The sequence below is a fragment of the Ixodes scapularis genome, unplaced genomic scaffold (genome assembly GCF_016920785.2).
Source record: "Ixodes scapularis isolate PalLabHiFi unplaced genomic scaffold, ASM1692078v2 PGA_scaffold11__112_contigs__length_91849675, whole genome shotgun sequence".
NCBI classification, from domain to species: Eukaryota; Metazoa; Arthropoda; class Arachnida; order Ixodida; family Ixodidae; genus Ixodes; species Ixodes scapularis.
Genome location: NW_024609837.1, coordinates 59,552,571 through 59,674,466, shown reverse-complemented (window position 1 = coordinate 59,674,466; position 121,896 = coordinate 59,552,571). Strand labels below are relative to the sequence as shown.

The 121,896-nt window shown below is 46.2% G+C and overlaps 1 protein-coding gene and 2 pseudogenes across 1 annotated transcript; 2 read left to right on the top strand and 1 right to left on the bottom strand.

Moving 5' to 3' along the window:
- Positions 1-9,346: 9,346 nt before the first annotated feature.
- Positions 9,347-49,914, top strand: LOC121835079 (annotated as a pseudogene).
- On the top strand, positions 49,882-79,825 carry LOC8036140 (peptidylglycine alpha-hydroxylating monooxygenase). The gene is made up of 11 exons (XM_029983139.4): positions 49,882-50,083; positions 53,502-53,559; positions 57,527-57,748; positions 63,997-64,080; positions 65,410-65,470; positions 69,177-69,241; positions 69,337-69,417; positions 69,569-69,645; positions 72,426-72,476; positions 72,749-72,798; positions 77,606-79,825. The coding sequence occupies exons 1-11, from the start codon at positions 49,973-49,975 to the stop codon at positions 77,784-77,786; spliced, it is 1,041 nt and encodes a 346-aa protein (XP_029838999.2). The 5' UTR covers positions 49,882-49,972; the 3' UTR covers positions 77,787-79,825.
- An 18,314-nt stretch (positions 79,826-98,139) lies between these two features.
- LOC8037318 lies at positions 98,140-115,327 on the bottom strand (annotated as a pseudogene).
- Between the last annotated feature and the right edge of the window lie 6,569 nt (positions 115,328-121,896).

Below are 121,896 nucleotides of genomic sequence, written 5' to 3'. Positions count from 1 at the left end.
ACTTTGAGGGGAAGCAGATGGACCACTGGTCGTATTCATTCGAAAGGGGACTCAAATGCGTATTTTGTCGGTCTTGCGATGACAAAACCAGTGAGACGTTATAACCTGTCACTGCCAGGGATGTGCAAAATACTGCCGCGAAGTTATGGTGGCGTGCGTTCCCTGTCGATGCTGGTCGTCTCTGTACTGCACGGCTCATGGTTTCTACCGGAGCTGTGTTTCTAACGGGAAGGGTGCAATCGTACACTTGTCTACAGAGCTCTGTGTCGGTGGTGTTTTGTCTTGAACATCTTCTGCTTGTCTTGAGATCTCTACTTCGGAGGTAGTCTTGTCTTGTGCACAACTGCACTTGGGATCCTGTCTTCGAATCTGTGTTGCATTTTTTATAGCATGCTCTTGTGAGCTTCTTTCGAAAAAAAAAAATGTTTTGTCTCGTGTGTGCAGTTGTCCTTGTGATGCTCATGTTTGCTTTGGACATCCCAGCCCTTTCGTCGGTGCTCAGAAAACCCTCTGGGATTGACGTCACGGGTCATTCCGGAATGACCATCTCGGTCGTGAAGGCGAAGCCGCTCCACCTCTCCTACACGCTCCCGAAATGCCGAGAGAGAGAACAAGTGGAAACGAGGTGACTGCATGCCAACTAAATCGCGTCTCGCCCCGTCAATATTGCTCTAATTATTTTTGTTTTGCATAAAATAAATTTTTTTTGACACGCGTGTCCCAACCGAACTCTAAGAAAAAAGAGAGAGAGAAAAATGTAGAGGTTTTTTTAAGGCTGTGGCGTCTACCGCACGCTGACTCACAAGCTTTGGGACTCCTTGGACGTGGAGGAGTTTGTGACTCGCTCGCCTTTTTGTGGACAATTTTCTGTCCAGTTTGGCTGTGGTCGGGTCGCCCACTGGAGGTTTGGTTGGGGAGGAAGGCAGCAAAACGCGCCAGAGGTAGGAGACCATTTCTCCCAATGCTTAATTATCGCCGGGTTGTCAGTAAAAGACCTTTGTTGACGTTTCTTTCGAATAAACAGTTATACCCGGATCAAAGTATTTAACGAAAAAGGAGAACGCATTTTCTTCGTCACAATACTTACAAAAATGTATCTAAATACAAATAAAAAATACTTTCACAAAGATGATTTCATTACATATTAATTATAATGGTGTGTGTAGGTTCATACAGCCGGAAGTTGGTCAGCCCCACCGGTGGGCGCCGAGTGTTCCAGCTGTAGATGACAAATTTAACCAGTGCAGTACAACCGCTATAGCCTAGGGCCCTTAACGTGCACCACGCACTAGTGATACACGACAGCATGCACGCCGGCACGATGCTCATCCAGATCTCATCATGTTTTCAGTTACGCTTTTTATAAAAAAGTACCTAAATACAAGATACAAATACAACGAAGATATTTAATAGTCTCCAAATACTTTTACATATAGATTTATTTCCCATAGCCAGCAGCTTTTTAATTATGAATTTTAAGCTCAAATAAAGAAAAAAGAAAGACCTTTAATTACCCATTAATGAGCAGTCTATACAGTCATCTCTCGTTAATATGAACCCCGTTAATATGAATACCCCGCTATATGGATATCATTTTCGGGGGCAAACTGGGAAAATACCCGCATTTCTGCTTCATCATTATGGACGACTCACATTATGGACGATTTCTTTGCGGGAATGGAGGGAGACATCAATGTGTATACCACGAATAAGGCACACAAAGAGAAAGTCGCGGCTCTAATAATAAACTTTGTTTTGTTATAAGATAGGCGTGTGCAACGTGAGGAAACGTAGTGTACCCACTGTGAGTTTAATCCCAAAGGATCAGTTGAAGCAATAAGGCCTTTCCAATTAAACAACATGTCGTTAATCCGTCGTCTAAAGAATATTTGCATCAGTGAACCAAAAGTCAATAATTGTCCCGTTCATTCCCTTTTTTTCAGCCTTCTTTTCTTTATTCGGCGCTCATTATGAGCAAAGCGCAGCAAGTTTCATGCGATATTCGAAATACTCAATTTTGAGTATTTAATTACAATTGAGAAATACACTCTCAAATATGTCATTCAATACGATATAGAGAATACTCAAAGTATAATAAATACGTATTTCAAACACTTGCATTTGAAATACTGCCCATTACGGAGAAAATGGACTGCTTGTTTTTCGACTCGGTTCATTATTTATTATTTTTTTTTTTTTGTGTAAGTCGCCGCAATGTAGTTACAGGCTACTGTGTGAATTTGATTTAAAAATCGGAGCCTAAAAATAAAAGTTGGTTGGCCAATTATTATCATTATTATTTTTATACAGATGGTGCAAGTGCTGACACAAGAGCCGTTGCGAAATAGTGACAATGCAGCCCCAAACTGACTTAATCTAGTTTGTAGAAATGGCATGCTACCTCATCCCCGTCTCTGAGGCAATGACTTGTGCTACAAGGAGCTTGACGCATGAGTTTCATCCAAGGAACGTTTCTTTAATATCTCTTTAGAACTCTTGAAACAAAAAACAAATTCTTTTTAACACAGAATATGTTTTATTGGCCGATTTCCATAGAGTTCTGTAAAGCTTAGCTGTAAAAACCGGCGGTAGTGACCCTTTTCATTGGCCGGTTGTAACGAAAAACCGACACCGAAAAGCGTTACACCCAAGGCAACCAAATAAATAGACTTCAGTCCCACAACAATATTTTGAAGTCACCACCTGGAGATTGTGAGCCAAGCGCTTTGCCGACCGAGCTACCTAAGGGTTTTTTTTTTTTTTTTTTATTTCTTTATTGCTGAGTTACCTAAGGGGTCGGTGGTACCGCGGAAGACGGACCACGCAAGAGCGTGCTTCGAGGCCTTTCCAGTCACGTAGCGCCACCTCACGGCGCGTGTCGGAAACGGGAGCGAATCTTCGGTAGGCGGTATCCTTCAGACACCCTTCTCTTCTCCCCTGGAAGGCCCATCGCACTGTCTGTGCTTACCAGTCTTTGTCAGCATAATCGAGCTTGTATAACTTTCTTCTAGTATATCATTCCAGCTTGGGCCAGTTATGGCTCGCAGTATGTAGAAATATTAATAGTATTAATTAAGGAGACTAGGAGAGACAGAGGATCTCCTAGTGGTGTTTGTGTATGTGTGTGCGTGCGTGCGTATGTGCGTGTGTGCGTGCGTGTGTGTGTGTGTCTAGTTCGGGGGAGGGGGCGCATTTTCCTAGCGATAGTAATGTGCATGGTACTGTCAGTCTGGGATGGCATTCGTCAAATTCTGATCGCAACCGCAGGTGAATCGAAGGTTAGAGAGCTTTGCGCGACACGCAAGAAAACGAAGATGAAGAACGTCATCTTCCGAAACATGGACTCATGAGTAAGGAACTCTGAATGATGTCATCTTTTTATGAGGAAAATGTAAGGGGCTTCAATTACGTTTTTTCCAAAAATAACAGAGTAGCGTTACACAGGACAGATCCCAGCCAGTGCTCTTCGGTAGAAGGAACAAACATATAGCACAATAATTAACAAATCCCGTTACTTTGACGGTGATCTTGTAAGTCAACTTCTTCCTGTGCGAGAGAAAGTATCTGAACTTAGAGAAAGTCCGTAACAAGTGAATATGTGTATATATAAATTAGTGTGATTTCATGTCGAATGTTTCGTGGTTCCGTTTAATTAAAGTGGTATCATTGCTTTGATGGTAGAAAACTGCACTTTAGAGACATACGTGAGCTCATCATAGCATAAAGTAGGTGTTACAAAGTTTTCGTCAAATTAAACGAAATCTAAAGACGCAAAAAAAGTCGGCATTTCTTCGTAAATGCGCATTTTTTACCAAACTTCGGGAATCGGGGGAAAAAAAAGAAGACAGCACGTCACGTCGAAGTTTGACCATTGAATTTGCGTTTCTAGACATTCGGATTCGAGAACTGTACACACTGCATCTGAAGTGCCTCACTAAGTCCCGCTTTCGTATTTTCAAATGAAGAAGCTTAATCTGGAATAAATTGTGAATAGAAATTAAACTTGTCGCAATCATTCTGTTCTTGGCAACTTGGAAACGATCATCTACCGGATTCAACCGTGAAGCGTCCGCCACGCCGACTCCAATGTTCTGCGAAAAATTCGTCCCTGTAAAGACCTGACTCCGGAAGACGGTCGGACGCTAGGCTTAGCTCGAATTAAATCGTCTTCAACCGCGACTTACACTTCTACAATTAAACTGGACTGTTGCAAGAAGCAAAAAAAAAAAAAAATGCTCCGTAAAACTTGCAGCTTCTTTCTTTTCCACAGGTAACTTCTTCGAATCTCGCGATGCAACCGACTTTTCATTCACACAGACAAACCTTCTTGTACATGAACAAACGCGCACTCGTCCACACAGCGTGACGTCACAGGACCTGTTTTCTCGTACATCCGGGCGTCTCCGTGCACGTGCGCCCCCCAAAAAACGCGTCGCCGAACCCAACCTTCCACACCCACACACTCATTAACACGTGTACACCACCAGCTCGAGCACGCGCACAAACGCACATGTGTCACATAAACGCCCTCGTGCAGACATACATAAGGAGATTAAAAAAAAAGGGACACGAACGACCCGTCCCGAATTGGAATTTTCCGAAACATCATCCGTCAGGAAACCAACGGGCCGGACGTACCCCCCCCCCCCCCCCCCCTTTTTTTTCCAGCTTAATATTTTTGTTTTGCGTTACTATGTTCCTTTTTTTTTTTTTTTTTTATCGACAACAACCCGAAACCAGAGTGCAACAGAAGCGCAAAGACAGGCCGGGGCTGTGTACCCCCGGTTCTTCCCAAGCACACTCGGATCGCAAATTGAATTGCAGCGCCGCCGCGAGGGCACCAAGCGGACCAAGTTACCCCGTCTCCTTCCTTTTCTTTTTTTTACCCCGGACCCCTTCTTGAGTAATCCGGTCCAAAACCACCGCCTCCTGGTGGCCGCTTCTGGCACTACGGCTCAGACTACGGACAGTGGCGAAGCTATCGGGTGACTGGAATCCACGCTCCGGCGCCCGCGCAACGAACGCGATGTTCGAACCTCCGCGATTCTGTGTGTGTACACGCTTGACTTGGGGCTCTAACCCCCTTTTCCATCCCTCCCTCTCCTCTCCTCATTTCTTTTCCTGACAAAAAAATCACCACGGCAGAGTGAGTTTTCCCCCCGCAGCGCATCTGGCGCTCTTTCGCGTTGTAGCGCCATCTATGGACGAGTGTGGCAAGTTAAAAAGTATTCGATTGGGCGAGCGCGCGCGCGCTCGCGCGATGCGTTCAAAGCTGCTTTATGACTTGTAAAAAAAAGGAGAGACGCGTCTCATTTGATGCGTGTGTGGAGTTAAATTAGAAGCGTCTGGTGTTTTCGTACCGGGTGGCGGGGAGTTATTCGAAAACCCGGTTTGGGATTCGTTTTGAAAAGAAACTGACGGCGCCAATTTAGAGAAGGCACTCTTCTTCTCTTCGTTTTTCTTTCTTTTTTTTTATTTTTGTGTTGACAGAGTTTTGTTTTATCATGAGTCGATTTTCCACAAAAATTGTAATACCTTTAGTTTTTCCGAAGCGTTAGAAGGCTCAACTCCATGGAGCGAATTATGCAACGAGGTAGAGGGACTTAGAGCGATAAACTGGTGTCCCGTTTACCAGGCGAAAGTGACCCCTACTTGACCGCCGACATGTTGTACAATTTTGACCACTAGACACTTGACCGTACCAAACCCTAAGGCTTTTACGCAAAACTGAGCCGAGATTTGTATGGCGGTCACCGAGAAAAACATGATAAACTGTTTGTTCAGTAACACTGTAAGTCCCAGAGATTAGTGTCTAGCTCCGATAAAAGTAAACCAAAATACAGCACCGCGGTTGACGGCATCTAGCGGAGTCATTGAGAAGCTGCGTGAGTCTGTCGCAAAAGCATATTTTGGACTTAGAACAAACGAAACATAGCTTATCTCGTCGGTACAGTTATCAAAGATCAATAAGCAATTATTTGTGCGCGGTACTTCGTTCAAATCTAGACATAAAACTCTAGGGTGACGTGTCTAGTGGTAAAAAAATGTGCAACATGGCGGAAGCCAATTGGGGGGTCACTTTCAGCTGACAGTTTATCGCTCTAAGGCCCCCTATCTTGTTGGAATATGCCCACTGCTATATTACCCAAGCATCAAGCAGAACGCAGGGATTGGTGTTCCATGCGCCGCAAGTGCTGGCCACAGCAATAGTAAATTTTCTAAAGCAAACACCTAAAACAAATTGGATCTTGCACGCGCGTTTGTCAACGCTTTATTTTGGTTATTTACTTCACATCTTTTATACGGGGAAGGCGTGAGCGTGTGGCGCGTGGAACAACAATCCCTGTATTCTCCTTGATGCCTGGATAATACAGCAAATGGTCTATTATGCGACGAATAACTGACAAACTTCCGCCCGACGGCGCCGTTCGCTTTGCGCGCGACATTGCAGCAGTCACTATACTGATTCCACGCGCAGAGCAAAAAAGTCGCCCGGCGAAATACGTCGAATTTTCGCAGCATATTCGTCCCGTGGTGTTCAGCCTGGGCTAACGCGCGAACGGAATCTGAAAGTACGCTGGTCACTGACGCACCGAAAACAGGCTCTTTCATTATCCCAACACGCCATCTCTCACAAACCGTCTGCAGTGTGCAGCAATGTCCGAGTGAAATAACATGGCTTCTCCACAAGGTGTGTGTTTTTAGCGGCACTGCGTCACTCCAGCAATATCGCGTGCCATTATATATGCATGACCAATATAGAACCGGTGCTGTCGGAAGACACTACACGCGCAGGCCAATATTTCATTATTTCATGAAGAATATTCTCCGGAATATTCTCCGGAATAATCTCCGAAGTGATCTCCAAAATATTCTTCCGAGGAGACGAACTAATATAAATATAGCATTCAATTATATTTAGCAAAAGTACTGTAAATGCTACAAGCCCCCTACACAATAAAAACTTTCAACACCCCCCCCCCCCCCCCCCCCCCACAATGAAAAAAAAAGTAATCAGACCAAATACAACAAAAAATATCGTAAAAATAACCTGGGAACGAAAAAAAAAAAAAAAAAAAAGATGGACCTTTTTTTTTTTTGTTACTCATTCTGTTTAACCACGCATGAATACCCGCGGTGGTACACTAAAGCACCCGTGTTAAAGCGAGCTTTTCGTGTCCGGAAAAGACAGCTGACCGGCCCCCTCTCCCGCTTCCACTACATTGGCTTTACGCGCGGAGCCGAATTCAGCCCCGCCGCTTCAGCGCGTCAGCATTATCAGGCCGGAGCTTCGCTCTTCTCCCAGTCAGCTGTCTCTCCGCACTTCGCGTACTGTCACACTCTACTGCATCTCGTGAGATGCGTGCAGCAGAGGCAAAAGCACAGGCGCGAGGGCCTGGCTTTCGCATTTGCTTTCCTTTGGCGAGCACTCGCGAAAAGGAAGCATATCTGAAAGCCACATACCCGCCCCAATGCCTTTGCCTTTGCTGCACACAACTCCTGAAATAGAGTATTATACACACCCATCATGACAAAGCTGGTGCCTTCGTAGCACGGCGCTCTTATCTTCTTTGTATCGCGACGCCTCCGATTAAAAGCGTCGCCGTGGTTAACTTTCCACGATTTGCCAAATTTGTCAGATCGTGAGAAGCCGACCAGAAAGCTCACTGTGAAGTCGTTAGCGCTCTAACCGGATTAATTCCTCTTTTTCATCGACGATAACAAGAGCCCATATTTGACTCGGGTGTGCCCGTGTTCTTTATGATGTACACGTTTCTTTCGAATAAAATATCATTACTGTTACTTGATGAGGCTGTCAAGTTGGGTTGGTTGTTGGATCGCTAAAATCGAACGGCGAATCGAAGGACATACACTTACACTCCACACACAACAATGGAAACAAATATGTGAAAGCATAAATGAACAACTAGGAAATAAGAAGACATGGCATCTTCTACGACATCTCCTTGATCCAGAACAAACGCGTCCCGTGCAACAAAATCAGCTCTACAGGCTCATACATAAATATGAGGGTACAACAGAAGACCTAATAAAAGAGCTATAGCAGACCGCTATCTAAATATGGATGAGGGTTCCCCACATTCCGACTACCGGGGAACTCCTAATCCAAATTTAGACGCCTACATAACAGGCGCAGAGGTTTGATATACAATTGAACAAGTGCGGACAACCTCTGCGGCGGGACCCGACAAAGTAGCGAACAAGGCTCACAGGAATTTAGACGCAACGTCGATTGCGGCGATTACGGACCTTATGAACAAACATTGGCAGGCAGGCAGCAAACCGCAAGAGTGGAAACATGCGAAAATCACCTTTATTCCTAAAGCAGGTAAAAAACTCAACACTGAGAATCTCCGCCCTATTTCACTCACACCATGGACAAACTAATGGAGCATGTCATCCTCACCGAACTCCAAAACTATGCGAAGGACATAAACCTCCTACCTGAAACAATGTTAGGATTCAAGGCCCATCTATCTACGAAGGACAGACCCTTGCAGCTAAACAAGGATATAGTCGAAGGTGATGAGGGAACAGGAACCAAAGCAATATTGGCGCTAGACCCTCATAAAGCTTTCAACGTCTCCCATAAAGCCATTTTGACAAACTTGTCAGAAAACAACCACGGGGAAAAGATGTACAACTACATGCGATCCTTCCATACTGAAAGAACAGCAGTGATAACGGTCGGAACAATAGAGTCTTCCCCACTCACACTAGGAAGCAAAGGAACACCGCAGGGCTCCGTCCTGTCTTCCTTCCTTTTTAACCTCTTCCTCATCAAAATTTCCCCCAAATTGGCAGAAATACCAGACCTTCATCACACGTTCTATGCAGACGGCATCACGCTTTGGGTAACCAAAGGATCTGACGGCTATATAGAAGACACACTACAAAACGCAGTGGACATCGTTGAGGCATGCGCATGTGAAGCCGGCCTAAGTTGTTCAGAGCAATAATCTGAACTCTTTGTGATCAGACACAAACTAAGAGGAAGGAGATCGACAACTTCCCTTCCACATATGAACGTCTATAGAGAGTTTTAGTAGATCGTTCCGATACCTCCGATAGCCCCGATAACGATAATATGCATGCGCAAGGGAGGCGGTGGCGGAGTATCGGGTATCGTTATCGGAGTCATGGGAACGATCTACTAAAACTCTCTAATGTCAATGGACAATCCGTCAAAGAAGTACAAACTATGAGAATACTAGGGTTGTATCTACAAACAAATGGAAAGAACAATGCTACACTCACTAAGCTCAAATGCACGGTAGAAACCATGGCGCGATTAATCCGTCGCATAGCTAATCGAAGGCAAGGGATGAGGGAACGAGATCCATGCCGCCTTGTGCAGGCCCTTGCGCTAAGCAAGATATTTTATGGCACCCCTTATCTCAAATTTGCGAAAGCAGAAGAGGACAAATTAAATAGCATGATACGGCAGGCCTACAAAGCCGCCTTAGGACTCCCGCTAAATGCCTCAACAGAAAGGCTTCTAAGGTTAGGAATACAGAACACCTACAATGAACTAAAAGAAGCCCACTTAATGGCTCAAACTGCGAGATTAGCCACTTCCAAAACTGGCAGGAGTATTCTAACCAGGCTTGACATTCACTAACGACCTACTAATAATGACGCTAAAGTAGACTTGCCCCGCTACTATAGGGCAGCCGTAACTATAGTCTAGCCACTTTCGAAAAACGTGCACCCCATACACCATGAGGGTAGAAGGCAAGCACGAGCTAAAGCCTTGCATGCTAAATACGGACAGTGCAACAGAATAATTTATGTCGATACAACATAATAAAAACATACAAATGCATTTGCGACTGTGGCTATGAACGAGAACGGTGACCACATCGTCTCGGCAACCATCGAAACCAAATCCTCCGAAACGACAGAAGAGGCAGCTATAGCCCTCGCCCCAGCTCATTCCCGAGGGAGTACCATTCTTAGTGACTCTAAAATGGCTATCAATGATTTCGCAAAAGGGCGAATTCCAAACACCTCCCTTGAACTCCTAAATGCCACCAAATTCTCACCTAATTGCTCCGAACCAGACTTGTACCGTACGCATTACAAGTAATCAGATTACTTGTAATCGATTACTTTTTGGAGTAATTTTGTAATCACTTGATTACTTTTATTAGGCAGTAATCACAAGAGTAATCTGATTACTTTTTGAAGTAATAAAATTACTTGTAACCGTTACAATTTGTCCACGGGACCACCCCCCCCCGGCACACGCCTTTTTGTTATAAAGTGACAAAAATAAAATTTGATTTTTTTTTTTAACGGTAAAAAAGAAAGATTTTTGCGGAGCTGTAGGACACGATGTCAATCTCTTTCTATGTACAGTTTCTGTGGAATGTCCGTTTTTGTTTTTTTTTCGAGCTGGGACTGGGAGTGGGAAGCCCCAGGGAAGCAACAGTGCGTGACAAAGGCCATTCAGGGCGAAGTGTGAGCAAGCAGAATGTAGCTTTGTGAGTCCTTCGTTTAAACTAGCCCCCTCACGCTCACACACACAGAAATAAAAAAAAAATAGAAAAAATCCTGCTTAGGGTACCTACTCGCAGCCCGTAGGAGAACCAGAACCGAAGAATGCCTAAAGCGGATGCAAAATATAGCCAAAGGCAGTTGAAATATTTCCCCATTTCCCCTATGTGGTCTTTGTGACAATCAATATTTAGAGTTGAGAAGTGGTCGGGGCGTTCTCTTCCGCTAATGGATACTACACATGATCCGTTTCAAATCCTGGAGCTGCTGCTCTTTTGTATAACGTGCGAGCTCATCCACGTGTGAATAATAAAATGAGCGACGCAAACTTTGAGCGACAACCCTTGCTCAAGCTTAACAAGATCTATAACCCCCTCCGCTCCCCCCTCCCCCCCCCCCCCCCCACACACACACACTGGCGAACGCCCAAGTCATTAAACGTCTTCAAACGAATTCTATGCTTGTTTCCGCATTGTGAAGGTGCAACGACCACGAAGAGGGAGCCAGTTTTTCTTCTTCAATACTTGTGCAAATGTGAAATATAGGTTGGAAGTAGTGCATTGTTATGAGCGCTAAAGATGTGTCTTCACACAATAAAGTAATCGGAAAAGTAACGATTACTTCTTTAAGTAATGTCCAATTACTTTTGCCGTCGAGTAATCAAGTAATCTAATCGAATACTTTTTAGCCAAGAGTAATAGTAATTGTAATCAATTACTTTTTTTTAGTAACGTGCACAAGGCTGCTCCGAACTGATATGGGTCCCAGCCCATTCGGGGAATCCGGGGAACGAGGCAGCCCAGAATAAAGCCCGAGGTTTCGTCGACCGGGCAGTGGAGAAGTCTGGCTCCCTGAATTTCACAAAGGACTCCATGATCACATATCATGATCTAACCAATCATTTCAAACTAGAGAGAAGAACTCCCCCCCCCCTTAGCACAAAAGCCTGACTAAAGAACAACAGGTTACGTAGCGTCGTCTCCAGACGCGATCGTTACGCACCTCTTCACTCCTCGCGCACATATATCCTGATCAATACCACCCCAACTGTTAGCACTGCGACCAACGAGCCAACTACGACCATATCCTATGGGATTGCATAATAGAGCCACCCCCGGGCGACTTACCTACAAATCCTTCACTCGAGCGGTGGGAGACCGTGCTGGCTAGCTCTAACCCCGGAACCCAAGTTCTGGCGGCGGAGTGGGCTAACGATGTCGTCGAGGGCTATATACTTTGGTTATTTACTTATAATCTCTTAGCACCACGCTCTTTTCGACGAATAAACGTTTTACAATCAAAACGCGACGTCACGCGTGGAATGAAACTTATTAAAAAAACATGTCATGTAATGCGAATGAAAGGTCGCCGCGTGTCTCAAATGATTTCACTTTGTAAAGTAATTAATTTGTTTCGAATGAAAAATTTTACAAATTTTAGACGGGATTCGAACCCACGACCCTTCTTCGGTTGCGAGCCAGACACGCTGACTAGCCCACGGAGAGACGTTTCGACCGCTTGGGAACGAGCAGGAGTCTGTATGTTTAGCAGTCGCGTTCCACACTTGAAGGCGAAGCTTAAGCGTCCTCCAAGTTTTTGCAACTCTGGGGCGGCCCGCGGCCGCGATCATTGGACCCCAATGTCAGAGCTCGAATGTCCGAGCGCTTCTCTGAGCTGTGACGATGAGTTCGCGTCCGATTGCTCGGTGGCTATCTTCCCAAAGTTGCCCCTTTTGGCCACCAGTCTGCACCAATGGAAGCAAAAATGTATAATGATTTTTTTTTTCGTAACCAATTATATAAGCTCTATTTGATTTAAAGGAACACTGAAGTCGATTCTGAGATCGGCCTTTTGTGGTGACAACTCAATCTAGACGCTCTAAGCAACCCAACAAACTCGAAACCACCACCGGGTGTAGCTTAATTCCTTGTTAAAAGCGTGTTCAAAGATCGTGACACGAAGAATTTTCTTCCGAGTGAAGTGGTCGACGAAGGGCGCTTGTCGGCAATTTGCAAGCGATGGCTTCGCCCACAGAGAAAAAGGGGAGCCTTATCCGGATGTGTACCTATCAGACTCTCTTCGAAACGAGTTATAATAAAATCATACGGAATCTGCGCGTATTGTAGGGCTTTCATTGGTCCCCACATAGCAGCCCGCGATAAAAAAAGAGTCCGCGTGTTTTTCTAATGTCCTGAGTTGAAAAAGCGGTTTTGTAATATAGGACTTGGTAAATGTGAGAACTAACACATTTTAAACAATAACAGATCCAAAACGTCCTTTTTCGAAGATGACTTCAGTGTCCCTTTAAACCAGATTTATGTTATTTAAGTCAGATTAACTTGATTTAAATCGCTGTAGCCATAATAAGGTGCTTTTTAATTACTATATGTATTTCTGAACATAACAGATCGATTAATAATCCGTCAAATCACCGAAAAGAATGCGGAAGAAAGAATTACTGTAAATTGAAAGTACAGTTTTATTAACAACTTTTTTCTCGAGCAAACCCCCCGTAGTAAAACATAAACATCTTGATATTTCTTGGTTAGTAAAAATAATTTACTTGCTTTTATTTTGAATTCTTTTTTTTTTTGTAATACGATTTTATTTTTTTATTAGTTTCGTTCTTTTGGGTTCTTAACTTAATTGCAATCGGAGGTTATGTAACTAACGATCAAAGTGGAGGGTAGAAAGAAAGCTCATCATTCTGATTTGCTCTGAAACCCACAGCTTTGTGCTTGTGTTTATCATAATGTCGAGACCGGTTATAACGAAGTCGGTTATAACGAAATTGCGGCCATCGCGAAGCGATCACGATTTCCCATTCCCCTTTGCACTTTGTTATAACCGAAGTCGGTTATAACGAAATAACGGATATAGCGAAGTGATTTCCGGTTCCCGTTCACTTCGTTATAACCGGTCTCGATAGTTGTAAACCTTTCTTGTCTGATGATTATATGATAGTAATGCGCCGCGTAACTGAGGGAGAGGAGGAGATGAGTACGCGCTGGGACGATAGGACGCCGAGCGCTGGTTGCAATCATTTTGTGGACAGAGCTAAAGCTGGGGCCTACGCACAATGCGGGACCAAGGGACCGGGACAATGCCGTCTGCTCCGCTGGTCACAGATTGGACACCACGATTGCATCATCGTTCGTTTTGAACATGACTCGAAGTCTGACGTAGCACTCGTTTCCAATCTGTATCCAGCGCTGGCCTTTGCTGGTGACGCAAAAATGTCAGCGCACTTCGGCGTTGTCTTCTAGGAGATGTTGGGTTCGACGAGGTGTTGGTGGAGAGGAGGCTGCTAGCTTTAGGTCTACCCACTAATCATTCGAATCGAAGCTCGGCGTTCTGACGACTCCGCGCTCTCTCGTCTCCTCCTCTCTCTCACTTTCTCGGCGCATTACAAGGTTTAATTATTGGTTGCTTAAGGGACAATACGACCCCATCGACGTCTCTCTCTTTGTGTTGTCTCCTGACTCTGAACGTTAGTCTCGCATACGTCATGGTGTTAATTAGGGAGTTTTCGTAGATTATATTCGCCGTCCCGCAATGCTCTCCGCAACCCACTACGATACCCGGAACTCTACAGTCAAGACCATCGGCGCGCAGGCGCAGTAGTGGCTTCTTCGTTGCGGAGGGCTTAGCGGAGGGGGAAACGCAGTCTACGAAAACTGCATAGTTACTGCGAATCTCGAAACGACGTTATCCGGTGACTTCCGTTAACGGCGACAGCTCTCATTGGGGAGTTTTCGTAGACTGCGGTTCCCCCTGTGTTAAACCCCAACGAAGAAGCCGCTACTGCGCCTGCGCGCCGATGGTCTTGACCTTAGAGCTCCGGGTATCGTATAGCGGGTTGCGGAGAGCGTTGCGGGACGGCGAAAACGAGGGCAGTGAACAGCAGGCGCCTCGGTAGGCTGCTAGTCAGCGCAGCTGGTGGCCAAAAAGGCCAACTATGGCAAGGCCATGTCACCGAGCAATCGCAAACGAGTGCTACGTCGCAGTTCGGAACGGCGCTCGGAGATTCGAGCTCGAAATCGGCTCCAATGATCGCGGCCGAGGGCCGTCTCAGAGTTGCAAAACTCCCCCATAGGATGGCGCCACTTGCCAAACCAAACTCTATTGCACCGCTAAATTTAGCAGGGAGATTTTCCCACTGAATTTCGCAGGCAAATTTATCTGCCAAGTCTAGCGGGAAAAGTTTATCCGCTAAATATAGCAGAGTGACGTCAAAGTCCCACGTAACGCGATGACGTCACGCTATACTGTGACTTCACGTGAAACCATGACGCCATGTGACACTGACGTCACGTCGCATTGTGACATCACGTAAAGTCATGACGCCATGTGACACTGACGTCACGTCACACAGTGACATCATGTGACACTGTATCGTCATGGTTAGTGGGAAGCGTGATTGTGTGTAGCTTTTGCAGCAAAGCAGAGTGTGATATACAATACAGATACATATTACTTTCTTTCCCCCTTTCACAACTTCCCTGTGCAGCGTCCCGGCTGTCACCAAAGTTAATTTAGACACGGCGATAATCCAAGAATCGTTTCTGTCAGAAAAAAATAAATAAATAAAAGTTTAAACTCGTTTTTTGTTTTAAAGGGACCATGAAATGACCTTTTTACTTTTTCCAGATAACTTTTACATTAAACCGTCAATGTTCACTGAATGCCGAACAGGCATCCGTTTTCGTCTCGGTTTATTAACTTCTACACAAAAAATTATTGAAATATCGACTTTTTCATGCTCTCCAACTGACCGCAAAACAAGCCGTGACGTAGGCCGTTTCCGGAACCGGAAGTTCTCTCGGCAGTAGGAGAATGGGAGCGTTAGCGGCAACGAGTTGGGGTGCGCCGGTAGGTTTTACTGCGCTGATGTCACCGACGTATTTCCTGAATCGACGCCTCTCATCGCCGCATCGCAGCTGAGCGAAATTCAATGAGATATGTTGCGCTACAGCGACAGCATGGGACTAGTCCCATACGCCGGTATGCCTGTTGGGAAGTGCAGCGAGTCTTCCGGTGAAGACTCCAGAAGTCAACCACCCTGTCATTGTTGGCAGAAGGGCCGGCCCGTGTCAGTCGTTTGCAAAGCGACGTAGATGGCGTTTTTCGCGGCCTCGGAGATGCAGGAGCGAGCCGACGTTAAAAAAGATACGTTTGAACTACGAGTGCCAGCAAGAGCCACGTAAATACCTGTTTACACTCGGAGCGGACGCGCGCGCTTGATGGAAGTGCTGTATTCGCGCTGTTTGTAAGCGCTTCGGGACCGTTCTTTTACGATTGCAACTCGATACTGACGCGACACTCGGCAAAGAAAGGTTGGACCGAGGTTGTACGTTCGTGGGAGGTATTCCCACGAACTGTTATAGCTCGACAGTGACGTGCAGTCTGTCAGAATAAAAATGGCATACCAATAGCAAAGTGTACATACCGTGTTACCAAGGTAATCCATACGGCGTTTATTTCAGCTCTATATCACACAAAACAAGAAGATAGAATCGACGAGAGTCCCTTTTCGACGAGTGTTCGTCAACACTGCCTCGGAAAACAAGGGGAAGAGATTGACCTCACCTCTTAATCTAGAATTGAAGTCAGCGATCAAACTATAATACGGGAAGGGTCCACAAGGGTCGCGCGGGCATATTCCATTTAGCACGCCAGCCGGTCGTAGGCAGACGGTCTTGCGACGAAGCAACGCAGCGCCGAGTCGGAATGCCTGCTAGGCCTATATTCTGAGCAGCTCGCTTCGTCGGAGTCGGTGGATCCAGCGTTCTTGTTCGTCGTGGTCTGTTTTAAGTACTGTTTTCTTGCTGCTTGAAGTCGGCGCGCGCGGGAAGAACACGTAGAAAAATAAACGTTCAGTCAGTCAGAGTTTTGAGAGGAAGGAAGACAAAGAAAATAAACGATCGTCGGTCGCCGCCACCCGAGTAACTGTCGGCCCTGTCCTACTGCGCACGCGCAGTAGTTGCTTCGTTTACCACACGATAGATGGCGCTTGGCTCTCAGCATTATCAAATTTGGCAATTTTCGCCACACATCTCTAATTATGCTACAAAATGTGGATCTGAATATTATTTAACAAAACTTTTAGGAAACATTCGCCGGCTATTTATTGTTTACGATCGCGGTGCTGGTGAGGTAAACTCTTACCCAATAGGCGACGTGGATTTGGCTGACGTGCTCCATTTCCGCGGATGCATCGTAGTGAACAGGCGAAGGAAGGAAGGCGCAAAAGAGTCCAGTTTTCTTTTAAAAGTTCTATAGCAAATACATTTTTTTGGTTCCCTATTTTTGTTTTTGTGTTTCTTTTCACACCTTTTACGACGTGCGGTGGATGAAACTTGATTTTAAAATCATTTCATGGTCCCTTTAAGAACCGCAGTAAAAAAAAAAGTCCGGCTCCTCGCGGAGGACTACTAATTTCCCCCTTTATGTAGAGAATAAATATATAGGAAGGATGCATTTAAACCCGAGACTCAGGAACACAGAAGGGGACGAACAAAACACAACGTCTCAAACACAGCTCAGTGGTTCTTAAACCAATAGTGTTTCGTGGACCTCTTGTGGATCGGCGGAGATGACGGAAGATCTCGTTCGTGGTGAGAGGGAAGAGAACGGTATATAGGTTGATTACATTAATGATTTCATAAATGGACATAACTAAGGGCTGTGTGAAGTAGATTTCTCTGACTGACATACACACAAGAAAAGTCAACCGAAAATTAGAACGTTTCTTCTCAACCTGAAAAAAAGGAAACTTTTATCGCTGGGCTTGACTGATGAGGTAGGGTTTCGCGGAACCCTAGCTAGATTGCCTTCGCGGACCCCAAAGTCTCCGCGGAGTCTCATTTGAAAAGCACCGTGTTAGCTTATCAAGACGTGCATGCTTCAAACGCCAAAAACATCGCTTTTTCCTCCGACAACCAAATCTTGTAAGAACTATACTTTGCGCGGCGTATTAACAGTGTACAACACGTTTCTGTTTTTCTTGAGGAGAGAGCGAGTACAGGGCCTTTTGATTTACCCCGTAATATTTTCCAATATATGAACTGTTGATAATACGTCGAGTGGGTGTTATATCTGATAAAAACATTCCCGAAACAAAACAATACAAAAAAAAAAAAGAAAAAATAGAGAAAAATACGACGGGACAGACGGAGCGGGCGCGAACAGCGGAACCGTCGTCTGCTTCGTGGCAGGTTCGCCTGCTCACCGCACCGTGTCGCCGGATCAAAATTCATTAGGGCCGTCCATTTTGGGGGGTGGTACGGAACGGATAGACGGGGAAAGCCACCGATCGGGGAAGGGGGCGATCCAATATGGCGCACAGAGTGCAGTACTCTGTCGCCTGGATCTAATTAGGTTTGCTCCAAATGGCGTGGCTGATGAGCTCGCTGAGTCTCGTCCCCAAGGTTCATCTGTTCCCGGTTAAATGCGTGTTGGCAGCGTCGCAGAATGGGGGGACCGTCTTTTGGACACACAGGCTGTTTCTTCGGTAAAGACGCCATTCTTTTCCCGCAGGGGGCACCTGCGTTAGTATGTGTTTGGGGAGTGGCGTCACCATAGGTTTCAATCCATGTGCATGGGTTCGCCCATCCACGTCTGGCTGTGCGTGTCTTTCTCATGTTCGGAAAAAAGTGCATTCTGGTGGTTGAGCCGAGCCCGGGGCAGGTTTATTGGACCCTTCGGGCTCCCCGGGTGAGGCAATACACCACTTCGGCCCCCACTCGTAGACGGGTGTCCTGGCTTGACCCGACTAAAGTCACTGGATTCCTGAAGTCCTAAAGTCCAGTGACTTTAGGCTCGACCAGGATGATTCAGTCAGTGTCCTTTTTTCCCCCCTCCTATATTCGCATTTTCTCTCTTTCTGCCCTTCTTTCCACTTTCACTTTCTTTGGTGGAAAGGGCTGACCTTGGGTGGTGAGTCTGGTGACAGATACCCTTGTGCAGGTTAGCGTTAGTGGTGTAACGCTTCCAGCAAAGCCATATTTTGTTATGGGGAGTTACCTATTCCCTCGTTGGGCTCCGTGGTGGGCGACGCGCCACAGATTCCGAAATCCTTTCACCTCTCATTGCTCGCTCTTCTAAACCTCCTTCAGGGCAACCTCTCAAGTGGCGGTGCGCTGAACCCCTAACCATTGAAAAAGCCCCAGAGATGGGAACCTTTACCAAATCTTTTGTGGTACACTCCGAAAACAAGAATAGACTAGCCACTATAATCTTTCCATTTGTCGTTGCAAAGGTTCTAGAGATCTCGGCAGGATTTTTCTGCAAAGCAAAAAAGCTGCACTCTGGAGATCTTCTGGTTGAAGGGAACACCAAAGTGCAAAGTGAAGCACTCCTGAAAATGACCACCATTGTTGACATTCAGGTATGTGTTACTCCGCATCGTCCTCAACACTGAGCGAGGAGTGATTTAGGAAACTCACCTTCTCGACAGCAGTGAAGGAGAAATCCTCGCGGGACTCCGACCTTCTGGAGCTGTCGCTGTGAAAAGAATACTGTAGAGGAGGGATGGCCACGAGACACCTTCGAAACACATCATCGTAACCTATGATCGGCACAGGCTTCCAGAGTATGTCAAGGCTGGCTACATGAACTCCAGGGTTCAACCGTTCGAACCTAACCCGCATCGCTGCTTCAAGTACTTGAAGTTCGGACATGGGTCGAGGACCTGTCCCGGTTCCGACACTAGCGCGAAATGTCGACACAGGGGACATGTAGCCGACGTCTTTGAGAGCGACCCAAAGTGTGCAAGCTATAGCAGTGCGCACCCGGCATGCTCGCGTCTGTGCCCACAATGGAAGCAGGAAAAGAAAAATTTGTCATTGAAATTCAGGCAGAACCTGAGCTGTAAAGGGGCAAAAAAGCGTGCGCTTTTCGAGTCACAAGGTTCGTTTGCGGACGCGGTGCGAAAGGACCCTTCACCGCGTAAGTAGTCTAGGGCTACGTACGTCTCGTTTGCAGACATTGCGACAGCTCTACGGGGCCTAACACAGTCGCGGGGACAGAAGTACCTTCTTTCCAGTGGAGGAAGTGTAGTGGCTGCTCCCTCGCCCCAGGACCAGCCGGCTGTTGCCGCGCAGGCTCTGTCACCTGGAAGACCCGCAGGGGTCAAGGGGCAAGGACCTCGCCTGAACTCTCTAGAGAGGACCTCGTCCAAGGAACAGCATGTTCCTCTACATGGTTAAGTGAAGCATGCTCCGCGTGCAGCTCATGATACGCCGAAGGGTGCGGATGGCATGGGGGTGGGTTCCGCTGCCTCCCCCAGTGCGTCCATTCCCCATTTCGGGGTGGGCACGGGCGCAAACATGCGTTCTGGAACCCCGATCCCTCGAAGCCTCCGGGCAAGCCTCTCTGCAAGGCTTCGGAAGAGGAGACAACGTGGAGGCTGCCGACCCAATGGCCCTCGTGTCGTCTGACCATGAGGCATAAAATGGCAAACTCAAGCAAAAAAAAGAAAAGGAAAGAAAGATTGCATTAAAGTTAGGGAAGGGTCATAAAGCTTACGAAAAATTGGGCCCGGAGCTGGGATCGAACCCGTAACCTTCGCCTGCCCGGGATTGTCTTTCGTAGGCCTTGCTGTACATTCCAGTTTTTTTTTTTTTTATTCATTGCCTGTTTAACATTGGTGGCATACATAGTTATCAAGATAGACTAAAAAGGTAAAACCATCAGCCTTCCTGGCTAATGTCACAGCTAGAAGTCTTTGATGGAGGAAAAGTACTCCAGAAGTGGCAGCCACTCAGGTTGAGGCTGCTGCGCCCTGTACAGCTCTTTAAGGAAACATATGTGTTCTACAAAATAATTATACACTGGCTGCACATCGATATCCGCATGACGTACTGCCATACGACAACGCCATATACTGTGCAGTCCCATGAGCATGAACATATCATAAGGTACAGAAGCAGCTTCTACAGACAGGAACCGAATGCCGTGGGACGTTAAAGGGAGGTCTTTTTTTTATAGTCCTTTGAAGGACGTCCCAAAAAAACACTGCGTCCCAGCAGTCCAGGAACACATGTTCAATGGTCTCTGGCTTCTTGCACAATAAGCAGTTTTCTGACCATGCTACTGGTATGCCCTTTTCAACTAACCAAGCTTTACAGGAAGCGATCCGCTATGTAACTTAAAAAAAAATGTTTTCGTGCACGCGGGAATCACCATTTTCTTGACTCTTTTTAGAACATCCTTCCCTGTGCCTGCGCTGTACAGCGATCGATACAAGGGTGTGGGAAAAAGCAACTCGATCAGGTCCTTCGACAACCGCTTGCGTGACACGCCAGACAAATATTCTAAGGAAAAACGTGTTGCCAAAAACCGATAGGCCCCGATAACTTCCTTCAAATAACCCTGAACACCAAAGCAGACGTCATCGTTCGTCGCTACTATAAACTCGGGCAGCAGATTGCGCAGCCTTACCTGAATTACAGTGCGTAAAAAAGGATCTCTTTGGTCTCGAAGAAAAAGGAACCTGTTGACCAGCTGTCTAATAAACAAATGCGAAAGGCCGAGACCGCCGGACTTGACTCGACGAAAGAGATTTGATCGACTTGATCTTTCCCACGCCGAACACCAAATAAAAACAGCAAATACCCGATGCATGCGCTGAATATTGATCCGTGAACAATGCAAAACTTGCAAAACATACCACAGCTTGGCAGCGAAAAAAATGTTGTACACAGTTGCACGCGAAAAAATAGACAAGCACTTCCCTCCCCATTTCAGAGTCTTTGCACGAAGAGATTCAGTTTCATCGTGCCAGTACTGGTCGCTGGTGCTATAATGTTCCAAAGGTACTCCGAGATAACGCACCGCCGTGGGGGACCATACAATGCCCTCAAACACAATCGGCACGGAGGGCCAATTACCGTGCCAAAAACCGGTACACTTGTGCCAGTTTACCGCGCTACACGTGTGCTCACAAAAGCTTTTGGTTATCTCAACTGCTCTTCGAACACTTTCTTCGTCGACACAAAAAATAGCTACGTCATCTGCGTAAGACAAAATGCGCACTTCGGTAGCTTGCAGCCTAAACCCACGCAGATGACTATCATTGGTAATGCTTAAGCAAAAAGGTTCAATGAAAATACAAAAAAAGTAACGGCAAAAGTGGACAACCCTGTCTCACTGACGAAAAAAGCCTAATACGCTCACTGACACGCTTGTTGACAACAAGGCTGGTGGCGCAGTTTTTATACGCCATCCGCACACCATCTCATAAAACGGAACCCAGATTCACGTGCTTTAAGATAGAAAAAAGAATTTGGTGAGACACGCGATCAAAAGCTTTTTCTAGATCGACTTGCAGTAGTGCCACCTTACGGTCCAAACTATCACAGCATTCTAAAATACTACGTGCAACATGAATGTTTGTAACAATACTTCTTCCCTTGATACCACACGTCTGGTGTGGGCCGACAATCATATCTATAACACTTTGTAGCCTGTCAGCGAGAATTTTCATGAAAATCTTATAATCAACATTCGTCAAAGTTATTGGACGATAAGAACCAACGAGACGTAGCTTTTCGCGATCATCACTTTTCGGAATAAAAATGGTGTGCGTGTACAAAAAAGATGGAGGCAAACAATTCAAATCGTACGCTTCCCTGAACATTCCATACAAAAAAGGTGCAATTTGCTCTTTGAAAGCCTTGTAGACCTCCCCTCCTAAACCATCCGGACCGGGCGATTTTCCGATTTTTAAATTTTCGATCGCCTTTTCGATTTCCCCCAGCATTATTGGCTGTTCTAATCTCTCCCTCACGTCGTCCTCTAGTTTTGGCATTAACGGCAAAAATTGTGTCTGGAACCCGTCTTTAATGGGGGCACGAAGACTAAAAAGCCCCTTATAGCAGTCTACGAACGCGCATTCGATTAGTTCTTTATCGCTGGTTACAGTGCCGTGGTACAAAATTTCGCTGATCTCATTTTTACTTGCGTACGTCTTTTCTACCCCGAAAGCTCGTTTTGTTGGTATCTCGCCAAGTGATAACCGTTTTAATCGCGCGCGCACCATGGCCCCTTTGTACCGTTCCGTATCGAGAGCCTCAAGTTTCTTTTTCAAACTGACTATGTCATCAGAGAAAAAGCCGGGCATACGACATTCTTCCTGCAGCAACCTTTGTAGCAGTTGGCTTAACTCTTTTATTTCTTTTTCTTTTTCGTGTTTCAATATGCTGGACCGTTCAAGTGCTCTCATTTTTAAGTCTTGTTTAAATAATTCCCATTTTTCTCCGAAGCCTCCCACTTTTCTGCTGGCGAAATCGTCGAGACTTTCACGCACCCCCTTTAGAAAAGGATCATCTTCTAAAAGCTTTGTATTAAATTTCCATAAATCCCAATTGAACTTTTTAGGAGATTCTCTAGGTGAACAGAGCATAAAAGAAACAAGGCAGTGGTCACTGAAAGGAACATGATCTACTGAATAAAACTTGCAGGCGCCTATGATTTCCAGAGAGACGTACGCTCTGTCCAGGCGCGCGTGACTCGCTCCCTGAAAGTGCGTGAACTGTAAGCAGCTCGCTCTTGAAGCGCAGTGGGCGACGTCTTCTAATTCGCCTAGCTGGACCAATTCTCTCAAAAAGACTGCGCTAGCATCTCTGTACCTTGCGCTGTTAGATCGGTCGCCTGGAGCACAAACACAATTGAAATCGCCTAGCAAAATGACAAGGCGGTCAGTCGTAGCATACTGGCTAATGTTTTCGAAAAATACTAATCTATCTTCTACCTTATTCGGAGCATAAATGCACAATACGCGAAACTTGTAACTTGAAAACAAGAAATCACACACTATCAATCGTCCGACCTCGCAGCTAATTACTTTTTTGACATTTCCGATAGATTTTCGAAGAAACAAAAGCAGTGATGTGATTGACCTAAGCCATTTTGGAGCACCTTTTGGAGCAGCCAAAGCAGTGTTTTGGAGCAGCGAAAGTGGCTTTTGGAGCAGATATTCTAAGCTAAAAATATTCGTTTTAAGTGGCGGACAAACGAAAGGCACTTCGTGCTGTGTTCTGACAGAACTCGCTGTTTGTGTTTTTACGGCTAAGACATTCCACAAGTGTATTGTAGGCGTTGCCGAGCAATTCCAAAAAGAACGCATGCTACCGTTTTACTGGTTCCCGACGTGCCAGATTTTCATCAAAAGTAAGCAAAAGTAAAACAATGGATTGCAAGCGTCCCGCTGGTGCCTCTGTCGTAGTCGTAGTATGCAAAATGCAACTGTCCAGCATGCGACAAAAAATAAAAAATAAAACAGTCCAGCGGCGCGTGCTTGCTAGGCCGGAAGGCAAGACAAAGCTGAACACACAGAAAAAAAGAAAAAGAACCTGAGCGCATCGATGCAGGACATCGCGAGCCAGGGTCAAAAAGTTCTTGGAGCACTTTGTGCAACGACTGAACTCGAGACAAACAAGCGCGCTGTGCGGGTTCAGCGTGCAGACATTGCCTTCTTTGTTTTAGCTCACTTCTCTTCAGCAACTTTCTTTCACGGCATATTTTTCACGTACCGGGGTTCTCTCGGAAGAAAGCCTACCGAGAAAAACCTAGGTAATCAATATTTCGACAAGCAGTCATTGAGCTAAAGAGGGATTTTTGCATTAGAGTATGATTTAAACAAAGACAGGAATGTCGATGAATAAGTTTAGGAAGCGCCATATCTGCAGCGACGTGGGGACGGCAACACCCGATGTCGCGCGACCACAGTAATTGTGGTAGAGCGAGCGTTTCAGCTCACAAAGTAACTCTCGCCGCGCAAAAACGTGGTTTTGTTTCACAGCATGACGACATTGCTGGCACCCGGCACACTAGCGTCGGAGCGTCCGCACACGCCCGCGTCTATCGTTGAAAAAATTTGAAAAAAGACGCGAGACGAGATTCCCGAAACGACGAGAGCGCGAAACGCGAGACGGCGGGAAAAACTATACAACGGGGGACCGGATGGACGATTCACGCAGGGTACCTTTTTGTCAGGAGCCGCTTGCGCCACCTAGCTCACGCATGCCTAATAGACCGATCTCACCAAGCGTTCCACGCATGCGTGACGCCGCCATAACTGTAGTTCGTAGGAGGCAGACGCCAGTTCACGAGACAGCTCATGCCGCCTCGTGCTCTGCTCGCACAGAGATCCAGCAGGGTTATCGCGCGTGCAGAAAGACTACAGCTCCCACGATGCACGTCGGCAGCGGTGGCGCACTCAAACTAGCTGGTGAGATCGGTCTATTGCAGTTTTCAGTTTAGTTTCGGTTTTGAAAGGCGACCGAAATCGGTCCTTTGGCGCAGGCTTGGCGCAGATTACCCATATTTTGGCAAAATATAGCAGGATGTAGCAGGGTTAGCCCATAGGCGCAATTTGGCGCAATTGGCGCAGCAATCACATCACTGCAAAAGGCAGCCCCCCGAAGTACCAACAGCGTAACTGACACACACATTGTACAGTGCTAATCACACTTGTCTATAACGCGCGAGCGTGCGGCTTTCTCCGGGGAGCGCTAGACTGGTGGCATTCGCGAAAACTAAGCTAGTCACGTGGCGCAACATGGAACGGCCCGCTCGACGGGTGTCGTCCTGCCCACTTTATCAGCTGGCGGCGAACACGGAAGGCTGCTCGCACGCTTTTTACAAACATCATTGCTCGAACAATAAACACACCAAAGCATGAAAACGTATCAACGATGTCGTCATCAAAAAACAAAAAATATATCATAAAGCACTTTACTTTTATCGCTTATCAAGCTGATAGAGTGGGCAGGACACCCCTCGAGCGGGCTGTTCCATGTTGCGCCACGTGACTAGCTTAGTTTCCGCGAATGCCAGCAGTCCAGCGCTCCCCGGAGAAAGCCGCTCGCTCGCGCGTTATAGACAAGTGTGATTAGCACTGTACCTCGACTCGAATAGGAGGACCATGCACTCCGTCTGGTCCTCGCTCTCAATTTTTGACTCTTGTACCGCAACAATATCGAGATCTTTTTCAACGAAAAGGCGGTTCAGCTGACATTGTTTGCGCCTTGCACTTAAGCCTCGTACGTACAAAGTGCCCACGCGTAAGGACCTTTCGAGGATCATAAGAAATTAGAGTGAGGCCAGACGAAGGCTACTGGACTTACAAAGGCGGCGTTGAAAGTCGGGATGAAAAAAAAGCTCACTGCGTCGGCTCGTGTTGCCGAGTTGGAGACACAGGCTGAAGCTTGTACCGTCCTATTTTCTCCCTTTCACCGTGCCATTCCCGTTCGAAGCGCCTCGGCAGATGCTCCACGCCGAGGGAAACTGTGTCGTCCAGCCGACGCTTTGTCGCCGTAGCGTCGACTTCCATGGACGTGAGGAACTCGTCTTGCCTGGAGACAGCAGGATCTCGGTGCTTATTTGTTCCCTCGGGGTCGCTTGAAGTACTCTTTACTGTCTTGGGAATGGTGTCCTGGGTCTGCTCGGGAGTTGTCTTCGGGGACGGTTGTGCAGTAGGCGCTTCCGGTGACGCCTTGCTTGAAATCCCGCTGTCAATAGCTGCCTGGCTGGGCGCTACACTGTTAGCAAGTCCCGTGTATTTGGCGAATATTTGGGGAGAAAAACACGCTATTTACACAAATTACCATAAATTTACACGATGAGTAACGGATAATTCGTTCAGAAATCATGCGAGGTTGTAAAAAACGTGTTTTGGTTCGGTCATACACGCGTAACCGTGTAGCCGACCTCGATAACACGCGTCGCCCCCGGCGACGACCGCGGCATTGCCGGCTATCGAAGCACCGGAATGCTTGGGGACACACTTCGAAAGGACCGTCAAGGCAAATGCCGCGGAAAGAAACATGTCTCGGAGACAGATATGCACCAAAAGCAATTGCGCCATGTCGCAGGACGTTGGCGAAACCCGGGCTTACCGTGCTCGCCGCCATCTTCTGGTCGATGGCAATGCGGCTTCCCTCATGTCGCCCATGTTTGTATTTAGTTTAGGGGTCCTGATAACAGTTTTTTAGACACCACAAATAAAGTCATCGGTCTAATTATTTGTTCCAAACAGTTCAAATGGCTATAAAAAGCGTGTCCTCGATGTGAGCACGTGACATTGCAGTTGGTTTCGTTTTTGCTTCAACCTTCAACTGCAAGCGATCTGGCCACGGCGCAAGCGCAACGCCGATGTACGCTGGAAGCAAGCGCCGGTTGGCTTTCGTTGTTTTTGTTTCATGGAGAATAGAAGGGTAGGAGAGGGCATGACGTCGGCCGCGTAGCCTCCACAAGCCATGCTCCCTTGACGCCTCGCCTATTTCTCATTTTCCTCCTTACTCTCCTCACTTACCATGTCAACGTGACCACATCACGTGATCGTAGCTAGCCTTCGTCTTGCTATGGGGCACTAGAATACACCACAGTCTAGACTTCGATCCGATAAAACCTAACGGACGGAGCGCGCGCAAGCCTGCAAGGGGTCCTTCTGCAATCAACCATCCATCTGACACGTGACATGTCACGCGCACCAATCGCCAGAGAGATCTGCGGTCACGCTGGGCACAAAATCGTTTAAACTTTTTGTGACTAGGCTTCACCAATATTGCAGCGTGCCCCCTCCTAGTACTTCTAACCTCCTTGTTTTGTTTGACAGGAGAAAATCTGGCAAGTACGCATGGCGCCGCTACTGTTTCGGTTTGACCAGAGCCGTACGGCTCTGGGTTTGACGGGACGCGAGAAGCTTCGCATAGAGCTTCGGAGTTTGCGAGCACATAGTGAAGACGTGACCGGAGAAGTGCCCCTGTGATGTTCCTGGAAGACGGAAAGTAGCATTCGTAATCGTCGTGTGTGCTTTGAAAGCGAAGGGAGTCACAGGGTCCACGAGTTCGCAACCACGAGCCGAGGTTCACGACAGCGCGGCGTTGACTTCGGCGATCTCGTTCTGTTTGGTGCAACCCGGCGATGCGAAAAAGAGCTGAAACATTCGTCGTGTGTGGTGCGGTGCTTTGTATTCCGGGTCTGTTTGAACCACGCTTTTAACACGGAGCGCAAATTGTTTGTTGCGTGGTGGAGGTTCAACGGGTACAGTCCCGTCGTCGTCAGCTGATCCGGTCCAGCTGGTCCGGGAGGACGCAGCGAGCGTTTTTAAAAGTAAATCTTCCTTCGTTCTGTTTGAAACTGTGGAAGTATCCCGACACATACCGTGAGTAAGAAGCAGCGGGCGTTTTCAACAAAATTACGTTGTTTTAATTGAATAATGGACTCCGGATTGTTGTCTTAAATCTGCCGTTTTTTATGCTTCGTGTTGGACTGCGTTTGCATAGCGACGCACACCGCTCGAGTATTCGATTCGGTCCTGCAACGAGTTTGTTGCGCCAATCATGCGGCGTGAATAAATTAGGGCAAGGTTTCCCACCTGCCCACAGATGCATGTACTGAGACCATTTTTTATGTTGTGAACGTAGTGCTCTTTCTTTATTTTGGAAGACGCGTTGGCGCATTTATTATGGTACAATCATTTGAGAGTTGAGAAATTGGAGAGCGAGCAAGCTTTCTCAACTTTTTCTCTTTCTCTCTGGCACTGCATGCCCTGTTTCAGTTTCAGTAGGCATATCTACTAGCAGGTACAAACTGCTCTAAAGCAGGTAAAAAACGGGAAGCTTAGGAGGGTGCGGACTCCGTGTTTCGCGCTTTTCGCAAGGTGACAGGGTAAATGCTTTTGTGAGATATGCGGAATATGCAAGCGATTTTGTTATGCCCATCGTTTGCGTCTCTCCAGCAAAACGAATAAGATGATCTACTACAAAGGTGCAATCACAAACCAAGATTTAAGATAGCAGTCGTTTGCTTCGGTGATCCGTGTAGCTGTATTTTACCCTGCTTTTTGCAACACCGTGTCACGACGAAGAGCTGGAACGGTCACGGTTTGTGCTGGCCTCCCGGTTGACAGAAACCCGCGTCGCCCGCATCGGCACCGGGTGCGCTTGGGCTGTTGATGCTCAAGCCTTTCATCCGCGGCTTGTCGCCAGCTCATCCTGCTGCTCAACGGTGAGGAAGCGGCGAGAGTAACCTCGGAAGTGAATGTAAATCCTCGTTCATTCAGTTATCCGGTGTCAAAGTGTGGCAGATGTCCAACGTGTACTGCGGGCGTGGGAACTACGAGCGTTTTGCCTTGCTTTTATAACCGAAACCAGACCAACGAGATAAGTGCCTTGCGTACTCTAAAATGACGGAAGTAATAAGTTTCAACAGGTCGAGTACGTCACCGGGGATGTAGGCGAGACGGTGCACACCACTGTGGTGCACACTGTTTAAACGTTTGCAGTATCCACGAGTGGTACCAGGAAAGCGACGTCAACAGAGAAGGAGCTCGCGATTCAGCATAATGCACTACTACGGGCCCGTGTATCTTCAAAGTTCGGGGTAGTGGCAGTATAAAAAAAAAAAAAAAAGACGCATCAGCGCCCCACACCAGTGTTCACGAATAACACCGGTCACAAACTCCCAAGCCCCACCGCTCTTCTCGACACCGATACGACAACAAACTGCATCAAAACGCCCCAAAAGTGAAGGCGTCTGCTCCCGTACTGCAACTGCTGCAACTAGCGGAAGTGAAGTGTTGGGCGGATGACCGGATGTCCTTCACAAAAATATATAAAAAATGCTTTGCGCAAGGATCATTTTCATTTATTATTTTTATACGTAATGACAAAATCCCAATAATTTGTTTTCCTATCTGATTCAAGCTAGCCGGACTGCTCATAACACTGGTCAAGCAAGAAAATAACAAAAATTTGAACTTTTTCATGACCGGTTTAAGATTTATTGTTAACATATCGTTATTTATTGCAACGGACTAACATTATAGATTTTGCCTCCATACTTTTTAAATGCAAACAGTTCTAACACACGGCTGTCCATTGCGCCGTGTTTTGTGTATTCTTCTATAAATCTGTAATGGTCAGCGACCAAAGAGCTCACCCGCACATGTCAAGCTTATAGGCGCCGCGGGGAGAAATGGATATCGAGTAGGAAGTGTCGGGCGTAGTGTCGGTTGTTGTGTTTGTGTACATGTCGGTGCTGTGTGCTGTGTTGCCTGCGTTGTATGTAGGGTTGCTGTGTAGTCGTGGTCCTTCGCAGTGTTAACAGACTCGCCTTTTCTTTAAAAACAGGCTGCTAGAAATCTCGATAGGTGGCGCAAGTTACTGCCCGATTCTAAATAGTTTGCTCAAGTTATTTATCCATGTGAGTTCGGCATTCGTTTTTTTTTTTTTTTTTTTTTTTTTTTTTTTTTGTCTAGCGGCTTGTTGAAGCTACCGACGCCGCCGACCGCCGACAACGCACGTACGTACCTTTGCAAGTAGGTACGTCCGCCGCTTGGAGACTTTACTGTGTATAAAAGACATCGAACGAGAACTAACGCGCCCTGTGTGCTTTCAATTCGGCTGAAAGGCGCGCGGCTCGCTGGGCTCGTCTCTCGCCTGTTCTCGGCCGCTGGCCGCCATGTTTCATAAGGAACACGCTCGAAACGGTTTTGCGGAAGGCAGACACGGTGTAGCGTGTTAAGATTACACAGCACCTCATGTGTAGACGAAAAACACAGATGGCCTCGTGTAAAACGAACACGTTTCGACGTGTCCGCTATGGGACAACGGTTTACACGTCTGGGCGTGTTATTTTTGCTAACAGTGTAGCTGCACTGGCGGTGGTACCGGTGCTGCGGCCCGCTCGGTCTCGTCTTCGTCCATTATCAACTCGGACGTTTCCGGCCCGGTGTCGCTGCCAGTGACGCGAGCGTACGTCCTGACACAGTCTCTTTTTTCGTGCCCGAAACCTCGGCATTCAGAGCACCAGGGCGCCCTACACTGTTAGCAAGTGCCGTGTATTTGGTGAATATTTGGGGTGAAAAACACGCTATTTACACAAATTACCATAAATTTACACGATGAGTAACGGATAATACGTTCAGATATCATGCGAGGTTGTAAAAAACGTGTTTTGGTTCGGTCATACACGCATAACCGTGTAGCCGACCTCGATAACACGCATCGCCTCCGGCGACGACCGCGGCATTGCCGGCTATCGAAGCACCGGAATGCTTGGGGACACACTTAGAAAGGACCGTCGAGGCAAATGCCGCGGAAAGAAACATGTCTCGGAAACAGATATGCACCAAAAGCAATTACGCCATGTCGCGGGACGTTGGCGAAACCCGCGCTTACCGTGGCTCGCCGCCATTTTCTGGTCGATGGCAATGCGGCTTCCCTCATGTCGCCCATGTTTGCATTAAGTTTAGGGCTCTTGATAATAGTTTCTTACACACCACAAATAAAGTCATGGGTCCAATTATTCGTTCAAAACAGTTAAAATGGATATAAAAAGCGTGTCTTCGATGTGAACACGTGACATTGCAGTTGGTTTCGTTTTTGCTTCAACCTTCAACTGCTTCAACTGCAAGCGATCTGGCCGATCTGGCCATGGCGCAAGCGCAACGTCGATGTACGGTGGAAGCAAGAGCCGGTTGGCTTTCGTTCTTTTTGTTTGACCGGAGAAATTTCTGGCAGCCGCTATTGTTTTGGTTTGACGGGACGCGAGAAGCTTCGCATAGAGCTTCGCAGTTTGCGAGCACATAGTGAAGACGTGACCGGAGAAGTGCCCCTGTGTCGTTCCCGGAAGACGGAAAGTACCATTCGTCGTGTGTGCTTTGAAAGCGAGGGGAGTCACAGGCAGAGTGTCGAACCGATATTTTTATCGGTTCGGTTCGGGTTCGGGTTCACGGCTTTTGGTTCAGTTCCGGTTCAGTTCCGGGGCGCAAAAAATAACGGTTCAAACCGGTTCGAACCGGTTCGAACCGGTTTGAACCGCTATATATAGAATATATTTACCGCGTTGTTCTGTCAAGGCCGTGAAACTAACTACTGTAAACGATCTGATTTTTGCGAGGAACTATTTTTTTTTTAATTTCACGAATCGCCTACAATTCGCGAAAAATGGGTCCCGCGAACAATTTCGCTAAAATGTAAACACATTGGAATTTATATTGAGATTCCACCGCGTCGAGAAAATTACAACCCGCGAATTATTCCAAAACTTCAGCTTTGACCTAAATCGCGAAATATTGAGCCCACGAAATATAAGTCATTTACAGTATATAGTTTTCTTTGTTTTTATCGTTTGTTCAATCCAGTTTTATTTTCAGGTACCAAAATTATAAAATTCTGTTATTTATTCCTACACAACAAGAAAAGAAAATCTACATTAACATACAAAACGTCGTGTTTATACGACTCAACATCCCTTCGTTTACCAGAGTCACATACATTGTGCCTGAATCGAAATGTTTTCGCGAAGTGAAGTAGGTTGCCTAAAGAAACCGTGATTGGTACAACTTTGTATCGCAGTATTAGAAGTTAAATCGTTGTTTTGCCCTTAAACTAAGGAATTAATTACAGTGAAGAAAGTCACGAAATGGGTACCTCGTCGCCATATATATCATGATATCTGTTTTACGGAATACGGTGCACAATACATATATAGTGACGAGACGACTGAGCTTAAGGTAATATAATTTTCAAAATGTCACGAAAGTCACGAGACAAGCCCTTCCAGTCTATATTCTATAGATACACTAAGCGACAATCACAATGCTTGTTTTTCTAACCAGCATTGTTTGCTCTCAGCACCATGATGCGGGCGACGAATCATGCAAAAAGGAGTGGCTGAAATTGTTCACCCTAATCTATGAGCACCTTCGTACTGAGATCGAATCTCACCTAAAACAGTGCTTACCCATGTGAACATTTTCTTATATTGGATAAACTGGCATAGCCGGTTGAGGTTTGTTCCTGACAAGATGCCGGTCAATTTAATTTGCAAGTAAGCATCACCCTCGCTAATTGATGATGTTTGTTAAATAGAACAAAGTGGTATTTCATTCTCTACTCAATTTGGAAGCTACTTAATTGGACACTTTCTTACAGTTTGCGTGTGTAATCGTCATAGTTCCACCATTCGTCCCAGTGTATTTTGTTTTGGTTCGACCCACAGACACGTAAAAGTTCTGTTTAACAGATAAAAGACGCGATAATAAACTTCTATATGTTTGAGAAGTTTGATATGCGTGAGGAACACATAGTTATTTAAATTAGCTTCAAAATAAAAAAAAAATTATTTAAAGTTTTCCCAAATCACCTATAACGTGTCTATAGAGGATTAAAGCGCCGAAAAAGATTTGCAGAACATCTTTCAGATAATTTGAAGGTGCATTTACTTATATGTGTATCTTTGAGGTGAGGATCTTTTATTTATGCTGCCAAATCTTCAGGCAGGAATTAAGTATATTTTTATTATCATCGATAAATTTGACTTTATGAAGTTCACATAACCGCCTGAGACCGACACGGAAGGACGATACTCGAAAATACGCCACCTGCATGTTGAGTCTTCGGAAACGTGCTTTTGTTAGCTGTTTTGCAGTGTAAAATACTGGGTTGCAGGGATGCCAAAAAGCGCTGTGGTCACATGATATATCGGAAGGCAAATACGTGAAATGTGCTGAAATAAGGAGATGACACGTTATTTTTCTAATTAATCCCTTACACAATGCTTTACTGCAAAGAGAGATGCATAGAAATGCATAAAATGATATTCCTGATTAAACATAAATTGCGCGAAGGGCAAACGAAGATTCTTAGAATCCTAATATAAATCGCGTTTGGGCATTAGCTTGCCTCAGCTCGAAACGTCGCGAGATACTGCCTCGGGACGCTAATGTTATCTTAGGTTTTACGTTCACTTGTTTTGGGACCATACTTCACGACTCTGTTCTTTATCAGTCATGTGCTCCAACATTTCATAGGGCTGCCGCATATCATCGCGAGACTGCTATAAATACTACACAACTTTACACCTTCGACGTCTAGTGCTAGCGTTGCGAACGTCGCACTTCACCAGAAAGCTGAAGTATTTAACATGGTTTGCACGTGACGTAATCGCACTATATACTGGTTGTCATTGCGAGTTGTTGTTGCTGAAAAAATCAAATCCGGTGGGGCAAAATGCACGCTGCAAAAGGTTCGCACTCAGTGCAAGCTATGTATTTGAGAGGCACACATTTTTCTTGTTGGTGCACCGCCGTTAGGCACGACGCGAGTATCTGGCACGACGAAAACGTGCTTTCTGGCAAGAGTGTTTTCACAAACAAAAATTGTACCCACTGCCCATCTGTCACTATCGTTTCCAGGCCACGCTTTCTAGTCTGCGCCGAAAATGCGAGGCAGAGGATTCTTTACGACACATTATTTTTTTTAAAACTACACCCCCTCCCCACTCCCTTTTCTTTTTTAGTTGCTCCTCAAGATACTTTTTATTCCTCAGGGATTGCCTGCTCCGTATTGGGTGGTGCTCATTCGACAATTATATTTGTGTCACTTGTTAACAGTAATTCTTCCCTGCTTTTACTTTGCACCAAACTGTGAAGTTTAAGCAAAATACAGGGCGGTCGAAACTTGGAGAACTTGAGAACGACACTCCTGTGAGACTTAGAGCGGCTGCCAACGTTCGGCTATCCCCCTGAGGCCACTGGGATCTTTCTTTTTAGGTATCCCTCCCGTACACACTAATAGTTTTATGTAATGTCGAACTAATACGTTACATTTAGACCCTTTTACACTTCTATTCCCGGTACAACTTTCTGAGGCCGTTCAGCAACAACGAAAACATGTTTGGGAGCCTCAATGGTGTGCATACATGCAAAATGGGTCGTACCGCATTTTTTTTTACCTTGGGTTCAATAAATACCGCTAAGATGTAATGCCTGACGTTGATAACTTGCAAAACCATCCATTAGTTTGCCCCTCTGCGAAATGGTAGACGCAGTCGAAAGAAGGAAATGAAACAGCTTTCCCCTCCTCAACTCGCAATTAGAACTATCAGCCACGTGATCTGATCCTAATATATACACCGTCAGTGTTTATCATAGTCATACGGAGGGTTGGCAATGCATAGAGCATGGGCTGATCTTCAGATATAGTTTTAGTTGGGCTATAATGCCCGAGCCCTACTAAAGCGACAAACAGAAACAAACGACAGCGGCAAGCCTTAAACCAGAGTATTTCGCGATTGGACAGGCTTTGTAGAATAAAGAAGGCTATGCTCAAACACGAGCATCATGCACACGAGGGTACCATTTGCAGGCTTGTAAACACTCGTGCTAACTTTACGAGCACCGAACAACTCAAAGCCGTATAAACGTACCATCGCGAGCAAGCTGCATGTGTCTGAGGCTTGTAGCTGTCGTTTTTTTCTGTTTCTAGCTCCAGTGGGACTCGGGCCCATCATAATCTCTGAGTTGAACACGAGCCATTACCCGAATGTTTGGCGATGCTGGTTGTCATGAACCAGAGCATTCGACTCGGGATCATGACAATCGGGTACATCATGGTGTCACGTGACTCTCAGTGCGAAGTTGTGATGTCATGTGACGTCACGGTATCAACAACGTTAATAGATATAGCGACGTCCTCAATTTGAATCGACTTAACGCGGTAAGTCACGTGACGTCACGGGGTCACGTGATGTGACATTACTTTACAGCATGTCTTGACATCATGACGTCACGTGACGATGTGACACATGCCTAATCATAGTGCCAATAAGAAAGTGCCGCAAAAACCCAGGATTTATTATAGATTGCAATTCTGTATATGACGATTTGATCAATACGTAGAGAAATACACGTGCCACTTTTTTATTCCCAAATATAAAATTTGTAATACTAACAAAAAAAAAATACCGTGAACCGTTTTGAACCGGTTACCGTTATATTTTTTTCCGGTTCAGTTCCGGTTCAGTTCCAAGATGGCGGCGAAGATTTCGGTTCGGTTCAGTTCCGGTTCGGCTAAAAATAACGGCTCTGTTCCGGTTTTCGGTTCGGTTCGGTTCCGGTTCGACACCCTGGTCACAGGGTCCACGAGTGCGCAACCACAAGCCAAGGTTCACGACAGCGCTGCGTTCTTCGGCGATCTCGTTCTGTTTGGGGCAACACGGCAATGCGAGAAAGGGCCGAAACGTTCGTGGTGTGTGGTGCGGTGCTTGTAGGTAGAAACCCGCACTAACGCGGAGCTCATATTGGTTGTTGTGGGGTTGCGTTTGATGGGTTTAGCCCCGTCGTCGTCAGCTGATCCGGTCCAGCTGGTCGGGGAGGACGCAGCGAGCGTTCTTAAAAGCAAATCTTCCTTCGTTCCGTTTCAAAATGTGGAAAATTCCCGACGCATACCGTGAGTAAAATGCTGCGGACGTTTTCAACAAAATTACGTCGTTTTAATTGAACAAGGGACTTCGGATAGTTTCCCTAAATCTGCCGTTTCTATGCTTCGTGTCGTTAGACTGCATTTGCACAGCGACGCACACCGCTCGAGTAGATGATTCGGTCCCGCAAACGACCGGTTATACAGAATTTCAGGGAAACTTAAGTCACCACCGATGTTTTCCTGTAAATCTCGTGTGACTCGTGTGAGTTTGTTGCGCTCATCATGCGGTGTGAATAAACTAGGGCAAGATTTTCTACCTGCCCACAGATGCATGAACTGAGACCAATTTTTTACGTAGAGAACATAGTGGTTTTTCTTTACATTGGGAAGAGGCCCGAATTTGTCTCTTTTCTCTCTGGCACTGCCCCAAGTTTCAAGTTGCAGTTTCAGTAGACATACCTACTAACAGGTACAAACTGCTCTAAAGCAGGTAAAAGACTGGGAAGCCAGGACGGTGCGGACACCGTGTTTTGCGCTTCTCGCAAGGTGACTGATGCTTTTGCGAGGTATGCGGAATATGCAAACGATTTTGTTATGCCCTTCGTTTCCGTCTCCAGAAAAAAGAATAAGATTATTTACAAATTTAGGCGCAATCACAAGCCAAGATTTACGATAACAGTGCGTTCGCTTCGGTGGTCCGTGTAGTGGTATTATACGCTGCTTTCTGCAACACCGCGTCATGACGAAGAGCTGGAACGGTCACGGTCTGTGCTGGGCTAGCGGTTGACAGAAACCCGCATCGCCCGCATCGGCACCGAGTGCACTTGGGCTGTTGATGCTCGAGCCTTTCATACGCGGCTTGTCGCCAGCTGATCCTGCTGCTCGACGGTGAGGAAGCGGCGAGTGTGACCTCTGAAGTAAATGTAAATCCTCGTTCATCCAGTTATCCAGTGTCAAAGTGTGGAAGATGTCCAACGTGTACTGAGGGCGGGAACTACGAGCGTTTTGCCTTGCTTTTATAACCGAAACCAGAGCAGCGAGATAATTGCCTTGCGTACTCCAAAATGACGCAAGCAATAAGTTTCAACAGGTCGAGTACGTCACCGCGGATGTAGGCGAGACTGTGCACTGTTTAAACGCTTGCAGTATCCACGAGTGCTACTAGAAAAACGACGTCAACAGAGAAGGAGCTCGCGATTTTAGCATAATGCAGTGCCACGGGCTCGTGAATTTTCAATGTAGCTATATAAAAATATTAAAAAAAAAAAAAAAAAAAAAAAAAAAAAAAAAAAAACGCATCAGCGCCACAATAATGATCACGAATAACACCGGTCACAAACTCCCAAGCCTCACCGCTTCGCTCGACACCAACACGACATACGACAACAATCTGCATCAAGACGCCCCAAAAGTGAAGGCGTCTGCTCCCGTACGCGTACTACAACTAGCGGAAGTGAAGTGTTGGGCGGATGTCCTTCACAATAATATATATAAAAAAATGCCTTGCGCAAGTATAATTTCCATTGATTATTGAATACGTACTACTGATAAAATCCCAATCATTTGTTTTTCTATCTGATTCAAGCGAGTCGGACTGCTCATAACACTGGTCGAGCATGAAAATAACAAAAATTTGAACTTTTTCATGGCCGGTTTATGATTTATTGTTAGTACATCGTTGTTTTTCGCAAAGGACTAATTTTACATATTTTGCCTCCATACTTTTTAAATGCAAACAGTTCTTACATACGGCTGTCCATTTTGCCGTGTTTTGTGTCTTCTTCTATAAATCGGTAACGGTCAGCGACCAAAGAGCTCACCCGTACATGTCAAGCATATATACGCCGCGGGGAGAGTTTGATGTTAGTAGGAAGTGTCGGGCGTAGAGACAATCGAGCATGTATTCCTGGAGTGCTGGGATGGCGTCTTCTTCTGGGATGTCCTCCAACGCACCCTGAAGAAGGATTTTCCGTTAGACATGCAGGGAATTAGATACCTTCCAGTTGAAAACGAGGACGGCGTGCCCTTTGATATGATTATGTTACTGGGCCTGCATAGTATTTGGCGGTCTCGGATGGCTACGCGCCATGCCGATATCGACGCGCGTGAGGCTCGGGAATATTTCGGCGAGAGTCTTGCCTTGATTGTAGAAGTACACAAGGCACAGAGCTGCGTGCCAGATTGGATTCAATGTGTGGAAACCGTTAGGCATTTGAAATCATTTTAATTTATTCTACTAGCCCAAAGGCCGGCTGGTAGAAAGTAACACTGTCATTTCTGCTGTTTTACTACCTCAGACATGTACGCAGTGAGTGACTTGTAAAAACGGCAATAAAGAAAAAAAAAAAAGGAAGTGTCGGGCGTAGTGTCGGTGTTGTGTTTGTGTATGTGTCGCTGCTGTGTCCTACGTGGTGCTCGTGTTGTCTGTGATGTATGTAGAGTTACTCGTGATAGTTTCCAGCGTATTAACCGACTCCTGCTTTTTTTTTCATTGGTTGCTAGAAATCGCACTAGGTGGCGCAAGTTACCGCCCGATTACAAGAGTTTGCTTGAGCTATTTATCCGTGTAAGTTCAATATTCGTTTTTTTGTTTTTGTTTTTGTCTAGCGCTTTTGTCGTAGCTGCCGACGCCACCGACCGCCGACGATGCACGTAGGTACCTTTGCACGTAGTTACGTCCGCCGCTCGGAGACTGTTTACTGTGCATAAAAGACATCGAACGAGAACGAACGCGTCCTGTATGCTTTCAGTTCGGCTGAAAGGCGCGGCTGGCTGGGCTCGTCCCTCGCCTGTTCTAGGCTGCTGGCCGCCATGTTTCATAAGGAATACGTTGAACCGTGCTTCTCGGAAGGCAAACACGGTGTAGCGTGTTAACTTTACACAGCACCTCATGTGTAGACGAAAAACACAGATGGCTCCGTGTAAAACGAACACGTTTCGACGTGTCCGCTATGGGACAACGGTTTACACGTCTGGGCGTGTTATTTTTGCTAACAGTGTACAGTCGCGCCGAATGTGACCCGTGCGCCGGCAACGGAGGCAGATGGGCGAGCGCCCGGGGACCACCACCAGTACCGAGCCGCCAATGAAGCGGAGCTGGTGTGGCAACTTTTCCAGCGATACATCTTGGCGGAGGGTCAAGGCGACAGTCAGCGCCGTAGATTCAACGCCGACGAGCCCGTTCAGCTTCCAAATCTCACGGACGACCTTTTTCACCTCGCCGTACGGCTCGAAGGCGCGACGGACGGTGTCGACGGGCACGTCGAAGGTAACCCAGTGAAGTTTCACCTTGATATCCCGCCGGTATGGGTCGATCACTAGGCAGCGCCGACCCTTTACCTGAAGTTCGCCGGCGTGAAGCAGCTTGCTCTTGGCCTCCGAGTTCTTCATCTTGGCGAGCCAGACATGACCCATCTGATACGCCCCCAGACCGGCCAAGTCTTGTAGAACCCCCATTTGGTTTAAAGGAGGCACAAAATCTTCTGCCCTGTAAGGCCGACCACCGGTGTCACAATGCAGCACTACGCTGTTCTTAATTATTTCTCCTGTTGGCAGCGTCGGCAAAATAACAGAGTCATCCCGGGCGGCGTTGCCCTTGTCCGAATCACCCCGGCCAAGGCCGGTTGTTGTCGCCGCTCCTGACCAGCGATCCATCGCACGTCCGCTCTGCTCGGCAGCCGGAAGTGGACGTCTGTACATTCCAGTTCTTACTGTAAAGCTGTGTGAATTGTCACCATGGCAAGCATTTTTACAGCAGAACTTTGTGGTATTTTACTAGCCGTAGAACATATAGCGAACAAACAATATACAGGAAGCTATGCTTTACTGGCAGTTGCATCTATGCTTGATAAGAAAAGCGCTGTTGTGATGCAGGAACGCAATAACATATATGAGGCTCTTCGATCTAGACAGGACATTAAATTTTGCTGTGTGCCTAGTCATATTGGCATTACAGGCAACGACGAGGCAGAAAAATTGGCTGCACTGTCTACGAACTCGATAACGTTCTTATACCTTGCCCCACCAGCACCTTAGACCCTTTTTAAAAAGAACGATTCATACAGCATGGCAGTTGGAATGGGACTCTGACTAACAACAAACTTCACATGATTAAGCCTACTTTGGAAATCTGGGAGAGTTCATCTCATAGGAAACGTTTTCGTGAGGCTATTCTTTGTGGCTTAAAAATTGCTCATACTTGTCTTAGACATTCACACCTGCTTTGTGGGGAGGACGTAAAACAGTGTATTCATTGTGGAGAAGTGTTTACAGTTATGCACATCTTCTGGCATTGTCGCTTCTATCAGCACATACGTCGGTCGTGTTTTCCTGAACTTTTTAGAGAGCATCTTCTATTGCATCCTATGGTTTTACTTGGCGATCACCCCCTGATACCGTTTACCCGCGTCCTGAACTTATTTAAAACAGTTTGCTGTTTACTCCAGTTATAACATAGCATTGACTTGTTGGCTTCATTTGCTTTCACACTAATCTAGTCCTTTCAGTCTAACAAATTTAGTTTGGCGTATTATGGCCTTCGTTACTCAAACGCCAATAAAGTTCGAATAACTATCTTTTCTTTCGCTGATCTTGACGACCTCTCAAAACCGGTTGTCAAGGTGTCGCAATAGTTAAGACAAATTAACCATGTATTGATCGTACAGTCGCACTGAGGGACGCACAGGACGCGCTGCGAATAATCTGCAGGTTCACGCTGTGTGTGTGTTTGACGTCACGTGCCTCTGTGACGTTAGGGTGTGATTTGACATTTAGTAAACGAGCACTTTTCATCGCGCTAGCAGTTTTGGTGACAGCTTTTTACGATGAGAAAGAATGAAAAAGACGAATGCCTTTGCGTTTGCACGAGTACATGGCCTCTGGGCGCCGCCATGTTGCTGTTGGTTGCGTGTGGACGATACCACCAAGAAGACGAGGCCCGCTCATGACGTCATCGTTAGTGGATCCCCGACCCGCCCCCAAGTGGCACGCATTCCGAAGCTCGATGAGAGTACGCGTCCGTCGTGGCGTCTCCGCTTGCCAGCGCGTCGCGCTTGATCGCAGTGCTGCCAGCTTTAGGGATTTCTCCCTAGATCTAGGGATTTCGTCATCGTTTAGGGGCAAAGAATTATTTTTGAAAATTGGAATTGTTTTTCTTTATGGGTCTTAAAGGGATTTAGAAACAAGTTATTTCCCCTTTTCCTCTTTGTGTCGATCGAGCGCAGCGGGAAGAAGGTAATCTTCAGTGGTAACAACAGCGATCTTGGGTGGCCACCAGGCCTAACTAACAAAGTTTAATTATGTAAAAAAAAGTTTCAACGAAGCAAATTCAACCTTTAAAGGGATGGTGAACCGAACATTTCAGTGTCTACAATATGCGGCGCACTATCTTTCCATAAGTCAGCAGCCGGCGGTGTGCGCGAGCACACGCAACGAAATTGACGTCATCATATCCCCATTCGAGCTTATTCAGCGTGAATGGGGGATACGATGACGTGAATTTCGGTGCGTGTGCTCGCGCACACCAGGGGCCGCTGGCTCATCAAAAAAGATAGTGCGCCGCTTATTATAGACACTGAAATGTTCGGTTCACCATCCCTTTAAATGGCCACTAAACTACAGGAATCTAGTTTTAAGATAATCTACACCGATAATCTCCATATTGACGCAGATAATTTTTTTTTTTAATTCTAGGGAAATGTGGAGATTTTTTAATAAAAACTCGGGAAAGAAACGATTACGGAGGTTGGCAGCACTGCCTTGATGTGAGACACTGAGGGACGCGCTTGCAGCGTTGTTGATGCAAGCTAGGAGCTGGGCACGATATTTAAAAAAAAGATATATTTGATACCAATGCCCGGAACCCTAAAAAAAATTGTATTTCCGATACCAATATAAGATACAGTACCGACATTGATTTCCGATACAGGTACTCGATACTGTATCGTGGTCGATAATTCGAGACGTCACTGAAGTCGCCCTTATTATTAAAACTGGTAATGTTAGATAAGTTACGAAAGTTATCCCTGGTTTCTGGAATATTTAGTGTATTCGATATAGCTGTCTGTTTTTGAACGGGCTCAAACGAACCCGACCACGCGGATTTCTCTAGGCTGCACCGTCGGCGCGGCTGGTTTTGCTTGAACCATAGCATTGAACTGAAGCCATTGTGAAGTTTAAGTAACCACATTCATGAGCAGCGTAGCATTTTTTTTTTTAAACCAGGGATGGGCAGTATTTCAAATACAAGTATTTGAAATACGTATTTCAAATACTTTGTGTATTTTGCATTTGTATTTGATTACAAATTGGGTAATGTATTTGACGTCTGTATTTAAATACTAAAACGTGGGTATTTCAAATAAAATTGTAATTAAATACAATTTTCTGGGCAAAAATACATCCCTCAAATTTATTCTCACTGTCCAGAGCAGGAAGAAAACTACGTTCTGCACCGTATGCAGTGTCTCTCAATCAAGCACAAGCGTTTAGTGACCTTGTGATTACGGTGCTAGTCCAGGGCAAGAATAGTGACGAAATCGACGTTCACAGGCAGACTGGCTAAATAAGTGCCTGTGACAACTTGTGATGCTTTCCAGCCTGATTTCTACCCATATTTTTGCCTGGAACATTCTAAATGCACGGGTCGTCCAGATTTTCATAACTGGTGCGAGTTGCAACAATAAAAAATTCTCTAGCTAGTGCTGCGCGTCTTGGTCGTCTCGGTTCTTTGTTGCTCTATACCAAAATGTAATCGCCTAAAAAAGCTGCTTCAAGCTCTGTACTTTTTTCACCTATTACGTCCAAGCTGATTACATTTTTTGTGATTATATTTCTATTACGTTACTAGAGCCTCGCACACTAACTCCCGAGTGTGCGATGCAAAATTAAAATGAGATACCCAGAAACCCGTTGCAGGTGCCCTGAACTCGCTGACGCAAATTTTGAGGAATGTATTTGGAAAAGTATTTGGAGGAGACCAAATAGATTTGTTTGTATTCGTATCTTGTACTTAAATACTTTTCTGGAAATGTAATTAGATTTGTAATTAAATACATTTTTGACGAGGTATTTTGTATTTGTATTTCGATACATATTTGCATGCATTTTGCCCATTCCTGTTAATGTTCTTCATGCGAACTGGTCTCTGAGCGCTTGACTATACGCACGAATAAACTTACAGCTTTTTCTGATGCTTTTCGTTTGCTACTGCAGTATACACCAGGCTGTCTCTGCCTTTGCCAGGGCAAAAAGGTGAAGCTCCGTGCGTTTAAAAAAACAATAAAACCCCCAAAATTGTTTTTTAAATTTATTCTTAGATGATTTAATAGGGTTTCAAGAGTCTACCCAATCAATATGTTGCTGCGAACCAGGTATATTTTAACCAAACCAAAACACGAAACTACTCGAAACCGAAACCAAAACACGAGCACGGAGGCCCATGGCCGCAAGTCACATGACTATACCTGACCGCGTTTTTTTTTTTTTTTGCTCCGCTTCTTCGGCGTTGACGACGACAAAATTGCATTCACCATTTGTTGCGCGATTGTTTCACACTTACATCACTTCCGCTCGATGTTCTCAGCTTGAAGATCGATTGGCCGTTACCACGAGCGATGGTTCTGAATTAGCGTCCCCACGTCCGTTGCAATGTTGGGGCCCTGATCTGGACACTTGGCGAAAAAGTCGCCGAGAAATCTGGCGGCCGTGATTGGCCGACGCCGCACTTGACCTTGGCGCCAGCCAATCATAGCCGTCAGATTTCTCGCCGTCTTTCTCGCCAAGTGTCCAGATTAGGGCCCTTGGTTTGTCGTGCGCCGGTATCGCGTAGTCCAGCCCGCGGCACGTCGTCATATTGAGAACGACGTGTACAAGTAGTTCCTGTGATCAAGGCAACATTTTTTTTTCATCAAAGTATTTGCAGTCTTGGTGGCCACATAAATGGGGTTAGTATTTTTCTCTATTTTAATATTGAATGCGTGCCTTAGATGATCTACTACTTTCAATATATTTGGTATACATAATTTGAACGCTATGAGAAAGAAAGTGAGCACGACTGAAACCGGCCAATTCTCGACCGGCTGTTTTCGGGCGGAATGAAAACGGATTTCGAGCCGCAAAATATTTTTTAGGTAGTTTAAAAGGTCTGAAAGTGTTTACCAAGCAAAACATATCTTGCTGATCTCGGTTATTTAGGTATTATCTCTCCTCTACTTAAACGTCTTATGTTGCAGCATTTACCCAAACTGCCGGTCCGAAAGAGCCATGCGATGCTGCCGTGCTATAAACGAAACAAATGAAAAAACCCTCTCCCCAGGAGCAGACGAGCAAGTTGCCGTGTTGTATTTGATGCAAACGACATTTATCAAAAAAAAAAAAAAAAAAAAATCAACGGATACTTTTTTTTTTTTTTTTCAGCGTACTTCCTTGTGAGCGAGCGCCACTGCCCCAAAATGAAAATCTTCGCCATATCCTTTTTTTTTTTTTCTTGAGTAGCGAGTATCGTGCAAATACGCGTCACACTAAAAAAGTATTTTTGATACCGATACAACGATAGTTTAATTTCTGGCATGCGATACCCCAACGTTACTAAAACCCTCAGTCGGGAAACGCGCCCTGGAAACCTGGGCCGCTGGCGTCCACCAAGACCGAGCTAAATTAAGGCCCCTGTATACGGGGGCAGCGCCACCTTTCAGCGACGAGTTGAAACATGAAAGCTGCTTTACCATGGCCTCCGAGAAGCGCGCGCGCTTCGGGATCTCGGGGGCCATGGCTTTACATAGCTACTGCGAGATGGCCCTGCAAGATGGCGCCACCGGCCCTTGCCCGACTCGACGTGCAGGCTACAACCCTGCAGTTGCCGGAGTGGACGCCGCGGGAAAAATGTTGGCGTTGCGATCGCCATTAGCTCGGTTCTCGAGTACGGATCGGAAAACTATGGCGGTTTTCCAACTGAGGGCTTCTAGTAAAGTTGCCCAATACAGACGCACAAAATGTATCGAACAATGGTATCGAAGATACATGTATCTTCGATACTGCACATGCCTGGTCGGTGACAGGTTAAGGACTATTCAAACGAGGGAGAAATCTCGGGGATTTCTTCCCGGCGCGCGCGCATCACGAGACGAAAACGCGAAGCTTTCGCACATCGCAAAGCCCAACGTTTTCGTCGAGGGATACGCGTGCCGTGGAGAAATCCCCGGGATTTCTCCCTCGTGTGAATACTAGTTTTGCAAAACTATCGATAGTAATATCGATAGTATCGATAGTCGCCAGAAATCTGACTATTGATAGTACTATCGATATTTGACTATAGAAAAACTATCGATAGTGCTATCGATAAACGACTATCGAAAAGCTATGGATAGTACTATCGTCGACTATCGGAAAATGATCGTTAATCGACTATCGTAAACCTATCGATAGTACTGTCGACGGTTAACTATCTATAGTTTTGCGACACTAGTAGTTTGCGTCGCTCCCTCTTATCGTTTTCTCGCTTTATTTTTCTCAAATGGGACACAAACTACTAGCCCAAGCACTTACCATCCCAACTTTGGTTCAGCTTTCAGTAATGACGACGACGGGAGTTTGGGCGAAGAAAGGAGGAAGGGAGGCGAGTGGCGGTGCGACGACTGTGTTCTCTCTAGTAAAGCAAAACTATCGATAGTGCTATCGATAGTATTGATAGTCACCAGAAATCTGACTATCGATAGTCGACTATCGAAAAACTATCGAAAAACTATTGAAAAACTATCGTTAGTACTATCGATAGTCGACTATCGAAAAGCTATCGATAGTACGATCGATAGTCGACTATCGATAGTTCTGCGACACTATCCATAGTTCTGGGAAAACTATCGATAGTATCGACACTCAGTTTGTCGATAGTTTTGCTTTACTAGTTTGTGCACGCCCCATTTATGGCAACCGCGTTAGCGTCAATTTGGCCATATTTCTCGCTTTATAACTTAAAAGCTACACAAATATTGCATTATGTTTCTGCAGATTCTGTTAGTACATGTTATAGATGTTAATTTTGGAGAGTTTAAAGAAAATTAAAGGTGGGCCTTTTTTTCTAAATGATTTTCAAATGAATGCATTTTAGTTAAATGCCCCTGTGTGAGCAATTCTCGTGGAATTCGCACGCTAACCAGGACAACAATATTTCGTGCAAAGATATACATACAGGGCAACACACTGGCAAAGTTTGAAGACCTTAGCTTTTATAGATACGAAGAAAAAAACATCTTTAATCCAGAGCGTTATTGCGCAACTTGCCGTGTTTGCGATATTATTTCTCAAGATAACCACCTGAATGCTCGTTGATTAATACTTTTTGTCAATCCTTCTTATGCCTAATTTGTCAGTAAATATTTCTAAACCCGCAGCCAGAACAATGTTTTGGGGGAAGCCGCCCGAAATGTCAACATCGCGCGATACGCAAAACGCGCACGTTACTGAGAGGGCGCTTACAAATTTTTTTCGCAGACATTTTTTTCCCCCGAAAACAAGGATTGGTTTTATTCTACTGGGCATGTAGCCAGCAAAATTTTTTTTTCATCGAAATTGAAAATGGTCACCGGGCATGTTTCTTCGATCTTATCTGAAAACGCCCGGTAGTTTCATAAGCAGTCGCCGGTGGGGAACGATATTACTATTTATTTTATTATTTACAAATACTGCTGATCCCTATCAGGGATCGTAGCAGGGTGGAAAGTAACATAAAACAAAGCGATAAAGCACCAAAGAGTTACTCCTTCAGAACACAAAGCGGAAACAAATGCACTAACAGAGTCTTGGTTAATAATTTCGTAAGGAAGCCCATTCCATTCTAGAATCGTTCGAGGAAAAAAGAATTCGAAACTGCTGATGCGCGGTTGGTAAGGTGTAATGGTAAGTGAGGTTCTTCCTCGGGTGGCGTAACTAGTCGAGAAAATGATGTATTCGTCAACGTTAATTTTATATTGTCCCTTAATTAATTGAAATAAAAAACGGTTTCGTTCTTGAACCGCGACAAACCCAAGCTGTTTGCTAAGCTCGGAAATGGACGCCTTCTTATAGGCGTTATCGAATGCCTTAGAGAAGTTCATAAATATGACGACTGTTTGTACCGATGATTGACAATTAAAATAAATATCTGTAACAAACTCAAATAATTGGCTGTTGCATGAATAATTTTCCTAAAACTGTGCGGGTTGGGGAAAGAAAGTTGCATTAATCTATGTTTGAGATAATTTTAGTGTAAAGAACATGTTCTATTAGCCTAGTGAGCGAAATAGGCCTGTAGTTAGATGAATTTCTTTTATTGCCTGATTTGTAGATGGGTTTAACTTGTGCGAAGCGCCAATCAGCAGGTACGTCACCAGAACTCAGACTTTGCCGCAAAAGAACGGCGAGTATATTTGATGCTGAGAGCTTTGACAGTTCTAGAAACTTAAAGGGGCACTGACACCCCAAAGGTCGTATTTATTTTTATTGTCTAAAACGATGCAAGTTGCAGTCATACCCACGCAAAAAAAACCGCATCGCGAAAAAAAAATTTCCCGCGCGCGCGCGCGCCTTTTTATTTTTGGCGTTTGATTTTCCCGCCTCTCGCCTCGTCGCTTACTTTTGATCGGTGACGTCAAGAATCATGAAATTTAGAAGCTTTGTAGACGACATCTCTATAACATTTAATTACGGCAATCCTAAAACATGTTTTTTAACGCAATTGCGAACGCAGTACGGCCCTTCTTTTTGAAATACCAAAAATCGGGAGTTCGTTGTGGTGCCGTCTCCTGGATTTGTATCCTCCAACGGGAGTGTCTACATCCACGCGCGGGGATGTAGCCACGTCGGGAGGAGATAAGGCTCCATCCACGCAATACGTCACTTCCGGCGCACTACGATCAACTTCCGGTCTAGCCTCCCATTGCGCCCATTGTTTTTCCATTTGCTTGGCGGCCGTTGCACCTTGCGTTCCTGCCGTGCGCGGACTACTGTCTACTGTGCCTGCCTGGTCTTCCGCAAGCGGTTTTGACTTTCTCTGAAGCGTTTTTATTTTATTTCTGTTTTCTCGGACAAGGAGCTTGGCCGTTTGAGTATTAGCACGGTCGCGCTTCCTGCCTCAAGTTTTGGTTGCCGGGGGTTCGACGGTGAAATACTTGTCCTAGTATTTCCCATCGAATAATCGGGAGGCTGTCGAAGTGCGGGCGTTTAGTGGCATTAGGATCGAGGCTTTGTTTTCCAAGGTGTCTGACGCCCTGCTCGATTTTGGTACAAACAACACCAGCGTTTGTGCCAGCGCGTACGTTGACAAGTATTGTTGGCTGGCCGCTCAGATTTTGGGACGCAATCGACGATGCAGATCGCCTTTTCTTCCGTCCTTCCTAGGCGGGGGAACAGGTTCTCTTCGATGGAGTGTCAGCGTAGTCAGAGTGCCGATATCCAGGCGTTGAATGATCGGCACAGAGACGTGAACTGGCTCCTGCAGGAGTTCTGCCGCAAGCAGGGCTTCGTGTTCATCGGTGATCTCGTGGACGAGTGGCATCTGCGCATCGGCTACTGTCTTATTTGTCATGGAATAAACCGTTTCTGGAATCTTTTACCCAGTTTTCTCGATTGAATGCTCTCAGTATGTTTGTTATTCATGGGACTAGTGCATGTTTTCCCTTTTCTCACAATCTTTGTGTGATTGCAAGCGTGCGCGCAAATCAAGAACGTACGAAGCGGTGGGCACGTACTTGTCCCCTTCGGTACACATAAGCTCACATTAAAAGGCTTCGAACCAAGCCAACCACACACACCACGAAGCCTCTCCGCCTCGCCTCAGCAGCGATGCGCACATGGGCGAAGGCCCCGGAGGCCGCACCCGCACCCGCACCGCCCGCACGCACGGATGGCACGCACGCCGCCCACACGTGTGTGTGACTCCTGGACAACATAAATATAAAGATATATATTGAACATGATTGTAAACCTGAGACTGGGGCAGAAAAGAGGACACACCAGAAGGTAGAAAAAGACGAGGCAACGTCTCAATTGGTACTATTTTCATAATGCATCATATTTGCTATTAGTCTTAGAAAACAGTAAACCATTAATGAATTGTCTAAACATTTATAAGGTCACGTGACATATTAACCTTAAAACAACAATGAAATATAACCACTTTATTTTTATATCCTATATTTACTTATAAGAAGGTATAATATGTACACAAAAGCAAATTATCTCTTTATATTATAAGTCACGTGACCTTTTGCGTGGATGGGGCCTTATCTCCTCCCGACTTGGCTACGTCCCCGCGCGTGGATGTAGCCTCGGCCATCCTCCAACGGAAAACAGGCGACACCGCTCAAAACCGGTCCGCCGGAACGCCGCCGCTCGCTCCTTTCCTCCTCGCTTTGGGTCGCCATGGCAACAGCAGGGAGTGGTGAAAGAAAGGGGACTCTCAGGTCTCCGCAATTTTTGACGTCAAGGCACCGGCGCCGATCGCGCGGGAACTTCGAATTCGGCATTTGGAAATTGTTTTTTTACTTCACGAATACTGAATTCCCAAATTTCAAATTTTGAGGGTAATGTCCCGGCATCGTTTTCAATCGTTTCGGATAATAAAAGAAAATATGATTTTGATGTGTCAGTGCCCCTTTAATAGATATACCGTCAATTTCAGGGGTGCTATTTGAGGAATTGCTCTAGTATCGAAAGCATTTCGGACATTTCTGTAAGACGCAAAACTTGATAGTACTTATTTGGGTTTCAAACGGAAACATCAATTGACCTTGAAGCAGTGTTCACCCTCTATTTTGATTCCAGATTAACAGCAACTTTCAAGGTAAACCCTAAACATTTTGTGTGTATGAAATGTTTTAAACACGATGCTGTGATATAGAAAAAACAAAACAAAAACAAAAACGCATGAGGAAGATACATAGAAAGGGGGGACAGTCTTTGTTGTCCGTCCCCCCTTTCCATGTATCTTCCTCATGTCTAATTACCGTTACCAACATGCTCGGTTTGTACTTAAAAAAACGCAGCACATCCATTTTCAAGATTGCCCCGTTTCATTGTGTACAAGTAGATTCGAAAACACCGCGAGTCTAAGTTTCTTTCTTCGCTCCAAAGGCGGCGCCAGCTGCCGCTCAATGACGTCAAGGCTATCATCATCATCAGTCTTCAAGTAAAAACCCAGTAGGGTAGCCTGCACTGCAGTGCACGCAGCTGTTTTGACAGTTGTGCTCGCGTCTTGTCAAATGGAGCAATTTGTTCACTGTGTCCTACTGTTTTCCGGTGTCATTCTGGCATGTGTCGCAACCGCGAGCGCCGACTTCCCGCTGTTAATGCCACAAGTACAGCCGACGCAGGTAACCGACCTTCCGCCTTCGTCCGTGACCTATGGCCTCCCTTTAGAACCAACCTGTTTACCAAATCTACGCGGTGACAGATTACACCCAACCTAAGCCATGCTTCTTTACATTTAATTATTCTAGCTAGCTTGGATCGTGAGCCGATTTAGAGAGGGCGTAGAGCTTCCGATGATCCTCCATATGGTTCCACATTGGCGCCTTCCAAGCGTTGCGAACACTCACGACCTAGCCTAAAGTTTGATCCGAGATCGGCATTTTAGGATCGTTTGGATTTCCGTAGCTTGGCCTTCAGAAACGCTAGCGTATAAACGAATTCCATGTGTGCTCTTGAGATGTTGCAGGACGACGCGCCTGTGTTACAACGAAGCTTGTGTGTGCTTTTGAAGCGTTGCTTCAACGAAATGGACTTGAGTTCTTGGTCATTAATCACCACCATCATGAACAAAGCCCGTGTAAACTAGAGTGCCTTCATGTTCGCTCCTAGTGTAAACGTGAAAACGGAAAAAAAAAAAGAAAGCGGATTGCTTCAGTGCGTAGACTTCGATATGTTTAATAGTTCGGTGGATGCAGGTTTCAGATGCATTTCGTTTTCTTGTTTGCATGCCTGAATTATGCTTGCTTCCCTTGTTTTTGTGCTGCTAGTGATGTGGCCTGGTCTGATTGTATACTTTCATTCAAACCCTGGATAGCCAACCCTGAATCAGTTTGGACAACTGTACCAAACTTTAAGCGTTTACTGTATTGAACACGAATTGGAAGCGTGAAAATATGGAGATAGGAGCTAGTCTAGGAACCATTCACCGAGGTCTTCAGGAGCTGTCAAACGCATACTCGTAAATAGTAGCACACAACCTTTTTATGGGTCATGCAGCTGTGACACCAACTGTTAATACTCCTCTTCATGCTTCCTTACTGCTGTAGCAGCAGGCGTTCTGTTCCAGCTGTCGGCAGCAAGCACAAAAAGACAGACATCCTGTTAAAGCAGCAACAAATGGGGGTGTTAATTGAATGTTTGTTTTTGCTCTGAGAACTTGAAACGAGCCGTCTCTGTGCAACTATATTGCCTTGCTAAGTTTGTTTCGGGACGTATGCATGAAACTTTGCACAGTGTCACCTCCTGCTGTTGAGTTCCTTGTTCACGAACATTTTAATAAATCAGCAGTTCAGGAGGCTTTAGTGTGAGCCGCGCATCATGAGTGAGAACAAGCACCTCGCTTGAATTAATTTCTCCATCAGACATGCGCTCGTGTGATGAAAGTGCAAGGCATCACCAGTTGCTCTAGAAGCTGCAATTAAAAAAAAATGGTAGACAGTTTTTAGCACCTATTGGTAGCAGCTCAAAGACACCTATTAAGCTATGTAAGTAAAAACAAAGAAGAAAGTAAACTGGTGTTCTTGAAACAAATAAAAAAAGTATGTATGGATGAAGCAAACAAAGAACATTTCGGGAGTGAGAGACGAGGACATGGATTTTTTGCTGTTGTTGCTTTTCAGGTTATTTCCACGGAGGAATCGTCCATAATTGAGTCTCTCATTAGAATGGGGCACTGGCAATATCATAAGTAATACACATTGAGTGTGGCCTGAGCAGATGTGACTTATTTGCCTGAAAATGCAGATTTGTGTTTACTTTTCCCCTCTGGCACCTATGGTTTACGGTCAAAAGGAGCAGAATATCTTCGACTTTGAGGAAACATCTTCCCTGTTCCTTCTTGGCAGGCACAACTTTTAGAAAACATCTTCCATGTTCCTTCTTGGCAGGCACAACTTTTAGAAAACATCTTCCATGTTCCTCCTTGGTGGACAGCCTTGTCCGCTTACAACTCACACTTACCACTCTTTCTTTCCACCTCACACCTGACGTGGTCTTTATGGTCCCCTAAAATATGGGTGAAAGTGTCCTGGCTTGCCTTTCATGCAACGGATACTATGGCCGTCTATTGACCATTCCTATAGTCGCCTTCTGTGCTTTGCACTCTTTGTCTACTGGGCCGTGCAACGGTTTTGGACATTCGCAACAGGTCTCCCATACGGAATGTCGGACGTCATGCATGCATCCACACCCCATTGACTCAGTATATTTAGCCTGGGTAATAAGTAGGGCTCCGTGTTTTCGGAGTTTATTTTTCGTGAAATTCAAAGGGTGTTTTTGGGAGTTTATTTTTTAGCGAAAATTCGGTGTTTATTGGAGTTTATTTTTCATAAATCCTCAATTCTCCGAAATTCGGAAATTAATTTGGCAGTGTTTCCTATTAAAAATAATAAATAGTAACCGGATGCGAACGTATCCCAGATAGAAAATAAAACACACTTGTATCAATTAAGATTTCTTCAGTTGAATTTGATGTTGGTGTCATTGGCAATACTAATTTTTCCCACGACAAAAGTCGCACACAAATGTGACTTCGATAAACGTCGATACCTTAAAATCAATAAACTGCCAAAGATAGCCGCAAGGAAGCTCGTAGTCATCGCATCAGTCTATGCATCTGCCGCGCGAGGTGGATGTAATAGAGAAGATTCAACTGCCCCTCATTCCCTATTTTATAGAATCTCTATGGTCCATAGCTTTCACTGTTACCCCCAGAAACATACCCTCTTCTTTCTCTAAATTCCAAATCCCATGGCTCAAACTGGACACCAAAAGAGTGGCTTTTGTCGTGACACGAATGGTACAACGACCTGTTTCGCTGAACCAACCTTGACGAGACAAGCCGTAAGACCCCCTTTTGGCGCCAGTCCAAGGCTTGAAATATAATTATGGTGTCATTTGTAAATGTAAAAAAAAAAATAAAAAAAAAAAACCTTTTTTTTTTTTTTTTATTGTTTGGGGGGGGGGGGGGTGGCATGGGCACATAACAATTCAGAGTTTATCGGATAAATCCGAATTGCCAAAAATTTTACCGGCGGGTGTTTTTCGGATTTATCCGAAAACACGGAGCCCTAGTAATAAGCGATGGAAAGCTGTGCGGCGGTAGACAAAGGAAAGGTAGGGCGAATGAGCTGTTTGACCAGAATGCCTGTCGAAACCCATTCATTTTTCGGTGGCTTGCTTTATCCTTTCTTTATACCCTCAATGAACAGGGAAGTATAGAAACACCCTCAGGAGACTGTCTTTTGAGGGCTTCACTATTTTATTATCTGTTCTTTCTGCTGTCCGTCAGCTTCTTCCTCAAAACTTGCGTCTATAATATGGCGAGGCAACAGTGTTCACATTAGCCGGTTGGTTGTCAAATAGGCCACTCATATTCCAATAGCATTGTTTTGTCCTTATGGGTAGTAGGGTGTTCACATTATCGGACCCATGTCACAGAAACTAACTATATTTACCTTAAAAAAGATGGTCTGTATGCCAAACGAATCTTGCCAACTAGAGTGGTATATTGATCTTTAGACATCTTTTCCTCATTCATAGAATGAAACCTACCTCTGCACCGGCTTTCATGTTGCATCAAGCAAGCATCAATATATCGGTAAGTATCGACATCTCGTTGGAACGGATAATGGAACTGGAAAAGTGGGGCTGTTACTGGTCTTATACAATCTTGTGCGCAGCAAGGACAAGGCGCAACTTTCAACTGAATTTTATTGAATACGTGTTCTCGTATTTATAGTCTCAACCATCGTTACAATGACAACAAACAAAATGACAACAGCAAAAGAAAACGACCATCACTGAGCATAATTGGAAAATAACACTATCTCATTCTTTGGAAAAACAATTCCTTCTCCGATAACGCAGTCGACGGCATAGCAACACGCGTGTCTCCTAAATAATCAATGTGCTCGGCTTCTACGATTTTGCGTGTTAACGCTGACTTGCATTTCCCAATTTTTACACATCCATCCAACAGTGGTTTACAACCGCAAGTCCTGCAATGCAAGTCAAGAAAGCCTTCTATTGTCCTCGTCCTTGCTGCGCACAAGATTGTATAAGATGTCAAACCAACTTGTTCAAACCACCACTCTTCCTGTTACTGGTGCTTACCAGTAATTTACACACGAGGGCTGGTTCAATCTCTTTAGCCGTAAGGCAGAAAAATGCCAAGCCCCCTCTAACTGAAGCATTGCTTGACTTCATTAAGCATTCAGATAAACTTTGTTATTTTCGTGTTGTTTTCTAAGCGATTTGTGCATTAAAATATCATTTTATCATTGCGTACACAAATTAATGATGATCACACTGGCATGGAAACTTTAAGGTACCGAATAGCATAGAAGAAACTATTGTCGAAAGTCATTCTACATAATTAGGAATCTCGTCGTCTTCTTGACAGACAGCCTCTTCTTTCCAGAGCTGACGAATTTCAAAATAAGAAACTTCATCTTTCCCTTTGCCAAATGGAATTCTTTACCCAAACATATTGCCCTTAAAGGGATGCTGAACCAAAATCTGGATTCCACAAAACACGTGGCAAAAGCGTGCAACGGGATGCTACAAACACCAAAACATCACTCATACGGAGATATCTCAAACGGATGACCGTATTTTTCAAGAAAAGGAGGCGGATTTGACAGAAATGTTCACGTCATGTTTCTCCGAGGAGGAGAGGGAACTGCCTCGCAGCCTTGAGGGAGCGAAGTGAATAGAGGAGGAAACTCGGTATATTCACGTCACGTGCCTTGTCGGCTTGGTTCAATCTTGACCTCTTTTTCCAAAAATACGGCCGTCCATTCGAGATATCGCCTTACGAGTAATGTTGTAGGGATTGTAGCGTCCTGCCCACATCTCCTGCATTGTTTTTCTGAAATCCAAATTTCGATTCACCATCCCTTTCATGCCTTTTGTAATGTGTGTTACAGAGTGTAAAGAGAGTGGAGGTGATGGGAAGAACTTGAAGGAATCTTCCTGGAAGCCTCAAAGTGGAAAACAAAACTTTGCTAAGAGACTTTACTCCTTCGTGGCTAAGAAGCCTGCAGGTGCTAAAGCTTCCAGGAGGTTTTCTTTATTTTTTCCCAAGTATGTTTGACACGTTTAAGATAACCATACATGGGTAAATTACTTCCAAAATGTAATTGAATTACAATTACTTTGGTTCAAAAGTAGTTTAACTACAATGACTACTACATTAAAAGTAATTAATTTCAATTGCAAATTACTTTTCAAAAGTAATGCAATTACTTTACAATTACTTCTGAGAGTGACCCGACTTGGGCCATAAAACTTTAAAAACGTTGTATAGAATGCAACCTATTTGTTCATTCCTTACTCCATTGTTCACATATCTTTTTATGAATTTTGTCAAATTCATGATAGAACTTGACAGTATGGGGCAGTGAAGTACTACATTCTTATATCTTTAATAAATAATTATAAATTAGTTTATATGCTGGAAGATGCCAGATCGCTAAAGAAAAAATTGGGTTGACAGACTTTTGTTAGCCACGCAAATTAAAATGCGACAATTAGTCATATAGAAATATTTTACAAGTGTTATATAAAGTTAAAATCCACACGTGCTAATATGACTACATTCACATACAAACATCATGGTATTGTAAATTATTTACATTGAGTTGAAATGATCATAGCTCAGAAATATTTAAGTACCGAATCGGGGCTCCCGAATCATTGGTGACAATATTCACAAGTGCGAGGTCAGTCTCCAAACTGCTTATGCAAATAATATCCGAAGTAAAACCAGCAAGCAATAAATTTGAAAATAGCACAAAAATACTGGAAGAGGGACGTAAAAAAAATAGGCAAAAAAGAAAGAAAAAAAACTTCATAGACTAATAAGTTCCCAACCTCGGCTGAAAGCTGAAGCTAAATTTTTTCTTTCAATCTTTTGGCATGTTTACGCTATTGTTGACTTCTCGCACACCAGACGGCGCTACACAGTGCCATTGAGATAGGCTCCAAAGAGGATTGTCTCTCAGCCCGCAGCGTAAGCAACAAAACAACAAACAATGCAACACTATTTATGTTTTATGTGTGTGTGAGCGTTTCACCGAGAGCCAGGCCGCTTGTGCAAGTGCTGAGACTTCCAGAAAGGTTCCTTCGGTGCCAAAATGTTTTGCGAAAGTAATTGTAATTGTGTCTGAAATTTTGCAATTACTGACGCTAGAAAGTAATTTAATTACAATTTCCTTTAGCCAAATGTAATTAATTACAATTATAAATTACCAAGAGAAGTAGTTAAATTACAGTAATTCAATTACAGTAATGAAATTACTACCCAAGTATGAAGATAACCTCTTTGCTGATTCGCTATTCGACTTGGCTGAACCTCTTAGACTGCTAAGCCTGTATGTGTTGCTAAGAGACTTCACTTCTTGGGGACTAAGATACTTGACCTTGAAAGACCTCCTAGGACAGGGGTCTCAAACATGCGGCCTGGGACTCCCTGGGATACGGCCAAAAGTCAGCCGGCTGCAAGCCCCCATTCCTGTGTCTTGAGCGCTAGAAATGACATCTGCCATTTTGATATCATGTCACCAATACATTTCTGCTCGAAACGTTCCGCTCTTATAACATATTCACATAGTTTATACTATATGTTTCGTTTTAATCTTTGCTTCTTCGATTTTTTAATGTTAATCACCTGTACAACAATTCGGCTAAAAAGCTATGAGCTCTTCGCTCAAGTACGCACTTCGGCTGCACAAATTCTTGCATCAGCAGGAGCAACTGTCAAAAATAAAGCTACAAGCTCGGAACTCTCGCCTTCTGAATATATCACCATTAAAATACAAGTATTTTTTTTTAGACTTCCAGGAAAGGAAGAGATGTCGGTTGAAGAGATTTTGTTTTTCTAGACAGTTTGCGTTCGATTAATTTTCGAGTGAATTGAGGAATGGGAGCGACAGTGTGCTTATGCTCTTGTTCTATTAAAAAATGCCAGCACGTTGACGAGACGGTGCCATTTTAATTCTTTTTGTTACATCAGATAAGGGCAAAAGCAAATCAAATCTGAAGATGTCACTGGCAAAGCTGCGAATTTACAAAAAGCAGAAAACACAACGTCCTTTTTCTGTCGAATCTCTTAGCCCCCACTTGTTTTGCGTTGACCCTTGACCTTTACGGGCTGCACTATTTTGCCCCCATACTCACATGAGTTTGAGACCCCTGTCCGAGAAGGTCTAAGGCTTCTAGGAGGCTCCACATTAAGTATGTTTCATACAATTTAAGATAACCTCTTGGCTAGGAGACTTGGCTAAACCTCTTGACAACTTTAGAGTTAAAATTAGTTTAGATGTTTTGCTAAGATGCCTGGCTTCTTGAGGGCAAAGAGACTTAGCCCTGATGAACCTCCTGGAAGTGCTAGGGCTTCTAGAAGCTTCTTCACGGCCCCCTGAAGGTCCTCTAGAAGGTCTGGCACTGTGGGACTGATGCTACCAGAAGCTTCCTTTCAACTACGGGAAATCAGTTCTTGAGTGCTATTTCCGCGGCACCGGAAGGAAAGGGCTATAGATAGAGTCTGTCGTCTCGACGTGCAGTGGCCTTCAGGCCCAACGCCACGAAGCATGTGGCCCACCACATCCTGATCTACGGTTGCGAGTCCCCGGGTTACCGTGAGTGGGATACGCCGAGGGCCGTCTGGGACTGCGGGGAGATGGCCACCTCCCACAGCATGTTCCACAAGGGCCCCACCTGCAGGACGGGCTCGCAGATCATCTATGCCTGGGCCATGGACGCACCAGCCCTCAAGCTGCCGGAGGGTGGGTCACGCTCCCTACTAGTGTCTGGTGCTTGAAGCACATCTCCGACTGGTGTGTTCACCTCCCTATGCGGAGTGCAAGTTCGTCTGCTTCTTTCACGGGGGGTTGCGATGATGTCAGAGCGCCGAGCTCTTATTGGTTCATTGAAAGAAATAGTGAGTAGACGTCAAAGCACCTAGCATTGAGGTCTGCCCACTATCCTTCAATCAGAGGTTGGCGTCATTCTCACGTCACCGCAACTCGTGTGCAAAAAGCAGACGACTTGATCTCCGCATACCACCCATGCATCGAAAGGTGTCTCGCAGCTGCAACAAACAATATTGCAGAAGGCAGTGTGTCATGCTGTTGGATGTCACGGTCCTGGGTGTCGGTTGTAGAGATGTGAGCGGATGCAAGGGTCGCCAATGTCGCGGAGTTCCGTCTCGTGTTCCCCGTAGTTTTTGTCGTCTGTCTGGCAGGCGAAAGGGGCTGCAGCAAAACAACCGCCCGCCACGTACACATTTGCTGCTGCGCCGCCAGCAGGATCGCGGTGGGCAACAGCACGACACAAGTTTGATGTCATTCTGTGGAAATCGAGGGACCACCTATGAGAACGTGGTGAACATACCAGTCGTTCGAGGCAACGTACCATGACTGAAATGATGCATTGTTGGTTGTGAGGGGAATGGGTGAAAGAGCTACACTCATAGTTGCCATGATTTAAAAGAAATCTGGAATCGATTTGTTGCTTTTGGTTTGGTGTAGTGGTGTTTATGTCTTATGGTGCACACAAAAGTCTCTTAACATTTCCGGTATACCGACACTGCAACCTTCGAGATTTCAGTATCCCTGCATGCTGAGCGTGCGGGTTTGTACAGCGCAGGCATATCGTCCAGGGCAACAGGCTCGTGCTTTGTAGCTTCGGTTATGGTGGTGCAGACAGCAAAACAATATAACCATAGAAAAGTGTGTTTTCTGTTGGAGCATGATCTAAGCTTTTGTATATTTCCATGCAATGTTTGTAAGCTTCTGAACTGCTTTATTGTGAGGCTGCTGAGAGAAAAAATGGGGAAGGGATGTTTCTCAACTCTTACTTAAAGTACCTAAGAGTTCACTAAGTTCTGAGAGTGTAAGAACCCTCGAGCTAATTCACTAGCTTTTCCTAAGAATACTGTTGTCTATTGCCCCAGGGCAGTTAATAGGTGGCGCCTCGGTCGACTGCTAGTTCGCTCGGCTGGGGGCCAAAAGGGGGAACTTTGGGAAGGTCTAGCCATAGAGCGATCGAATGTGAGCTTAAGATCTGGTCCAACAATTGCGGCCGCAGGCCTTGTCAGAGTTGCACAAATTCCCGGTAAGATGACGCCACCTGTCAAACCAAACTTGATTGCCCGGCGGGTATAGCAACTCTTTGATGCTCTGCCAGCGTTGCATGTTTTATTGCCTTTTCCAACAAGTTTTGGTCCAATATCGGGGAGATCAATGGCCAAGTCTGTTGACGCACCACGGCTCGTGGATCAAAAGCTCACACTGCAGAACCGAGAGATCCTGGGTTCAGTTCCGCTCCTGCTCGTTTCGATCTGGATTAGCGTTGTACCGGCATGTGGTCGTGTAGTCACTACCGTGTTAGGCATTCTAAAGGGGTTGGGGTCATACTCGTACATGCTGGACTAGCTAAATCTTTTATCTAGAGTGGAGACACCACGTGACCATTGGGGACCACTGTGTTGAACCATATGCACAATGAAATCACTTTTTTGACCACTGTTAGGATGGATAACGAAATGCATGGTCATTTCCCCTCTTTTTTCATGTTCAAACACGACCCCCCCCCCCTCCCCCCCCTTTCCATCTGTGAAATAGACACATTCGTATACACACCTTTTTAAATTCATACTAAGCTTTGAACCTCCAAAAGATTTTGCCACACTGCAAACTATTTCTTTAATCTTTGACCGACAGTATGAGGTTTCTCCCATGGGATTGAAAGGGTGGCAAAGGTTTATCTTGGAAATCAATATTAGCTAATGTTCGTATGGATCTGCCTTGAGGACTCATAAGTAGATTGCCAGCCTATGAATTCTCCGTTGGCAGTTTCAAACCTCGGTTGAAGGCCGACGAGCAGCTTGAAAGGCGAAAACTCTCCCTCAATTGCTCCTATTCATTCGAGGAAGAGGGAGACCCTCCTCCTTTCTGCAGGCAGTGGCCGAGAGACCCATTCCTGCAGGAAGATGAGGAGAGACGAGTGCAAGAGGGAATGGCAGAAGACTCCGTACGTCGACCCTTAAAGGGCAACTCCGGCCAAAATTCGAAAGGAAACGAATTACTGGTACCGCTTTAGTGGCACAAAATACGACCCCAGCCAAAGTATTACGTCATTCCCAACTAATGCCGATAATAAAAATGTGACCCGATGCGAGCAGCCGCTCCTTAGCAGGCCGCCAGCGGGTCACCAATCGCTAAAGCAACCTTGGGCTGTGACATCACAGTTGTTCTCTTCTCTTTTCCCTTGGTCCAGACAAGCCCGTCTGGACCAAGGGAAAAGAGCCTTAACCCATTGCGCGGTTGAGCGGCGTAAAGTGCGCTTTGAGGCGCTACCGCCGCTACTTTGACTGGTGCTTGCCGTGTTTAGCCGTTGCTTTTATCTGTAGCTTGTGGAGCTTCGGTATAGCCTTTTGTTTATTTGCTTGTGAGGACTCCAAGGCTCATTTTAGCGAGCAACTCGGTGCGCACTCGCGTGCATCGTGGTGTCAGACAGAAGCACTCTTCCTGCGAAGTTCGTCAGCACATGACAGTGGGTCATGGGCATATGGGTTAAGGCTCCAGCTATCGTCGTCTTCAATGTCTTCACTAAACGACGTGTCTGCTGAAAAAAAAAAAAAAAAAGAAGCCCGCTAAGTTTGGAAATTGGCACACGACCTTGATGCGGGGATTCAAAATCAAATGCTTTATTTATCCCATATAAAGAAAGAAAGCAGAGATAAAAAAACATAACAAAAAACATTTGTGGGTTGTCGATATACGTCCTGCATTGAATTAGTGAAAAGGATGATTCCAGCCGAACCACAGTGAAGACGTAAGGTAAAACATGCATTCAACATAGCAATGAAGTTCCCATTACTAAGTGGTTGACTTACGCAAAAGGTAAACATGAAAAAAGTATCCAGATTAATAAAGCAGTCATTGTCAAATGCATTGTTGAACATGGAGCATTCACGCTCCGTTGAATGGGGAATGGCAGGCATGTAGACTACAACTACTACCTAGCTCCAATCACAAGTTTTTTTTACGGCGGAGCTGTTAAGGGCTAGGTTCCTGAGCATCGTGTCCGGTACAAAACATTTATCAACAAAAATGCCTCTGGACAGCTGCCACCATCTATAAGCGACGGCGGCAAGCACACAACCAGTATGGTTGCTGCCATCGCTGGTAGATGGCGCCAACTTTCCAGCTATCATAGAAGAATGGATAGTTGGGCGGCACATTGGCAAGAATTCATCGTAGGAAACAGCGCGAAAAACAGACAACGACAAAGACGAAGCACATGTAACGAGCGCAGTTCTCGTCACGTGTGTTTCTTCATCCTCGTCTGTTTTGTGCGCTGTTTCCTGCGCTGTAATCAGTTTCGGTTTGGGCTCAGGATGGGTCAGCCGCGTGCCCTTTCGGGGAAAGTACACTGGCTGCGAAAGAAGCGTCGACGTATGCAGCAGCGCGAATGGGTCCGTAACCGTCGCAAAGCCGCTGTAGCCTCAACTTCCACTGCGTCGAGCGCTTCAGATTCCCTTGCCAAAGAAGAGAACATCGCTCACCTGGAAAGGCGCCGCTGAGAACAGAACCAGCGATGTAAAGGGCGCCGTCGGGCCAACACCATGGACGACGATCGTGCCACGGAGGCCAAGCGCAAACGCGAGGCCCGGCGATGACTGCACCCCATGCCGGCTGAACAGTTCCCGGGCGCGACGGCGATGTTCCGGAGGGAGTTCGTAAATTACCCGTTTGGCGTCACGCGCGCCGTGTGCGACCGACTTTGGGTCGCCGGAGACGTATCCACGGTCGGCGGCATGTCGGACAAGGAGAAGTGGGAAACGGGCGCGTGCACATTGCGGCAGTGTGCCGAGTACAGCTCCGCTGGTCTTCCTTCTTCACGAGAGTGGAAAGGCTGAACGTTTTTTTTGTGTGTTTTTCTTTTGTGACTTTTGAGTGCGGCAAGCCTTTTCTTTGATATTTTCACAAATTAGATCCGCCACCTAGACAAACTTGTGAGGTAACTTACAGTGTCGTAACTTACAAACTCTCTTTTTATGCGCCTGAGGAAAAAAAACGAATAAACAAACGTATACAGCCCAGCAGACGCGTGTTCAAACGCCGCGGCCTGCGCCGGAGAGCCCCAAAGCTTCGTGTGTGGGACTGACCCCCAGCGCAAAAGCGAGAAGCCTAGGTACGCATATGGACAAGCGCACGCATGGCGAGGGCCCCCCGAGTACTGTACGTCACTGGCAGCGCGGCGTATAGAGCAATGCCGCTCCATCCACGGAGCCCCAATGACAATTTAGGCCTAGACACGAGTACGAACAAGCTAGCGCACACATGGCGACGGCCGCCGGGTACAAAGTTAATCAACGCCTGCCGCACGCGCGTTCCACCGCTCATACCAAGAGCAACAAACAATCAGGGTATTTTGCCGCAGAAAGTTACTTCCCCCGTTTTAGCGAAATAAACGACTACGGTATTGATTTTGTGCGTACACCATAACCACTACCTTGGTCGAACTGGAGGGGTAGTGAGATGGGCGTCCTACACCAGCACCGAACGAGTTCACTCGCCTACCAGTCGTTAGCTTTTCTGCTGGCGACTGGTAGGATATCTTGATATGCTGGATATCTACCACGTATACAGAATTTAAACGGAAGCAGCTTACCTTTTATCTTTAAATGGATAGTGCCACAGAGGCAGCTGCCACTTGGACCGCATACTCGTTGAACGAGAACGACCGTGACGTCAAGTTTGCTTAACAGCTGATTTCCAGTGTTGCAGGGGCCTCGAGCGGCTAGTTTCGGTTTTGTCGACCGTGCCCCAAACAAAACTTTGAGGCGTCGATATCCTCAAAACTACGCAAAATACCGAAAAAAAAATTACACCTTGTAATTCAGGGACGCTGACTGCGCTAAAAACAGTCATAATCCCAAAATTGAAAGTATGGACCGTAGTTTCCCTTTAAAAAAATGCTGAACCGAAATCTGGATTCTACAAAACACGACAGCAAAAGCGTGCAATGGGATGCTAAAACATTACTCATATAGCGATATCTAGAACGGATAACCCTATTTTTCAAAAGAAAAAAAGGAGGTGCATTTGACAGAAACGTTCACGTCTTGTTTTTTCGAGAGGGAGAGGGAACGACCTCGCGTCTTCTCCGCCTCGCCGCCTTGAGGGGGTGAAGTGAAGAGAGGAGAAAACGAGATATGTTGACGTCACGCGCCTCGTCGGCCTGGTTCAATTTTAACGTTTTTTTCCAAAAATACGGCCGCCCATTCGAGATATTGCCTTACGAGTAGTGTTGTAGGGATTGTAGCATTCTGCCTACATCTCCTGCATTGTACATTTTTAGACTGCCCGCTCGACCTGCAGGGCGTCGCAGCACTGAAAAGTATGGGTATACTTGAATGTTGGTTTTAGCGTCATTTTCACTTGCCGGTATCACAATGACTATTCTGAATTTCGCTATACTAAATAGAGTACCGGAAAGAGCATTTTTAAAAATGCTGTTAGTTGAGGTGAAAAAAAAAAAAAAAATTGGGTCGTATGTATGTTTATACAGCCTAGAACTTGGTCTGCCTCACAGGGGCGATGAGTCTCCCAGCTGTAGATGAGCAATTTAGCCACTGCAGTACAACCGCTAGCCTGGGGTTTTAATGTGCACCATGCAGTAGTGATACACCACTGCACGCCGGTACGACGGACATCCAGATCGAAACGAGGAGGGGTGTGGATTGAACCCAAGATGCTGGGTTCTGCAGTGTGAGCTTTCGCTCCACGTGCTCCGTGTTAGTTGGGGCAGCCCAAGAAATTGCCAAAGTTCTGCTTTTAGGTGCTCGCAATATGTTAAAAGCTTATTGCGATGAAGGCATTGTGTCGTGTAAGGTTTGAACGTATGATCAAGATCCCAGCGTGGGCTAGATTTATCTTCATGTTTTTGTTGGGGTGTGCCAGATGCCTGCTGTTGTCCTGAAACGTAAACCCCCAAAATTTCACTTTTCTTTTCTTTTTTGCAGGAGTTGGGTTCAAAATAGGTGGCAACAGTGGCATCAACTATCTTGTTCTACAGGTGCATTATGCTGATACCACTGCGTTCCTCAGTGAGTTTTCTTTAAATCTTCATTTAACCGTTCATAATCTTTCACATCTATTTCAATCCCCCTAACATAACGTATTTGCAGTCATGGACGTGCCACGCCATTTGTGCCAAATTGCACCATGAACGCAAGTGTGCTACGTGTCGCGCCAAAATGCCATCTTTGCTCAAAATTGCCCCACACCTGCGCCAGAATGAGCCTAAACAAATAAAAAGAAAATGATTGGTTGACACTAATAACTAATATTGAAAGAAGTAGAAAAGGAGGAAAATGGTAAAAACATTTACTTTGCAGCATCTCTACTCACTGTAGCTAAAATTCGCTCGTGTACGTCCGAACTTCCAGACAATGATATTGGCGATGTCACGTAGCTAGAATTCTCGAGGAAAGTGCGTAAAATGGCGATATGGTGTCTGCTCTGATAAGACAGAACCAGGGTCTCAATTCCTGACGAGATCTCTTGATTTTTCATCTTGGCCACATGCCTTCACGCCTTGGCACAATCGCTGCTCATGTCACCATCTTGCACAGGCACGCGTGCGTCGAGCTTCACTGCATCGCATCAGTGCGTTAGGAGAAGTGGCTTACGCGGGGGAACACCCGTGGTTTCGTGCGATGGGTTTGGAAATTGTGCTCAGTACTATTACAGGTTGACCGTTTGTTGGTCTTGATTGTAGGTCAACTTCTATTTTAACGAGTAATTCCAACAGAGAAAAGGAAACAAGAAACACGGACCTACATTCGTATGAGGAGACAAGGTATTTCCTGCGCAGCAGTTGAGACAAGGGCCCATACTCTACTCAACACTGGCTCCAATGCCACCAATTTTTGCAGGACCAGGAGTTTCACTTTTAATGTCTTGGTGGAACACATTTTTATTGATTGACGTTTTAGCGGGTATACTAGTTTTTTCCCTGATTTTTACGTAAATGATGTTGATAGGCTACAGTAACTATGAGCGTGAAAGAGCGAGTGGGAGAGATGCTTTATTTCAACTGAAGTATCTTGCTGTGATTAATTTTTCGACCATATTTCTTTCTTAATCCCTATTGTAAACAGAACCTACTTTGCCCTGAGCCTTATTTCTAAAGAAACAGTTGCGTTACAGAACTGTTTTTGTTTGTGTTACACACAAATGTTTGTGTCACACAACTGCTCCAAGCCAACATTTCGCCTGCTCCAAAACCTGCTACAGAAAAGTTAAACGTCGCAGTCCATCACTGTATTAGGAAGTGTAGTCTTCCTCGCCCGTAGGGTTGGAACCACATTTGTGCGGCAGTTCCCTTTGCCGGTTTGCGGGCATGTTGGAATTCTCTTTTTATATCTTTCCAGATGGACACAAGAGAGACAGCTCTGGCATTGTGCTCTCCTTAGTTCCTGGTGACACCAATCAGTATGTGTTGCCTCTCCAAATATGTTCACGTGTTGCACTTCTCAAAATGTCGGTAGTGTGCAGGGAGCAAACGCCTGCTCCAACCAAAAGAAATGATCAGTGTTTAGTGTCCACGGCATGGTTATTTCTTTCACTTTGGTAAACTAGTGCTCAGAAAAACATCTCACATTCATAAAGTGTGCAACATGTTGTAGCCGTTTTGTTTCCGTATGCTTTTTTTTTTTTTAATGTGCACAATGGACAAGGACGAAGAAAACCCAAAGCTCTATAACGAAGGTCTTTCCTGTCTGCTTTGTCATTGTTGTTTAGGTGCTACTCTTTGTCATGACTTCACATGAACTAGCCTAAGTTAAACATACAAAATAGCGCAAAAAAGACAAGGACAAGAAGTATATTTTGTTGGGCCAACTAGCCCAACAACGTAATCTATTTATTGAACTAGCCTAACCTTCTACCTTTTTTAACTAAACCATTTGTCACCCTGAGGGACAAAGGAGAAACTCTGAGACTGCTTCTAAAAAAAGCCTTACTCGTCCCATTACGCAAAAAAGCGGCTGCGTTGTGCCCAAAAGATGGTCACACCAATACGTCATCAAGCACGCGCCTCAGAAATAAAACACAAAGAAATGCACAGCAATGCAGATGCTTCATTACGGACGCCGTCCTGAAGTTGGCACGTTTCGCCTCGCCTGCGCAGTGGGGGAGCGTGATGTCACTGCCAGAGCGCCGTGTGAGGAAGTAGCAAGTGGGAATGCGCTGTGTGTAGGAATTCTTTCGCATTCCTACATGTAAGCGGTCTTAAACGTCTCTGTCGAATTTTTTTTGTTTATGGGCTCTGTTGTGGTGATTCAGTATATCGTAGAGTACACATTTGTAGAATGGCTCCCAAAGGGGGGTCTGTGGACCTTCTGGGGTCTCAAGGGCCTTCTTGGCATCCCCAAAGCCCTCAACTATCAATCAAACTAAGCAACAAAACCTTTTTTTTTTATTGATGCTGAACGTCTCAGAAAGGTATGAATAGACCAAACCGTGTGCACCGTGTGAGTGGGGTTGATTATTCTCCATTTAAGAGCATCGAAGTCAGTTTGCACGCATTTAGTCTTTGTCATTTACCCTTTTGTCATCGTAATTGTCCAACACCTCCCCCCCTGGTGGATGGGGTCCCCTATCCATTCCGCTGATCCAGAAGGTGCCCCCAAATCATCAGTAGTTCAGAACCATTGCATTAGCAGGAAGGCTGAAGATTGTTCGGCATAAAGGGGCACTGGAGTTCTTTCTAAGATCCTCGCTTTATTGTCATTTCTCAACCTATAAACTCTAAACAAAAAAAAAATTATTGTTTTGATTGATTTGCGTATTAAAAAAAAGTGATCAAAGATCCCAACACTTACCAATGGTGCAGAATGATGGACGGCGCTCACGAACCTTGCTGAATATGGCCAAACGACGGGCGGCACTTGTCAGCCACTCGCGGGCACTGGGTTCCCACGTGGACCTCGCAAGTAGCTGACAATCGCCGCCCATCGTTCGACCATATTCAGCAAGGTTTGGTAGTGCCATCTGTCGTCCTGTGCCACCGGCAAGTGTTGGGTTCTTTATCACTTTTTTAATACGCAAATCGGCCGCGCATGAATGTGATTTTGTGTTTTTTGGGAAGCTTAGAGCTCGTAGTTTAAGTTATGACCATAAAAGGCAAATATCAAAACATGCTTTAGTGCCCCTTTAATTTAAAGCCATACAGTGGCTTAGTCATCAAACTGTGCCTAAAGTTAGAATACTTGGTTCAAACATGTACAGAGATACAGTAATCCCTCGTTATAATGAAGGGACTGGGACGGCAAAAAAATCAATATAAGTGGTAATTTGAGAATAGCGATGAGGCCTTAAAAATGGTGCCAGCAGCGTTAAGGGTGGACGGGAACACTGCATAACATTCAGACCGTATATTTAATCAAACAAACCTTGGTTACAAACATTTCGTACCAGCTTTACCGAGTAAAAGAATAATTAGGCGGAGTTTGCTACGAATTTTATCCGGGCATCAGTTCTCCTCGAATTGCTCCAGGCACTGCAAGAACACTGTCACCGCAGTTGCACTCCACTTTGTTTCGAAGCAGTCGTAGAATCCTTTGCGTCTCCGCAGTCGTCGAAGTTTCCCGAGGTGCCTCTCCGATGTCGCTTTGTGTTTACCCTGGCTGCACTCACGCAAGGTCTACGACCGCAGCATCCGTGGCAGGAGCAACAACGGGAACGTCCGCATCGACAAGCGCGAACGAGTCAAAGTTGTCCTCGGTGGCTTTACCAGCACATATTCACACACTCCTGTACAGATTGGTGCAGCTACGGTAATCGTGCCCTGGCTCGGCAAGCATGCCCGCAGGAGAAAATGCAACGTGCGCGAAGCAGTTAGCGATCTTTCATCTTTGGGTCGCGGGCGCACTTTCTCATGCACGGCAAACTTAGCGAACCCGTCCAATACCTTGTTTTTTCTGCAAAATGGTGGACAGTGTCAAACAACCAATGCCGGAACGTAAAATTCTTTGGCGATTTTGGACTTGGGCCGGCCGCTTTTTTCAACCTCGCAGATCTAAGCGACTTTGGGTAGACACTCCCATATGATGCACGTATGCGTGTAGTATGCTGCAGGTGCGTGCATCAGGGGCCCTGGAAGGGATGACCTCCTTCGGGCTCCATCGCTCCCTTGACCCGATTCCGACAGGAGTCGGGCAGCGTCGGCCGCGGGCGTTGTGAGTAGTGTCGAACGTTGACGCTCCTTCCGATGCTCCCCGCCTGTGTAGCGCATCGGGAGCAGTGCTCTGGCAGCTCTGCGAGCTCTGCCCTCTATCACCCGTTTACTCAGTTTTCCCAGTTTGCCTTTTGCGTCGGTGGAGAAGGAGGAGGAGATGCAAGGGTCTCTATGTGCCTCCGTGTAGGCTTGCACGCTTTCGGCAGTTTGGCCTTCGTAATATAAGCGTGGGCAACCACCGATACACTTGAAAGAGTTCGGTTAAAAACGTGTGCATTTCGGTCAGGACCACCTTAAATTTTGATAAAAACGATAATCCGAAAAAAGAAACGATTTTGTTAGAATGAGGGATTACTGTATGTGACTTGGTTCTTAAACGATGCCTACTGTGGTGATGCCCTGTACTCAAGGGCAAGGGAACTGAGGAAATCTGCAGGGTATGCGCTGAGAAATGTCAACAGTATTTTTTTTCACTGGGACAAGAAGGTAAGCTGGGCATCGCTGTACGCCGAGTCTCCATCCATCTGTTGCGCTAGCAGTTGGGATAAGATGTCAAAGTTTCGGGTCTTAACATCATTTGTTTATTAAGTTAGAAGCAATATTCCAATTTCTTGTGAAAGAAACGGGCCTGTCTCTTGCAGCAGGTGCTTCTTGACTTCATGTATTCGCGGGCTATGCTGGTCGACATTCTCTCATGGTAAACTTTTGAAAATTGCAGCCATATTTTGAATTTACGGTAGTTCATGTTAGCTTCTGATGCATTTGCCTATTGTTGCAACTGCTGGTGCTAATTTGAGGCAGGTTATGAGTTCTTGCAATAAGGTAATAGCTTCTTTTGCTTTCCTTTGTGGATGTCTTGCAGATTCTTGGGGAGTCTTTGTGAATCCTAGTCGACTCAATGCACTCGCTTATCATTAGTGACTCACTGGCATGTTCGTCATTTTCATTCTCCCCTCTCAGGGTGAAGCGAAGAGCAGGAGTGTACGTTCTTGGCACGGGGGGAATGATCAGGGCACACACTAGAGGTGAGGCTGAAAGTCACAAAACTTCGTCCCCATGCTCACACTTGATGCTGGCGAAGGAATGATAGAATAAGTGTGATTGTCACCTTTGTTTGCAGAGAACTTTGAATCGGCTTGTCGGATCAACGAGAACTTGACGCTGTATCCCTTTGCCTTCCGTACCCACACCCACAAGCTTGGTGAGTGTGTCTACTTGTGGTGCTGGGAAACCACTGGCAGCATTGAGCAGTTTGGGAATGGAAATGCAAATGTCAGTTGGAAGGAGTTTCATATGGTTTTTAATTTCCACTTTTGTTTTTTTATAATAACATGGACATCGGATATTTTTAGGCAAGGCTGTGACTGGCTACGTGGTTCGGAAAGGACGGTGGACGAACATTGGAAAACACAGCCCTCAGGAACCTCAGGTAAGTTGAATGTTTACTTTTAGAGGAAAGCACTCTGGTACTGTGCCAGAACATGAAGAATAATTAATTGTAGAAAGATATGCTAAATTATTAGGGGTGTGTGAATACTCTAATATACAAATTCGAATTGAATAGAAAGTTCCCGAATAATTCGATTAGGGAATCGAATTCTTAGCATTCGGTCACTCGAATATTCAATATATTCGGCCAAAGACGCGCGGTCGGCGTGGAGCTGATAAAAGAGCCGTCTTTTCTCCCGATGTTAGCGCTGTAATGTTAGACAGACCATGCCAGAAACACTTCTTGGCCTTATAATTACACAAAAATCTAATGCCCAGGTCAGAAAAAAGAAAAGTAACGAACGCCAAAAACTTTATGACACGCAGATTTGCTCATGATCGTGACTCAATCTCATCTCGAGTCGCAACTGAAACATCCCGTTTGCACCGCTTCCAGAGAGGAAATGTTGGGAGGCCGGGATTCCGCGTCATGCCTAATTCTTTTCACGAGTAAAGCCCCTCGTTTCAAATTGAAGCGCCGATGTAGAACACACTTGCCACACTCACAGAAATCGGCAACTGCACAATCACAAAAAGAAACCACGTTTTAACCACGCCGATGAAACCAGTCGAGTTATCGTCGTCGTTCTTTTGGAACCGCAAGCTGCAAATTCTGATTCAGAATGAAACGGAACAGAAAAATAGTGTGCCTAGTTCTTTAAATAATTAAAAGCGCCGAAAAAGACAAGGACAAAGAAGTGGGACGACACAAGGCGCACTCGCAGCTGTGGTTTATTTTGAAAAGTACATGCATTTATAGGCCCCAGAACCCTGTCAGTCATCAGCGTGTCCCTCGCAACGCTTCTTTCAAATATTCAAACTCACTCTTTGACAGGGCGAGTGACGCTTCACTTACACACTCAACGCCCTTATCCCTAATTGCATATGCCTCGTGCACCTCTCTGCTTGTTGGGTCGCGATAACGAGCCAGAATCTTAATGTCATGTAGCACTGGCGTACACGGGCATCTATTACAATGAATGGCAAGATGGCCAGACGGGCTGGCTCGAGTGGCAGCCGCATGCTCGCGGGCGCGGTCATTCACACATCTGCCCGTCTGGCCAATGTACACAGCGCCGCATGACAGAGGGATTTCATATACAACTCCTGAGGCACACTCGGCAAATTTCGTCTTGTGCTTTTTGCTGCAAAGATCAGCCTGTTGATCGGGACAATTGATTTTACGGCAAAGTTGGACCATCCGATTGGGCGCTGAGAAAACCACAGGTACATTGAAACGCTGGGCCACTTTCTTTAAATTGTGTGACACTGAGTGCAGGTATGGAATAACCGCTGGCCTCATGCTGGGTCTCTCAAGGGCAGGTTTGCCCGTTCCTTTTATCTTTTTTACCAGGCCTTCAGCAACCTCAGTTAAGCACCTTTGCGGAAAGCCGGCCTCTTGCAGTTTTGTGATCTGTCGCGCGAAAGACGGCTCCAGCGCAATTAGTCCTAAGTGTGCCTAGATTTGAGAGGGTTTCCAACCGTTTGATAACTGCGAGAAGGTGACGAAAAGACGAAAGCGTCAATCGGGATCGGGCAGGCAGGGCAGGCGTCGTCGCTCTTCTGTTTGCTCGCCTTCTTTCCACGCGACAACACAACACATGCACACTTAGGACTAATTGCGCTGGAGCCGTCTCCGTGGTTTCAGTTTCGCTTGCTCCCTCTTTTAAATCAAGGCTCTCTAAAACAGGATAGATGGACAGAGGAATGGATGCATAGCGGCAGTTGAACGGTGACTTGCGCCACCTAACCACATGCTTTTTTTTCTTACTTCAGATTATATTGTTTCGGCCTGTTTACTCAGATTTAACACTATCTGTTTAATTATGTGAAATAAAATCTCGGGTGCCCTTTTTCTTCGTTAAAATTGAGACCAAATATCGCAAAATGCCCCTTTTCTGAATTATATATATATATAAAAAAAAAAAAAAAAAAAACGTCGCGGTGTTAGGTTGTGTTTTAAGAAGAAAAAAAGGCACGCGTGGCTTTAACGTTGGGTTTTTTGTGTCGTTTAGGGTAGATAGATTATGTTTGTGCCATAAAATTGGATCTTTATGCCCGATGTCCATCAGCAGGTGCTTTTTTTTTTCCCTTTTTTTTTTTCGTTTTCACAAGAACTTTTATACGTTTGTGCTTTTGTTTTGTACGAGATGCATATTCTGCACCAGGTACATACTCTGCACATATAATGACCTTATTCGCAGCACATTTTGAAATATTCCTAGAAATAAAATCAATATTCGATTCGATATTCGGCTTTTTTTTCTTAATTCGATTCGGTATTCGCTCGCCCATGGGCGTACCAACCAGGGGGGGCAAGGGGGGCACTTGCCCCCCCCCCCCCCCCCCCCCCCCCCCAGTTCTCAGAGTAGGGGGGCAAGGCATGTGTTTTGCCCACTTTGAAACAGTAGCCACTGAGCAGGGCAAACATTGGCCGGTGGCGCCCAAGGGACACAAAGGGCACCGCCCCCGGCCCTGGGAGGGGGCGGGGGCGGTTTCCCCCCCACTCAATAACAAGTTGGTACGCCACTGCGCTCACCCCTATAAATTATACATAAAGATCTGCTGTCTGTGTTCTGCCTTCCTGCGTTTAATTCTTTCTGAAATTTTTCGTGTTTGTTTTTGAGTTTTGACTACGGTACTCTCTCCTACTAGAATGTGCCAACCTTTCGGAGTGCAGCGTACTAGCACCCATCTTGAAATGTTGCCTTGCTGTTTCAGATGTTTTACCCTGCAAAGAAAGGTCTGAAGATTGTCAAGGGAGATGTGCTGGTACGTCCTGCATTGCTAGGGTGTTGATTTCTTATTGTGGTCGATACTTGTGGATCTGTTGAGGCAGTAATTTAGCTGGGGAAGATCGGTGTGTTTTAGTGACTGTATCAAAGGAAACAATTGCATGTCTAGTGGAGGAACTCTCTATACATCTTTGTAAATAAAAAGGTTTTTAATTCAAGAAAGCTTTAACACTTTTTTTTCATCTTGTTGAGCGTAATAAAACAGCCAAGAACAAACGTTGACTTATTGGTTATGGTTTCTTCTTGCAGGCTGCACGTTGTACCATGCAAAACTTCAGGGACAGAGACACTTATGTTGGGTAAGTTTGTGACGTGTAAGGTTCTTCACAGATTTTTGTAGCCTAATCTAAAACTAACCTAACCTCAGTAATTAACAGGTTTCTGTTCACTACAAATATTGAGACCTCTCAACAATACTACTGATAGTATATGTTTCCACCGATACAACAATAATCACATGGCAAGCTGGTTATTCTGCCAGACTTTTTTGACTGATGCTTATAAATGGGCCAAGTGGCCCAAAAGCAGGCCATAGGTTTTGTTTGCCATCTGCATATGTTTCTGTAATAGGAACAGATGACATGAAGTTGTGGAAACCAGATTCGGCCGTAGAAACAGCCTGATGCAGGGGAAGTATACATTGCTTCCCATTTGCCATGCTTTTTTCTTGGCTAGGGCATGCGGACGATGATTCTGAGAGAGTGCCTAGCCTTTAGGCGTAAAACTTTGAATACATTGGTATCCTTAAAAAAATTCCACGCTGAAAGTTCAGTGTTCTTGCAATATCGATGATCATCACTTACACTTTCATGAACTATGCACCTGGGTGCACAAAATCTCACCACTGACAATTGTTGGGCAATTCCTCTCTGCCCTATCCTTTCTGTCACCAGCAGTGGCATTTTCGGTGACAGTTCGAGAAGTAGACAAAGTGCAATACCTATGGCTGCAGTGACTGCATTGCAAAGCGTTGGACCCATCACGTGCAAGTGCGCTTGAAAGTGCACGTTCGCATGATCTCGGTAGTTAGACACCCTAGTGATAATGGTGCAGGTATCAGTCAGTAAGGATTTCCCACACCAGAAGGCCCAACCAGGCACTATATCAGTCATGGGACAGAGGTAGGGACTTACTCGTAGGTAGGTTGGCTTCAGCTCTGATGGCTCGGGCATTTAGCCGGTGTGCTGGAGATTGTCTCCAAAACAACGCCTTTTGGGAGGCAACGAAAGGTTAACAACTTTGCACCCCACTTTTGGCGCCATTTGTCACAAATACAGGATTCAGTCTGTGTCTACATTGCTTCCAGCCTCCACCCGACTTGGATTGTGACCGCACACCATGTCCGTGATTATTGTTATTGTCTTGAAGCCTGTTTTGCTTTTCAGTATGGCGAAAGGTGTATACTGTGTCATGTGCACGGAGAGGTAGAATGTTGTGTCATGCAGTTGGGCGCAAACCGGATATTGGTGCTTCTTCGAGTTTTGCTCGAACGTTTTACTGTCGAGACCGGTTATAACGAAGTTAGTGGGATTCAGAAATCGCTTCGCTATATCCGCTTCTTCGTTATATCAGCTCGTACGAATAACATGAAAAAAAAAAGATAATACGGGGTGTCATGGGCATATGTTTATCGAGCTTGCAGAAAGCGGTCGAGGCTTCCCTGCACGCGTCCTCTGTGGAGGACGTCGGCAGTGGACAGCATTCGCAACATTTATGTGCACTCCGTCGAGGATGGCACGCTTTTGATCAAGGAGATTGCCTTTGTCTTCCCCGTCGAGGTGTTGGTGGTGCCGGGACATCTCCATCGTTGAGTGGCGATGATTTGCCGAATCAATGCTTGAGCAAAGTAGACTTTCATGCAAGAGTGACCTCACCGACCAAACGTCGACACGGATCACGAAGCAAACAAAAAAGCGTGCGTGGCACGAAGTTCGCGCTCAAGCTTGTTGGTCGTCGGTCGGTATAGACCATTCCATTTAGTGCTCTCTGGGCGGCACCATTTTGTTCGACAGCAGCGCCCACTCCATACATCCGAGAAATTCAGCGGGTTCGGCGGGGTAAAACGAGAGAGAGGGCACGCGCCCGACTCTGCTAGCAGACGACAAACCGGGAGCTTGCCATTCTTCATCTTTGGGCTGTACCGGCGGGCTGTACGGAACCTTGAACTCTCGCTCGTGGCTGCTGTTGTGAAGTGGTTCGCATTCTTAAAATAGTTATGGCTACTCCACAATCAACCTATAACTCTCTGTTCTATTTCGGTAAATGATCAACTAGCATATCTTTTTTCCGCTACTTAAATAGCAGTTGAGTCAGCCGGCAGTACTACCCTCAACTACTGCGTGTATTGCGGCTGGAGAGCACGTTTTTATTTATTATCTCAGACTTCCACTCATGGTTGCTTAAGGCCTACACCAGTATAAACTTTGTTTAGTAAAAAAGGTACAGCAACCGGATTTACTTTTCACCGGAGAGACCGGCCAATCTGACAAAGTTTGCCCTTTCTTTTTTTTTCCCACGCAGGTAACAGCACAGTCGGGCCCTGTTAGTTTTTTTATCTAGCATAGTATTACACGATAACTGGCATAACAGAATCTGCGCTTGAAATTTCCAAAATGACACGATTTTAAACAGAGTTTGTAAGCCAGCCGGATGCTAGGTACAGCTTACTCAAAGGAGCAGACGACATACGGGTGAGAGGGGGAGGGCATTTTTTCTCTCTATTACCCTCTCTGCTATGACCCTAATGGAACGGTCTATAGAGAGCCTATATTTAATAGATGAAGCAACTGCTTGATTGTGGTCACGTGGTTTGTGGGCCGCGTTTGCAAAACGAGCTGCAGCATGCAAGGAGTCAAACTCAAAAGCATTCACCTTCTGCAAATGTATCCGCCTCTCTGCCAAGTTTAATCGCCACTCTGGCCACGTGACAATCAAATGCAGGTGTACTTACTGCTCCCTCTCTTAAACCTAGTCTCTCTCCATCATCTCCGCCGGAACGTTGTGGTTAGCGTTCCGAACGCCCCTATCGGCATGCCACGACGGCTTCTCTGCGTGCAATGTGGTAAAGCCGCTTCCAGATAAGGAGCAAGGAGCAGACGACGTTGCAGAGACTGCCGCCGGCGGCCTTTCCAGCATCTTCTGCAACCTGTTCCGGGTGGCTTCTTGGCCGCAGCAGCAAAGTGTGGCAATCCAAGACTTAGTAAACTTTCCGAATTTTTTTTTCTTTTTAATTATCACAAAATTTCTCTTCGCTATATCCGCAGGAGCCGCTCAATTTTCTTTGCTAAAAACAGACACTTGAAGAAGTGCAAACGGGAAGGAGATATTGTGATCGCTTCGCTGTAGCCGCTATTTCATTATAACTGACTTTGTTATAACCGGTCTCAACAGTATTAATAAATACATATCTTTACCTTTACCCCCTTAGTTGTTACCCCAGAAGCCATGGTCTTTTGGCTGGACAGGCCAGTGCTTCAATCTTAACCCCTTAACTGGGGATCATGTCTTTAGACGCGTAGAAATTTTGACTGCAGCCTGGGCCGCGTCTGTCGACGCACCACTTTTCAGTTGGTCTTGGGGAGCGCAACACGCCATTTAATCGCATGAAAGGAAGCATCATTTATCTCCAAACATTGGAAATAATTTTGCTTTAGAGACCAATGCACAGATGGCAGCACAACAAAAGTTTGATATTTGAGTTTGACGAGATACGCCTGGTACCAAAAAAATATTAGCAAGTTTCTTGGTCATGGAAGTCCCCAGTTAAGAGGTTAGCATAGCGTTTGAAGTGTAACAAGTGAAAAGAAAGTACAGTGTGTCCCCCCCAAAAATGTAGTGTTTTTTTTTCAACGCAAATATCAAGTATGCTTCGCAGAGTGCTCAATCTCTGCCCAAATATTGCGCTGGCCGTCCAAACTAGATGCCGGAGTTTCAGAGCTAATGGTCGTCCTATTTAAAAGTTACTAAGTGATCGTACGAAACCTTTAATGTGAAAGTGGGACACATTCCCGGTAGTAGACACCATTAATTCCCATGTGTGCAAGGGCTTTGCCGGCCACCAATTTCCTATTAAATTTCTGGAAATCGTTGGTGACTTTTTAATAAGATGACAGCTAGTTCTGAAACTTTGGTGTCTGGTCTGGACCACTGGCACCACATTTGGGCATAGGCTGAGCTTTTGGCTATGCATAATTTGTTTTTACAGTGAAAGAAACACTAATTTTTGTTTTTTCTGGGACACTTTGTTTGTGATCATGCTCCAAAAAATCTTTGTGTTGCTCCAAGGTGGACTTCAGGCTGTTTCAAAATGTGCCCCAAAATGTTTCGGACCAATCGCATCACTACTATAGCTAGGTTTCCATTTGAATTGGCTTAATGTGGGAAATAGGTCACCTGACTAAGGTCTGATGGCTTCTGATGAGCCTTCTGAGGCTCATTGGTTGACATTGAACCGTTTATTGAACTTCCGGGGGTCCGATTTTAGTCAAAATGAGAACAAGAGTGTTCTCTGGCTACCGATTGGACGTGGCACCACAGGTTTCTGCTGGGCACGCTTGGTCGGCCAATAAGAAAGTTTTGACTTGTTCGTTCATAGTGTTGTGGTGTCAGCTTCTCACCAACACACAAAGGGCAAGAGAGAGGTCTCATGGCCTTCGATGTACTTGTCCAGAGTTCTCCTTTATCCACCATTTGATATCAGCTTGCACACTGTACTGCAGCGGAACCGCTTAATATTTGCAAAGGAAGCACTGGTTGCCAATCACTTTCAATGCAAATTAGCAGACAATCACAATTTCAGCCTGCATCCGATTTCACTTCGCCGCAACACTTGCTTCATTGCAGACAATCAATTTTTTTTTTGTGGCCGAGTTAGCAGACGACGTACTGTGTTTTCTTTTTTGTCTGCAGACGACGCCTCCCAGCAGACAAATCTCTTTCCCCACTTGTGTCAGGAGACGAGCAGTCTGTGAACAACATTTTAGCTTTCTCTGGCAGAAGTACATTTGATCACGCTCTCGCCTTGACCAAAATTGAACCCCAGGAGTTGTTTGGTGGCAGAAGAACTGCGGAGTCACCCACGTGAAATACCGCTGTTCTCGTTTTCAGCCCCACGGGTAACGACGAGATGTGCAACTTTTACATCATGTACTACGTGGACGGAGACAGGATCCTGAACGACAAGCAGTGCTTCTCCTACGGACCCCCCATCTACTACTGGCACAGCGACCCGCTGCTGAGAGACGACCTCACTGCGAAGGTCAACGAGGACGCCAGCACCCTCGACTGATGGAGCACTCCCGTCGTCCGACCCCCCGCACGCAGTCCCCTACCGTCCCTAGACCCAAACGTTTTTGTCGGACCCCACGAGTCCACCGGTTCGTCCTCCCGAGACAACCTGAACGCTCTTCGGGCGGAGCGACTTTCGACTTTTTTCAACTGTCGGTGAAACTGTCTTTTTTTTTTTTTTGTGTAGTTTCGGACTTTTAGAAGTCGGTTGCCCCGTGTTGTAAGAATATCAAATGTAATTTTTTAATCCATCTGTTTTGAATGAGTGCCCAGAGGATGCAGACATGCCAGAGAGTGCAGTTAAGAAAGACTGGTTGTTGAGGAGTTATGGTCGCTCAAGACGTACGAAACGCAGGGCGCGACCTGTCGCAGTCACGCTTCTTGTTTTGTGATTGGTTCTTCGGCGTCCTTATTGGCCAAAGCCTAAATCTCGTTGGCTGCCGGGGAGTGATACTAGAACGCTCGAAACTCCTTCTGCCCCACGTTCCTTATGCTCTCGTGCGACTAGTGCGACGCAGTGTTAAATGGGAGCGATGCAGTTGGGTGGTCACATTCCGGTTTGAGGATTGTACGAGGCTGTAGTAAAGATCGATTCCTGCTCGGCAGTTCTTTTTCGTGCCTCCCCTCGAAAACGATGAACAAAGTTTTTTTTTTTCAAGAGCGTGTCCTCAGTCTCTCGTCTAAACTGGTCTCTCTACACCTGGCGATGTAGGGGCTTTTTAGCTGGTGAGGTTACATCACTCGCTTGTTCCGTCTATTCGGGTGCTGCCACACTGCTTTTAGAAAGAGCATGATGGTGGAAGTCGGTTTATTTTCATGTAGTTTTCCAGCCCCAAGTCGTGGAAAGAAAGATTTCTTGGTGAAGTGCGCAAGCCACCGTTTACAATTGTGCGCGGGTTTCTTTTCCTGACTTCAGTTACCATGTCACTAACCTCTTTGTGAAACAGGCCATTAGGTCACATCATGTGTTTCACAGGTACTTACACTGACCAATTTTAGAATTTAGCTATTCTTGTTTTTGGTATGATGCTCGAATGGAGAGGATCAAATGTAAACTGTGTTCAAGTATACATACTACTACAATAAGGTAATCAGTTGGCAAGCTTTTTTTAAATTTATTTATGCTTGACCACTCCTGCTTGGTGTTGTACCGTGTCTACAGTTTTGAAGGGAGTTTGTTACAAAGTTTTCCCCTTTCCATGATCGGAAAGTACTCCAATGATTTTTGATAATCAAAACACTAGAACACAAACATATATCTGTATCATATGGGACATTCACCAATGCTGTACTATGCTGTACTTTAGAAAAAAAAAAAGAAATAACTTTTTTTTTTTAATTGTTGGTGATACTTTGTTTTAACTGGAACAATGTGCAGAAGCGGTGCATTCTCACCTTTTTAAAAGGGAGAAAGACTAAGGGTTTTCTTTGTTTTGTTTATTTACAGCTAAACATTCCACACTAGTCAACAGATATATTTTAAGTCTCTTTTTAGTATCTGAGATGGGAGTGTAAATTTTTCGTTTGATCTTTTTGAAGTTTCTATTTATTGTTTTACAGAAATATGACTACCAATTGGGGTTATGGTTTTCACACGAAAGATGTTTGTGCCGGCTTGTAATGGCACAAACCTTCCCCACATTTGTTTCCCTAGTGGGCACTTAGTAATCAAACTGCATATCAAGGGTGCGGTGATGTGATGCTATATATTTATATTGGTGCAACATTGTTAAGACATAGGCAGACAGATAACAGATTTATCTACTTTTCATTACAACTTTAATTGTATGTAAATGTCTGAAAGGTCTGAAATGAGAACAGGATATGGTGTACTGCACCTGCATCCCTGACCTGCAGTTGCTGCAAAGGATAATCACCTACCACAGTAAATATATTTGTGTTAAGGCGGACAATCGTGTCCTTGTCTATGGACCGTGTTATCGAATCAAGCTATAGTGTGGATCAAATTTGAAATACATAATATACAGAAGAAATTTTGATGTACACTTTTTAGTGTGTCAAATAAAATGTTGGGGTGGATCTGGACAACTCTCAGTGCTGATATCACTGTTTGATCATACATAGATTCCTATCTTATTACTTTAGGTATTGAAAGTGATTCTGATAGGTATCAATTAAACCACGTGGAATAGCAAGTGTTTATATCATGGGCATCATCCATATCACTTTTGGAGCTTGGAGCCCCCAAAATGATACATTGGATCTTGGTTGCAAGCCAAGTCTCGTTTGTTGTCTTTTTTAGATCAGAGTCCTTTTTAGTACAATGTACGTTTTATCCACACAGTATCTGGATTAGATTAATCGAGAAGTAAACGTTTTTCTTATTAAAGGGACACTAACATGCACCCAAAAAGTTTTTTCATGCGAAATCATTAAATGTCTCACTAAGTGAAGCCGGCGAAAAACGGCACCTAAATTTCCATTGGCTGAGCGAAATGGCACCTAAATTCCCTTTGGCCCATTCCCAATAAAACCGAAAAGCACAGCAACGCAGATGCCTCTTCACGGAAGCCGCCGTGAAGCCGGCAGGATTCGCCGCGCCTGCACAGTGGCAGAGCATGATGTCACCGCTAGAACACCGTGTGGGACAGGAAGACCTGGCGCGCTGCACGTAGGAATGCTTTCGCATTCCTACATGTAAGCAGTCTTAATTAAATGTCTGCCGAATTTTATTTATTTATTACCGGGCGATCCATCATGCTGTCAGATGACTATCCAATCAATATTTTGCTAATGTCGCGTATATATTAATAAAGTAAAAAAAGAAAACTGTTGGAAACCGAAACTGGATTGAGGAGGAAGAGTAAATATCGAGGAAGAGAAAGATACCAAAATTCACGTGGCTGTGCCCCTTTTTTTTCTCACTCAATATGTTTGCAGTTTTTTAGAAGCCAGAAAAAATGGGTACCATATCTTTTGTCCATTTCTAGTATTAAGTGTGTGCCTTCGATGACCCACGACTTTGATTATATTTGGTGGTCATGTCTAAACCATAGAAAACGGCACGTGACCATGGAGGAGAGAGTGAGCGCGACTCAAACCGGTCAGTTCTCGATCGGCGGTTTTCGGGTGGAAAGAAAACGAATTTATGCGAAACTTGTTGGTGGTCTGGCATCACTGTGCACGTGGCCATCTTGGTAGCGTCAAGTATCTTGGGTTTCGGTTTCTCAGCATTTCCAGAACATGGGCGCTCTGCCACTAAGTTCGATTCGAAAACTTTATTGTTCTCTGACTTCCGATCACCGAACGCGGACGAAGGACTAGGCCGTCATGCTTTTCATCTTTGAGAACACTTTTAATTCTTTTTTAGATACAAATACGCATGAAGTCGTACTGTTCAGCGGTATACCGCTTCATGCCAATATTAGAGACTCAAGGTTATATATATTTTTTTTGTTACTGGCGAAACTTTTTGTTGGTGGAAAGCTCTTTGTTCAGAAAACTGTGCCCTGGGCAATATTTTTTAGGCGTTGCGAAGAGTTCACATTGGTTTCAGATAGCATTGACCTCAATTGCAAGCACAGGTGACGGATGTTGTGCTATTAATGAAGATTTGTTCAACCCTCGCAGAATAACTGCATTGACTTCCTCAAAATTATCCACCGAGCTTCTTTGCACCAAGCAAAAAATTTACCTCGGCTGCGACAAAAAAAAAAAAAAAAAAAAAAAAAAAAAGGTTGTGAAATGAAGTTGGCACCGTCCGTGTTGCTCCATTCGACGTCCGTAACGCAAGTTTTCGCCGCCGCCGACATCGAAGTTTTAGCCACTGCGATGAACCTTTTCTGTATGTCTCTTTTTTAAAAAAAAAATAATATACTATGTCGCCACTAGTTCATTTTCATTCATTTTTTTTTTTCACTTCAAAGGCCTAGTTAGGGCATTGCATAAGGGGGGGAAGGGGCAGTTTCATACCACAAAAAAAAAAACAAAAAAAAACGCACTCATGTAGAATAATAAAAAAAAGTAAGAAATATAGTAAACTTTCTTCAAACATATAAAACAGCAAAATAGCTGCGTTTGATAGCACAGGAGTTATTGAGGCGAGATGATATTCTTTCTGGGGGGAGTGAGTCCTCGAGGTCTGAGCAGTGATAATAAATTTTGTGGAGGAGGCAGAGTGAAAGCATTTTCGTTTTGTTAAGGTATTTGTGTTTGTTTTACTTTAGCATTCCCCTCTTGTGTTGTAGTTACAGTTTTGGTTTGACGGATAGAACGACCTATCGCCAGTGACACCATGTCGTGGTGTCACTAGCGATGGGAGGAATATAGGAGGCATATGAACAACTAGACCAGAAAAAATTTAGTGTGGCCGGATCTGTTGAAACACATTTTAGAGATGTGGAGCAGCCCTCAATTAACCCTGTGTGTGGGAGGTGTGTAATAGAACAGAAGGACAAAGAAAAGGTGATGAAATCAGAGTCTCTGTGAGAAAATCGAACGATTGAGAGAATAAGTGATGACGGCACAGAGCATATTTGGTCCCATGGCAACATAGCGAGAGAACATGTTGACCGGGGTTCCAGGACCGACTGCATATTTCTTGATTTCTCAAAAGCTTTCGACAAGGTTCCTCACGCGCTGTAAAATCCGTAAACTTAACATATATCTTATTATAATCGCTTGGATGGAATCGTTTCTATCAGACCGTTACCAATTTGTTCACGCTCATGGAACTGATTTTTCAACCTCACGTGCCAAGTCTAATGTCCCGCACGGTTCCGTATTAGGTCCACTTTTATTTCAAATATATATTGTGACGGAAGAAGAAGAAGTGATGTTCGGATTCGAAGGATAGAAGAGAACAGCAGGGGCGAGATACGCTGAGAATAAAGCGTAACAACTGGTGTCAGAAGTGGAGCTCCGTTCGGGACACCGTCTTCCGGCACGCATGGACCCTCCTCGACAACCTGCGGATGGGCTTCCGCAACCTGGAGGAGGAGCCATCCCGCCCCGATCAGTTCCTGATCCCGTTAACCCTAACAGTCAAGCCGATGCCTCGACCGCCATTGCAGCTCTGCTGGATGTCCACCACCAGCGGGCTGCCCAAGAGCTCAGGCAACGCGATGCGGCTCTCCTGGAGGCCATTTCAAGTTCCTTCGAGAGAACATCAGTCGCAATCGTCGAAAGCTTTCGAGCGCTAGCACAACCAAGCTCTCTACCAACCGGTGAAAATGAGCTTCCACCCACGACTCAACCGACCATCGACCCGTCTGCCACGTATCTCAAGCTACGGGCGCCACAATTTGACGGCGCCGGCACCTGGTCCGCCTACGGGACACAATTTCAGATCCTTGCTGCCGCCAATCGATGGACCAACGAGCAAAAGGCACAGGTACTTGCAGTAAATCTCAGAGGTCCAGCATTACAGGTCCTTCACCACATGTCGCCAGAATCTCGTACGTCGTACACCTCTCTATTCCAAGCGTTGGAGCAACGCTTCGGTGATGGGCATCAACGGTACCTACACCACACCCAACTGCGGCACCGGCGACAAAATTCGAGTGAGACGTTGTCTCAGCTCGCTGACGACATCGAGCGTCTTACACGCTTATCGTTCGTGGGTTCGCCTGAAGAGACTGTAGATGCCGTTGGCACTGCGGCTTTTATTGATGCAATTGCGTCAATTGAGATTCAAGATGCAGTCCGCCTTTTTCGTCCTCAAACACTTCGAGCCGCCCGCATTTATGCGCTAGAAGTGGAGGCCGCCCGTAATGCATCACGATTGGCTACGAGGCTTCCACCTGCAGCACCCGCCTCAATCCTACCAAAGATGATCTGCTGGAACTGCCGACAAGAAGGACACAGCAAGATGCGATGTCCCCTTACACCCCCAGATGCCCGACCAACGGGTGCTCAAAGAGCGTCACGAAAAAAAATTACTTCTACTTGCTCGGTAGCTTCACCCTCATCCATCTACCTCCAAGGTACAATGAATGCCGTCCCTGTGCGGGCATTGATATAGACACCGGAGCGACAAACTCAGTCGTCCGACCCACAGTCTTCGACCGGTTACATCTCTCAGCCATGCCTGTGGGACCTGATTCCAGTCTTCAAACTGCAACTGGCGCTACCCTTGCAGTTTTGGGACAAGCCAATGTTCCCTTCCAAGTTCGTGGCCTGCAGACGACACTACCTGTGGTCATAGCAGAAGTAACTGAGGATTGCATACTGGGAATGGATTTCTTAAAGACCCACAAATGCGTGCTCGACTTTGCTCAAGGGACCCTTCACGTTGGGGCACAGGCATTTCATCTCGGCTCGGCGACTGTATCAGTGTGCTATGCGAATGGGCTGCCATTAAACTCGCTAACACCGTGTTCTCTTGGTCTCAAAACTTACCTTATACCTCTCTATACTGCCACTGTTCCTCGCCTTCAAGAGAATGACGCTGTTCAACTGCAGAATTTACTTTCACGTTTTTCGGCTGTGTTCAGCAGTAGCGACACTGACTTGGGAAATACCAATTTGGCTACGCACCGCATCATAACCGGTGATGCAGACCCCATTCGGCAAGCGCCTCGCAGACTACCACTGGCGAAGCGTTCACATGTGAATGACCTCGTTGAACAAATGCCCAGACAAGGTGTCATTGAGCCAGCCTATGGACCCTGGTCCTCGCCGATCACCCTTGTAAAAAAAAGGATGGATCAACTCGATTTTGCGTCGATTATAGGAAGTTAAATGACATCACAAAGAAAGATTCTTTTCCACTACCACGGACAGATGATATCCTAGACGCGCTCGCGGGATCTGCTTGGTTCTCCACCCTTGATCTCAAGAGCGGCTACTGGCAAGTTCCCGTACATTCATCAGACCGCGAAAAAACAGCCTTCAACACCGGCAACGCGCTCTATCAATTCACAGTCATGCCCTTTGGGCTATGCAACGCTCCCGCAACATTCCAACGTCTAATGGAAAAAGTCATATAGGGACTAACCTGGTCCGCTTGCCTTGTGTATTTAGACGACATTGTTGTCATTGGAAAGGCCTTCACCGAACACTTGACTAATCTCGAGTTGGTGCTCAAGAGACTTCAAGACGCAAACCTGAAGTTGACCCCTGAAAAACGCACGCTTTTTGCTCGGGAAGCCCGATATCTAGGACACGTTATTGCAGCCAGTGGCGTCTCTCCTGATCCACTGAAGTTATCAGAAATCACCGACTGGCCAACTCCAGCATCAGGTGCTGACGTGCTGAGCTTCCTCGGCCTGGCGACGTACTACCGGCGCCTCGTCCCTGGTTTTTCACGAGTCGCCAAGCCTCTATATGCCTTGACCGAGAAGTCCAAGGTATTCAAATGGTCTACTGAATGCCAAGACTCCTTTGACGCACTAAAGTGTGCGCTAACGTCGCCCCCAGCGCTGGCTTACCCAAGAGACAACGTGCTGTTCATTCTGGACACAGATGCGAGCAATACCGCGGCAGGTGCTGTACTATCTCAACAACAGGAAGGCCATAAACGAGTAATTGGCTACTACAGCAAAGCCTTCACAAAGCCAGAACGAAACTATTGCACCACAAGACGTAAACTTCTCGCTATTGTCAAGGCTCTTTCCCATTTCAATCCCTATTTGTGTGGCAGGAAGTTTATAATCCGCACAGACCACGCAGCGTTGACATGGCTTCTTGGTTTTAAAGAACCAGAAGGTCAAGTTGCCCGCTGGATAGAACATCTACAGCAGTACGACTTCTAGATTAAATATCGTGCGGGATCCATAGCAACGCCGACGCCCCCTCTAGGCGTCCATGTAGTGAGGGTTCCTGTCGACAGTGCATGAGCATGATTCGCCGTAATTCGGGCCTGAGTCGCACCCTCTGCCCCGTCACCATAACCAACAGCATGTGGTCACCGCAAGAAATACAAGAGGCCCAGTCACGTGATCCTGATGTCAGCCTGTGCGTCCAGTGGAAACGAAACGGCCGTCGGCCACAGCGTACTGAGATATCCCACCTATCTCCAGCAGCATTAAGCTATTGGGCCCAGTGGGACACACTAGAGTTACGTGACGGACTTCTGTACCGACGCTGGGAAACACCCACTGGTGACCGAGTCGTGTTTCAACTAGTTGCACCACCCGAATTCCGCGCCCAGATATTTCGACAGCTTCACAGCAGTCCCGAAGGAGGCCATTTTGGCGTCAACCGTACCCTTCAGAAGATACGTGAGCGTTTCTACTGGTTGCAGTGCCACAACGATGTCAAGTTTTGGTGCTGTCAGTGCGACCTGTGCGCTTCGCGTAAGGGCCCACACAAAAAAGTACTGGTGCCATTGCAAGAACGCGTCAGAGGAGCACCATTTGAACGTGTCGCCATAGATGTTCTCGGTCCTCTACCACGAACACAAACTGGCAACAGGTTTCTTCTTGTCATAGTGGACTACTTCTCAAAATGGCCAGAAGCCATCGCTATTCCTGACCGAACCGCCCCTGTCGTGGCAGATGCTTTGGTAACCCACTGGATATCTCGGTACGGCGCACCCTTGTCATTACACTCAGACCAAGGACGAAATTTCGAGTCACAGGTCTTTCAAGATGTCTGTCGACTGTTCAACATCACCAAAACAAGAACGACGCCGCTGCATCCACAGTCCAATGGCCTCGTGGAGCGTTTTAATCGCACCATACTGCAGCATTTGGCGATGTTTGTCAACAACCATCAAGACGACTGGGACTGCTTTGTCCCTCTGTTCCTCTACTCCAGGGGTTTCCCCAGGAATTGAAATCAGGGGAAGTGTCTAAATTTGTTTTTGGGGGAGGGGGGGTTAAAGGGGGGGGGGGGGGGGGGGCATTGCGAATATAGGAGTCGTTGTGAATTAAGGGGGTGCCTTCGGAAAAACGATAGGAGTAGAGCAGGGAAATCCCTGCTCTACTCCTATCGAACTGTAGTTCACGAAGTCACCGGGTACACACCCGCCATGATTCTTTTTGGACGGGAAATTCGCATTGCCGTGCGAACTCGCTTTCTCAAGATCACCAGACCGTTCCTCTGACCCCGCGTCTTATGTTGGTGACCTGATGATGCGTCTCGAGCGGACATACGACTTCGTTCGAGGGCGCCTGTCTATCGCTTTCCAGCGAATGAAGGCACGATACGACGAGCACACCACGCAAGAAATGTTTCAACCGGGAGACAAAGTGTGGCTTTACAAACCTTTGCGAAAACCGGGGCTTTCGCCCAAACTACAGCGTGACTGGCAAGGACCATTCATTGTTGTCACGCGCCTGAACGATGTGGTATACCGCGTGCAACGCAATGCTCGTTCGCGCATGTTCGTGGTTCACAGAAACCGCCTTGCTCGGTACGAGGGCTGCTCAGCTTGAAGTGAACTTACTGTCATTTATTTTTTGTGAGGGGATAGTGTGACGGAAGAAGAAGAAGTGATGTTCGGATTTGAAGGATAGAAGAGAACAGCAGGGGCAAGATACGCTGAGAATACAGCGTAACAAAATTAATGATCTTACCACGCATGTATCCTCTTCTACCAGTCTATTCGTTGATGACTAGTTTATAAGGAATCGTTAACGACTCCGACATATCTGCTCTTCAGACCGATATTAGAGAGTTTTAGCTTACCGCGTACCGGGCGACCGCCGGGGTTACCGCGACCGCGACCATCGAGCCGGTACCGGACCGAGAGCGTAGCGGGTAAAGAACGTTTTAGCATACCGTAACCGCGCCTGACCGCGCCTATGGAAGTTTCTTCTTTCTCCAACGGCTGGAAAAAGTCATGATGGTGATAGTGAATACCGGCGTGGTTCGTTTTTAAAGCGGTACATTTATTTGGACAAATACCGCATAAAAAGCCACTTTGCCCGGTTGGAAAATGGTGCTGCATTGACGGCCTCTTGCAAAAGACATATATCATCGGACGCGCTGAAACGCATTCTCAAAACAGGCGCAGGGCCACATACTGCCTTCTCACTACGCGCCATTGCCATGATCGCTAAGACGCTGCAGTCTAGTCTTGGCTAGCTTGCTAAGAAATTGCAATGTAATGTTGGATCCTCTACTTTTCTTTCATATATTTGTTTGATCCCTGTGATAAAAAAACAAAACAAAAAACATGCGGTTACTTGAAGAGATTTGTGGCAACTGGTAATTTATTGGAGCGCGCAAATGAATAGAAAGCTTATTGGAACGAATGCAAGCCAAAAGAAAAAGTGAAATTGGTCGTTGTGTGAATATTTACACAGCGCGAGGTTAGTCTGCCTGAATTTGGCGATACCGTTTCTTCGCTGTAGATGGGCAGTGTGGCCAGTGCGGTACGACCGAAAACCTGGAGTCTTTAACGTGCACCACCAGTCATGGTTATACGAACGCAGCCGGTACGATGCTCGTCCAGATCGAACCGGGCAGGGACGGGGATTTGAACCCAGTGCTCTGAGTTCTGCAGTGCGAGCTTTCGCTACACGTGCTCCGAGCTGTGGTGCGTTAGCCCACTCGGCCACCGTTCTCCCACGAATGCAAGCAAACAGCATCATCCTGTACGCTGCTTGTTTGCATTCGCAGCTCCATTGCCATCAGCACCAGTCTCTAATGTCGGCTAGGTGGCTCAGGTTGCCGCCCGAAACAAGGGGCATAGCAGTTACCATCCATCTATTCAACCGGCCTGTCCGGCGGCCATGGAAGCCCGGATTTTTGCTATGGACCTCGGGTAGGCGAAAGCCTTTATAGGCCAACCAGAGCCGCTTCACTTGCCCTTTCCCATGTTATGTGGTGCGACGATTGTTTCTAGACGCCTCCCCCGCCATTCCAAAACAGTAAGTGATTAGTCTACGCCGGCCGTCGGAGCCGATGCCCGGCAGTCGCCATTGACGGTAAACGCGGTAAGCCGAGTAGCGTGGCATAATTGGCGCATGCGCAGTTCTGCAGTGACGGTCGCGGTAACCCCCCGGTCGCCCGGTAGGCGGTAAGCTAATACTCTCTATTGACAACGTCACCCGCTAGTGCGATAATTGGCTTATGAAACTTAACACCTTTAAATATAAATCCATGAGAGTGTCCCGTCAAAAGAACACTTTGTCCCTCTTACTGCATTAATAACTCCACCATGCTTTCTGTGTCAACCTATAAATATCTCGGTGTTCATATAACTAACGATATTTCTTGGAACATCCATGTCGAAAATATCACTAACAACGCTAATCGCTTATTAGGCTATCTCAGAAGAAACTTTTCCCTTGCCCCCTGTTTCACTTAAACTTCTCCTATATAACACTTTAGTGCGCACCAAACTTGAATATGCAGGCTGTATCTGGAACCCTGGCGTATCCCTAGCATCATCCATTGAATCCGCTCAAAATTTCTCCGCACGTTTTACACTTTCTAACTATCACCGTACAGCCAGCGTCATCTCCATGAAAGCGTCCCTGTATTTGCCCAACCTCTCCTTTCGTAGAAAAATAGCTCGGCTCTGCTTATTTCACCAGGATTTATCACTCTAACCCAGCACTTCAAACCTCATTATTTTCAGAACCATCATACATATCGCCGCGCACCGAATCCCCTGCTGCATCACCTCCACCTTTTATGCCTCCTTCCTACCCCTGACCTCCGTCGACTGGAATCGCCTTCCCGCATCCGTAGTCTCACTGAGTTTAAAACCGTCATCACTGATGTTCTTAATAATGTTCCATAGCGATTCTGTACCTTTTGTTTTGTTTTTTGCGTTTTGTTTTTATTGTTCACTTTATATTGATGTGTCATTCCACTCCTCTCTGTAATGCCTTCGGGCCCTAAGAGTATAATACAGTGAAGCCTCGTTATAACACAATGGGATATAACAAACTAATGGATATAACTAAATACTCATAATTCCCCTTGCTTGCTAATAGTGGGAAGAAATGGACAGTAGCTATAACAAACTAATGGTTATAATGAAATATTTACGACCGCTCCTTCAACTTTTTATACGAGGTTTTACTGTAAATGAAATGAAATACAGTGGTGATACACAACCGCACGCCGGTACCAAGCTCATTCAAATGGAAACGGGCAGGGGCAGGGATTGAACCCGCCGATCCCCGGATTTCACAGTGCGATTTTACGGCCACATGCTACGAGCTACATCACACTTTTGGCGAAATGCAACACAATGTACGGGGGCAAAAACTTTGGCAGAGACCTTCGTACGACAGTTGAGAACCAATGTAACGCAGCAAACACCGGGACACTCTTGAGGCAGTGCAGGTCGGCCGCAAAAAAAGTGACAAAAGCCCAGGTACGAATGAACAAACTTTTAATTGCGAATCTTTACAATAAAAATGAAGGGCGATGGTTCGAGACCCCCTAATAATTTGTGAGGGTCGCATACCACCACAAGACTTTCGAGGAGGTGCTCCCGAAAAACGAACAATTTGAACAAAAGTTTGGTTAACGTCAAACGCGGACACGTAAAGACTGGGCGTCTAGGCACTTTTTATTTTTTCTTGGAGGAGCGCAAACACGTTTTGTGAGGCCAAAAATATTGGATACTCTGCGAAAATGATAATAGCATATGAGCAAGTTGATTTAGCAGGTTCATGCACGGTTAAATGAGACTCAAGTGCATGAGGGTGAGGCATGGCTGTGAAAACTGGCACCATAGGTTTAGCTTTATGTTTAAAAAAATGATACACGCAAAAAAAAATCTAGAAACATATTGTGACACAATCGAGTATGGAAGTAGCGAACACTTCAGCTGGGATCCAAGAAAAAATAAAGTGCTTGCAGAGAATACACAACTAAACGAAGAAAAACGCGGTAAAAGTGATGAGCTCTTACTCTACACCGTTTCACCTACGATGGATTGCACTGCATGCTACGAGCCATTTCAGCTAATCGAGCTCCTGATTTGATCCGATGACTCCTAGCACTTGCTGTGGCCCATCGTAAAATAAAACGGAGCGAAAAAAACTTGACATTTCATTTCAAGCGGAGAAAATAAATGGGACTACGTCGAAAAGCGAAAAAGGTTTCTGTTGAAGGGCTTCGACCGTTTCGCTGCTTGTAAACAAAATCTAGCTGGCAAAACATCGAGCAGCTCACACAGAGTGTTACCAGAAGCTTCGACAAAAAGTATTTAGGGACTAAACTCACTGCCGGAGGAGGTGAAATGGTATTTGTGCTAGCAGTGAGACTCCGTCGGTAATTATTAACATGAACGACTGCGTACAAGTGTCCAAACCCGAGAACACTGCAACTGCTAAAATCGCGAGTGGAGAAAAATGATCGACGAGATCCATGCGGTGTTGACAAAGAAATTCTAGAGACGAAACCCACAAAACCTATGCGAGCCTTGCCTGATACAGTGTTTTTTATTAGCATACATCATTCAACAACCGGTAAAAGGTCCAAAGTGTCCAAACGCAGCAATTTCAGTTGAATCGTTTAAAAAACAAGCATAAATATGGTACTCCGATGTAACGAACGATAAATTGAGACAAATTGGTGGATTAAAAAGGGGTCATTTTTTTGTTGGCGAGGTCAAACAAACAGATGTCATTTCCAAGCAAAACGATCAAAACCAAGACATTCCCAATTAAGGGCCCAAAATCGCTCGGCCCGCAATCTAATGAACTGCAGGACAAAGTCGCGTGTGCCGTAAAACAAATTAGCTTCCGTCGCGCACGTAAAAGAAAAAACAAAAAAAAGCTTTGATTTTTGGAAAAATAGCACTTCACAGGTACATTTGTACTTATGTTGATCTTTGTACAACCTGAGCTTATAATTATGAAACCGGGGTCAACTTGCCCCCCCCCCCCCCAAAAAAAAAAAAAAAAAAAAAAAAACTGGCCAAAAATTATTACCAAAACCAGAGCTTCAGAAACTGCTGCCAGGGCTGCAGAATCATGCGCAAAAAAAAAAAGAAAAAAAGTGTAGCCTCTCGAAAGTGTGATTTCTTCCAAAATTCTACGAAAAAGAACTTTGCCGCTTTCAGCAAACTGCCCTCCCGAAACCTACTGCAGTGATGTTGCAACTCCACCATTTTTCTCAAGCAATAAAGGTTTAAAAACTGAAGCCTTTTATCTCAAACGCAGGAAAGGTTTGGAAAAAAAAAAAAAATTTAAACGCCATGGAGGGTTCGCTGCAAGTTAACTGGTTCGATCCCCTTTCCACAAAACTTATTAAACGAACAAGCAATACACTACGAACAAGACTGGCACCTTAATGTAACGGGATGCAGGTTACACATGTTATGAATCAACAGCAACAAAAGAACACACACAAAAAGTTAGAGGATTAAGTTAACATGTTGCCAAAAATGCTTTGTACAGGTGATAAATGCAAAGACGGAGATGACGAAAAAATACTCTGGCAAAGTAAGTTCCGGACGACGTTGGTGTCTTGGAAATCTTGATGTCCTAAAAAGAAGGAATGGAAAATTTCAGGGAGAAAAACACGGGTCAAGACAGAAGTAAACCTAAAGACAAATTGAACATTGCCGCGAACGCAGCAAAAAGCCAATGTTAAATTTCTGGCTGCGGATACACATTTTTCTTGACTCTAATGTGATGCTCTAGTAAATTCGAGAACCGGGTTGCTAATTCGAAGTTCAAAAGTTGTATGCGGAACCTTCTACGTCGATTGTGCCAGAAGCCCACGCGTGTACAAAAGGGGCTCCGCGTGGCAAGCCGCAGTCAGTCTCGCCCCAGCGCTCGATCTGCTGTTACGCGGACTTCGACGCCCGCGACGCTGTGTTGTTATCTTCCGTTTCCTTTTTGTTTTGGGCACAAGTTCGCATCATTTGTCATTCGTGTACTGAAGAAACTAAGCGTTTAATGGGGCGTACTTGTGCCCAAAACAAAAAGGAAACAGAAGCTAACAACAGAGCGTCGCGGGCGTCGAAGTCGGCGCAACAGCAGGATCGAGCGCTGTGGCGAGACTGAGTGCGGCTTGCCACGCGGAGCCCCTTTTGTACTCGCGTGGGCTTCTGGAGCAATCGGCGTAGAAGGTTCGCGCGCGATAACCGTTAGACCATGAACGCGCTGCCTGCTTGGTCAGCCGCGCGCGCGGCAATGTAACTAATAAAACACATGCAGTAAGCTCCTGCCCAGAGCCGTGTACTGAGAGAGTTTGGTCAATGGGAGGTACGGGCAGAGCCAGGGCGTGCGCCAGACTCGGGAAGAGGGCTTGGCATGCTCTCTTGACCAACCAGAAGCCGAAATGAATTCCCTAGCGGTGGTAGCGAGAAACAGTTCAGCTCAAAAGTATATGTTTGTATATGGTTTTAATAAGCGCGTAACAGTGAAGTGTAGTAACCCTTTGTGGTTGAAAATAGGGTGCACGTGTTGTTTTGATCATGATCATGCAGAAAAATGTAAGAAACGAATGCGCCGCTCAACTCTGTTTTGCTCGGACAGAGCTTGACCGCTCGGACGGCAGATTCCCGGCCCTCAGCGCTTGGCGTAACGATTATGCCAATCGTTCCGCTAGTCGCACTCTTCCACCATCATTTTGGATGAGTGTAATTGAAACATCACGTGCACCATATTTTCAGTCACTGCGAGTCACTCCGATGCAGTTATCAGGTTTGTTTCTCGCGACCACCGCCAGGGTATTATTTCCGGCTTCTGGTTGGCCACATTCGAATATCTGAAGACGCCCTGGAACACGCCCAGCCCGCTTTCGGCCAAAGGCGCCTCTGCATTTGTCTCCTATTCGGTTATGTTACAAGGAACATGACCGCTTACTCCAAGCACATTAAAAAGACAGAATACCCGTACTTGCTTTCAGGTAATTACAAACCAAATAAAGAAATGCTCTAAGCATTTTAAGCGCGTCTGTGTTAGCAAGCCGTTCGTGACGAGAGCTTAGAACGCGCAGTTTTGGCCAGAGGCACCGCAATGTCGCAAATAATACGGTACAAAAAAATGTACGGTATATTAAAATATTTATTTTTGACAAATCAATAAATAAAACCGCTAAACACGCCAATTATGTTAATAGGCAGTTTTTGCATAGCGTACGACACCCCTAAACTTCAGTCGGACGTACAGTGCACTGACGTTCAACCGACGCTACTAACTTCCACGAGTAGCTTCATAGCCGAGTTGTGCAACTTAATAAAATAGCTTAAATAAACGTAAATGACTGTAAAAAAAGAAAAAAAGTAATCTGGGTTTTTTTGGTCCTACTGCAAAACCTCGGTGGTTTTTTTTTTGTATTCTTTCATGCGTACTTTAACTGTTTAATACCTTATATTGCGCCGTCATCAAGCTTCACGTAAAAGTTGGAGCCGTCAGTTTGACATCAGTAGGCTGCACGGCGAACTGAAGTTTTTGAGTGTCGTATATGTGACAAGGAGCGTAAGGACTACAACATTTTTTTTAGTGTGATATGAACACGGCAACGCTCCTGGCGCGCACTGCAAATTGTGATTCAAAGGCGCAGTGCGAGCTTCCGGTTGTAATGCTACACCACACGGTAGCCTGCGGAAACAAACTTTCTATCAATAACCATAGAGCAGTTTGATCACGTGTTGCAATTCACTAAAACCAAGACGTTGAGCAGCGAGTTGTAAGCCTGTGACGCGAAGACACCCATTCTGTGAACGCTGCCCTTCCGAAGCTTGACGGTCACCGTTCGCGGCTCACTTTTTAGAACACAAATGGCCAGGCAAAGCGCAAACATGATATCTTCATCACCCTCAAAAATATTCTGCCATGAACAGTAACGTGGCCGGTGCCTAAACCCCCTCGCCCACCACAAAGCTTCGCACTTTGAGGTTTCTGCAACTTTTAAATATCAGCACGCTCGTTTTGCTAACGTGCATCAACATCTCCGTCACCTGTAATATGACCCCTCCCTAACCGCTTCGCATTTGTAGATAAATAAATCATTTTTAGCGCGCCGAACAGCGTCAGCGAGCAGGCGCACGGGATATCCTGGAGAATCTATCCCCGTCTCTTCCGCCATCTTGGAACTACCGCTCCGCCACCTATAGGGCGTTGGAGTTGCGAATAGACCTTTTCTGCAAGTGCGCCGCCATCTTGAATTGACGTCACTTCCAGTATGGGCGAAAACATTGTTTTGCCTTTGCCACGCCAATAGAAGGCATTTAGGATATAAGCGCAGACGTCACACTTTGTCGTTTTCCGTCCCCTTTATTTTTTTACTATTTGCAGGTTGAAAGGTTGGATTATTTTTTCGTCGCCCAGCGAATGGCCGAACTCTCTACATGTACGGCTCTGCTCCTGCCACTCGAACAACTTTTTTTTTTTTTTTTTCATTTTCCAGTTTTTCCTTTTTTTTTTCTTTTCTTTTTGCTCTCTGGACATTACGCAGCACCGGTTGGGGCAGTCGGAATCCTGCAAACACGAAAAAAAGAAAAAAAAAAAAAAAAGAAAAAAAGCAAACGTCAATGTGTAAAAAAAAAAAAAAAGAATTACTCGCACACTTTTTTTTTTTTTTGCGAGATTGTTACGAATAGAGTGTCTCGGCGTTCTTGGGGTGGTGGCACTCCATATTGCCGGAAACAAAACGCCACCACACTCTCAAAAAAAAAAAAAAAAGGATATATTCATACACCCCTTGTCCCATATACGACACCCCAAACCTTAATTTCGACGTACAGCGCGCTGCCGTCGAACAGACAGCCTCAACTTTTACGAGGTGCTTGAGAACAGTGAGATATACACCTCACTGAACGGCTAAAGTATGTGTCAAAGACTACAAAGATGAAATACTGAGGTTTTGCAGTAATACCAAAAAAAGCCCGATTACTTTTCTTTTTTTTGTAGTCAATAACGCGCACATTAGCTATTTTAATAAGTTGTACCACTCGGCTATCAAGCCGCCTGCGAAAGTTGGGAACGACGGTGTACGTCGAACCGTATATGTGACAATTTTTTCTGAGTGTGCACAACACTGGCCAAAGTAACACTTAGTGCCAAGAAATTCATGATCTCATGACACCAGACCAATTAGAAAAAGTAAAAAAGCCATGTTGAGGCACTTCACAGCCACTCACAGTCTAAGAAATGGAGACGGTGGCTCGTTGTATTCGTTTGTTGCAAAAATATAATCTAAAATAAAACAACAAAACGAAAAAAAAAAAAAAAAAAAAAAAAAAAACATCGGTGCCAGTAACGTTTAAATCGGGCGCTGATAGCCCTGATTTCACTACCACTGTCGGGTATAATAGGCTTTATAAAGTTTGCTCGGCTTGGCGGCGCGCAACGAGCCTTCGCAACAGCTTGCGCTTTCACAACTAGCACAACGACCGATCTCGTCAAGCGCTCGGCGCACGCGTGACGCAACTTTGGTTCGATGGAGGCAAACGGCAGTCCAGGAGAGGGCTCGTGCAGTCTTCACACTGCGCACGCGCAGGGTTCCTGTGAAGCCCTTGTACGTGCAGAGATTAAAGGGATACTTCAACGAAATTTGAAATATTCCCGTCGTGTTCAAAAATAGGTTGAATATGATCCCCAATATCCGTAAATGACAATCCCACGTTTGTATTTTGATCCTGGTGGCTGTATTTTTCGTTATAAACGGCCCACTCTGGCAAGCGCTCGGAGAAGGCCCAGCTTAGAGCACGTGACATCCAACGCAATCGTGACGTAGGTCGTCTCAAGACGAGCAAAGCTACGGCGAGGCTGACGTCGAGAGGATAGCCTAGTCGTTCCAGCCACCGCAGCGGCCACTTTTGTACGAATTTTGAGTGACGGGTTAATCTATAATCTTCTAGGGGGACAGTAGCGACTTCTGCGACACACAGAAGGAATTCTCGGGAGGAGGGGAGTTCCTCCTTCCCCCCTTCTCTCGTCGTGGCCGGAGACGAGACAACCTCCGTCACTAGCTGTCAAGGTTCCTAGTACTGCTCTTTTGAACACATATAGACCAAAAAATGAGCGCCGAAATTTTGTTGTAGTATCCCTTTAAAGTTCCCTCGACGCGGCGTGGGCGAACCTTCCGGCGCGATCGGTCCGCGACAGTAAAAGCTCCTTATACCGACGTTCGAAGGACTGCTAAAACAGCCCGAATGATACAAACTTCCAACTGATGAAAGCCCCTCTTATTTCTGGCATTAAAGGGGCACTACGCCACCTTCTGCTAAAGTCTTATTTATGGTGCCAACTCAGTCTACGGGCGCCAAGCATCCTTAAACAAAAATTGAAACTATTGCAGACAGCAGAGGGCACCGTCGGAGGAAAATAAGGCCTGCTCGTCCGACAGAGCCCTGTGGTGTCTGCTACAGTAGTTCAGGGGTAATCAATCTTCGATACCGATCAATCTTCGATACCGAAATCGAAGGACGCATGAATGCGTCCTTCGGTTTCTTAGGTTTCTTAGAGCCCTTAGATTGAGTTAGGGCCATAAATTAACTGTCACAGACGATGATATAGAGCCCCTTTAATGCAATGGATCAGTAAACAAGCCTACAATGTAAACAATTATACGCAGCGTTCACCTTATGGTCACGGGTCCATCAGTCGCTCGGATCTACCAAAACAAGTCTTAAAATGGAGAACGACAAACGTGGGCGCTTTTACCTGCCTAATGAGCAGAGGGCATCTGGCACGCCCCAGCGGAGAATCTAGGAACCACAGCGGTCGACGTGTTCGGTACTCTATGTGTGAGCGGGGTGATGCATTCTCCTTCGGCGAGAACCGATTGCACAGGAAATCCATCACTAGAAGTGTTGACACGATCACCATTGACAGCACGCTGCGCAGAAACTTCCATCTTCACCATCTGCAGTAACTTCATTATCCGCTTCCACACGCCAAGCGCGCGCAACATTTTGACTTGAAACCTCGCATCGTGTGCGACCACGAAACAGACGGGCATACTATACACTAAACGACTGAAAGAAAGTTCAGAAAACGATTCTAGAGATGGCGAAAAATGAACCAGAGTTGACAAAGCGAGAGTGCGAGCATGCAGACCACTGCCGATGGCAGACGACGCGAGCGGCAACAACATGAGGAACGGTGGGCGCTCCCCGAGCGGAGAAATCGCCCCCCTGCCAATAGAAGTTGTGCGATCCCCCACACGATCCTGGAGCGCGCACTCTATCCAATCACATTCTTGCAATTACGTCATGAAAGAGCGGCGACCACACCGTATTCACGCGGCCATTGCCATTTCGGGAGCTAGCAAATAAGAGAGAAAGAATTGACCTTCAAAACAAGACCGAGATGGCAGTCGGGGCGCAAGCCAACGTCCGATTTAAAGGGGCCAGCCATAATCATCCATCCATCCGCCCTCTGCAACCATCCGACTACTTAGCCGTCTAGCGGCAGGCGTGATAAAAAAACTTCCCGTCCACCTTCTACTGCTGGCGTACCCCCTCTTGTTTACCCTCCTCTCTTCCACCTGTTCTCTTTTTCTAGCTCCTCGAGCGCAGTTCAATGCCCAAGGCTAACGCTGTGTAAGCCTGACTCAACCGCAAGTCCGGCAGAGGACAGACGCCCACCGCCGACAGCGTGCAGTCCATTCTCACCGAGGGAAGGTACGCCGGACGACTTGTACAAGGGCACCAGAACCCATCCTTAGCGGCAGACCACCCTCAAGTGGGGCAGCTCACTGGTGAGGGACTCCAGGAGGGCGTCGTCGATCTGCAGCACGCCCGGGAGCGGAGGTCACGCAGCGCACGAACCGTCCGCACAGGTTACCCTCCCACTCGTCGCGGGTCGTTTGTTCGCTTAACGGTACTACCAACCACGTAGGCATCTTCTTGAAGCTTAAGCGCCGTTCACACATTTGCAACCGAGTAGGACGGAGAGAAACAAGACCAGCTTTTAAGCCTCGACGTCACAGTACTTGATGTGCTGCTGCGAAGCAGGTCCTTCGCCGTCGCAAGAGGCTTGAAAACCGGTCATGTGTCTTTCCGTCCTACTCGGTTGCAAGTGTGTAAAAGGCAATTTATTCACCAAGCGTAAAACACGTTACTCAGGTGTGGTCGCACGGGCAGCATCCGATATTTCGCCGAAGAAAGCTACTGCGCATGTTCAAAATGCGTTCCGCAGCCCGCTACACAAAGACAATACAAGGCGCAGAAAGTGATTGTTTGAATTTGTCTATGTACGACCGAGGCAAACTGCTTCGGGTGAGACCACTTTGTCTGTCTGGGCTCATCCGCAGGACGTCGGGGACAATAGGCACGACCTATATTCGGCCAAATTGACGACCTGGACTTTCTCCGATTCACGACGGCGCGAGTTCTCCGGTGCATGCGACCGCATCGTTACTGAATAAACATATTCAAAAAGGGACTGCGGATCACCTCCGAGATAGTTGGGGTTCTGCGGTTACGCAAAGTTGGAGACACGGGTTAAGAACTGCAGAAAGCCCCTCTCGCAACGCTTTCTGGTTGCCATGATTGGTTGTTTCTTCCTCTCCACTTGCCTCCTCTCCAGTGCTTGCTCTGCTTAAGTGGAAAGAGGGGAAACCTTCCCTTTCCTGACCCGCAACAGACCATACGGTAATAAAGGTCACGTGAAGTAAAGGCGGCAGTCGACCGATCGACAACTTTTGACAGAAAACTATTGTTCTAGTCGACGGTGCGAGATGAAGAGGAATACTTCCCGGTTTATTCCCCTTCGTGGCACTAGAGGAACGGTTGTGGGGAAACGTGTGTGGTGCTCACCCAACCGCACAGCGGCAGTGCCAGGTAGCGAAGCTTCGGCAGTTTCGCGGCCAAGCCGGCCAAGCAGTAGAATCCGGTGGTGTTGTCCAGGCCTATTATGTCCAGGCTCTCGAGGTTACTGCGGGGAAGAGGAAACACCATGCTTCTCTGCTCCTCTCACGTTCTGGTTGCTATGGCCCCCCTCCCTCTAGCCACACTGGCCAGGAGGCACGAGCCGCTGACTAACGCGAAACACTCGCGTTTGCTTACGACGGAGTTCTTGCAATTTCTTACGACGACAGAACACACTGGCACCATTACCACGTACGAGCTGACCTCGGAATTGTAATTCACCAAAGAAAATGTTTTGAAATATTTACAGGGACAAATGTATGTACTATCTAAAAGAAATCGTAGCTGGTTACATTTTCCAGCTAAAAGTGCAAGAATGATACAGGAAAAAGTAGGAAGTACGGAAGTGCCGAGTGTTTCGCGGCTGCCCCATAGATGGCGCCAGTGTAATCTAAGCGCTTGTTGCAAGAGGTTTTAGGAAATGTTAAGGTATGTGGTCGTAAGTGGTTGCGTGTGAGCTAGCACTTATCCATACTGTCTCGAATAAAAACAAGTAGATGGATATAAAACTGAAAACAAACTTTTAAGAAGGCAAACTTGCATCTGCAACGAAATGAAAAGGAGACGGAAGGGCAAGTGTATCGAAGCAGCGCGCTACCGCCGCTTTTATACGAGCGCTGTCCCCGCAAAAGTTTTAAACCAGAACGCGCAATAACGGACAAGAATGGGTTGGAACTTTCTAAAAAAGTGATAAGCACAAAAAAAAACAAAAAAACTCGACTCCAATGGGTGATATCTGCGTGGCAGCCGCATGTGCTGCCAATTTTACCATGCCTCTGGCAAATGTCCAGGCCCCATTTCTTTGGAAACTTATAAAAAAAAAAAAAAAAAAAAAAAAAAAAAAACGGTCAATGAATTTTAGTATTCCTGGCTGTTCTGACCAGTCCGGTGTTTACATTCAATTAACCCCTTAATTGAGGACTTCCATGACCAAAGACTATTGGCGAAATGGGGATTTTTCTTAGATACAATAGTAAGGGTGCAGGCGAGCTGGTGGATGTTAACCATGTTGAATATACCTGAGACTGGGGTAGAAAAAACATAAAAGTCGAAGAAACAGAACCATTTTGCCATTGCTACCAAACATATCTCGTCAAACTTTCTTCGTGCTGAAATCTACTTGTTGGTTTCTAAAGCAAAGTTATTTCCGATGTTTAGCGATAGATGGCACTTCCTTGCGTGAGACAAAAAAGTAAGCATTTAAATACGCGCTCCACAAGTTTATCTGAAGAGCGGCGCGTCTATAGACGCACTCCCCAAGCTGCGGTCAAAATTGCTGCGCGTTTGAAGACACACTTTCCGCTTAAGGGATTAATGTTGTGATACTAGGCAAGTCATGTACAATCCTTTCCTTCTAGATAAATTAAATGCTTTAATTTATTTGGAAGTGACATGGGGTTTTGTGTGGACCAAACAATCTGTTAATGCACAAAGAAATGGCACATTCCGTAGGTCCTTTTACACTTGCAGTGTCCCTCCCTTTGCTCCGTGCAACGTTTTGTTTTCAGAAAATGAGTGCTCAGGACAGCCCAGTTTTAAAATTCACGCATGCAATAATTTCGACTGCCTTTATAATTCCTTGCGGAAATTCAACTTGAACGAAAGCAAATGTCAAATCGTTCAGTATCAGCCATCCGTCATGGCAGTCCTTGGAAGCATTTTGCTCGAAATCTGCAAGGTGGCGAGCAACTGCACATAGCTAAAATGTGTGAATACGAGAGCATAATGAGAAACAGCGCAAAAGGGACAGGACACAAAGTAGAAGAAGGACACAGGACATACGCTGACTAACAGCCAAAGGTTTACTATAACTTCCACGCGCGCACAGTGGCCCGCGCAAGCACAAGCTCTTCTTTCTCTTTGAAAAGAAATAAATGCTGATAAAGAAAAAAACAGCGGCACTATACTTCGTTTCACCCAGAGCCTTTTATACTGGGAGAGTTCGGCGGTTTTTTGATCCAGCCGCCAGTCTGGCAGCACTGATCAAACAGTCTGGCAACTGTGCGCACCCCCATGATGTGCCTTGCCGTCTAGCTTGATTGCACCTTTGCATTTAATTGCGTTATAATTATAACCTTAAATTGCAAGCTTCACCCTTGTTGGTGTAAGGCTGCGGCTGATAAAACCTGTTTGCCCTACTGACTCGAGCCGGCAGTCGGCTCACTAGAGTCCATGGAGCGAGAGACGACGATGAAAATGATCGTTCTGCGCTGCGCTCTGCCAGACGTTAGATGAAAAAAAAAAAAAAATGGGGGGCTGCAGTGCCGTTGGGTGCTCGAACAATGCGAAAAAGGGGTTCAGGATGTACCGGTTCCCGCAAGGAAAAGAAAACCGCGCAAGGCACAAGATCTGGGAAACCAAGAAGGGCTGACTGGAAGCCGAGTTCTCGATTGTGCGAGGTAAGTTTATGATTAACGTATGATTAACGTAACAAAATGCTTGATTTTTCGACTTTCTCCTTACGCCAACAAAAGCGCAAACGGCAAAACCTACACGCGTATACATCGCATGTCAATGGGGACCCACTCGCCGGGAGGCATATCATGGCGGAAGCGGCGCCCACTGAGTCCGCTAGACCTAGCGGGCCGTAAGCCCCTCCCCCCACCCGCCGAACTCTCCCAATATAAAAGGCTCTGGTTTCACCTTATGTTGTACCGCAGCAAAGGCTAGAAGCGCGAGCTCATAGCGTTGGCAGCCGCAGTTAAGTCACGAGAGCTTGTGCTGCCGAGATGTTCCCCAGAGCAAAGAGCTCGCGCTTGTAGCCTTTCCTGCGGTACATCATTAAGTGGAAAAAAAAAAGGACGTTGCAAAACGCGTGACCAGAATACATATTAAAAAAAAAATATTAAAATTCTGACAGCGGCACGAGAAAACAATAAGGTCATGCGCTGCGTACACTCCACGTTCGCACCACGTGCACACCGCGTTCAGGACAGAAATGAGACATTTACAGATCGCGTGTATACAGTATACTAAGGGAAGTCACAATTGAGAAATTGTAATTCCCTGTTCGTCAGATGCACTGACGCGACACTAATGCAGTGATCCGGTCCACAGGCAAGTATACGCGCCGCTTCCATGATCTCTGGAGGAAGACGACGAAGCTTGCTCTTAGTCGGCGCCTGGACATTGCGTTCGTATTTCTGGCAGTTTTTGCTGTTTTGCAACTTACCCCGCGGCAACAGAACACCCTCACTGTCTCCTGCAATATCACCAACACCTTCACTGCAGGAAGTATCCTCGATAAACCGAAGGGTTTCCACCCGATGGTACTCTGGACGGCACCGATCCGGTAGGCCTGATGGAATCCGATGATGCCACCTCGAAACCAATACTGGCCCCTGCTCGATTCGACATGACTTCTGTAACGCACACCACGCAAAACTTGCAGCCCAACATTTTGACGACTACTATGAAGTACTTACCACCTGAGGAATACGACACTGACACGGAAATTGAGACCTTCTCTGAAAAAGAAAAAACCGACGACCAAAACGATGTCGAAGATATGGAAGAACTGTATGCTTCTACCAATGAAGAGTCGCAAGATCCCGACAACCAGTACAAGACGGTTGAATCACGCAAACGACGCAGGGAGAGTACGGACTCAGAATCAAGTTCTCCCAAACCAGCAGTCAACTGCCAGGCTCTTGGGCTCACCGTCATATTTACACCAGACGACCAAAACACCAACATCAAAAGCTTCAACCCTATCAAGCTTTCGGACTGCTTGAAAGCCAACTGTCCTGATGGAATTTACAGCATTCGACCTAACTCAAGGCTGAATGTGATTGCTGTAGACACTCGCAATTTAGATACAACAAGCACTTTACTGCGTATCAAGTCCCTTTGTGGGGTTCCGGTGAGTGCATACGAGCCCCGCTCTAAGAACATGGCAATGGGTGTCATCCATGGAGTACCGGTAGATATCAACGACAGCCAACTAACTGAGGCACTACTCTCAAAGACATCAATCGTTCGCATCCGAAGACTGGGAAAGTCACAATCTGTTGCATTAACATTCGCATGCCCAACTCTACCCGATGCGGTATGTGTAGGCTATGTGCGCCACAAAGTATATTTATACGTGGAAAAACCAACACAATGCCGTACTTGCGGTCGCCTCGGACACGTAGCTGCATCATGTGCATCTTCGTCTATTTGCACAAAATGCGGAAAAACGCACGACTCGACATCCTGTCCAGATGGACCACCCAAATGTGTCAATTGCGGACGTGACCATCCCTCTACTTCTAGAAGCTGTCCAAGATGGCAAGAAGAAAGGGATGTCGTTCGTTACCGTGTTCTTCACGGAAGCGACTATCCAACAGCAAAGGCAGCAGTAAAAGCTGATGCCTCTGAACACAATACCGATAACACAACGGGTCCCGGACACGGTCAAAAGTCAGCAGGAAGCATGCCAGTGAGTAACAAGCCACATAAACAACCAATTCAAGAGCCGCCCCCAGCATCGCAACCTTCCCAAAGAAAGGAAAACAAAAAGCCACTCGATAAACCAGGAAGAAGTACACAACTTAATACAGACGACCTCGAGTCCTTTCCGCATCTCCCAAACACAGTACCTACGACACAAGAAGACCTCGCTCACAATCAACCTTCTACATGGAAGGTTGTAAGTAACATTGCCACCAACCTTGTCAAGAGTGCCTGCACTCCACAACCGAATGCTGCAGCTGAACCACCACCACCTGCGCTGGGCATCGGAAGCATCTTTTGTGCTGCGATCAAGGCCTTACGTGGACTGCTTCAACACGTGTCTTCACCCATTGCCATCTACATTGTCCAACTCATTGACACATTTACTCCGCTCCTGCAACAATGGTTGAGTTAACTCAACTGTTACTACTTAATTACCATTTATTATAATTATGACAGCACTCACTATGGATGATAGATACAACAATGCGACTATATTCCAGTGGAACGCGAGAGGCCTAAGGGGGCGTCTATCTGATCTTAGGCAATTTTCACAGAAGCATCAATTTCCTGTCATGGCCATATGTGAGTCAAGGCTTCCAAACAATTTTCGTTTTTCTGGGTATGAATATCTTTCTTCAACCCGGACTACAGGACCAAGTAGAGTCATCCTTCTCCTGCGCACAGACCTCAGTTACGTGCATCACGCTATTCCACCACATCAAGATAATGAGTACATAGTGGCTACAGTCACTGACGGCAAGGGCAACTTCACCATCATTGCTGGGTACATCCCACCGAAAGCTAAATTTGACGAAGGCTACCTCACTGACATTCTCAGCAAGTACCCGTTGCCATTTGTCTTAACAGGTGATTTTAACGCCCATAATTCTGTATGGGGCAGCACGCACACCAACCCTCGAGGTAGGAGATTGGCCGATATTGCTGCCTGTCACCATCTCTGCCTAATGAATGACGGTAGCCCTACGTATATACAGAATCTTAAAAGTAGCAGCTGCCTAGACCTCACATTCGTTTCGCCATCGCTAGCATCTCAAGCAACATGGTTTGCCGACATTGAATCAAGAGGTAGTGATCACGTGCCCACCTATACGAGGCTTGGGAATTTTAAAAATATGAAAACTCATCATGAGATTAGCCATATCAATTGGGCAAACTTTCAAGAAAAAATGACCGAGGAATGCAACCAAGAGATGGACTTACCATCATTCACAGAAGCCATCACTCGTTCATTAAACCAATCAAGAGAGCAAACAACCTTACCGATTAACCAAACTACATTCAACGCCGAATATGAGCGACTTCGGGCTATTCGCCGGCGTGCTGAGAGGCGAGTTAGAAAGCACAAAAGGCCCGAGGATTTACGTGAGTTCCGACGAGTAACTAAAAAAATCAAACGTCATTTGAACAAACTTGCAAAACGTCGTTGGCGGAAAATGTGCTCAGAACTTGATCCAAGGAAACGTACTACGAGAATATGGCAAATATCAAGAGGTCTTCGAGCAACACCGCAACAACGCTATCCGTTTCGGGCACTAGCTCTATCGATGCAGTGTTCAGATATAGAGGCCGCGAATCAGTTCTGTATACGAATTACGCAGGCGCAGTCTACACACACAATCACACCGAAAACGCCACGGCCGACACCACCGTCAACTCTGTCATGCATGGACGTTGATTTCTCTCTGAACGAACTCGAATCTGCTCTTGCATCATGTAGGCAGTCAAGCTCACCTGGACCAGACGGTGTTACCTACTCGGCAATTGCACGACTCGGACCAAGTACAATCAAATGCCTTCTTCGACTCTTCAACCAATCCTGGAACGAAGGCGAGGTACCTACATCATGGAAAGTCTCTCAAGTTATACCGTTACTAAAGCCAGGTAAATCACCCCTTACCATCACTTCCTATCGACCCATTGCGCTTTCAAGTTGCATAGGCAAACTCATGGAACGTATGATCTTGGCGCGATTGGAATGGCATTTCGAACGTCATGGTCTATATTCAAATGAATCGTCAGGCTTTCGACGCGGCCGGTCTTCAATAGACGGGGTGATTGATTTAATTACATCGGTTGAACACGAAAAATCTCAACGACGAATGATCACAGCCGTATTCTTGGACATCAAGAGTGCCTTTGACTCTGTGACGCATTATGCTATACTTGACGCACTAGAAGAACTAGAAATAGGAGGGCGACTCTACAAGTGGATCTCCAGTTACTTAACTAACAGGGCAATTTTTGTTACTACGGCACAAGAAAAAACTACCCTTTATAATGTCACAATGGGTGTCCCACAGGGTGGCGTACTAAGTCCGACATTATTCATGATATGCCTTAATGCTCTCAGAGTGGAACTTCCAGAAATAGTTCGATCATCGGTATATGCAGATGATATCTGCATATGGGCCTCCGGAGTTACCAGAGTACAGGTTAGAGCTCGTCTTCAAAAAGCATTAGGCACGATTGATAGATATCTTCTTCATCGCGGATTGACCATCTCTCCATCGAAATCAGCCGCCATAGCTTTTACTAGACGTTGCATGGATAAATACACCCTCAAGGTATCCGGCCAAGCCATTCCGTATGTAAAACACCACATATTTTTAGGCATATCGATCGATCGAGGACTGACATGGACGCCTCACATTATGCACCTTAGAAAAAAATTGACCAGCTTTATACACCTCATACGTTTTATATGTGGCACAACTTGGGGTGCGAAAGTAACATCAGTACTGCGTCTTTACAAAGCTCTATTTGAGGGTCTATTGAGGTACAGCCTGCCAGTCCTTCATGGGATGTGCGCCACGAATTTGAAGCGACTACAAAGTGTACAGGGCTCTGCTCTTCGTGCTTGCTTAGGTGTTCCGCACTCAACATCGACTTTGGGTGTTATAGCAGAAGCTGGGTGCCTATCCATTGAAGCACTTCGTGCAAAAGAAACACTACGTGTACACTTACGCCACCTAACAAGGCATGAATCCCACCACCTTGCCCGGATACAATCATCCAGGAAAGATTCAAGCTATGCTAAATTCTTGATACAGCAGGAGCCAAATATACCAAAGCAGTTTGAAACACCAAAGTTGGCGGATGTTCCACCTTGGACACTAACATGCCCTACAATATCACTCAATATAGATGGCATACAGAAAAAAGCGTCAACTGCACAAACTGTATTAAAGCAACTGACCCTCTCATTAATCAATATCAACCATCGGTTCAGAACTCACATTTACACTGACGGGTCAACAACTCATCAAAGCTCAGCTGCCGGAGTAGTTATACCCATGGAACAAGTCGTGCTCAAATTCAGACTAGACCACCGCACCTCATCAACTGTCTCGGAGCTGGTGGCCATTAGGGAAAGCTTGAAATATATAATACGCACCGAACCACGAGCATGGTCCGTTTTCACTGACTCAAAAGCTGCACTCCAGAGCATGCAGCACTATCTACGACGTGGAGCAAATGAACAGCTGACATTCACCGTAGTCAGCCTCTGCCAACAGGCCCAACAGGCTGGCCACCACATTCACTTTCAATGGATCCCGAGCCATTGTGGAGTCCCTGGTAATGAGGCCGCTGACCAAGCAGCAAAGAGCGGTCACGACAACATATCTAGCATTTCTGTTCCATATTCAAGAACTGACGCTGGTGCAACGGTTTTCTGGGTCGGAAAAAAGATAGGTGCGGCCCTCTGGGCAAGCCCTTCTCACCACTATCCACGACTTTATAATATAGATCCTGAACTTAAGTTCAGACCGCCCAGAAACCTTACAAGAAAGACTGAATCAGTACTTCACCGAATCAGGCTGGGCGTTGCATTTACATATAAATATCTCCACTGTATTGGGAAAAAACCTTCTGCAAACTGCTTGATATGTGAAGAAGTGGAGTCACTAGAACACCTGTTATGCACTTGCACAATTTATGACGTGGAAAGGGAGGTGCTTACTGAAGAACTTTCCCAGCTGGACTCCCGACCGTTCTCTCTCCAGAAGATCTTAGGAGCGTGGGAGAGTCCAGAAAAGCTGGCTGATGCGACCAAATACCTACTACGTTTCTTACGTGATACCCAACTTATTTGCCGTCTTTAAGGAGCAGATATAGAGCTCCACGTTATTGTGATGTGTTTTTATTAATTTCCTCTTCTTGCCCTTCTTTGGCATCCCCTATTCCCCCTCCCCAGCACAGAGAAACTGGTTAATGCAAACTGCATGGAGCGACCTCTCTGTCTTTCTAAATAAACCTCTTCTTCTTCTTCCATGATCTCTCTCTCCAACTTTCCCCTCATGCGTCCCACCACCTTTGTGTTGTACAACGCAGGAGAACACCCACAATCCCTGCAGTGTATAGGTAGATGGGAACCGTGACCACTGCCGAGCGAGGCCGCGTGCTCACGCAGCCTATCGTTCAAACAGCGACCAGTCTGTCTTAAGTAGGGTGCCTTCATGTGCGCTTTGCTTAGGGTGGAGACATCTGGCCATTTTGGTTCCCACTTTTACATTTTTTTTGTTCAGAAGCGCGTGAAAGAGCGTGTCTCTGCACGTGTCTGTGGCGCTGACTGTGCTATGGCGACATTTTGTTTTTGACGATTTCTTTGTATCTTCCCCGTGAGCGCGTGCTGTCGGCATCGGGTACTACAAAGGGTGGCATCACTCTAAACAGAAGGTCACTGAGGCACCCTAGTCCCAAGTAGACTATACCACAGCTGAGAGGGATCTCGTAGACGACTTCCTTAACACAAGGCACAAACTGCTTGGCATGCCTCGTGTCTCAGGGGCCATTCCTAGGTTTGGTCCTGCTAGACGTTGCACAGAGTTTAGATAGTTTGCAGGGGGCCGTGAAGACAACGTCAACGATGAATTTTGCTCCTACACGTTTCAGATTCTGAGAGATCGTGTGAACGTGGGGTATCACTTCGAACTTCTGTGGCCTTTTCCTAGTTTCCGTGTCAGGACTTTTCATCTTCTTAAGCAGAGATTCGGCTCTCGCGTACGGCGTGGGGACAATACTTTTGTAAAGCCGATTGGAGGCATAGGCTCGCGATAACCCTTTTGACTAACTTAAAGTGCGCCGAGTCGAATGGTAATATTGTCTTTTTGGTGCGCGGCGAGTACGTCCAACAGATGTGGTCGGACCCATTGAAGGTCAAATGTAAATCCAAGAACTGCAATGCACCTTCCGCCGGCAACTCGATCGTGAAACATAAGTGGCTCGAGCACTGTTCAAAAACTTGTCGGACAAACTGGGCGACAAAGTCCAGGCGAGTTTGAGGGGGTACGCTAACGGAAATGGCAAAGTCATCCACATATCTACAGATCTTGACAACAGGGGCGTCAGTCAAAGCCTGTGAAATAGTGCAGTCGAACTTCGCGAGATAGATTTCGCACAGCGAGCTCTAAAATGCGGACTCGCCGAGTTAGCCGTATGGCACAAGAACCCGTCGGCTAGCAATTTGGCTGTGGATGCTATGGCCACAGCCACAATCTGCGGCAGAGTATTTGTTCGTTGTGTTTTGTTTTAACACTTTGTTCTGCGCAGAATAGCTTCTTGAAAAGACGGCCATAGACGGCGTAACCCAGGATATCCCCCGGGAGGAAACACAGGCCTATTTGTTTTCCCAAAAGCTCAGAGTGACTGACATTGGTTCGGCCTGACGAGCTGTTCAGGCGGGCAGTTCTAAGCTCGCTGCGACCTCTAAGCGGAACGGGGCAGGTCCGTCTGCGTCAGGGGAACCAGCTTAGAGCAATCCCCCTGCTGCATTGCGGTGAGTGGGACAGCGAGCCACGGACAGGTCGGCATTGTCTGCCGGCTTCGCTAGAAGAGCCAGCTGATGCCGGCACCAAAAAAGACCGACGCCGATGGTCCCACCACCACCTACGCCGGTTTCGGACGCTACAACGTGGCCACTCCGGCAACAGCAACAGCGGCTGCCTCTTCGAGACCTCACAGAGCGCCGACCAGAGTGTCCACCCGTTCCCCCGTGCATCGACGTGGAAGAACTCCTCCCTGACGACCATGAAGTCCCGTGTACCGGAAGTCCCCCGAAGTCCGGGCCTTGAGGGGGGAGAGTGTGGGAGCCGAGGGTGAAAGACGAGGCAGAGGGCACGTGACAGGCAGTCGGCGGAGAAGACACCAGCTGGCGCGAGACAGTGCGTGCTGAGCGAGGCTAGAGCTGGGCAGGAACGATAAAGCTGGGCTGCCTGGCCTGGCCCATGGCGAACCCCGGAGCGGTCCACCGGCGAGGTTTGGAGACGGACCGGAGGAAACGGCGAGCCCTGGTCATCTGGCCTTGGCTACGACGATTCCGGGGTGGTTCCGCAGCGAGACTCGGGCTGTGATAGCCCTGGACAGCTAACCTACGCAGCGCTGGCGTGGAAGGACGATCCCCACGCCTGGACACAGACTCCGACTGCGAGCTCTGAACGACGAGCGACAACAAGGGTGGGCGGGCCCGGACTGCCGGCTCTCGACGGCGGGCAACCGGAAGGTACAGTAAACCCATTCGCTGTCTTCTCGTTGTGTTATGCCACTCCCTGGGTGACGAGCGAAACGCGTACCGATCGGGTGGCGGTTATTAGTAGTGCCACCTCCAGAAAGAAACCCCCACAGTGAACCTCAACTTGTTGCTTCCTTGGGACCAATTTCAAAGTGCAGGCAGTGTAGTCAAAGATGCATTCCGGGCATCGCAATACTAACCCGTTCGCAAACAACACCTACCGAAAACAAGCGAGAAGGGCACCGACACTTACGGGCAGTTGTTGATGACAGTGGCCAGTCCCGCTTCCGTCATGGTCCTGCAGCAGTAGATGGAAAGCACCTGGAGACGCGGGCAGCTAGAAAACATGGCAATTCATTGCAAAGGCATCTTTCCAGATCTTAAGAAAAAAAAAAAAGTCTCATATTGGGGTTTTGATTGCCCAACCAACGAGGGGTGCCTGGCACCTCCCAATGGACAAGCGAGGATTAATTTCTACCACCCGGGGGATCTTTTGACGTGCAACCTTTTGCGCAATAAGCCCCCGTCAGATCGCGGGCTCCTCGGCCGAGATTCGAACCTGCCACCTGTGGATGCGTAGGCTGGCGCTTTGCCTCGGAGGCACCGAAGCGGCTCTCTCCAGATCAGGGTGACTTCATCAAACAATAAAATTGCTTTGTTTGAATGTCGAATTTGATACCCGAGATAAATCACATATAGGAGCATTTTATATATCCGTCAGTCAAGATGCCGGTACTGATCGTGTATGGCTGGCCGCTCTCCACATGGCCAGGTGCAGCCAGAAATAGAGTTCTGTTCATGCCCGACTCCCGTAAGAACATTCTCTTCTGAACTGTGCAAGCGCAGTTGTGTTCCATCGTTTATTAGCTACGCTGCGACGTCAGTTTGTAAAATCGTGATAATTTTTTTTCAATTTCTGCTTCGCATTATCCCTGCTTAAGTCAACAAAACGACCCATTGACTCTGAAGTTTAGTCACTGATAATTGTTTTAAATGAGACAAGTGTCAGTCCATCTAGAGCACAAAAAATACAGTGACAGATTTGCAAAATACAAAGGCAAAACTTATAAATACATATACTATATCTTAAATTTATAGGAATGACCAAAGGGATGGCGCAGAATAGTTTCAATGTTTTGCAATGTCGGAGCAGTGGGCCGTTTCTGGTCGCCGAAGGTTTGGTGGAGGATTTAAATATAACACAATTCTGGAGAAACGTGCTTTTATTTCGAGATGTTGGCCCCGGGGTAGAAGAACGTCTCTGAATTGCTCCCAACTCAAAATGTCACTCGCTTCATAAGTCTAACATGCTTAAATATTTTTGGAATGAACGTTACCTCTGTGACGTAATGTCCTATTCAGGCACTTTAAAGAAAATGTTGTTTCTGGAGTCTGATTTTGGTCACCGCAAGAGCGAAATCTAATTTGCCTTTAGCGGAAAGAGCGAAGATAATGTTTGCAGACGTTATGACTGCTAACTTGAGCGAAGAATCCGGTTCATCTGACCCGAAGCGCCTTTCTCAGACAGCAATGAAGGTAGAAAACAGCGTACGTCCTCTGCTAGCAGACCGGGAAAGAAGTTGATTGTCCGCTACGAACCATGCGCCGCGGCAAAGCGAGATCGGAAGCAGGCTGAAATTGTGATCGTCTTCTACTTCACGTTGGAAGCAACAAGCCGCGCTTCATACGAAAGTCTCAGGCAATTCTTTTGCCGTACGAATAGGCAAGCACATCAGATGCAGCAAGACCTCGATAGTTGTGTACATTGGAGGGACATTCTCATCAAAGTTTTGGTCAATTGTGAGCTAACAAGTAGGGTCGAAAATGTTTCACTGGAGTTGATTACGCGCAAGCTGCGGCGCCACTTTCCATCAGCAACCCAGAACCCTCTATCCTGATCACAGTCGGACCCCCGGGGAGTTCGGCGTCTCCCCATAAACCCTAGGAAGCCCCCCGCGGCCCCACGCACCCCTTAACCACCAGACCGAGTGCCTGGTCGTTCAGCTTCAGAAGATCCAGCTCCAGGGAGATCAGGCGGCCCATGCTGCCGCCTTGAAACAGCGACCCCAGGCCCCTTGCCGTTAGCAGGCGAACCCCGTCCAGGTTCAGCCGCCGGAGAGTCCCCAGCTCATGTGTAAGGGGACCGCGTCGTTCGGACGCGCTCTCGGGCGCGTTCCACATCCGGCTCTGGCCTCACATCTTTCCCTCAGTGAATAAATGAATGGATGCATGAACAGTAGTGAGCATAGTCACCCGCAAGATGAGAGGGGCAGGAAGAAGCTTCAAGCGTCCCGCCTGCGGTGCAACCTTCCTACCTTCGACGACACCTCGGCGTCTCGTGTCCCTCGAGTGTATGCGCGCAGCCAAAACATGGCGAAAGACAACAAATGCTTTCTGGAGGCCGGGCGTTCAAAAGACACCCACTGCGGCTCACGCACTGTCGTTGACTATAGAGTCAATAAACATGCCACGCTTCAGAGTTCTGACACTAGAGTGTACTTGGTGACATGTGTGTCTCGTCTGCGCCATCTGGGTACTTATAAAAAACAAAGTTGCTCCGGGAAGGAGGGGGGGGGGGGGGGGGGGGGCGCTGTGCTTTTTCTTTTTTAGGGTGGACGGGATCCTTCGCAAGCGCTTCCTTGCACTTGCCTTGATGTAGGCGAGGCTGCCATCGGTGATCCCTCGTGCGAAGCTCACGCAGAGGGTCTCGAGGCGGCTGCAACGGCGCAGGGCCTCAAAGGCGGCGTTTGTCAGCTGAGGCCCGTCCAGCTTCAGGCAGACCACCTGGGGCCCCAGGTGCTCGGCCAAACCGCACACGCCCCTGCCGGGGGGAGGGTACGGCAGACGATCGACAGACGCTGTGGGCTGCCGCCTCTGGTGGAACATTGAGTTGATAGACTACGCTCGGGCTCGATTCCGTGCCGTTGCGGTGTGGGTGCAGAGGAGCACCCAGAGAGGAAGAAACTAACCGTCGATTTGTTCTTTCTTTCCACAGGAGGTGGCCAACATCTCCTAGGCAACGAGGCCATATAGTGCCTAATGTTTTTTATGTCGCCTCGCGTAAGCGAAGCCACACGGGGCACAAATTGGACACCGATGTGGCATTGGCTCTCAGCTGGGAGTTGTGTCCCACACAACTCCCAGCTGAGCTTAGTTTGCATTCGACTGGGAACAACATTCCCAGTCGAATGCAGCTCAGCACTCGTGTCTAATCCGCCTCCCTTATTTGGCATAGAAGAGTCAGCGTCATTTATGGCAGGAGGCGTTGCAGCAGCTTAGAGATCCTTTCCGGAAATGGGGATTAAAACGGAGAAGGAGGGAACGAAGAGGAGGAGACGAATTTCGAGTCCCCGGCGAACAATGGCGCTGTATGTTGGCCTTTAACCCTTCTTCGTTGTGAAACATTCAAGTTCTACTACCTCATATCTAGCCTATATACGAGCGCGAACTGGTTGCACTTCGGCTGCACAAACTCTCGCGCAGCAGAACATATGGCAATATAAGCTACAAACTCGGGCTTCAATAAAAGGGCCCGGAAAAGAAAACAGACTTGCACAGTTTTAAGTTTCTCCGCCTCTTTAAAATATGCGTGCTATTTCTTAAAGGGATACTTCAACAATATTTGAAATATTCCCGTCGTGTTCAAAAATAGGTTGAATATGACCCACAATATCCGTAAATGACTATCGCACGTTTCTATTTTGAGCCTGGTGGCTGTATTTTTTATTGTAAACGGCCCACTCTGGCAAGCGCTCGGAAAAGGCCCAGTGGAGACCACGTGACATCCAACGCAATCGTGACGTAGGTCGTCTCAAGACGAGCAAAGCTACGGCGAGGCTGACGTCGAGAGGATGGCCTAGTCGCTCCAGCCACCGAAGCGGCTGCTTTTGTACGAATTTTGAGTGACGGGTTAATCATCTATAATCTTGTAGGGGGACAATAGCGACTTCTCCGACACGCAAAAGGCATTCTCGGGAAGAGGGGAGTTCCTCCTGCCCCTCTTTTCTCGTCGTGGCCGGAGGCGAGACAACCTCCGTCACTAGCTGTCAAGGTTCCTAGACGGGCATTACAAGCGAGGCGTTAGCGACATCCACCAGGTGCTCTTTGCTAATCGTTTAATTCGTTTTAAATTCCTTTTCGTGACTTTTTTTTTCAAGATATTGGTGTGTTCGATGTGATAGTGCTCCTTTGAACACATATAGACCTTAAAATAAGCGCCGAAATTTCGTTGTAGTATCCCTTTAAGATGTATCTCGTCAAACTCCCGCGAGTGGCTGCGACGCGCTACCTGTCGGTGATCCTGAAGATGAAGTCGGCGTTGAGCGACACGAGCCTGGGACAGCCCCTGGCCAACGCCAAGAGCCCGTCGTCGGTGACCTTGGAGAAGTGCATCATGTTAAGGCTCAGCAGCCCCGCCAGTGGGCAGAGCGCCTCGACGACCGCGTCGTCCACGCCGTGGCACCCCTCCATGTTCAGGTGCGACAAAAGCGGGCAGCCATTCCCGAAGTGGGACAGCGCGGCGCCAGTCAAGTTCGACGACCGCCCCACGTCCAGCAGCCGGAGCTTGGGGAAGCGTGCCGCATGCGCGGCCCAGGTGAGCACGAGGGGCGACCAGTGGAGATCCAGGGCCTCCAGCTGCGACAGGTGGTCAAGGGCACCTTGAAGCCATCGGTCGTCCATGTCTTCGCACACCGTCTCCGGTCCTCCACAGGTACGGGTCGTAGGCGAGGCGACGCAGTGCCTTGGAGACCCGCGCAACGAGCACAAGCTCACCGTGGCTCAGGTACGAAAGCACCAGCAGCTGGAGCTCGCAGGGCAGGTGGCAGAAATCGGGCCCCGGGCCCATCCGCGTCGACACGTCGTCCATGAAGGCCGCAACGACGACGCTAGCTCCGTACCCGTCTGCGGGGCCGCGGGCCGGGGAGGTGACAACCCCGATTCGGGGATTGAAACATCGCGCGCATACATGGGTAATTTACTTCCAAAATGTAATTTAATTACAATTACAATTCCTTTACGCGAAAGTTATTAATTACAATTACAAATGACTTTTCAAAAGTAATGCAATTACTTTACAATTACTTATTTCTGAAAGCGACACGACTTGGGTGACGAAATTTTAAACGAATCGGATAGAATGCAACGTATTTGTTCATTCCTTACTCAAATGTTCACGTACTTTACTTTCTTTTTATGAATTTTGTTAAATTCATCATAGAACTTGACAGTGTGGGGTATTGCAGTACTACGGTTCTTATATTTTTAATAAATAATAAATTAGTTCATATGCTGGAAGACGCCAGATCACTGAAGAGAAAATTGGGTTGACAGACTTTTGTTAGCCGGGCAAATAAAAATGTGACAATTAGTTATATAGAAATATTTCACAAGTGTTAATATAAAAGAAAATCCACGCGCGGTAATACGACCACCTTCCCATACAATCATCTGGGTATTGTAAATTATTTACATTAAGTTGAAATTACAATGGCTCAGAAATATATAAGTACCGAATCGGGGCTCTCAAACCATTGGTAACAATATTCACGGGTGCGAGGTCAGTCTCCAAAGTGCCTATGCAAATGATATGGGAAGTAAAACCGACAGGCGATAAACGTGAAAATACTACAAATATACACATATGCTACAGCACTGGAAGAGGGACTTAAAAAAAAAAAAAAAAACTGGCAAAAAAAGAAAGAAAGATGACTTCATAGACCATTAAAAATCACAAACGCGGTTGAAAGCTGAAGCTCAATTTTTTTTCTTTCAATATTTTGCCATGTTTACGCTACTGTTGTCTCCTCGCAACGTAGACGGCGTTACACGGCACCATTGAGGTAGGCTCCAAAGAGGATTGTCTCTCAGCCCTCAGGTAAGCAACAAAACAACAACCAATGCGACACTATTTACGCTGTCCGTGTGTGTGAGTGTGTGTCTGTGTGTGAGTGTTTCACCGAGAGCTTGGCCGCTTGCACAAGCGCTGAGGCTTTCAGAAAGGTTCCGTCGGCGCCGCAAAGTTTTGCAAAAGTAATTATAATTGTGCCTGAAATTTTGCAATTACTGACGATCGACAGTAATTAAATTACAATTTCTTTTAGCGAAAAGTAATTCATTAAAATTACAAATTACCAAGTAGTAAGATTACAGTAATTCAATTACAGTAATTGAATTACTAACGAAGTATGCTCATCGGGTTCCTCCGACGGGTTTGTTCTCCTGCCAAGCTCGGAAGACGCAGCGGGTTTCGCAGTCGGCACCTCGCTGGACAACCTGCGGTCGGTTGTAGAGCGTGCTAGGCATGGCTGGCGCGATGAAAGAAACACCAAAGCTGCCAAAGATACCGGACAACTCGTCTCGGGATCTAAGATAAACGCAGCGGTCTGCTTTTTATCACAACTAGATGAGCAAAGAGCACCTGGTGGATGTCGCTAACGCCTCGTTTGCAATGCCTGTCTTGGAACCTTGACAGGTAGGGACGGTAACTGTCTCGCTTCCGGCCACGACAGGAGAAGACCTGAAGGAGGAACTTCTCTGTCCCTGAGATTCTCTTTTGTGTGTCCCAGAAGTCGCTATTTTCCCTGTACAAGATTATAGAAGATTAACCCGTCGCTCAAAATTCGTACAAAGATAGCTTTGCGGTTACCTGCGGTGGCCCGATCGCATGGTGTGCTTCGGCTGCTTTCAACGGATGCTACGACCCATCAAAGCCTATCCAGGGCCGTGCGAATATCACGTGACCTTCGAGAGGGGGCAGAGCGACGCGCGGACAGCGTGTCAAGGGCTTTGTCCAAAGGATAGGTTTGGCTGGGATAGCCCGCAGCGTCCGGATGTAATTCCCGAGACAAACTACGTCACGATTGCGGCGGATGTACCGTGTTCTCCGCTGGCTGCTCTCTGAGCGTTTGCCTTACGCAATTGTTTCGGTGGCGCTAACTCAGGGGCGCCCTCCTACGACGCAGCTGGTAGGATGCGAGCAGACGACGCGATATGTCAAAGCACGGAGTGGCTATGTTACTTCGCATTTATGCCGGTTAAAAACGGTTTATTTATTAGAGAAACGTGTCTGAAATTTTTGTGAGTGATCCTTCAGATGAATATCAACGCCTCGAAGTTACTTTCCATACGAAAAAAATTGCAGATGTTCAAACACAAGCCTGGAGATTATCATTACAGTTTGCGCGGCGCGCGTCAGGGCTATTCACGGTTTGATACTTTTTTTTTTTCATATATTTTAAGGCGTTGCGAAAAAATAGTTTTGCATTCATGAGAGTAAATGAAGTATTGTCATTTTAGTTGTGCACGCGCGCACATTTGCTTTGCAAAGAGCCGCACACTTGTTACAGCTACATTGAGCTTACTGATACCAACGCTTCTATTTAAAGTGTGACTCGACAGTTGCTAAAGAGCAAAGACCAGGCGGATTTTTTCGGTAGAACGCCAGTCAACTAGCTGTGTTTGGAGATTTTTCATTGTCCTTCGTCATTCTTGTTCCCCTCTCCAGGGATTATTTTCGTCATTCCTGTCCAGCTCGCTCTTTGCATTTAATTCCATTATAATCATAAGCTTAACATGCAAGCCTTTCACCCTTATTGCGGTTAGACAGGTGGCAGCTGATGAAATGTGTCTCCTCTATCGACGTCTAAACCGTGTTTAGCTCAGTTAGTAGAGCGCTCCACTTGAAATGAAGAGGTCCCGGGTTCGATACTCGGACCAGGTGAATGTTTTCGGATTCACACCAGTCACATAGCAGTGTTTGAAGATTTGTTTTTCTCCTTTGTCCTTCTTGTTCCCCTTCTGCTATGAATATTTTCGTCATTCTTGTGCAACTCGCTTGCACCTTTGCATTTAATTGCATTATATTCATAACCTTAAATGCAAGCCTTTCACCCTTGTTGGTGTTAGACCAGTGGCAGCTAATAAAACCTGTCTGTTCTACTGACGTCTGACCCCTGGCTAGCTCAGTTCGTAGAGCGCTCGACTGGAAATTGAGAGGTCCCGGGTTCGATAGCCGGACCAGGCGGATTTTTTCGGTCGCACACCAGTTATTTAGCTGTGTTCGGAGATTTGTGTTTGTCCTTGTTCCCCTTTCTTCGGGGTTTATTTCCGTCAGCAAATGCTCCTCAGAAACTGACGCTTAGCGCCTCCCGCATCGAATACGTGCCAACGAAGTTTGTTACATCACGACATCTGCTTAAAACAAAAAAAGCCGAGATTTTCTGACCCTTTTAAATTGTCGAACATGCCCCGGCAAATTCATGCGATTGATTAATTTGTTCTATCCAATTTTTACTAAGAATGTTTACAAACTTAAAAGCCCTCACTTTGAAGCGCATCGCGCTTTGTGCGCATTTTGGTCCACAAAATTAATCACATTAACAGTAGTGATTCATAGCAGGTGTATTCCTCATTTCTTGGGAGAGTGAAGTGTCACCGGCTTACTAGATTTAAGACTTCGATAGCGAGGGGGTCTCACACGTTTCGCGTCAACCGGGTGAATAAACGGGGATTTAACTGAAACGACTCCGGAAGCCAGCTACCGTCTCTTCCCTTGCAAAAAAAGGAAACGAGTTTCAATTGAAAGTGTAAAGCATTCACTCAGTACACCGCATTTGGTCTCAATTGAAACTCAATAGACTTTTTCTAATGAGTTCCTTTTGAACCGGCACAGAATATTGGCCACTAAGTCCTCATTAAATTTTTATCGATTGCATTTCAATAGAAAATTTTGCGATAGTGTTTCACTAAAATTTTTGCTATTGAGTTTTAATAAAAATTTTGCAATTGAATTTCAATTGATTTTTCGGAACTCTGTTCGAATATAATCTTTTGCAACTGCGTTTACAAAAGATTTTGCTACTTGTTGAGAATTTTTCGTAAAGGTTCTTAAAGCATGGCATGTGAAGGAAACAAAGCACATATAAGAAACGAACACAAACATCATAATTCAGTACTCACACCACACTAATCGTAGTCCCCTTGACTACTCCATCGCCGTATACCGGATGTTTCACGAAAGGTGGACAAATTCGATATTGCGAAAAATACGCATCGCACCGAAAAAGGCTTGTGTCGTTTTGGTCCTAGGCCGGGGGCCTATTTAGAAAATTTATTAAGGGTCGGGATAATTAAATTATTAATTATCTTCGCGTAATTAATTTCTTAAATATTGAGTTTGAGGGCATGGTTTCAATTAGAATCTTGTTGAGCATCATCGAAAAACACTAAATCAACAAATTGAAAAGCGATAGAAGGAACGGGCGGTATTTTACGGATTTTTAAAAACCGCACAATTTCGATGGGTTTTTAAATTTCGGTTTGAAATCGGAGCGCATCTCGGCACCAATGGCACCGCACTCTGCGGAGAAATAGTGCAATTAACTTGGCCGGTTTTACTATTTCTCCGCGGGGTGCGGTGCTCTCGGTGCCGAGATGCGCTCCGATTTCAAACCGAAACTTAAAAACCCATCGAAATTGTGCGGTTTTTAAAAATCCGTAAAATACCGCCCGTTCCTTCTATCGCTTTGCAATTTGTTGATTTAGTGTTTTTCGATGATGCTCAACAACCTTCTCATTTAAAACTTGCCCGTAAACTTAACAACTTATTTATCTCGAACTTTCATAATTTTCCTAAGTCGGCCCTTGGCCCAGAACCAAAACAAAAAAAAAAAAAACTTTTTTTTTTTTTTGTGCGATGCGCAGTTTTTGCAATATCGAATTTGTCCATCTTTCGTGAAACACCCTGTATACCCTGCATAAGACAGGTATCCATTTGGCCGGTGACCACCCCAGTATTTATTCACGTCCCAAGTCTGGTACGGGAACTATACGCACACTTATGTTTTACAAACAAACCGGATCGCCCCTAGCGGAAGCCACCGTCGCCGCGCATGCGCGATAGAGTGTGGGAAAGAAGCTCGCCGTCGCCCTTAAACAAACCATTGAAATGCGATGTTGTCGGCAACGGTGTGAGTCTCCCTGCCATTTTTTTTGCGTTCGAATTGTTGATTCTACACGTTCCTGGGGGGGGGGGGGGGGGGGGGGGGGGGCGATGTCTGACTACTTGAGCGGCCTCAGTGAAATTACCGAGGCTCGTTACATCGCAAAACTTCGGCTGAATAATGTGACATGCAGCGGTTCATTCCGCGTGGACGGCTCAGAATGTACGCTAAAGCCTGACTCACATGATGAGATTTCGGTCCCAATTTTCAGTCGCGACGTCGCTTTGGCTGAAAAAAGCGGGAACCGTAGCTTAGATGGTCGACGTCGATACTGAAAATCGCATGCAAAATCGGACCAAGTGAATCAGGCATAACAAGTCGGTGATGGCCACTGGTAACAATGAACAACATCTCCTTCTATCTACTGTTTAGATAGAGCCTGCTTACCAGCCTTCAAACTTAAGCCTTTTGAGGCCTGCACTTACTTCTTATCGCAAATCCCGGGCCAACTTTGGTCTACGGGCCGGTGTCGTCCAAAAGATCAGATGACAAGCAGAAGCGTTTGAAAGAGCGAAAGACAGTTCGAACTACCAGATGGCCGTTCGAACTTGAAGACATACGGAACGTAGTCGGCAGGTGGTCCGTACAACTTGACGGTTTTCCGTCGTTCATGTTGGAACAAAACAAATAATTCTGATGACCACAAGTATCCGTGAATTCAACCCAAACTGCTTTCCGCCCAAGCAATCGTGGTCCGACGGCGTCTGGTTTTCCATTTTCACGGCACATATCCACGTTCTCGAGCGAACCGAGCACCTGAAAACTGATCTTCGAATCTTTCTCGACTCTGTTGGCACAGCCCCAGTTGCGGCATTTTGACGAGAAGGAAGGTTTTTGTCTGGTTCCTTTCAAAACAACGCAGGAATACACGTCTCACAAGGGGACTTCCGCCCACAGCCTCCCAGACCGAAAGTGCGCCCGACGCGCCACCACCGCGTCGTGACGTAACAGAGTAACACGTAATAATTACATGTTCGTGTATAGAACATGTAATTTTAAGGTGCACAGGGCTTCGTCTTGCCCTCTTGGAGGGATGACTACGTATTTAGAGGAGGCACTGGGATTCGCAGACATGAATGGACGAATGGATAGGGAAAGAATTGCGGTAACTAAGAGGAGATTGGAAGATTCGTGAAAAAGATCTAGGGAGGGGTAAAAAAAATATGGATAAAGATAAGATATGAAAACGCTTTAAAAGGGGGGAGGGAGGTTTGGGTTAAAACAAAATTTATACAAATTAAAAAAACAAAAAACAAGGGATGACGAAATATGACGCTAGGTGGCGCAAACTGCCGCTTGTTACAAAGGGTATAGCCATTACCATCCATCTATCCTATTGCTGCTGGTTCGGTAGTTTCTGCTTCCCACGTTAGGACCACCTTATTATTCGTGAATACCTGCAGTAAAAACCTTACCAGATCTGCATCTAAGTCAT

What these genes read in the sequence shown, in the direction of transcription:
- LOC8036140 (XM_029983139.4), top strand. Translation starts at nt 49,973, where the DNA reads ATGGAGCAATTTGTTCACTGTGTCCTACTGTTTTCCGGTGTCATTCTG. An exon ending in CACAAGTACAGCCGACGCAG is followed by an intron (nt 50,084 to 53,501) that starts GTAACCGACCTT and finishes CCTCATTCATAG; the next exon opens with AATGAAACCTACCTCTGCAC. An exon ending in ACAGCCCTCAGGAACCTCAG is followed by an intron (nt 69,646 to 72,425) that starts GTAAGTTGAATG and finishes TTGCTGTTTCAG; the next exon opens with ATGTTTTACCCTGCAAAGAA.